General features: G+C 44.6%; 3 protein-coding genes across 3 annotated transcripts; all 3 read right to left on the bottom strand.

Moving 5' to 3' along the window:
- Window positions 1-9,601: 9,601 nt before the first annotated feature.
- On the bottom strand, window positions 9,602-19,599 carry LOC307233531 (terminal nucleotidyltransferase 4A-like; the record flags this gene model as incomplete). The annotated part of the gene is made up of 12 exons (XM_080004869.1): window positions 19,544-19,599; window positions 19,198-19,321; window positions 17,974-18,020; window positions 17,457-17,577; window positions 17,001-17,108; window positions 16,770-16,898; window positions 16,334-16,547; window positions 15,350-15,476; window positions 15,144-15,247; window positions 14,476-14,654; window positions 11,551-11,691; window positions 9,602-10,039 (listed from the first exon to the last, which is right to left on the bottom strand). Exons 2-12 carry the CDS (start codon window positions 19,285-19,287, stop codon window positions 9,602-9,604), a joined length of 1,698 nt encoding a protein of 565 aa, XP_079860995.1. The 5' UTR covers window positions 19,288-19,321; window positions 19,544-19,599.
- Window positions 19,600-30,741: 11,142 nt separating this feature from the next.
- Window positions 30,742-44,172, bottom strand: ice1 (KIAA0947-like (H. sapiens)). Its single transcript, XM_080004868.1, has 19 exons — window positions 44,066-44,172; window positions 43,866-43,942; window positions 43,736-43,773; window positions 43,532-43,614; window positions 43,307-43,383; window positions 41,631-41,668; window positions 41,440-41,522; window positions 41,296-41,332; window positions 41,021-41,077; window positions 40,814-40,897; window positions 40,294-40,703; window positions 39,892-40,209; window positions 37,621-38,568; window positions 37,354-37,522; window positions 34,227-34,387; window positions 33,862-34,052; window positions 33,640-33,740; window positions 32,121-32,219; window positions 30,742-31,900 (listed from the first exon to the last, which is right to left on the bottom strand). The coding sequence occupies exons 1-19, from the start codon at window positions 44,168-44,170 to the stop codon at window positions 31,719-31,721; spliced, it is 3,258 nt and encodes a 1,085-aa protein (XP_079860994.1). The 5' UTR covers window positions 44,171-44,172; the 3' UTR covers window positions 30,742-31,718.
- Window positions 44,173-50,074: 5,902 nt separating this feature from the next.
- Window positions 50,075-111,301, bottom strand: adamts16 (ADAM metallopeptidase with thrombospondin type 1 motif, 16). The gene is made up of 24 exons (XM_080004867.1): window positions 111,146-111,301; window positions 110,924-111,014; window positions 107,881-108,248; window positions 95,734-96,121; window positions 93,420-93,622; window positions 91,036-91,119; window positions 89,478-89,637; window positions 87,382-87,487; window positions 86,695-86,832; window positions 82,049-82,202; window positions 77,209-77,304; window positions 74,429-74,577; window positions 72,885-73,057; window positions 72,201-72,331; window positions 71,893-72,016; window positions 71,128-71,372; window positions 70,788-70,923; window positions 68,327-68,453; window positions 55,479-55,683; window positions 54,421-54,609; window positions 54,246-54,302; window positions 51,960-52,190; window positions 51,461-51,608; window positions 50,075-51,362 (listed from the first exon to the last, which is right to left on the bottom strand). The coding sequence occupies exons 1-24, from the start codon at window positions 111,257-111,259 to the stop codon at window positions 51,247-51,249; spliced, it is 3,933 nt and encodes a 1,310-aa protein (XP_079860993.1). The 5' UTR covers window positions 111,260-111,301; the 3' UTR covers window positions 50,075-51,246.
- Between the last annotated feature and the right edge of the window lie 13,133 nt (window positions 111,302-124,434).

The raw sequence follows: 124,434 nt of genomic DNA, 5'->3' as shown, positions 1-124,434 counted from the left end.
TAAATGAATCAACATTGTTTTTGGATATTGCCACTAGTTTTTCCATTAAGATGTAATCTATTAATAACTGCAACCATTGGGATGTGGTGAGATTATCTCTCTTTTTCCAATTGAGTAATATTGTTTTTTGCAATTGTTAGGGCAATCAAATTGGGTTGGTTGTGTTTCAGTGGTGGGTTGACTGAGGAGAGGTCACCGAGAAGACATATAGACGGGGAGACTGGAATGCTGCAACACAGAAGGGTTGATAGCTTCTTGGTGATGTTGGTCCAGAATGCTAGGATAGGTGGGCAGAGCCAAAAGGCATGAAAGTAGTCATCTCTGGTATCAAGGGAACAGTGAGAGCAAATGTCTTCATCCACAAAACCCATTTTGAACATTTTGTGTTCCGTGATATGGGCTCTGTGCAAGATCTTATATTGGATTCTATATTGGATCCTGACAGGCAACATCACTGCCTGGTTTGGGAACTGTACTGCCCAGGACAGGCGGGCCCTGCAGAGGGTGATGCGTTCAGCTGAACGTACCGCTGGAACTACCCTCCCCCCCTTGCAGGAGTTATACACCAGGAGGTGTAGTAGCAGAGCCCGTAGGATCATGAAGGATCCTCATCACCCCAACAACGGACTGTTTCAGCTGCTGCGGTCAGGCAAGCGCCTCCGCAGTCACACAGCGAGAACAGAGAGACTGAGACGGAGTTTTTTCCCGCAAGCCATAAGGACTGTCAATGCTGACCTCACCAGGGGTCCTAACTGAGCCATACACTGGGCTCCACTACCTACTGTACTGTATGTAGCATAATGTACCGCGTACTGTGTCACTGTTCAGGGTTGTTCGTGATGCTGTATTGCTGCGCCGTACTGTTGTATACTGTGCTGTATTATCCCAAACACTACCTCACTCTATTCACATTCACATGCCACTTTAATTCACATGCCACTTTAAATGCACATATCTGTATATACATAGGCATATCCCTTCTATCTATTCCATTTTATTTCAATTTATTTTTATTGTATTTCATTCTATATATTTTTATCTTATTCTATAAGTATTCAACTTACTGTATTACGTTTTAGGAGTCAGTTAGTCGGTCTATTAGAAAGGAATTTTCTACTTTTATTTTTTTTCCTAGGACATATTGTGTGCTATCACCGGGTGCGTTGCATTACATTTCACTGCATATATGTATGAAAGTATGTATATGTATGTGACAAATAAAAATCTTCAATCTTCAATCTTGAATCTTGGATGAGTTGCATTTTGGAGTTGCGGGTCAAAGAAAAGACGTTGCAAATAAGCTTCCACAGGTTGATATCAGTGGGGACAGCAAGGTCTCTTTCCCATTTAGTTGTAGGTAAAGATAAGGTGTCATCTGTTTTTAATAAAAGTTTGCATATTCTGAAAAGGTATTTTTCAAGTGACCGATATGAATGAGATGTTCAATCATTTGAAGTGGTTGTAGGATGTTGTTCATCAAATTGATTTTTACTTTCAGAAACTGCTGTAATTGAAGGAAGCTGTGGCCACCGATATTATACTTTTGTGTTAAGGATGTGTTCCAGATGAGTAACTCCTTGTCTTTTCCAAGACCTAAAGATTATTGGTTTGTTCATAACCAGGAAATCTGGGTTGTGCCAGATTGGCGTGAATTTGTTTGGAGATAGAGTGTGACCGCTGAGTTTGAGAAATTTCCACCAGGCTGACAGAGTTGTTGCGATAAATGGGTTTTTAAAGCAATTATGTTTCCTTATCGATTCAGCAAGGAATGGGAGATCGGATAATGATAACTCCTGACATTCAGATTGTTCAATGTCTCGCCATCCAATTGGCCAATTGTTGCTCTGGTTGTAACCATTTAATTATAAATTGAAGATGGTTTGCTAAAAAGTAGTATCTAAAGTTTGGGGCTGCTAGACCTCCACAGTCTTTGTTTTTCTGTAGTGTTGCTAGTTTAATTCTCGGTTTCTTGTATTTCCAATAAAATTTGTTGACTATTGAGTCTAGAGTATTAAACCAATGTACTGTTGGTTGCACTGGACTCAATGAAAACACATAGTTTATTTTTGGAAGTATATTCATTTTCACTGCTGCAATCCTATCAATTAGCGAGACCTCAAATGAGGTCTTCTTCAATGGATTAGAGAAATGAAGTGAAGTTAAGGGTAAACAAATCTGATATATTGGTGGAGATATCAATACCAAGGTATCTAATATTGCCCATTGTGATGGTTAAGTGAAGTTTCAGGGTTGCAGAATTACAGTCCCCCCCCACTAAGTGGTTAGACTTTGGTTTTATTAATTTATTAAATAGTCTGAGAAAGCTGAGAATTTAGATATAAGATTGAACACCTCCGGTAGGGATGATGTTGGGTTCCGTATGTACAACAAGATATCGTTTGCATACAAACTGATTTTGTGAACAGAGTTTTCTGTTTGTATGCCTACAATATTACTGTTTTGACGGATGGCTGCCGCGAGCGGTTCAATAAAGATGGCGAATAGTAAAGGGGAGAGCAGACATCCTTGTTTTTTGCCGCGTTGTAGAGTGAAACGCTGTGAAGTGTAACCATTGGTGATGACAGAAGCAGGTGGAGAGTTGTAGAGGATTCTGATCCATTGAATGAGTGACTCTCCAAAGCCAAATTTGTTGAGAATTGAAAAGAGATATGTCCAATTAACTCTGTCAAATGCTTTTTCGGCATTCAAGGAGGCAATAATAGTATTAAAGTTGTTCCTTTGAGATATGTTGATCAGACTGAATAAACGACGCATATTGCTGGATGAGGGTCTGCCTTTGACAAAACCTGTTTGGTCTGGTCCTGTTTGGTCACCCAGACCAAACAGGTTTTGTCAAAGGCAGACCCTCATCCAGCAATATGCGTAAATGGAATAAATGGAATTACCTTTTCAATTCTGTTGGTAAGTGTTTTACTTATAATCTTAAGGTCACAATTTATAAGGCTTATGGGTCTATAACTGGAGGTGAGGGTTGGGTCCTTATTGGGTTTGAGCAAAACCGAAATGAGAGCAGTATTCATGTGCGGAGGCATGGTTGAGGTTGACTTGACCTCTGTAACCATTCTGATGAAAAATGGGGGATAAGTGGCCAGAAGTGTTTATAAAATTCCACTGGGAAGCCATCTGATCCATGTGATTTATTGTTGGGCATAGAGAAGAGCGCTTTCCTGAGTTCTTCAAGAGTAAGTGGTTCACCTAAGGCGGTAGCCTGCTCCGTCAAAACTTTAGAACGGTCAATATCATCAAGGAATAAGTGAATCCTTCCAGCATTCCAGCATTATTCTCCCAATGTAACTCTCATCTCCTACACACGTGTTCAAACCATCTCAATCTCGCCTCTCTCACTTTTCCACCAAACTGTCCAACCTGAGCTGTCCCTCTAATGAACTCATCCTTAATCCTGTCCATCCTTGTCACTCCTAATTTAAATCCTCAACTCTGTCACCTCCAGTTCAGCCACCTGCCTTTTTGTCAGTGCCACCGCCTCTATACCGTACAACCTAGCTGGTCTCACTACCGTCCTGTAGACCTTCACCTCTCTCTCCTTCACCTCTTTCCCGCACTCTCCGCTGCTTTGGATGGTCGACCCCAAGTATTTGAACTCATCCGCCTTCTCCACCTCCACTCCTTGCATTCTCAGCTTTTCGCCACTCTCCCTCCCATTCAGGCACATGTATTCTGTCTTACTCCTGCTGACTTTCATTCCTCTTCTCTCTAATGCATGCCTCCACTTCTCCAGGCTTGCCTCAACCTGCTCCCTACTCTCGTTAAAGATCACAATGTCATCCGCGAACATCATAGTCCAGGGAGACTCCTGCCTGATTTCATCTGTTAACCTGTCCATCACCACTGCAAACAAGAAAGTGCTCAGAGCTGATCCTTGATGCAATCCCACCTCCACCTTGAATGCCTTCGTCACGCCTACTGCACACCTTATTACTCTCTGGCTGCACTCATACCTCCTGTACCACTCTTACGTACATCTCTGCCCCCCCGACTTCCTCATGCAATACCACACTTCCTCTCTTGGCACCCTATCATATGCTTTCTCTAAATCCACAAAGACGCAGGGCAACTACCTCTGGCCCTTCCCTGTACTTTTCCATAAGCATTCTTAAAGCAAACATTGCATCTGTAGTACTCTTTCCTGGCAAACCATACTGCTGCTCGCTGATCCCCACCTCTCCTCTTAACCTAGCCTCCACTACCCTTTCCCATAGCTTCATGCTGTGGCTGACCCAACTTTATTCTCCTGTATCCCCTTTGTACATCTCCTTAATTCTTGAAGATGGGTACCAGTACACTTCTTCTCCACTCCTCCACTCTCCGCATCCTCTCCCTTTCCAGGATGGTGTTAAACAGACTCATTAGGAACACCACTGCCATCCCACCTAAACATTTCCATTCTTCCCGAGGGATGTCATCTGGGCCAACTGCCTTTCCACTCTTCATCTTCTTTAATGCTGTTCTCACCTCATCCTTGCTAATTTGCTGAACTTCTTGATCCACTATCCCCACATCAGTACTCCTTCCACCTTCTCAACACACTCTCCTCACTAGTCAGCACATTGCCATCATCATCCTTCATCACCCTAACCTGCAGTACATCCTTCCCAGCTTGGTCCCTTTCTCTTGCCAATCGGTACAAGTCCTTTTCTCCTTCCTTACTGTCCAACCTCTTATACAACTAATCGTTTGCCTTTTCCGTTGCCTTTGCCACTTCTCTCTTCGCCTTGCACCGCATCAGCTTGTACTCCTGCCTACTTTCTTCATCTCTCTGACTATCCCATTTCTTCTTTGCCAACCTCTTCTGCTCTCCTGTACTTCCTCATTCCACCACCAAGAGTCCTTGTCTTCCTGCCTCTTCCCGCATGATACACCAAGTACCTTCTTAGCCGTCTCCCTCACCACTTCTGCAGTTGTTTCCCAGTCATCTGGTAACCGTTCATTCCCAACTATTGCCTGCCTTACCTCTTCCATAAATTGCATGCAACACATTCAACTTCCACCATTTTATCTTTGGCTCTTCTTTCACTCTCTTTCTCTTCTTGGCCTCTAGAGTCATCCTACAGACCACCATGCGATTTTGCCTCGCAACACGCTCCACGACCACCACTTTGCAGTCGCTAATCTCTTTCAGATTTCACCTCTAGCATAAGATGTAGTCCACCTGTGTACACCTTCCTCCACTCTTTTACATCACCCTGTGTTTCTCCCTCTTCTTGAAATACGTATTCACAACAGCCAATTCCATCCTTTTGGCAAAATCCAGCACCATCTGTCCTTCCACATTCCTCTCATTAACACCATACCTATCCATCACCTTCTCGTCACCTATGTCTCTGATCCCTTCGCCAACATGCCCATTGAGATCTGCTCCAATGACTACTCTCTTTCCCTTGGGGACATTCTCCACCACTACATCCAACTCACTAAAGAATTCTTCTTTCTCTTACATCTCACACCCAACTTGGGGAACATACGCACTGACCACATTCATTATCACCCCATCAATTTCCAGCTTCATGCTCATCACTCTGTCTGACACTCTCGTCACCTCCAAAACGCTCTTGACATATTCTTCCTTCAAGACTATCCCTACCTTATTTCTCCTGCCATCCACTCCTCATGGTAGAACAGTTTGTACCCGGCTCCGATACTCCTGGCCTTACTCCCCTTCCACCTGGCCGCTTGTACACATAGTACATCTACCTTCCTTCTCTCCATCTTGTCAGCCAGCACTCTCTCTTTACCCTTAATAGTGCCAATATTCAAAGTTCCTACTCTCAACTCTACTCTCCTACCCTTCTTCCTCTCCTGCTGTCTCCGGACACGCCTTCCCCCTCTTCTTCTTCGGCCAACAGTAGCACTATTTCCACTTACACCCTGTTGGCTAACGGCACCAGCAGTGGTCGTTGTTAACCCAGGCCTCGACCAATCCATTATGGAAATCAGATTTGTTGTCTGCATGTTTGATTTGGCATGGCCCTTCCTGACGCAACCCTCTCTATTCATCCGGGCTTGTGACCAGCACTGATGATACACTGGCTTGTGTATCATCTCTAATTAGCCACCCCCAGTGGCTAGATTAAATATGTCTCTGGAATAAATCCTGAAATAGATAAATGAGGCAATTAATATATAAAAAACATGTAAATATAAATATATACAGTAAATGAGTAAATATAGTACATATTTTTGTTTTTATTGATTTTAGTCTTTTATTTTTATAATGCCACTTTCATTCATTTCATGCCACTTTTATGTCATAATGCCACATTTCCAATCCAAAGTGTCAATGGCAGCGCTGTGTTCCCTGTTTCTGAATCTGACAGTTTGTAAATGTGGCATTATGAAATAAAACTGCCATGGAATAAATAAAAGTGGCGTTATGAAAAATAATTCCCCTTGAATTAATAAATGTACAATTATATAAATAGAAATAAAAGTCACCTGAAATTAATTTAAAAAAAAAAGTATTTTGAAAATAAAGTCTGTTTTAAAATCATGCCTCATTTATTTCAGGATAAATGTCATAGACAATTATTTATGCATTGGTTTATTTATTGAGGTGAGATATTTAAAACGTTCCTGTTCAAAAACCTCATTCACAAGCGGGTGACATACAAAGTAAAAAGGTATGGCCATTAGTCATAATTATTAACGTGGAAGATCACTGCTACTAAGTCCGATGATTCTTTCCACTGTCTGTTTCCCCAAGAGCATTAGAATAAAATAAGATCTAAACCCTAATTTCTCTACACAGCAAAAAGTCTGTTTTCTGGCTCTTGTTAGGTCTCTCTAGAAAACAAAATCAAAGAAACAAGATAAAAATCTGCACTGACAGACTAAAAAAAAAAAAGAATCCAGCTATATCACGCATGCCTATCAATATAGTTTTGTCACATCACCAACTACGTGGTTTCAAAGACTCTCCAGAATATAATTGTAGATGTAGGCAAGTCTAAACCAGCGTGCCTTCATCGTAATGTGAAAGGGTTCTCGAAGAAGACGTTTTATTTGCTGCCATGTGTAAATGGGTACAAAATGACAATGGTTTCCCACTCCAAAATCTTCCACTGATTGATGATGGTTGAAGGTCTCCCCTTGCTCCTTGAGCCGTGCAAATAGATGGAGAAGACACAGGTTCAGAAATGGTCCGCCACTGTCCCCATCAGACAACAAGCTGCATTACACAAGTGTGTGCACCCAGGTTCTGCCTCCAATGAAAGCCACATTGGATTCAATTTGATGAATATGCATATAGTTACAAAAAAAAAAAAAAAAAATTTAATTCTATGGTGTACTGTAGCACTCACCAGAGTCTGCAGATGCTAACAAAGCGAATAGACCTGCTGTAACATTAGACATTTATTCATGAATACTGCTGGGGTGGTTCACATTCAAGCCTTAATATTCTTAGTTACTTGAAAAAGTCATCTTTTTTGTCATTCTTTTTCTGCCATCATTTAATCTGCAATTTCAGTTATTGTATTAGCAGTGTTAGAACTACTGAAATCAATTCCCCAAATTATACCGTGAACCAGGCTAGAACTTGTTTTACAAAGGCCAAAGCAATCCATTACAGTAGTTCTGGGGAACTTTTCCCACTTGAATCCTCAGTTTTGGGGGTGAGAACCTAAATCATTTAAATAAATAAAGACAACCCAGCACTAGTTCAGAGGATAAATGCAGATTGCAATTTTAGATCTTGTCTCACATCAAAATAATAAATAAAATAATTCCAATAGACTTCAGTAGGCAAAATAAGGTTTTTAAAATGTTTATTAAAAAAATAGAAAACCTTACATAAAAATGGTAATAGAAGGAAACTCTCGTGCACATGGCAAAAATTCACCCTTCCCGCCCCCAAAAATTAAGGGTCTGACCTCACTGTCAAGTTTATCTATGAGGCCATCTCAAGATTAGGAACCATTACAAAGATGTCAGGCATCTGGTGGACTGCTGTGTAGACTCTGTAGCCAAGTACGCTACTAAAAATGGAGGTGAGATGAAGAAAGGGAGGGAGGGGGGATAAACAAACAGTGGAATGGTGTAGACACTTTCTGATGACATAATACTGAAATGTGATGATTTGGTCATTTTGAGACAGTAATAACTATTTTTAATAGAATCCAAGTATGCTATAAGACCTAAGACACTTTACCGGTAATAAGTAGCACCAACTAGTCAGGGGGAAAAAATAAAAATAACAATTTCACTGCTGGATGTATGAATTAAACTTAAAAAAAAAAAAAAAAAAAAAAATAGGAGTGGAAAATGAAAACCAGTACTTGGGTCATGTAGTTGGCAATGGATCCATAGTGCGATGGCAAACAGACACGACAGAAGAGGCCGACGTCAGGGTGTGATGTGGCATTTTTTGGCACAATACTTACGTTGCTATGTCGTAGCGCCCCCTTCAGTCGGGAGGCCAGACATGCACCCTCTCGGGGCCCTCCATCTATTGCACAGATCAAGGTAGCTTCAGGAAACACAAAATTAAAAGTGGGGTATAGCCCATAATAAAAACTTAAGTGTGAAATAAATTAAATAAAAGCAGGTCATTATTGCACCAAAAAAAAAAAAAAAAAACAGGCAATAAACTGAAGTAAGGTGGCAACGTCTACAGTACATAAAGCAAAATCACCAGAGTGAGAGTGAAGGATGCATCCTACGGACGCGTCACATCAAAACGAGTCCGAGACAACATGGAAAAGAAATAAACCGACAAAGCTACATACAGAAATAAAGAATTAAAACGCTGTACATTCAAACAAGTCATCACAGTTTTAAGAACTTCAAGGACGTTTCCCGTGTCGTGCAGTTACGCCAAAAAACATCACGTCAGCATTAGCGCTGCATAGGTAAGAAGGTAGTGCATCGATCGGGTCAAAGTGTCTGAGCCATTAGCAGTCGTGTTCGGGGGTGGTGGGGGTGCCGAAAAACTCAACACCTCATTCCCCAAAAAGCTCGGAGAAAGAGGACTTGGGAGTTCGGAACGCCATTTAACCCCAACGCACGTGTCCTGGAAAGCTTCGGCCCGATCCGGAAAAGAGCGGAGCTGGGGTTTCTTTGGGGTGTTCATATTGTGGCACACAACATTTCATTTGGCGGGGGGTTGAGCTTGGCAAGAGTCCGGCCTGTTAACCATCGCTGTGAAGCGGGGCACGGGGAAAGAAGATGGGTGGGCGCCCCGGGGTTTGTTTTTAGTTTTTGTGTTGCCTGCGTCAGAGATTCCATTTCACACCGTTTGCTTTGAAAGCATCTCGAGTCCTTGCTGGTGTACGTCGTAGGGGAAGAGGGGTCAACAAACAAAAACAACACTCTGCGTATTCTTTGTAAGAGTGCACGCAGACAGACTGATGGGGAAAAAAAAAATGCTGAGTATCGAAACGACGCAAGAAACAATCGTCTGGGGGTCTTGTACTGCCAAAAACCACTGAGCGTGTGACTCGGGGGATTTTTCTTAAGACTAAAAAGTCCAGAAGTCCTGGGGACCGCCGGGCCTCCGACAGTCAACGGGAGTAGAGCCCCGTCGCTGAGACTCTGCTTTTTCCTTTTGTTGTTTTTGTTTGTTTTACCTGCTGTGGTTGAGCGGTGGCAGAAGGTCCTTCTTCCGGCGTCGCCAGAGGTTCCTGTAGAACTGCGTGTGGTTGTCGAACCTCCCCGCAACGCTGGGGCCTTTGTGCACGAAGCAGGCCTGGGGGTCTAAATTCAGCTTGGGATAGCCCTGAGCTTGGACGCCACCGGCGCGGTTCTGCTTGGCCGGGAGAAAGTTGTGGGGCTGGGCACCGCCCGGTGGGCCAGGCCCGAGGGCGTAGGCCCAGCCCTGTGGCGCCGGGGCGTGCGGCTGGTGCAGGGGGCTGGGCAGTGGGCTGCCGGGATGGGAGGAGACGTGCGTGGGGGGCTGCGCCACATGACTGTGCACGGCACCGATGGAGGGCGGGTTGGCCTGGTAGAAGCGACAGTCGGGGACGGAGGTGAACGCCATGTTTCCGGGTAGGGGCATTTGGACCTGGAGAGGGGAGAGGAAATAAAAAAAGGTTTGTGAAAAATGGGCTTTTTTGAGCATTCGTAAGATTGTAACTATTGTGGTTTTAAAAATACACATTGTTTTTACAGTAGAAACATGGATCAAATAAAATTAACATTCAATAAAAATTCAACTTTACTCAAGTTGACAATGCTTTGGGAAAGTAAGTAACGTATTCAACGCTACGTAATGTGGTAAAGCATTAACATCTAACCAGTAGCACACTCTAGTGGTGAACATTCTTTTTGATAATACAGGGTGAATTGAAGGGCTAAACCGTTTAGGAAAATAATCAAATTGCAATTTCTTTAGACTAGTATTGTGACTGCAATTCAGTATAGGATTTTTTTTGTTCTTTATCTTCTGTATTATTCACTAAACACAAGCAATAAATCTTTCTATAGTTTGACCAACACAACATTGGATACAGTCTACATATGAACTGCTCTTTCCTGTAGTCCAGACCTACATGTTATGATGAGATGAGATGAATTGATGCATGAATATATATATATATATCTTTATAATATCTTTATCTAACTACTGAATTGTAAAAAGAAAACTCTTCAATCACAGAAGAATATTGACTGATTGATTTAACTTCAACCCTTGTAATTGTTCGAATCTGAAAATTCTTCTTTCGGCTGCTCCCGTTAGGGGTCGCCAACAATCGAAAGAAAAAAAACAAACAAAAAAAAAAAAAAAAAATCAGAATCAGTTTCATCAGAAAGTAATTTTTTCTAAAAATGTTGCGCCCACTTCCATAGAGCGACACTCGGCGCACACGGGAGGCAGCGCAGAAGTTTGGTAAAAACAATCGCTATAGGCGGGGGTGGGAAGAGAGTCACGGAGAATGTGTTTAGTTAGTGTTTAGTTCCAAAAGGTGAGGAAATATAAAAACACCATGATTTGGCAAGCCAATCGAATATATATATAAAAAATTGCATTCTATTAAATTGCGATGTCACTCTGAATTTGATTAATAGTTCAGCCCAAGTGAATTGTGGTGAGTATTGGAATTCAGAAATCAAAAAGGGTCAACATGACAAAATGTTCTTTGGGTTTGTCAATTACGAGGGTCTGAATGTACTGGATAGTACAGTAGTTGAAAATACAGCTGCAGACAGCAAATGCTGAGGGTTCTGATGCAGCTACTAAAACAAAATAAATGGGCGCCTAAAATTGGGAAGTGTGTCTTTTGAAAACCATGGACATTAACGATGCATTTTACCAGTATAAGGCATAGGTTTCTATGGGAACTTCAACCGGATGAAACAGAACCGCCGTGTCCATCTTAGCATTAAGGCCATGTTACCAAACCAAAAACTCTCTTACAACAACCATATCAAAGCCTATATGAAGCCCCCTGCGGTGAACTCTGCAGAGGGGTCAGCGGCCACATGGCTGTGGAAATATGCAAGATGCGATTCCGAAGCCCGCGGAAACCTGCGGGGGGAATAAAAACAAAAAATGCCCCCCCCCCACCCCCCCACCTGGTGTGCGGCGGGGATGAAGCCAGCAGGATGCGCGGCCCGGAGGTCGGCGGCGAGCTGGATGACCGAGGAGACGGAGGCCAGGGTGAGGGCGTGGAGCTGAATGGCGGCACCGCTGCTGCTGGGAGGGGAATCCGACTCCTGCAAATAAAAGAAAATCAAAACGTGGCCGATAGGTTCCAGATGTAAGCCAACGCAACCAGGGGGGAGAGGGTTTTGCACCAAGGAATTTTAATGCCATTCACAAGTGCAAACTCACCTGTCAAAGGGGTTAGCTATGCATTATCTCCCTTCATTAACAGCTTAATTATGACCAGTCGTTATGAATTTTAGGATAAATCCTACCTCATACTGCTGCCTTCATAGACCAGTTGTGGTCATTTGTGGTATTTGCTGAAAGCATATCTCATTTTAGATTTCAAAAGGTTTCATTTGGATAATATTACAAAAAAATGATAACTAACATTCATACTAACATTTTGGCAAAACATTGAGTAATTTGTTTTTGTAGTGCATCATATGATTCTTGTAGGTCTCACCTGGTAAGGTACAAGTAATATTGTAGATATGACTTGTAGACAAATTCATAATAATGTTCTACTTTAAAAAGTAGTAAGTATACTTCATAAAAAGCAGTTAAATATGTATCACACACACACACACACGCACACACGCACACACGCACACACGCACGCACGCACGCACGCACGCACGCACGCACGCACGCACGCACGCACACACGCACACACGCACACACGCACACACGCACACACGCACACACGCACACACTCTTGCTGTAGAAAGAAAAATGCTGTTTCAAAGAATTGCACCAATCATTTCTTCATGAACATCTATATGAATGTTTTAATGCCCATCCAAACCATTTCCCAGGAAGCATAATAACGGGTATTTTATTTTATTACATATTGGAATATAATGAGAAAATATGTAGGCCTAAAGTTTACCTTCTTGAAACATAAGCATTGCATGTTTTAAGACATGTTTTTAAGTTCATGCAACAGCTGTGTTTGCACTGCATGTACCGGTGGCTCACACTGAAAGATTATTGTAATTAATAAAGACAAAGCACCATATTTTGTTTGATTATGGAGCACATTTTCTATTATTATAGGCCATTTTGTTAGGCCTACGCAAAAATAGTCTTCAATGTTTTATAGGCTATTATTTTGTAATAATTGAAGAGCACTGTAGTAGGCCTGCTGCTATTAAAATGTTGATTTGCATTTTGCACATGAAGTCTGACATGCAGGCCACTGAGATTGATCACTGTATTGGATTTAGATGCACAATTGCCAGTGCTACTTTGATGTTAAAATGTATAAATGTTCTTAACTTTGAGCGATCAATGACTTTATTACTATATCTAATAGTGGTCTAACGATTAATCGGTCAATTCATTGGGCCGATATCTGCGTGTTTTGAGATAACGGGCAACGGCCGATGCCTGCGCCCACAAGGACAATAAACAAACCATGTCTGTAGAATAGATTTTTTCGATACATATTGATTCTGAATATTTGAAACCGTTTCAATACTCCTTTTCTGCACTATGGATATACCCATACTGGCTGCGCTGTCTCCCTCTCTTCTCTCTGACAGCGAAGAGACAGACAGACACACACTTTGGTTGACAAAGAAAACAGCAGGAGTGCTGTTTGTAAACACTTTTGAGGCAAAACGTAAACCTAACTCAGAGAATTGGAGTGGAGTTTGTTTTATTTTTGTGTGTTTCCTGCTTGTATGAAACTTTTTTCCTTTTTTAAACAGCTGAGTTAACGGACTCTACCGTCCCCGTCCCCCCAAAAAATACGAAAAAAATCCCATGAGAGTCCCGTGCAGCGTCACGCACATCTCCCCATTGCTTTCCGTTGCTGTGGGACTTAATTCAGTAAAAACTGGATGTTTTGTGTAAAAACTTGACTTGTTAATAATAAATACTGCACTTCTGAGTTATAATTACAGGAAGACTTATTTTCCTTATCCTGACCAGTCTTTATTATGACACCATTTATTATTATTAGTTTATTATCTTATATTTATTTTTCCATTCATAATTTTTATTACAAAGTTCAGTTTTTTGATTACCCTTGGACATTTATTCAGTAGATTTTTTTTTTTCCATTTTAAATAAGTGCTTAAGTAGATCTGCACTCTGGCTGCAGTGCAAACAGTGACAATAACAGTGCTAATTTAAGTTCAGAAATTTTGTGTCTCATTTGTTATTATTACATTGTTGTATTTTATCAGATGCAAAAAAATAATAAATAATAAACATGATATTGGCATTATATATTGGCCATGGGCTGCCCTGCTCTTTAAATATCGGCAATTGAAAAACCCATATCGGTAACCATATCACCAGCAGCCTTTGAAAGCTAACAGAATATGGAATCCGTCTCAGCGTAATGGAATGATCTTGGAAACGCCAAATAACTTGCTTTAACAAATTTCATTTGTTTATACAGAATTGAGAATTGTCAAATATCACTTCCATGCTGCTGTTCTGACACATCACAAGCAATGAACTTGGCATTTCATATACCTCGCAGGAGTCAGTTATAGCAAAATTCAAATTAGAAGCAAGGTTTGTTATGTTCATCCTAATGTTGATTCATAAAAATGGGTTCCTTCTGCCTCAATTATTAATATCACCAAATAAAACACTAAAGCGATCAGGTTGGGAACCCATATTTCACCTTGTTGCATTAAGTGTTGCTTGAAACACGACCAATGCGTTTTGACAATCGCTGAAAACAAGTCAATTTCCCGGGATAGAGCGCTTCTTTTCCTAGAATAGAAAATTTCCAATTTCCCGGACAAATATTAATCCCCGATATGAACCCTGATGATAATAGTCGATCCAGTCCAAGACTGAAACTTAAAAAGAAGGGTTGGGAGCCTTACTATGTCGCTGCCGGAGAAGGACGAGAGGGAGCAGGCGGAGGAGGAGGAGGAGTGGTGCTGGGGGCTGGGGAGGGAGACCGGCGAGGGCGAGTCCGTGCTGGTCGGGGAAGAGGAGTCCCGCTGATCCTCCATGGAGACCAACATCAACCTGGCAAGGTCCTGCTCGCAGGTCTCTACGCCTGCCAACACACGCGCACAGACACACACAGAATTCAAAAGTCAATCCTATGGCTTTCACACTGTTTACTTTTAGACTTGGGCAACAGGAGGTTGACAGACACGTGGCCGGACAAATTTGCTTACGTGCACAAATATTGACAAGAGATCCCACAGTTCTGCATCAGTTCAGTCTAAATATTCCGACAACGGTTAACTCAAAGAAGTGAGTATTTTTAAAATAAAATTTTGCAGAGCGTGATCTGTAGTTTAACTACATCCATTTTAAGAATGGCTTCCCAATGACGCACGTCCATAACGGCCCAAGACAAAAATAGTCCCGTGGACGTCTCCTTTGGCCATACAGAGTTCTGCCCATGCCGTTTAGATCTTCAGACCCACCACGCGTCAAACAAGATGGAGTCTTTCACTATGAATGAATAAGAATTCAGATGTAAAGAGTGCTGTTCTGTATTAAATATAAAATTATGGGAGAACAATAGAAAGCCTACCGTGGTTCCCCAGCTTGGCGTACTGCTTGGCGCCCCACTTCTTGATGGCCCAGTCCCTGTAGGCCAATACTGCTGGGCTCACCATGATGATGCGTCCTAAAGTGCTGAGAGGGAAGGGCATGTTTTTACGATTTGTAGGCAAGGCTGACTTCGTTCTACGCATTTTATTTTCGATTTTTTTTTGGTTAACAGTCCGAGACACCAACCTGTCATATTCCTCGATGGGATAGGCGCGTGCCAGCGGGGACACGCCGTGGCTCAGCACCATGTAGGCAAAGTCAAACACCTGCTTGACCTGAAGGACGCCGTACGAGCTCCTGCCCACATTGTTACCTGCGAAGACGAGAAAAAAAAAAAAAAAGGGGGGGGCAACATTTAGGTCTCCACCTCAGAAGGATCTTCTGTCTTGTGATCGAGAATCTTCAAGACCTAGTGGCCTCACAGTACACGACTGATCGGCGACACACAAGATCTTTCGCCAGGAGTAATCCCCGACAAAACTACATTTTGTCACAAAGACACACATGAGAAGTGACACCAGAAATGACACAATACCATACGGGGGACAGGATTATTTATTTTTATTCAATTCTTCACCGCTGTAAAAAATGAATTTAAAGCAGAATTTAAAGCAGAATTTAAAGCAGAATTATATTAAAAGGTCAAATAGGTATGTTGTGTTTCTGGCTGCTGCTCCGCCGCACACAGGTCTCCCCGTCTCTCCTTCTCGACTCCTCCCCCTCCCCCTTTGTCTGCTCACATTGACTGTAGCTCATTGCGTCGCTCCTGAGTCGACCCCGAGACGACCAGATATTAAACCGGCTTGATATCTCGCCGGCGTCTGCGGTCAGATAAGGTTATGAGCAGTTCATACCACACGCTCATCGCTCACAGGTGTGCGCGGTGATTTTCCTCCCATCTGGGGCTTTGCTCTCCGACCTGTCGGCGAGCGGGAAGTCCGGCCAGAATAACGTAGTCTGAACTCGGCATGAAGCGAGTTTGTGTTCTCCGAGGCAACGCCCGGCCGCCTTATAACCCTCTCCTTGGATGAGACCTTCAACTCTGACTCCTTGTCCAACCCCCCTGGGGCTGCTGACGTTTCTTGTTCCTACTGAAGTTCATCCAACTACAAGCACGTGGAACTATCGAGCAACAATCGGATAACGTAGCTTGAGAAGTCAAAACCAAACCTGGTTGAAGCGGATCTTCTATGCAGAGCATGGATGGCCGGTTCCCGTTGCCCATGGCCTGGATCATCTCCTCCTTGAAGAGGTACGTGCCGCCGTTCTTCACCCGGATGGCCGTCTTCAGGTAATTGAAGTCGCGGCCGTACAGCTCAAAGAACTCGATCAGCAGGATGCCCAGATTGATGTTGGTGCGGCGCGTGTCGATCCGCGGGTGTAACTGCAACAGAGGGTTAGGTTTACAGATTATTTTCCCCTTATGGTATGGAAAGGGTTCAAGGGACACCAGAGAAGGTTCACCAGTCAAGGAGAACCTACTGAACTATAACCCTGAAGGTGGAACTGTCGGCTTGAAAAAGCGACGGATTGTATTGAACTGAAGCGGAAGTAGCGTCGACTTTCCACAAGTGGAGGCGATTTAACACGATGACAGAGCAGATACCTGCAGGAAGCTGATGGCCATGAGTATGAGGCTGTAGGAGCTGATTCCTCCAGTGAAGACTTCATTCAGGTCCCTTTGTAATAAAAACTGCTTCAGCACAAAGATCAGGGGTGGAAGGACAGTGTACCGCTGGGGGAGGAACAAGGTGAAAGATTAGCACACCGGTATATCATCCTCTAGGTTAAAGTATGCGACTCCTTCAGGTCAAACAAGGAGGGGATTAAGGCATACTTTGAGGTAGCTTTTGATGAGCTGCGCCGCTCGGACCGCCGTCTCCACGTTGAAGCTGATGTCCACCTTCACCCCTGTCTCCTGATCCGTAAGTTTAATGATCGGTACCTGAGAACGAGGCCAAAACCAGAAATTAGCCCTGAAACACAAGGACCAATAACAAAAACAAGGTACCCCGACTGGGCTCTCGATAAGAACGGCGGAGCAAAAAGTTTAAAAAAAACAAAAAAAAAAAAAAACACCCGTGGCCTTAGTTCTTTAGATGAAAGAATCAGGGGGACTTAAGTCTAACCCGTTTAAAGGGACGACCCATTTCCTCAACAACAGCCGCCCGATGGAATGCGTTCTCTCTGTAAATTGGCATTGACTTTTAAGCCTGCCCGCGTGGGTGCGGGCCGACTTTGAAGTTCTTGGGCCAGAGTGCCAGGTTAAAGAGACAGCAGTCACGGCACTGACCGTAGCTTTGTCCAGGACCTTGATGGGGTGCGGCCCCGCCACGTTGTGTTTCCTCAGCGCCTGTTCCAGCTCCTGGAGCGGGGGGTGGTCCCACTTTCCAAAGACTACTAGGTCAATGTCACTATAGGGAATAGAAATAGAAAAAAATATTTAAAAATATAATAAAAAAGGAACCCGATCATTTCGGTGTACTCGTCCTTTAATTCCATTCCCTTGATTTGTTAAAAACCCAACTTTTCTAATTCTATATAAAGCAGTATTTTTTTTTTTGTTTGTTTGTTTTTAACATTCGATCACATCTCGAAATTCTCAACTTCAGACTGATTTCACAATATGAGACAACGTCGATGCTATGGTTATAGCCAATCCATCATCCTCCTCCACCTCGAGGGAAATATCACAGTGTAACATGATTATTCAAAGGTCATTTATGACAACACTGGATGTGCCTGGACATAGACATAAACACAAAAGGCACGCACACACCGCGAGGCCGTGTTTTAAAAGTCGACCGTACCTTGTCGGGAGGTAGAGACCTGTGCTGAAGCTACCAAATATCTCCACCTACAGGATATTTAAAAATAAAATTAAAAAAAGTACAGCGATTAACATCACGGCATGGTTTCCAGTAAGCTCAACCACTCACTTACATCAGCCAAGGCAGTGTAATAATGCAATAACCTCCTATTTAAATCTCAGTCATAAAATCGGGGAAATAAAACTGCATTGTGTGGAATGTACATATATGTACAGCAGCACATTGCTGATACACTTAGACTCAGAGAAATCGACCCAGAGAAATGAGCTTCATGCACAAATTAAAGCAGTTCTGCTTAAGCAGGGGAACACAAAACCACTTAACGGTCATGATGGTACATACGCTGCGGCCTTGGGGCAGGGGGGGGGGGGGAGAGAGAACATTTAAAGCAAGGCTCGCCGGAGGATGAGCTCAAGAAATGTTTACATAGTCGACTTTAATGCTCACGCTGGCGACATGAGCAGTGTTTACGCCTGACCGACTGTGTTTGGAGCGGTAGTGTAAACTCAGAAGAACTAAACAGAGCCTGTGGCCCGCTGTGTGGACGCACAACGAGAAACGGCGGCCAAAATCGTGCAGGGGGGGGGCGGGGTGGAAGAAAATGTTGAAGCCATGGATGAATCGAGCCCTTAGAGAGGGTATGTGGACCAGACAGTACAGGAACAAAAAGAAATAAAATAAAAGGCCTGTCACACAAAATACTATGGTTTATTCTTTGCAAATGGAGGAATAGAGTGGCAAACAAGTTATAGAGTTGTAACTAAAGAGGGTACATAACAGGCGTTTCTGGCACAGATCCAAACATGTGGCCATGAAAGCACTGGTATTGGAAATGTAGTTGAGTGGCATAGCTGCCAGAACCCAAGCCAACTTTTGCATACAGTCAGACTTATGACTTGGAATGCTGCATTCGCATTAACACCCCCCGAGGCAAACACACTAAGGACAACAAGGGTGATCCGTCTACACCATCAGTTTGAGAATCACAAATAAACGACACGCTTCCTGGTCAAACTGTAAAAGCGTGCTGGCTCTGTGTGGCCGTCCATGTGCGTGACAGTGCTATGAGACAGTCCAGGAGCTGCAAGAGTCTAGGAGCTAAGAGAGTCTAGGAGCATTGTATGAGACAGTCTAGGGGCCGAAACAGCTTAACTGGCTGACTGGCTGGCACAGAGAGCTGCAGCAGGACTGCTGACTGCTCACCTGCGCCGTGGGCCACACTTCCTTGATGACGCCCTCGATTCTGTTCACCACGTTTTGTCTCATCGCTTCCTCTTCCGGGCGCGGGGACATGAAGTTGAAGAAGTCCACTATCTCCTCGTGAAGGCTGCAAGGGGTTGGGAAAATGGGAATAAATAAAAATGGTGCGGTTCTGGAGCACACCGAGCGATGGTACTCAGCACACTTTGGTCACTACACACATATTAATCATACACACATATTAATCATATCTATATATCTATATATATCTATATATATATATATATATATATATGATTTGCATTATATTTTTTAAAATGATGTCCTGCCTGTGACATCTCCTTCTCACCCATTTACACCCGGGCTGTACCGCCTGGTCTTCCATAGACTGCAAGAGCCGGTATAGTTCCCATTACAGGAATTGGAGAGGAACTGTTGGAGTCCATGGAAGGTGTTGGCCCTGCTGAGATGCCTCCTCCTGCCGTTGTTGTTGCTGCTGCTGCTGCCGCTGCGCCAGGTGGACTGACGGTGTCCCGGGTGGGTGTTGATCCCAGTGGGGGTGGTGTGACCGAGGTGGTTGCCGATCCCCGTGGGGTGCTGATGGCACGGGTGCGTGCTGATCCCCGTGGGGGTGTGGCCCGGGAGGGTGCCGATCCCCGTGGGGGTGTGGTCGCCGGAGAGGCGCACGCCGCCGCTGCTGCGCCAGTGCTGCTGGGCGGCGTGGAGAGGCGGAGAAGGCTGCGCACGGACGTTGTTCACGTTAAACTCGTGTGCGAGCCGGTTCAGATTATCCATCCGCGGAGAGGAGCCGCCGTGCGGCGAGGAGGAGCCCTCGGCCTCCTCCGAGTCCAGAGAGGAGGAGGACGGCGACGACGACGAGCCCTTGCTGCGGAGACTTCTCGCCACCCCGATGTCCTGCTTCGCCGCCTTCCCGATCACAGCTCCCGGCGGCGGAAGGTTTTTGCGGAACTCACCGTTCGAGTTCCCGTTCTGCCTCCGGGAGTTGCGGTGTTGGTTTGCTCGGAATCCCTGAGAGGTTTCCCAAAGGTGCGTCCACAGGGGGGTGTCGGCTCCCTGGAGCTCCGGCTGGGTCCAAGCGGCCCTGGGATCCATGGGACTGGGTGTCACAGGGAAGCGCCACCAAACACTTTGCACCGGCGGGAACGGACCTGCTGATTTACAACTGATCCTCCAGGTGCTTCATGTCCTCCTCTCCACTCCCCTGTAAACCAATATGGCGCAGCCAGTAGCTTCTGCGCATGTCAGTGGGATTTAAACATTTGGACGCGCCCCCTTTCCACCGGAAGGGACCGGATGATTCGGTCAGCTGAGCGGCACAGCTCTGCGGCGTGGGACGACTCTTACGCTTCTAACTCCATGGACCGTGTTGGACATGGAGCCCACATAATGATATTAAACGACCAGAAGCTCATCTTGTCAGTTGTATCAAAAAGCAACTGTGTATGACAGCTGACAAAGCTTTGAGAATCGGCATTATACGAAATGAAATGGCCAGGACGGGCTTTGCGCGTTCAAATACATTGAGGTTGAAAAACAACGGAACAATGTTCTATATTCTATCTAGGAATAGTGGAGCATTAGTAGAGTTAGAGGGTAATTATTTAATTAATAATAGCAAGTTTACCTGAATATTTTCCACATCATATGGCAAAAAAATAGTAATGCATATATAATATGTCAATATAATATATGTCATCCTTTTCAACATATGATCAACTCTAGGTTAGGGGTTCCCAAACCTTCTCTTGTTCTTTCTCTCTCTCAATTCAATTCAAAGGGGCTTTATTGGCGTAGGAAACACTCGTTTACACTGCCAGATCAATGTCAAATGAAACGACAAACAAGAAAAAACAAATGTAAATGTACAAACACGCAAGATCTATCTATCGAGATATATATATATGAAATAATATTTCTGCTTGGAGAACAATTCCTTTTAGGACTCCTAGTGAGGTGGGCATGGAAAAATATACAATGATATAGCATTACACCGCCGAGACGATAGATGGCGGTGTCGAGGCCTTTCTTTTTTAAATTATTTTTTAATTATTATTATTTTTTAATCGCGGACGTAATGAAAACCATAACATGGTTCGCGTCCAGTGTCCGCGGGTATTTCACACCACGGACTATAACGAAATATAATAGTCATGTCAATGGACATATTTTCGAACCGCTCTATTTTCTTTTCTTCCGCTGTTGGCGGAAACGAAGCGAAAGCGCGTCGCGGGAAAAATCGGACCAATCACGGCTCTTGCGGACTTGCGCCGCCCCGACGTGGAGGAGCCTGCGGAGCGGGGCGCGCAGGCCTCCAGGCGGCGGCGCGGCGGGCGAGCGCGACGTGCGGTGAGAGGTGCGGGCTTCTCGTCAAAATCCACTGTAATTCCTTTCATTCTGAAGCGGGTTATTTTTTTTTTTTTAATGAAATGTCGTGTGTTATAAACTTGGCAAATTGAACCTGGATACCGCGGCGGAGCTAATCAGCCTCGGTGCCAAAATATTAACCTGAATAGCCGTTCTCCTCTGGGGCAAATGCAGGCTCCTATCTAGGCAACATCGAGTGTAAATCCTTGAGAATGTAAGCTTTTGTGAGTTTCTCATAAAAAATGGCGATTTCTATATGTATTATATTGTTATAAAGCCACCTGGACGGTTGTTATCGTATTAACAATGAAGGCAATCCATACATAAAACATGACTTTTTGTTTCGCGGAGCACTGGTCTCAAACACTTAACGCACTACATTGTATGTAGTATTGTATTATTATGTTGTAGTATTGTATTATTATTGTGTTGTATTATTATATTATTCATGACTTGTGATAAATTTGCAGTTGTCACTTGCTTGCTGACTGTTGACTGCTAGTCGACAGCCGGGAACAGAAACAGCTCGACTTGAAATGAAGGTTGCGCGTTTTCGTCCTCTGAGTGAAGGTTTCGCGTTTGGAAGCGTGTTGGCTGCACTGGTCAATTTAAGGAGAGCCAAACGAAATAAACAAATAGCCTAAAGAATGAAGATAATTCACAACTGTTATACAGTCATATTTCTGACACTTTCCACATGACTGATTGTGAATAAACGCCACTAAGCTATTTGATGTAAAAATCCTTGAAGTTTATTTACCGTTCTCTCTCAACTTGGCTACACGACTTTATTCTAGGAATTCCGAGATTATTCTCAAAGCACGGGGGTATTTATTTATATTTTTTGGGTGGCCCTAATACTGTTCCGTAGACACACACCGGAGCAAGTTCTACAAAATAAAAATCCAATCATATAAACAAATAAATAATCTGGTGGATTATCCCCTGGTCTGTATGATAAAACAAAATGAATGAATGTAACTAAAGAGAAATCGCGCAGAATCAGAGGCGGGCGCTTGCTTTCCTATTTGAGAGGTGACTAGCCTTCATTAGGGCCTCCATTAGGGCCTTCATTAGGGGTCCCACCCTGAAGAGGAGGGGCCTCTATTGCTATTGATAATGAAAGACTGACGTCAGTGGCGTGTGGATCTCATCAGATCCGCCGCACACACAGACAAGATGAATAAGTTAAAATCTGTGTTCAGGCGGGCGTCAGCGGAGGGAAGGGAACCGAGGCCGTCCAGGTGGGGCGGGGAGACCCAGGCACTGAGCTTATTCTCGAAATTTTGACTTTGTTCTCGAAAGGTTATTTCGACTTTATTCTAGGAATTCTGAGATAAAGTCGGAATTCCGAGATTATTCTCAAGGCACGGGGGTATTTATTTGTATTTTTTTGGGTGGCCCTCATATTGTTCTGTAGACACACACCAGAGTAAGTTCTACGAAATTAAAACCCAATAATATCACTGTCAGAATTTATAGACATTCCATACATTCCATGTATACAATCTTCCTGAATTATAATTACTGGTATAAATAACCAAAAGCAATTACATAATACAAGGAACATGTATTTACCGGTGGTGGGCCGTGTATTTTATGTATTTATTGTGTATGTGCCTGTATTTATTTTGTGTTTTGTAATTTTTAAATTCTCATTCTAGAATGTAGATTCTTGATAACCGATCCTCGCAAATAGAGTCAAGATTCTAGATGCCTCAAAGAAATCCATATTCCAAGGCAGCAAAGAAACTATGAACAGAGTGTGCTGCTTTAGAGGTCAGCCCCTCTCCTCTTAAAAAAAAACCACAAAAATACTTTCTGAAACTTCTGAACAAAACTCTGAAAACTCCGGACAAAACTCTAACATAAGGTCTGCAAAAAACTCAGAAGGAACGACTGGAAAAACGGCTATAGAAGTTGCTGCAAAACTCTGACAACATTTAATACAGATGAAGTTCCTTTAAATATACTTGTTGATACTCCACACATCTCGGTGTTAAGAGGATCATTTCATCAGTGTGATGCACGGGTTGATGGTTTTCTGGAGAGTCCAGAAACAAGCAGTGGGCAGATATCAGTTTGACAGCAGTATTTAAGCAAGAGACCCCAAAATGTCTTGACCTGGACAGCAAGTGAGCTACAGTAGATGAGGTTTTGATAGAAGGAATTTGCCTTTATCAGGACATGAAAACACCTGGTAGAATAAAAGACAATATAATAGGACTATATATAATAGGATTATATTGCAATATTAGAATTGCCATGGCAACATGCCTTCCATAAAACAACATTTGCATTAACGTATGCTGAAACAGTGACTGGCTGTACTGGTGTCAAATCATGACTTTGCATAATGGAATATAGCCATGCCAATTGATGAAGCCACTCACAGGTCCCCGGTGAATGCTTATTAACAATCACTGGCAATTCATGTGTAATTATTAAGCAGGGATCATGTGATGTAGTTGTAGATTCAAACGCACAGTTTCTCAGTTGCTCGGATGTACAGTGGGACATTTGCAGTGTAGCAACTTCTCCAAATTGGCCAACCAGCAAACACCGGTTAAACTGGAAAACATCAACAAGAATACAAGTAAGTACAACTATTATCTACATTTCATATAAAAAATATTACCGTTTCCATTATATACTAATATGACGCTCAACCTTTTTCTCTGTTTACACAATACCACAATGACTAATGATTAAGGTGGTAAATTATTATACACTGTAATAACATACACTCAGTGTAGAGTTTCTCCGATACAGCGGTACAATCCAATATTATCCAATACACCGGCTCTGCTATAAATTCTATTTAAATACATATATACTGTTCTGTTTCTGTTGTAAATACGGTCCTACATGTACATTCAACTCCATGTTTATGACCAACCTCATAGTAAACTGAACGCACTGAACTTCATTACATTGGGAGGGGATTCTAATTTCTCCTGCAACAACTCTGCCTGTGAACAACCTGTGGGATGACAAGAGCACAGTTTTTTGTTATACAGAGCCGCCACTAATCCCCCTCTTTGGAGAACTATTTATCATGTTTGGGTCTATAAACAACTGATCAGTACTCCAAGAGGGGGAGATTCACCACGGGTGAGACAATTAAACATAGAACCAAACGACATTTACACAAAAACATAAACATCGGACGACAACAAGTATTGAAAAACAGAGTTTATCACGTCCAGGAAAACTGGAACAGCAATTGAGCACGTGGCCTCTTTCTGTCATAGCTATGGCAGTAAATTAGGGAGGAGAGGAGGGGAATGCAACCAAGAAGGTGCTGGAGTGCTTTCATAGCAGGTGTTGGTGCTGTGTGCGTGTGTGTGTGTGATGGGACTGCCTGTATGTATGTGTGAGTATGTGTGTGAGGCGTCCACCGGTGAGTGTACAGGACTTACTGTATCTAAATTTGTTCTGGTGTATACGGCTGGGCCCCAAGGCCCAAGGCTGCATGGACACCACACGGCTGCAGGAATGCCCTGAGCACCCTGCCCTGCAGCTACAGAAGACCCCCGGGCTCCCAGATAAGCTGGAAGCCCGTGGAGCAACCCCCACATCCGGCCCCAAGGAGCATAACCTAGTCCCATACAACCCACCACCAAGTGCAGGCACAAAATGAAACCATAGGCACAGAACCCGGGCCACAGGCGCCAGGCACGGACTGCAGGCTCGGAGCCAGGCCCTCCGCTGACAGACCGACACCCCGCCCAAACCACCAGCCTGCTGGCAAGCCGGCGGGACCTCCATGCCCACCCACGCCCCGCGCAAGGGCAAGGCCCGTCTCACCGCGGCCGACCAGACGCCCGACCCGGCTGTGAGCCTCGAGCGCTCATCCACGTAGCCACCTGGATGTTAGCCCCCCCCCTGCCGACGCCAGCAGGCCGCCAGATGTATGGGCCCTCCAGCACAGGGCGCACCCGCCGCAGAGAAGCCGCGCAGCGGGAGGAAGGGCCGACAGTCGCCCCGCGCACCCCAACCCACACCCACAACAGCAGGCAGCCTCCCAGGGGCCATGGAAGGTGTCCGGCGGTGCCCTCCGCAGCCCGCCAGGTCGAGCACACCTTCAGCCACCCAGCGCAAGCCGCCAGGACTCCAGCCCAGCCGGCAGAGTGCCCTCCGGCCAACCACGCCCCCACACCAACCCACTAGCGACCCGCCACCCCAGAAAAAACCCCAGTGCTCAATGTGTGCTGTTGGCAATTGCAGTTAGAATTGTGGGTGTGGTGGTGCAAGTCCTTCAAGCAAGTCAAACCTGAATCACTCGCACCCCTCCTGCCCCGCTGACCCTGGTCTGGTAGAGTGTTTTCCGGAGTAGGATTGGGGTGCGATTGTATGTGTTCTAGGCAAATATGAGTGGGATTAAAATCTTGGGACAGACGAGAAGGACGACTGGGCAGGAGCGTGACAGGCAAGATGGCAGCTGCCCGCCACATCCCCACCCACATAGCTCGCACCCTGCCCATTCCGCAAGCCCTAGGCCTACTGAGTGGTGTATGCACTGAATATGAGTTTTGGCACTTGGAGAGATAGGCGAAGCAAAACTCACTGATCACTGCCGGTGCGCAGCAGGCCTGGGAGCGACTGCACCATAGCATGCTCACCTCCCGTACCCGGAGGCACCGTACTTTTCAGGGCCCTCCAACGCAGAGACACAAGTGATGGGGTTGAAAAATACCAGTTCAGTTTAGAGAGTGGGCAAGGTGCAACAAGCCCAGAGCAGATTGAGAATGTGTCATGACAAGTGCTCCTCTCCAGTGTGTGGGGATGGGGGTTTTACTAGTTGCTCGTTGATTACTCTCACGAGAAACAGGCGTACAGCCACACAGATTCTGGGACCAATTACCTGGACCCAAGACACGTGTGGCTGCTCAAATCACAACACATACCCACCCACCCACCCACCCCCCACACCCCCCACACCCCACACCCCCCGCCCCCCAAACAGAAGGGGGGAAAAAGAAAATGCCTGAACTCTGAAACAGAGTTCCCATACCTAAAACTACATTCTCTGACACAGGTTTCCTATACCGTATAATAATAAAACACTGGACTCTGAAATAGGGTTCCCATACCTCAAACCAACAAAAATGTACAACAAAACTGAACCGGTCCCTTTCCAGGGGGCCTGGTTCCCTGGAACAGCATGGTCCATCGGCGACCCTCCCTCAGGGCGACGAAGTAGACTATCTCCTCCTTCCTTCCGGAACGTGGGGCCTCGGCCTGTTGTGCTGGCTGGCGGAGGTGGGCTGCGCTTGGCTGCTTGGAGGGGTGGCCTGGCTGCTGGGCTGCTGGATGGTCCCGGCGGTGGCTGCTGGGCGGAGCAGCTAGCCGCATGCGGTTACCCGTGGTGGTTGCTGCGGTTGCTTCTCCCTCGTTCCTCCACTGGACGTCCTGGGTGTGGCTGCTGCCAGTCGGGAGAGGGCTGGTGCTGTGGCCGCCCATTGATCCACTAGTGGCTCCAGGGCGTCTTTGGATGGCCCTTCTGTGTCCCTTCCCCGTGCTGGAGTCTCTGTTCACGTGCCACTGTGGAAGTTTCGCCTCCCACATTCCACCCAACTGACGTTTTCAGGGCCCTCCTACACAGAGACACAGGTGATGGGGTTGAAAAGTACCAGTTTACTGTACAGAGTGGGCAAGGTGGAACAAGTCTAGAGCAGATGGACAACATGTCATGACAAGGGCTCCTCTCCTGTGTGAGTGTGGGAATGGGGGTTTTATCAGTTGCTCATTGATTACTCTCACAAGCAACAGGTGTACAGCCACACTGATCCTGGGCCCAATTACCTAGACCCAAGACATGTGTGGCTGCTCAAACCACACCACCCCCACGCCACACCTTGTATTTCAGGTCAAAATGGTCAAAATAAATAATTTTGGAAAGATTGGAAACCCTTGCTGAATACTAGTAGAACCTTGATCCTAGTGGTCATTTCAGGGCTCAGGCATACAAAACGTTGTATGTCAGTGTAAAACTTCTTAATTATATTGCAATTGATTTCTCCAAAACCCAAGAAGTGTAACGCTTCCAATAAAAAGGAAGGTTCAACGGTAACAAATGTCGTATAAAAATCAAGAAATAACACAAAACTATCGGTATCAATTAAATCTCAATAATCAAGCATATCACATATCGCCTGATATGATTATTTATACTTCTACCCTTAATCAAGGCCGATTGACATTCATCGTCTATTTGCGCGGACACCTTGTTTTATCTGTTTGCATAAACATCGGCAATAGTTTGTAATCATCACATGATAAAGTTATCAATCTCCAATTGTCCAATGAAAGTTTACCTTTATCTTCTCTTGCTTCATAGTGGGAGAAGGATTTCTTGCTGAATTCATTCTAAGAAGGCAGAGTAAAGCAGCTCTCTGATATCACTCCAAAAAAAACGTGTAAAACTCTGTGGTTAAACCGTCAAGTCCTGTTGACTTCCCATTAGACATCTGCAGTATTGCTCCATTTAACTATTCGATTCTAAGCTTATCCTCAGTGTGTTGCATGAATTAATCATCCATCATCTTAATTCCCTAATTTTATCTAAAAGAAAAAGGCAATTTTCCTTAGAAAAGTTGGATTCATACAAGTTGCTATAAAATTAAACTCTTATTTCCCCATTTACTTGGTCTTGATTTTCAATAGTAACACCATTAATAAGCAACTTTTGGATTTTATTTTTTGTTTGTCTTGTCTCCTGACAAAACAAATTAAGAATTATTTTCACCTTCCTCAATCCAATGAACTCTTGAACGTATATATACTCCCTTATTTTTTCCAAATAGTCATTATCTAATTCTGATTGAAGGCTGTTTAATTCAACATGTTCTTCCGATGTTAAATCAGCTTTTCAACATAATTTGTTGATATCACTAGTAACGTCTCGCTGTTTCTGCTTTATAAGTTTAGGAGAATATTTGCTTGCCTTACTGTAAGTGCAACCTGTCAAACTTTAAATTTGAACCAATCCCATTTACTCAAAACTGACAATTCCAATTCAACAATTTCTTCAATCATTTGTTGGACTTCTCTGCAAAAATCTACATTTTCCAATAGGTTATTATTGAATTTACAGGTAGGATTTAAGGATAGACCGACACATACACAACGAAGAGGACAACAAGATTACACACTGTCAGTTAGAGGCAATGCTGAGATTTCACACTTAGAGACATTAATTAAAACATTTTTTAGATGAACCAATAGTCTTTCCTTGAGCATTGGCCATTATGAGATGCATTAAACCATGTGTATTGTGTAGTGATGGGATTTTTCATTCTCAAATAATCCATCAAACTTGCTTTCATTACCAAATCACTTATACTGTAATTTCATCATAGTTATGACACTGTCCCCTTGATGGAAAATGGTCGAACCAGAGATGATGAACCAAATTAAAATCCCCTCCAATTATGATTTTATCAGTTGCGTAAAACACTTTCCATTACTCTGACAGCTTACACAAAGATGAGAAAAGTTTTTTGTTCTTAGCTTCATGGTTACAGCCATATACACATAACACAATATCGTTAACCCCATTCATTTCCAAGGCCACCATAAGCCAATGACCATTAGTATCACTTCTGTGGTTAATCACATTGCCAGGGAACCTGTTAAACAGGATCATTACGCCAGCCGAGTGCGACGCTGCATGACTAAAGAAAATAGAATCCCCCCAATTGCAGTTTCCAGAATTCACGACTCAACTGAATGAGTCTCTTGCGAGAAAACACAATTGGCCTTTAGTTCCTTCCAAAAATAAAAGTTGCCTTACATTTAGCATTATTTGTAGACCCCCATAGTGTTTAAAGATATAAAAGACAACATTTAACCGGTAAGGAATGCGCTTTTTATTTTTTTTACGATGCGCAGGAACGAGTAACTTAGTCTTTATCATACATGTTTCGTGCAATAACCCTCAAAGCCTTTGATTAAAACATAGAAAAATGTGACTACATCAGCACCCCTGTTTAGAACAAAACAAAACCCAATAGCGCTTGTTTATTCGAGGTCCACTCTTCGCTTGTGGATCAACTTGTGTCCTTCCTTCAGGAGCGCTCCCTCCTGGACTCCCTTGGAAAAGTCGTCTCTGTATTGCATGTGCATCTCGCTGCAGACTGTCCCATGTCTCCTATCTCTTCCACAGCTCATCCCCAACAGTTCTCATCCCGAACTGGATTATAATTGTCCTCTGTGTGTTTTTTCAGGTTGTCCTTTCCTTCCTGTATCCACCGCCTCTCGCTGCCCCTCTACAATGACCATCTTTTCTTGTGTCTTCTCCAACTTTTCCTGGAATATCAATCAGCCTCAAACTCCATCTTGTTGCTCCGCACGTGAATCTCTTCGCAAGTTGTTTTCTCTCTGAAGTTCACCAGTTTTATTCTGAATTCTTTATTTCCTCCTTAGTTTTGTCACATTGCACTTAAATTTTTATGTATAAATTCAATGTTTGTATTATTTTGGGTCATTCTAGATTGTTATTTTAAAGTAACCAATAACCAATTAACCAATAACACACACACACAGCCGACATTATGAGCTGGTTTGCCAGACAGTGATTAAGCCAGGCCCTACACTATAGATGGTTGGTTATGGTCAGACACGTCTAAATAGTTGCCTACGCTTGCTGGATTCTTTCATATATCAAAATCTGATGGACAACATTGAATTTTAAAACATCCCTAGACTCAATGCAGATGTTCACGCTAGCTTCCGCTGCTGACGTCACGCGACTTTGTCAACCTACAGTTGTTCACCATTTTGTCTGCATCCAGGTCCTTCTTGCGGTCTCTGCTGGTGATGTGCAGATCCACTGCATAACTACGGCGGCAATTCAACACACAACTATAAAGCGGCCTTTCTGTGATGAAACACATCATTAAAGTGCCTAGGCATGGGCAGTTTTCACATTGGAGCTGTTTGCATGACCTGGCAACCCCTCGGTCACTAATTTATTAACATTTATGACACCGTACCGTGCCAAGCAAGATAAGACAAAGGCTTATAGTCATAAAATGCCTTTTTTTCAGTTTCACTTTAATTATCCACAATAAGAGAATGCATGAAGTTTAATTTTTATGTGAAAATTTAAATAATCTCTGATCGATTTACTGTACAATGCATTTACAAAATCCACACATTCTTTACAAATTTGACATAAAAAGTACATTTGTGTACAACATGAGTATAACCTGAGAAAGAACCAACATCCAACCATCCTCACGGATGTATCACTACAAGGTGTCTGGAAGTTTCAGCAAGTTCAAATGAAGTTATTTTAAACACTATCTGCGTTGATTAAAACCCAAGTTTAACTGTCAATACAAATGAATGCAGAAAACACTAAAACATATGTCTGCCGTGTCAATGTTAATGTAGAAAAAAAACAACCTAACCCTAACCCAGAACTAATAAATATAATATGCAAAACTGTACTGATGCACAAATGTACAACTTATTATAAGGCACTGAGTTTTGACAATCAACCTTCTTGTTTTTAAACGTGTTTAGAACAGCAGACACCATGTATAAAGTGTAGACTGTTTTACTTTTCAAGTGCCGTTCGATTATTTTCCTTGCGGCAAGCAGTGCGGGGTGGAGGTTTGGTTTTAGTAGAAGTAGGACATTGTGAATGAGCGTCGCTAGTTCAGTGTAAAGTGCTGGCTTTCTAAAATAGGCACTTCCTATAAAACAAAGCCTTCATTCTCTTCAAAAATGATTTCTCGGAGTGGGTCAGGTGCAGAAATATTTCAAAGCCAAGATTTTCCACCTTAAAATCTTTAACACAACGCAGGGAATAATATAATACCAGGAAATAAACTGACACCATATCTTAGCACATTAAATCTAGCGCGTCAAATAAGTGTTTGGATAGGACAGTTAATTGTTTTTTTCTGTTACAAATTTTCTAGGAGAACAATTCCTTATATAAATCGTACAATTCAAACATTAAAAAGGAAAAAAAAATGTACGTTTGGTGGGAGTGTTTTTTTTTTGCAGAGCAACAAATCACACAATTGCTTTTGAGGCCTGAACGTCGCATTGCCACGGTTGGATTTAAAGGGCGAGGGCATCCGTCTAGACATCAGAGGTGGACATGCAGTCTTCTTCTGGTTTTAGCTCTTAACCTGTCTGCATACAGAGGCTATCTGGTTAATGCAGCTGGTGACGGCGGGGGGGACGCTCTGTGTCGTTTCTCCCCTCCACTCCGCCAGGGCTTCCAGGGCCTGCTTGGGGTTGCTAGGAGATAGCTCGTAGATGCAGTACACGGCTGCCAATTGGACTTCCCACGGCACACCTTGAACAGAGGGGTGGGGGGGTCACAGTGAGAAATCTAGTCGGACTATTTACCACATGACTTAAAACTGCACCATGTCAATTTTTTGCAGTGCAGTACACCGTCTGTCCACATGGGGCTCTCTTCTATAGGTTCAACACACTGGTTACAAAATGTACAGAAGCAAAAAGGGCCCCAAACTTGAGGGGCCTTAAATGACAGCCTTTTCCTGTCCATATACCTTCAGATTTTCCATGTCGACCGAAGGTGTTGATGACGTTGGCAACAGTCAACACGGAAGGAACGCATTTTTCCTTGAGTCCTTGATGTCCGAGTCGTCCTAATTAGGAGAACCAAAGAAGGAAAACAACATTTCATTGCAGGCCTGTGTGTTCCAATTATTCCAATATACAGAAGAAGAAAATTCATTCTTCGTCACACAGCTCTGACCCATCAAGGCATGGACTTCACAAGACCTCTGCCGCTCAATCAGATTCAGATCTGGGGAATTTGGAGGCCAAGTCAACACCTTGAATCCGTTGTCATGTTCCCTTAACCGTTCCTGAACAATTTTTTGTAGTGTGGCAGGGCACATTATCCTACTGAATGAGGCCACTGCCATGAGGGAATACCGTTGCCAGTACTGGTCTGCCACAATGTTTATGTAGGTGCTTTGTATCAAAGTAACATCCACATGATGCCAGGACCCAATGTTTCCAGCAGAACATTGCCCAGAGCATCGCTGCCTCAGCTGGCTTGCCTTCTTCCCATAGTGCATCCTGGTGCCATCTCTTCCCCAGGTAAACAATGCACATGCACCCGGCCATCCACATGATATAGAAAACATGAATAATCAGACCAGGCCACCTTCTTCCATTGCTCCATGGTCCAGTTCTGACGCTCATTGCCCATTGTAGGCGCTTTCGGCGGTGGACAGGGGTCAGCATGAGCACTCTGACCGGTCTGCGGCTACACAGCCAATAAGACACACACAAAAAGCTGCGATGCACTGTGTGTTCTGACACCCTTATATCATCGCCAACATTAACTTTTACAGAAATTTGTGCTACAGTAGCTCTTCTGTGGGATCGGGCCAGACGGGCCTTTGCTCCCCATGCGCATCAATGAGCCTTGGGCGCCCATGACCAGCTCACCTGTCCTTCCTTGGACCACTTCTGGTAGGTACTAACCACTGTAAACTGGGAAAACCCCACAAGGCCTGCCTATTGGAGATGCTCTGACACAGTTGTCTAGCAATCACAATTTGGCCCTTGTCAAAGTCTCTCAGATCCTCACACTTTCCCATTTTTTCTGCCTCCAACACATCAACTTCAAGAACTGACTGTTCACTTGCCGCCTTATATATCCCACCCCTTTGACAGGTGCCATGGGATCATGATTGATCTCATTGTCTATTATTTATATTCGTATATATACAGTATCTATCGATCAATCTACCTATCTTATTGTCATCTACCATTATAAGTGTGGAATAGTGGATTAAATGTGGATTAAATTTCCCTGGCATAATACATTTCCTCCAGCAAAATAGTGACAAACTGCTGTTTATCTCCACAAAACCTTCTGGACTACAAAGTGATATTCTCCCCTTGAGGGGAGAATATCAGAAAAAAAAAAGTGGAAATTAAATGCAAATGTTCAACTTTCTCAGCTAACTTTCTCAGTGGGATTATTGTAAAGACAATTTTCCTTGATCACAGACAAAACAAAATCCCAGTGGATTAGAAAGTACAACTGACCGATGAGTCGGAGGACTGTGGTGATGGTGACATCAGATATTGGTGCCTGTTGGTCTCTGGGCTGCGCCACCCAAGAGTTCATCAGCGGCCAAAGCTCCTTTCTGCCAACATGCAGAAGATCAGTACAGCTTTTATACCTTTGTAATGTTGGTTCACTTTAAAAAACTAGTTCCTATTAAATACATATGAGTCTGGGAGACCATATATAGAGGATATTCTCACCCCAATACATTGTCATAGGTCCACTTCCACTTCTTGTGCGTGCATAGTAGGTCCAGTGTGTAGACACAGTCCCAAGCCTCGGCGCCTAAGTCGTTCCCATAACGATTGTGTTTTTCAAAAGACAGCCGTTTCCCGGCCCGAAGCTCAGAGAGCGTCGTGGAAATCAACTGTTCGATGTCACAGGGAGGGCACTAGGGGAAAGAAAATAAGAATAAATTAACAGAACTGTATTTTAGGGCAAATTCAAGATAAGAAAGACACTAATTTAGGCAGGAGTGGTTGATCTGAAACAGTTTGGAGTCCATTGTAACCATTTAAAATAGGCACCTGAACCATTTTTACCCCCCGTAGAAATGGACCCTTACCTTATCCCAGTCAAGGTAAGTTGAAAGGCAGCTGACGATCTCTTCTGGTGCTTTTAGTTTTGCGACAGCGTGTACAGCTTTGCAAAGTGTACTACTTTGCGAGAGGACACTGGGCCATGTTGTCACTATAAACAGAATCATCTTGGCAGCAGCAGGGAAATCTGGTTAAAATAAAGCTGTAATTAGACTCATTTGAAAGTTTGGCACATTTATTTCTCTCCCCCTCTCCCTCCCTCCCTTCAAGAGTTATAAGTAGTTATTTATTTATCTTTTATTATCAGTTATCACTTTAGCTCAACTATAGTATTGTGCCACATTGGGAAATTGTATTCCCAAAACTTACTTTAATTTATATGTGGCAGACCAAGGAGCATGATCACCACACCAGCGCCACGAGGAGGCAGTGCTAGAGCATGCCGCAACCAGGAGCCGGCCAGAGGACCGGCCTCCCGTCCGACCCCAGGACATGCCGGACTCGCCAGGTCCCCAGCCCATCCCGGAGGAGAATGTCCGGGGCTCTGCCCCGCCCATGGGTGTCGCGGGACGCCTCTTTTCTTTCCTGCACGGTCCCCCTCCCGCCAGCCCCGGGGAGGGCGGATGCCTACCAGCCGGGTCCTGTGGTGCCAAGGGACGCTGTCTCCCTTCCCGTGCCTTCTCTGTCCCCCATAAGCTCCCAGGGCTGTGCTGCCGCGGGAAATCAGGGAGCTGTGCAAACGTCTGGCCACTGCGGGCGGCCCTGCCACGACCACTGGGACTGCCCCCGGATGGAACTCGGCAAGGTGGTCCAGGTCGCCGGACCGCCCGACCCCTCCCCTGGTCAGGAAGGGGCCCACCAAGTACTGGTAAGGCTACAAGGGGGTAAACATCAAGCTTTGCTGGACTCAGACTATGGTCCAATAACTCCTGGTTCGACCAGATAGTCTGTCTCGAAATTTGTCACAAGGGGAAAAAGCATATGTGAAGGCTGCAGTTAGTTCCCGCCTGTCGCACTTCCTGATTTTGGGTACGAATTGGCCGGGGTTTGAGGTGTTGATGAGAGAGGCTGGGGGGCAGTGCTCACGGTCAGTAGGGAGATGTGAGTGTTGCGTGGTGAGGCGGAGGGGTCGACAGCGGATCGATGGGTCCGGAGCGGCAGAAGTGGGATCTTCCCCGGTCCCCTGGACCTTCCCCATGGAGGATTGTTGGCTGGATCAGTCGCGGGGCCTTTGACGCGGTAGTTAAAATTGATGGCGTATTGATGCACCCAGACGCCACGCTCACTCACCCTTATTTTTCCGTGATTAGGGACAGGTTATATCGAGTAAGCCCTCACACTCAGACAGGAGAGAAAATAACCCAGTTCTTAGTACCAAAGAGCTCTTCCAGGCCACTCACCATAACCTGATAATGGCCCGCTTCTATTGGCTGGGTATTTGGGCAGATATATGCCAGTGGTGCGCTGTGTCCTGAGTGCCAATTGGTCAACCCTCCAGCTACACCAAGAGCATCGCTGAGGCCCCTACCCCCTAGTGGAGGTGCATTTCGAAAGACTCGGTATGGACCTCATTGGGCCGTTAGACCGCAGTGCTTGCGGATATCATTTTGTTACTCATAGTGGATTATCCATCCTGGTACCCTGAGGCGGTGCCATTGCACAGTATTATGGCCAAAAATGGCCGATAATACCGCGGCCCTGTTTAGTGACCATCTCTCTCCGTCCTTAACATGTCCACACTTATTTTTTGTTTTTGGACATGGCATGGCCAGGACATGGCCACACTTCAGCGTAGCTTCTCTGAGGTTTTCTCCTCCATGCAAAGCCTTACATCCCTCAGACACCACCACATGGAGACCACCCCGGGGGTGAAAGTGCGCTCTCGGCTGCATTGCCTGCCCGAACATAAATGCAAGATCGTGCAAGCTTGCAGGCTTACCCCCCAGCTGGTGGGTAAGCCTGACTGGTCGGTCCGGTTCTGCGTAGACTACGGAAAGGTGAACGCGGTGTCAAAGTTCAATGCCTACCTGATGCCCCGGGTCGATGAACTTCATGACAAGTTAGGTACGGCTTGTTTTTTTCATGACACTGGATTTAACCAAGGGCTACTGGCAGATTCCTTTGTCTGAGGAGTTCAAGGCAAAGTCGGCGTTCTCCACTCCGTTCGCGTTGTTTGGTGCCCCAGCCACCTTTAAGAGACTCATGGACCATGTCCTGTGTCCTCATGTAGCATATGCCGTGGCCTATCTAGATGACGTAATTATTCACAGCGACACCTGGGAGGGGCATATGCAGCATGTGGGCGCAGTGCTAGAGTTCCTGAGGCGGGTGGGGCTTACCGCCAACCCAAAAAAGTGTGCAGTGCGACAGAGGGAGGTGCAGTATCTGGGGTACCACTTGGGTGAAGGCCTGGTCCGACCCCAGCTTGAAAAAAGCACTGCAGTCTCGAACACGCTGAGACCAATGACCAAGAAGGAGGTAAAGCAGTCCTTGGGGCTGGCCGGCTACTATAGGAGGTTTGTACTCAACCTTTCGGAGCTAACCAGCCCCTTGTCAGATTTAACTTTAAAGGGCGCTCCGGATCCAGTCCAGTGGTCAGAGAAGTGTCAGCAGGCGTTTGCAAAGGTAAAGTCAGCTCTCTGTGGGAAGCCAGTGCTGTATAACCCTAACTACTCTCTCCCTTTCTGTCTGCAGACTGAGATAGCGTCAGATAGAGGGCTGTGCTTGGTCTGATCCTAGGAGGTGGAGGGGCCTGACCGGCCGGTGCTGTACCTCACCCGCAAGCTTTTAGAGTGGGAGTCTAGGTACAGCAGTGGAGAGTGTCTAGCAATCAAGTGGGCTGTTAGTTCCCTCCGCTATTACCTCTTGGGGCGTGCTTTCACCCTCTGCTCAGACCACGCTCCGCTGCAGTGGCTCCTTTATAATAATTTGATTATTAATTAGAAACGAGAAAGGTAGACTTTTCTATTATTTTTTCTTATTTTAAGAATGCAAATTTATACACCCTATGGATTATTCAAAAGGATTTTTACATGAATAATTACAACTCATTTTCAACAACCTGAAGACCCGTTTTACCATATCGATAACAAAACGAGAAGCAGGCTTTACTTGACACATCCCGATCCAAGTAATATAAGGTTTGTCGTTTACCTTCTCTGAGGATGCTGTAGGCCAGGATGTGAGCCCTCTCCCAGTCTCTCCTCTGTCGACAAATCCCTATGTACACTCTGCATAGGGCCTGCATGTGGTCTTCACTGAGCGTCGCCTTCTCGGTCTTCAGCTTGGTTAAGATGGTCGAAATCATATCATCAGCAATTAACTGGAAGAGTGGAGAATAGGAGTAAATACATTTTCCTTTAAGACTATTTGCGACTATGATACCACAATCACAACAGCACAACAGACCCACAAACTAACCCAGTTGCTTTGACGAAACTCTGCGATGACCTCCTTCTCCACGTCCCTCAAGACTGGCTTTTTTGGCAGGTTGCCCACATGCAGGTGGCTTCTGATTACAGGAAACAGGTCAAAACATTGAGCCTCGATCTTCACCAGAGAGTTGTCTATCAGTTCTTTCTTGTTTGGCCTTTCCCCTCCCACGCAGTCGGAGTTGGAGTCTTTTCGAAGCACGTCGGATACCGAATCATGATGCGCGGTGGTCTCAATCGGACTGCTCGAGGGAGACGGCAGCATGGACTTGTGCAAGAGGTTACGCGAACAGCTATCCAGCCTGAGGCATTTGGCACTTTTGAGTTGGGGCACATGGGTTGCAGGCCTCTTCTGCCCTCTGAGCTCAGTCTTGGTGAAGGCCGTTGCAGAGGAGTTGATGGCTTTAAAGCCAGATATCTGACTCAGAGTGGTCGTGGTTGCTGCTGCCCCATTTTCTGACGAGCACGCGGCAAGGCTGACATTGCCTCTGAGGATGCTTAGCGTCCGGGCGCGGGCGGAGAGTTCGGGGTACATGGTATCCAGAATCCTCATGGAGTTCTCCTGGGAGGGACTGGAGGAGGAATTCCCCGTCGCTGAGGGAAGCCGACCTGGAACTGGAACAGCATGCTTTGGTGTGGCCGAGCCAAATTGAAGCGGTGACGAGGGCGCGCCGTTCGAAGGAGAAGGGCTGTTGTGCAAAGGCGAGTTTTGCTGCACGACCTTACATGCCGTGTGGCGCTGGAGCAGAGTGGTAGGAAGGGTTGGTGTTTTCATGGGAGAAGGGAAGGACAGTTTCCCAATGGCCTGCTTTGGATTGATCGCTTTGACCAACTTGGGAGGCGTTGAGCTCAGAGGGGCCAAGAGAGGAGGAAGCGGGGGGCCCAGCTCAGAGCGGACTCTGCAAACCGTCCCCGGTTGCAGAGTTTCAGAGGAACTCTGGTTATCGGTGGTTATGGAAGACTCTTTTTCAATTATTTCTGAGCTTTGAGGTTTCACAACCACAGAGTCAACGTGTTTAACTGACGTATATGTGCTTGCAAGGCTTTGCTTTTGTGAGGCGTCTTCCCTAACAGTGAGGCTAATGCAAGGTTTGACTGTCTGTATGTTGGTAGAGTCCACCGCCCTGGAAGGCGACTCTTTGACAAATGGCTTTTCAACATTAACAGGCGTAGTTGACTTAGGCACACATTCTGCGGTTTTAGGGTGAACTGTGAGATTTTCACTAATCACATTAGATGAAACACTGGTCACCAACTTCAATTGTGCATCGGGTTTCAAAGGTTGCATTTTCACAGTGGGTAGAAGACATACAGGACTTAATTGTCTGCTTTCATCTGGTTGATCGCAATTAAAGTTCTGCATAGTGGTTTCTGAGTCAAGAAGAGAGGAGCCATCATCTTCAGTTTGGGCTTCACAGCTCAATGCCTTTTTGGAAAGACAGTCTGCGTCCGCATTTGAATCACGAGTATCCTTAACAGGCAGAGGCTCTTGTTCTGCATCTGCCATCGATAACACAGGAGACGTGAGGTGATGTGAAGGCACTCCAGCTGCTAGACTGCGATTTAGAGCTACAGGAGAAGATAGTTCTTTCATTGCTTGAGTTTCATGAATTAAATCCCCACATGGCTCCGCAGGGTCTTGGACGTCGGTCTCCTTTCCCCCGCAGATCGACTCTACAGCAACGTTTTCTCCACATACCAAACCACTCGCATCCTGACTAGTTTGGGTCAACGAAACATGATCTCCAACCTTTGGAATCGTACGACCCTGCGAGAAACCATCGAGCGTTGTGAAAGTAACAGCCTGTGCCTCGAGTGCCACCTCTAATTGTATGGTGCCGTTATGTCCTGTGAGTAACTCGCCACCTTCCCTGGTTGCTACATTAGCGGGAATTAAATCAAATGTCTTTGCCACTACATCCAACTTTAAGACCTCTGATGACTTGTCTTGCTCCGGCTCCCGTTGATTAGACAGCTCAGACATTCCTTCAGCATCCGCAGTTGTACCGAGGAGGGATTCATCCATATCCATGTCAACAGAGACACCGTTTGGTTCTACTGAGCAGTGTGGCCCATCAACATCAGTGGTTAATAAGGGTCCCTGACTGAGGACGGCATCTGATAGAGGACACGAAGCCGCTGATAGCTGCACATCTGCTAACAGTTGGTCAACATGCATTTCCTCTTGACTGCAGAGTTCAGTGTTGCCTGCATCATTCAATTTCCATTCTAGCACAGTAGTGCTCATCAAATATTGTGCCTCAGAGGACTGGGCGTCATTGCCATCGGTGCTGTGTTCCATCTTTTGCACTGCAGAGTCTGCAGTTTTCTCTGTTGACGGCTGAAGAACATCTGGACAATGAAGCAACTTGGATTCTTCGAGGTTCTCTTCAGTCCTGACTGGCGAGTCAACCTTCTGATCATCTGCTGTTTCAGGAGACATCGAGCAAAGGGTTGACGTGGATGGTGCTGTTGGTAATGAGGTGCAATCTGCTTGAAGAAGCAGGGAGAGAAAACCAGCTTCTGAAGGTCCTTTCTTCTGACCGATTTCTGCCTGTGGATCGTCCACCTCATTGTCCTGAAAGAAAAACTGAGGATTAATTATTTTAAATGGTTATAGCGTTTAGTACCACATGTCTATAAACAATTATTTGATTATTACCAAATCTCGAACGGGGGAAATGCATGGAGGTGGAGGCTTAAAATAATCCAGTATGTCGTCAATAGCTTTGAGAACCCCAATATCCCCCTCGGTCCTCTCGTATCCCAGATCACCCAATGTTCTTTCAGCAACAGTGGGTGCCTCCTCTTTGACATCGTCCTTTGAACTCTGTTCTCCCTTGAGAGGAGTGCTCTTCTGCTTTTTGGGCCCTGCGCCACGGGGGGACGCTTGACACTTGATGGCTTGCAGCAGAGCCGGCGTGGACTTCAATGGTGAGACGGTGGCTTGGGGGTGCGTGAGGGAATGGTGGGGTTCACACACTCGCTGGGGAGACTTCTGGGACCGCTCACACATGGCAAGCTGAGCACGCACTCCTGGTGAAGACAGACACGTCTGCTTGGACTTGGTCTCTGCAAAAATAGGAAACGTCAAAGGAGATTTGTTTTATATATGTCATATTCCCAATTCTTCTCAATCTCACTCAAACTGCTATAAATATGGAGTATGAATGGTAGTTTACCAGGTAAGTGTAACATGTTTTCTGAATTCAACGCCTGAGGTTCCACACATGCCCACAATTTCTCTAGAATACTCCGGAACTTTTCTGTGAAAACACAACGAAGTATCAACGGAATGCACTCCCAATTTCATAACTAAACGATTAGAAAATAAAATGTATCCATTTAATATAGTTCATGAAACAAAACAAGTCAAGCAATCTACAAACCTTTGTCTATTTTGGGCTGCTCTGGTGTACTTGCTTGGGTTGATGCACTCCTAAATTCTGGAAAAATGCAGAACGTGTAGGTAAGTTTGTATAAAGTCATCTAGAAAAAAAGCATACTGTAATGCCTAAAATCATGTTTTACTTAAATGTATGGATTGCTTGTTCCTTTACCAACTTCTGCACAGTGTCCTTTTTGTAGAGACCACGTTTTGGTCTAAGCACAGTAAAGCATTTGTTTCAGTGCAGTGCATTCAATTATATATGCAAACTCTTACCTTTATTTCTTTCTCTCTCCAATCCCATCAATCTGATCTAGAATACAAAGAGGATTTAAATAATTTAGTGATTCAAAAAGTGACTTCTTCGAAATGTTTTGCAACAACTTTTGTTTAGTGAGGTAGCATAAGTCACTACAGTACCCGGAGATCGTTCACGTTCCGCTCTAGTAAAATCTTCTCTCTTGTTAGTTGGGATATTTGATGACACTGCCTGTGATTGGACTCTGAAGAGGAGAAAATTAAGAACAATTGGGGCATCAGGTTGGTTCCGCCCAAGAAATACTGATGTAAGTTTATTGATCATTTTTTGTGTGCAAACTTTCAATACCTACTTTCCAACAGGCCAACTTGCTTTTCAATGTTGTTCTTTCTGTTGGAGGAGATGGTAACAGAAAGCACATATGTATGTATTTTAAATTGTTTTCAGACAAAAAGAATGATGAATAACAGGGCTCGACAGTGACTGTTACCCTCGGCAACCAGATCAAGTCAACTGTCAGACATTTTGTGGCTTCTGGTTGCCCTCTTTGGCAACTTTTTAACATTAAAAAAATAGGGACAGCAAACCACAAAACCTGCACGCCAAAATAAATATTTTTGTTGCATTTTGCGATATTTAAATATGGCTGTTGCAGCCTGAACCAGAATTATTCACGTGCACAAGGCACCTGTGGACGGCAGTAGAGCAAGGTTATTACAGTCGGGGATGCAAACTCGCTTTTTTTAATGTGAATTTGGGTGACTTGTGTGAATCGCCCAAACTATTCTGAAGAGTTTGTTTTTTAGGGGGAGAAGGGACCCGTTTTAGCATATTTTTTTTTTATCCGTACCAGAGAAGGACGCCATTCATGATCGATTAACTAGTAGACTTGTTCTATATTGCGTTAGACGTGGACACCGTCCACCGGACACTAGCTGTGAAAAAACATTTGTTAACACTAGACAGAAAATAAAAAATGAAAACAAATTGAAACTATATTGTGTACTTAGAAAACGAACTAAAACTAAGTAAAAAAAAAAAAAAACTATAGAGAAAATGTCTTTAGTTTCAGTCATTTTTCTAGTCAATTTGGTCAAATTTGTCAACATATAGCTGTAAGAATACAATAAACAGTTCTTATCTTTGTAGACAGAAAGCATTAATAATGGTGGAAAGCTACTTATAAATGGAAAGATGCGGAATCTTAATTACTGAAAATATAAGGTGACTAAAAATAGCAACCATATTTTCAATTTCGGCAACCAAAAGCTGATGCCCAGTTGCCAGCCTGGCAACCACTTTTAAAAGTTAGTGTTGAGCCCTGAACAATGCAGCAGACACAAACGGTGAGAAATGAATCACTGACAACCATGAAGAAAGTTCCTATTGACATAAAGTGAATAGTAAAAGTAGATAATATTTGAAAATACAGGGGAGTGCTGTGCAATGTAATATATCATCCCAAATAATTACAATATTTACCATTACAGTTAATAAATAAAGAGCCACTTTAAAGCTGAATTCACAGATTCTCCATCATGTAATACTTTGAAAAACTGTACTGTAAGGCAAAAGAACCATGCCCACATCTCAGCCCCTACAGCAGTGGTATTTAAACTTTTGCAGAGCCCCCCTTCCTCGGATTTCAAGGACTTGACGCCCTCCCAAAAAATGGTCATATTGTGTACACCTTAGTTTATAGTAAATGTGGGTCGAGCACCCACATTGATTTGCTTTTTAATTGCTTATTAATACAGGCAAACAGGGACAGAAGGGTGCATAACCAATGAAAAAAAAATAAATAATGAAAACAAATGAAAACATGAACAAATTGTACCATTTTCAATTAACTAACGAAAATAACAATCCCTTTCTCTCCCTGCTTAAGATATATATTAAAGGCCAAATATCTTTTTCCTTTCATTTTCTCTCGCTGCCTTGAAATTCCTCTGTGCACCACTAAGGGTACCACAGCAGTTTGTTGACATTTCCTCATCTGCAAAGTGAATTTCACAAAATGGCACTTACATGCTTGTTGTCTTGACATTCTCCTCTCTCATTTCTTCAACTTTATCGGCCAATGCCTGAGATGTCTTCAAAGACGCCTGGAAAAAGTGTGAGACATAAGGCTGGTTGTTTAGATCAGTCCAGATAGGTGATATGCATTAGATAAAGATAAAGGCCGTTAGGAAACAGAGGGTTAAGTCTGTTATTAAGCCAATTTGAGCCTCCATTTATTTATTTTTAACTTACCTGCGTTTTCAGCAAGTCATTTTCAACTGAGGCCTTTTCTCTCTTCAGCTGTAAATTCTCTAGATTCTGTTTTTCCTTAATTTCTGTGCATTGAAAATAAACATGACACAAATCAGAAGCACAAAATTGGAATATTAGGGTTAGTTGACATGATTAAGAAAATAATGTGTGTGTGATATATGTATATATACACATGCACCACACCTTCTATCTTATAAAGCTGTTCTTTCAGTTTCCTACACCTGTGGACAAGAATCACAGCAGTTAAGATTTTGCAACGGACATAACACAACATGCACAAAGATGTCTTTTATGAAGATATTGTTTGTTATACTCTGTCGTCATTTGGATGTTGTTCTTTGTCACTTTTTCCATCTCTTCAGACATTTGCACATAAGCCCTCAGAGACTTCTATATAAAAAAGGAAGATTGAGGGGTTCAATAAAAAAAAGGGAAACAGATAGAGGAAAGAAGGAAATCTGGTTAAATGCATATCCCTAGTGGTGTGTGCTGTGAGATGAGAAATATTTCTACCTTCTTTTCATCCAGTTCCTCCTGCACAGATTGATGATGTAATTTGTCCTTTTCAAGAGAAAGGAGTTGTGACTGCTGCTCTTCCAATTGTCCCTGGAGCTTCATAGTTTCACTGCAAAACGGAACAAAAACTGTCCTCAACTGAGTGAATCAAGGTTCATTCTGGCATTACAAAATTAAATTCAAGGACTTAAGTACTTTTTTTAAGCACTATTTGTTTCATTTTCAAGGACTTCACGCAAAACAAATAAATATAGAATTAAATGTGATCTTTATTAACTAACTAATGTATAATAATCTTAGCCTATCTATATATCCATTATTAATCTCATTATCATCTACCATTGACATTTCACTGCATATATGTATGACCGTATGTATATGTATTTGACAAATAATCTCTTGAACTTGAACCATTAAACGTGTATATTTCCAACCACCCTGGATTAAATGTACCTTGGCATCATCTATGTCGTAAAAGGGACTATGGAAAATTTTTATGATGTTACAATTTGAATAACAAAACCAAATTCAAGCACCTCAAGGACCTGTTAAGAACCGTGGTGGAAATACCGTAGTTTCTATGCAATGGATAAGAATCAAATAGAAAACACACTGTATCTGAGAGTCAAAAGATAAAAATACATATACATACCTTTGTGATCTATGAAGCTGTAATAAACTGTCAAGGAACACAACAATAGACCATTTTTCTAACAACAACAAACTGCACCACAAGTTTAGGATTTGCTTTCAGTCAGATGTTGACCAGAAATCACCGCAAGAGTTAAGTCATGTCAGAAAAGGATATCATCACACTTCTCTTGATACTCACTCAGCAGGTTACTGCAGTGGGGTGAAAGAAGGATTATTAGATAGATAGATAGATAGATAGATAGATAGACTGTATATTGTAAACACATTCTGCTCAAATGAATTTGACAATTTCAATAAAAAAACAATAACTCTTAAAATAAAATAATTTAATCAAAACAATTTATATACAACAATTTAATTACCGGCATTACGCAGGACACTGGCCCGTGCCAGAGGTTTGTTTACAGGACTATGGGAACAATTATTGTTCATCTTGCAGAAGTACAATCTTCTTCCAGATGTGTTTATTTACCTTAGAGCAATAAAACCAATAAAACCCCAATGTAGCCTCCTGGTTGTACCAATGTAGAGGACCTACATCGGGGTTATATTGGAGCTTAACTGTCACTTGCACTTCAACGAGAAGTCGCCTAATGTCATGCTCGATGAAAGGTAGACCGAATACAAACTTATTACTACTACTACCAACAGTGTATGTAAACCAGCTTAACCTTACTCTGAGTCCGCAATCTTCTGCTTCAGCATCAGGAGGGAGGTCACATATTCGTTTAAGCTCTGTCACAACATGGAGAGAATGCAAACTGTCAGAATCCCAATCGTTTGGTTTGAACGTTCTCGTAAATAAGGAATTTTGGTGCATCTTTGAACAGACAATTGGCAAAAAGAATTGCTTAATTGCTTAAAACCCCCCCCCCAAGAATATTGAGTCTATGCACAGGATAAACGTCAAAGGCTATGGCAGCGTGCTTGCTAGCGTTGGCTGTGGGTCTGCTGTAAATAATTCTGCTGTGATATTCTGTAAGGGGAAAGGATAACAAGCAGCACTCAATTATTACAACGTGTATCAACAGTCGAAATTATTACAATGTCATTACTAAGTTATTACACCGTCTAAAGCTATCACAACGTTATTATGACGATTCTATTGCACTTACAATACAGTGTGTGTGTGTGTGTGTGTGTGTGTGTGTGTGTGTGTGTGTGTGTGAAGGAGATGAATTAAAGGCTGATGAATTAAACCCGCTTTTGACTTATTCAACCAGTTTTAGTATTCAAAACGGACTCGAGGCCAAGAAAAAAGACGAAGTGCGGACATCTATTACTTTTCCCTGCACGATGTACCGCAGGTTCTTCGCTAAGACCCAGGTAAACTCACCCCGTGCAGAACAGAGCAGTTGTGGCAGTTTCCGGCAGGAGCTTCGCTTGCTGTGCGGCCGGTTTTGAGCTGGTTCTCCCCGGGCATCATGGTAGGAGCCGCGGACTGACCCCGCGGTCACTCACGGTTCCTGGAACTCGAGCGACGTCTTCAAATCCGACGCAATGAGCCACAACAACTTCGCATTTCGCGTCTCCCACGTTGACTTAGGACCCGCGCGTGGACCCCGACGGAGTCGCCTATAAAAATGCCGGTAAGAAAAACGCGAATATATTTGACGCGGGCTGACGCATGAACCGGTCCCGACCTCTAACATGCATTTGGACACCGAGGATTTTTACTTCTTTTTTTTTTTTCGTTATTATATGCTCGGCTCCACGCAGCTCTGTAATGAGAAAAAAAAAACAAAAAACATTTCAATCAGGCATCTCCGGCTAACATCACTTTTCGCTTACGAAACGACATACAGGCGTCATACTGGGAGGGACCTCAGCCCCGATAGCTTCCCTGGTGGTCTAGTGGTTAGGATTCGGCGCTCTCACCGCCGCGGCCCGGGTTCGATTCCCGGTCAGGGAACGTCACCTTTTGACCATTGATATAAGTTGGTGTTGGCAATATTCAACAAATACAGTTGGTAAATTCAACAATGCAATACTTACGTTTTAGTTTGGCTGTACTGTAACTATAAACAATAACGCCCTGTATCATTAAGTCATTGATTTTTTTTTTTCCAGAAAGTTTTCAATAATATGTACTTTATATACATATCAAATCTGTACGTACATAGATGGTGTGCACCAGGGTGGGAAACGAAGTGATTATAACAATATAACATATACCGTGTTGGGTGACTGATGTATATGACCTGCTCATTGCTTGTATACTTAAATACTATGTTATACTTATATACAATATTATACTTATATACAATATTATACTTAAATACTATATTATAGTTCTTTACTTGTCTGGATCTCCACTCTGACAGTATCACTTAAAATAGACTAAATAATCAGTGAAATCATCAGTATAATCAAAATAATCAACGCTTGAATTTAGACTCAGATGAATGGCCTGAAACAGTTATGAATATGATTAGACCTCTCGTTCTTATTGTTATTAATATCACAATTCTTATGACTTCATATTAAAAAAAAACCTCACAAAACCGTGTCACACGCTTTGTTTTAAGAGGTAATGTCTGAAGCGGTCGATAGAGGGGAGTGTTGTACAGCAGCGTTGCCCGCAGAACCGTCTCCTCGAAAGGCTCCGACCAGCACGTCACGTCCTCTCCAGCCCTGAACGTATCATTCTCAACTAAAATGAAAAAGTCCTTTGTTCCCCCTCATTGCCCTCCACTCCCACCCTGCTGCCACAAGCCCAAGCTGGCCGCCGTCCAAATGTTTCATTTATCGTTTATCGTCTTTATGCAATCCCCAAACACAAGCCTTGTCATGACCAATAATGAATGGCTTTATTGATCATATCTATAACCTTTATGGGTCCCTATGGCAACGAAAGGACTGGACTAGCCGCCAGGCAGAGGGATACAGCGAGCAATGACTTCTTACGGAGGAAACTGCCTTCAGACTGCATAATAACCTTCATTTATTTGAAAAGAGATGGGGTCAATAGCGGCGCAATTCATTTCTTATTTACAGGGCATGTATATATATATATATATATATATATATATATATATATATATATATATATCATGTTTTTGTAATCTTTACTCCTTTTCTTTAAAGATCTCTCGGCCCATGAGACGGCCGCTGGATTCCTCGTCCGAATTGAGTTGTTTCTCTCACTCTCTCTCTCTCTCTCATTCCACTCAAAAGTGTAGACCCACTCAGAAACACTTGTGTCAGGAAATACTTATTCCCTTTTTGATTTGTCGTTTTGTGTACGTATGCATGTAGGCATATCCCGTATGTCTGTATGCGGTATACAGGCTGCATGTACAGTGTGTGTACATGTAAGGGGGCGGGTACGTGTGTGTACATGTTTATGCTGTATATACAAGCAAAAATGAAATACATCATATGTGGCTTCAAAATCCTTTGGCAATAACGTATACACAAAGTATGATTTCCTACAGGCCTTGCGATGGTAGGTGGGGTGTGATTCAACAACGAAGGCCACTGTAAAACCTCACTTCACATCTTGGAATGACCATGAAGATCATTTCATTACGGGGCGCCTGCACCTCACCGGGCGCTTTGTCTCCAGAGAATACAACCTGAGACCCGTGCATACTTTCTGGAGGTAAATGTCCCCTCGCCAGGCAACCCATGAGCAACTGACTTTTCCATCTCCTGCTTTGAAAGACCTTTGGCGGTCAATTGCCTGGCCCGACCCCCAAAGTGTTCCTGGGTGCTTGGTGATTAAACCCCTCCCCGACGATAACAAGGCAAAAGGCGTCCTGGGCGCGCCGCTATGGCCACTTCCAGTTTGGAAACAGAACACCCTCCCATCAGACCTGCAAAACACAGCCTGCAGCCTCGAAAGCCCGAGCACGCTGCCTCTGCTCGAGATGCTCCGAGAGATACAATTGTTTGTCTTTTTGAAGGTAGAGGTCTCTCTCTCTCTCTCTCTCTCTCTCTCTCTCTCTCTCTCTGATTGATCACGTCTGCCGTCACCTCACTGAGGTTACGCAACGCCGTGGACCAGGCGGAGTTCTTGTCGATTGCCCACATTGCACACATCGCCTTCAGTCCGCCGTTGACGGCAGTCGTAAATGGCCCGGCGTCCGTTTCGCGTGAGCGTGAGCGTCACGGGTGGTTTTGTAAGCCATTGTTTTTTAAGTCCTTCTCCTCTTTTCTTCCCTTCCCCTACGCACGCACGCAAATGCACACACACACACACACACACACACACACACACACACACACACACAGACACACACACACACAGACACACATTGATTGATTGACGTGTTGATATTTGTTTGTGTGTGTGTGTGTGTGTGTGTGCGTGCATGTGTGCGTGTGTGAATGCGTGTGCATGTACATGTGTGTGTGTTTAAAGTTCATCCCATTTCTTTGATTCAAGCCCATTCCCACAGCAGAGACTTGACTTCTGCCTGGGAACAAAACACACCCTTACCCTGGCCGACATTCAGTTGGTGATTCAGTGCCCACCGCTGACACACACACACCCACACACACACACACACAGGCGCGTGTAAAATCATGAAATATGACAGGAAATATATATATAAGAATAGAATCTGATTCGGCTAATTAATATCTTCTGTAAACATTGTACACCCCCACCTCGCCGCTTTCTGTATACATACTCATACAGGACACGCCCCACACACACACACACACACACACACACACACACACACACACACACACACACACACACACACACACACACACACACACCCCACACAGTGCCCACAGCCGACCAAGCCGTAAATCAGTGCCACGGGTGATGGAGGGGGAGGGAAAACCCCTGTCTTTCTCTGATTCACGCACCTCCCCCTCCTTCTTCCCCTCTCTCTCTTTCTCTCTCTCTCTCTCTCTCTCTCTCTCTCTTTCTCTCTCTTGCCCTCGCTCACTCACTTTCTCAGAGCATTTTTATTCCATGACAGAGCACACAGAGGACACAGATGCTCACCCTATACTCCCTGTTTCTTTTGGGTTGTTTTTTTTTCCTCTACGTTCTCTCTCTCTATCTTCTCTTCTCACCACACTCCGGGCGAACGCGACGGTGATGATGCCACGGGGCGTCTTGTGCTTCTTCTCGAGCGGGTTGGGAAATGACAAAAAAAAAGCAGGAGAAGAGCCAGACACGATATGTCATAGGTGTCGAAAGGGCTAACACCGCACCGGCCCGACCTGGCCGCCTACTCGCTTGTTTATAGCCAGGAATAGGTTCGAAATAGGCCGCACCGCCTTTGAACCGCCTCGTTTCCTTCTACGACATTGTTAGAAATTGGAAAGAAAAAAAAAATCACAAATCACCATAACTTCTTTAATGACAACATTTGGAAACAGTACTATTTTATTTGAACAGATTTTCTGGACTTTCAAGGACAATTTTGTGTGACCAGAAAGGAGCGACGGTTGTCGGGTGATGAGGATTATTCATGCCCTAGCTACTTTGATTTGATTGAGGTTATACAAAAGTCCAAGTTTATTTCAGGGGGGGGGGGGTTAACGCAAAGGAAATTACGATAAATGTTTTCAATTTAAAAAAAAAAAGGCGCAGGTTTTCAGCAAGAAACCTGGCAGAACGTAATACAAAATAAAAGGGGTAAAAGGGCTTATGATACAATAAGGAATTGACGTGTCGAGACTTGCTTACGAATACAGTTTTCCAGCAGGACGACTGTATTGTTAAGCCAATAAATAATACAAGAAACACTGTACACGGGCCAAAGAAGTCTTTCATTCCTTTTTTTTTTTTTAAAGTTCACAATTTGCATTCCGCCTCCGTTTCGTGACGCGGGGGGCGGAAAATGGTCTGAAAAAGCTTTGCGATTGGACCCAGAAGTCTCTATGTGTGTTTTTCTTCTCACATGAGACAACTGTCGATTTTAAGGAATCCCCTCGCTGAGCCGATTTGGCTTGAATTTAATAAAAAATACGAAACATTCTTTGAAGGAGCCATTTTAATTGCCGGGCCCCATTGTCCGCTGGTAACAGATGACGTCTCTCCATAAAACTTGAAGGCATTTAGTCCCGCATGAACCAAAAATGTAAAGCCAAGTTCCCTCTTTTTGGAAGGGCACCCGTTCCCCTTTGCCCGAATGGGAGATGTATGGCATTCTTCTATGGGTGTTCCTAGTACACGTTTTTTCTCTCAGAAATACTGACAAGGGTTTGTTTCTTTTTTCAGTATTGCCATTTTGAACTTGTACATGTATTAATTAGGACAATTCTTCCTCCATATTCCTCTGTTTATTTGCACCGTCCGAATGATCGCATTCCTCCGTAACGCTGCCAGCTTCAAGTTCTTGTCCAGATGTCCGGCATCGCAAGGAGAAGAAAAGGGCACCGCGACTCTCTTCCATTTCCGTTTTGAAATGTCTTCAGATTTTCAGTGCTCGCCACAGGCTCTAGGCACAAAAAAAAAGCCTGTGCTTTTTTGCCAGGCACGGGCGTTAATCACTGTCTTTCAGTCTGTGTAAGTGTCTGTCTGTTTTGGCCGGAGACAAAGTAATTTCTTCCGATTATAGGTTTGAATGGGAACAGGATTTGCAGCACTGCTTGCCGTAGAACTTGTGGTTGCAGACTCCGTGCTGGGGAACCAGGTAGCACCAGTTGAAGTGGTCTTTACAAGTCACGTCTGGGGAAAGAACAAGAAAAAGACGCAATCATCCATCTACCGGTGCCAAAATATCAGTGCATCCTAGCTAAACACATGGCCGGTTGAGCTGGCCGTACCTTTTTTCTCCGGTTGGGGGCAGAAGTTGGTGTTACAAGCCTGGGACATGCTGGGCTTGGTGTGGTGCGTACAGCCAGAGGAGGGCTTCCCCTGGGCCAGGCACTGGACCGTCCTGGCCTGGACCCCGCCCCCGCAAGTCACCGTACACTGCAGGGGAGCAAGCAAGGAGCAAATACCATTGGACATTGGGACCACATCGGTACCACTCCCCGCCATATGTAAACTCAAAACGCTGTGTCTCTTTGTTTCTCGCTCTTGGCACATCATTTTACTCGAAAGGTTCTGTTTCGCTGTGAGTATACTGGCAATTTGACCTGGAGGCTGAAAAAACTGGGCCCTCAAACCGTGTCTACAAATTGTCAACTGATTTAGACAGACCCGCAAACTCATTCTGGCCACCATCTGAAAAACAAACCTCATGTTACACCACAGCGATGCATGTCCAGCGTGCATGTCTAAAGTCAATGAGGTTTGTCAAAGAACTGTATGTAAGCTCACCTGCGACCAAGGAGAGGAGTACCAGTCTGGCGGAGACAGAGGCTGGGGTGGAGGGAGGGGTTGTGGAGGGTGGTTATGGTGGTGGTGCGGGCTCCAGGGGTAGTAGCCTGGAGGTGGGGTGCGGGCTGGGGGGCAAGCTGGCAGGAAGCAGGGCCTCTGGAGCTCCACCGAGGGCTTGGGGACATGTTGGCACTTCTTGGACGCCAGTTCTCGGTATTTTCCTGCCGTGTCCTATTTTTGAAGGAGACGCAGGCGCTGATTGATTTAGAAGTCCCATCCATGTGAGACCAATTTTATGTTATTACACTAAGTCTATTAAATATGTTGAGATGTGTTCTGAAAAATCCTGATTATTTATTTTTTAATTATAACGCAGAAACGTCCTCTTTTGAGTTGAACAGGCTGTTTTGAGTGGGGTCCACCATTTTTTCCCCATACCCTCACTTGATGGACTTTCAGACTCAAGGGCGACACACACTAAAAGCGGATTTGATGTGCGTCCTACGTCATTTCCAAACGCACCCATTGTTTTCAACTGGCAAGCGTTTCTTGTCTTGGAAGACCTTGACGCGTCTACTCCGAAAATGTTTCAAATTTCTGCACGCGTCAACGCGCAGCCAAGCCTGATCAGAATTACTGACCAAAGCATGGTAAGAATCCAACATTATGTATTGTGTTTTTTTCTTTTCTCCCCTTGTTAATTGATGGTGAAATATACTCATAAAAAATATTCGCAACAATACATTTTTATACAACAGCTAAATAATAAAGTGACAGGGAGGTACTGTGGGGAAGGGTGTCATAATCCTTTGCTCGCGGTAAATACAGAATCTTCCCTAATGTATCTTTATTTCTTTAAAATTTTATTTTCATTTATTTATTGATTGATTTATTTATTGTCATTTTTAATGCAGCTTTAAATAAATCAAAAACATTTGACCATACAAAAATAGAGAATTCATAAAAAAAAAGTGGAATTTTATGTGGTTGAGAATTCAAAGGAAAAAAAAAAAAACTACTGTAAAAACTACAAATGCAATAATTAGGAAATGGAATATCTCTGAATTTATCCCCAATATGAATCCCCAAATGTTCTGGTTTTACCCTTATTCATGCTCACAGTAAGGAAAATGAATCTACTGAATCGTATCTCAGAGAAGGATTGTCCAACTTTTTTCATGTTATACATAACAAAATTGAGATCTTTTCAATTGAATGGCGAGATTTTTTTGTGCTATACAAAACAAATTCAAACCAATTCATTTGAATGGTTGGTTTGGTTGAATGGTTTTTGCCACCGAAACCACGCCACTGCAGGGAGGTGTTACCCCTCGTAACACATGCATGGCGTTTTTCACCCAAACCTATAGCAGTTTATAATAATATAATTACTTTACCCATGAGGCGATTGCATCAAGACGCATTACATAATGCATGGATTGTTGGGTTTCAAACGTTTATAAATAACTGTGTAAATATTACGTAATGTACATAATAAGTCATTTTTGCTCCTGTAGAAGCCACAAGTCGGTATGATATCAGTCTCGTTTTAAGAAAAATATGTCTTATCCACAATTTCATGGAAACTACACTACTCATAATCCTAAGTGTAACAGCGACGACTCTGATTGGTGTAGCTCGCTGTTACCATGGAAATGTTTACCGCACTGGCTGATGGGTACAGTGGTGCCTAAAACGCTGCTATTATATCCAGTAAAATTGTATCTATGAATGAAATTCATACTGAGGGTATGACCCTATATCCCTATTCTTGCCCAACCTGGAATTTAATAGACCATTCAATTGAGAAAACGGGAAAGTATCCCACTTTTATTTTGTTCTAGTCAGAACAAAATATAAACCCATGCATTTAAAATTTTAATACATCCACGGTCCACCTGAGGATTACAGGTACTCCTTACTTATCGACCTACCTGTTTAAAAAACGTTCGGATTCATGACCAGCTCTCTAACCAGTCAGTATTGTGTGCTGCGTACAATACCGCGGCGTGCATGCTGTGGCGTGGTGTCTCAGCGTCAAGCATCTCATCGTGCATCACTGTTCTCAATCTTAGTCTCGTTCCTGCAGTCTGTCAGTATTCACTACACTAGCGTTCACAATCGCCACGCCCCCTTACTGTGGAATAACACGGGCCTCGCTTATCGACCACTTCGCTTAATGACCTGGTCCTAGGAAAGGAATTTGGTCGTTAAGTGAGGAGTACCTGTAATACAGTACTGTCAAAAAAACCCCCAGAACAGAATGTATTTTTTTAATGAATGTACCTTCTCTGCACACTTGATGAAGCGCGTCTGGGAGCCGCGGCCGCAGGTTACCGAACACTGGGGGAGGCGAGTTAGGATGCGAGAGACGGACACAGGGGAAAAGGGTTTGTTGAGAAAAATCATCATCAAGCACACACGCAAATACATTTACGTCCTTGGGACCGGCGGAATTCACCTGCTGCCACGTGGAGACGAACCACTGGACTTTGCGCTGCTTCTGGCAGCGCTTGACAAAGCAGCTCTCCTGGCTGGTGGGTTTCTGCAGAGCCGAGCAAGAGGCATCCGGCAGGTTGGGAGCGGGATGGCTGCTGCTGGTGCACAACACCGTCCTCTTCCTCAGGCCTTTGCCACACTTGCGGGAACACTACACCGCAGATGGAAACGATACAACGGTCATGACGGTTGTAAAGTTTGATGATGCAGTGATGAAAACTTACCATAACTGCGGCGACAGCTTTTTAGGTGGCGACAGTGTGCAATGGACACTCAAGGCCCACACGCCATATTGACCTTTCCTTCCTTAGCGATAAGCAGAAAACTCCCTTTATATAAATTGTTATCCTACACATGCGGGTTATGACGAGGCCTTGGAAGTGTTTTGACTATGTGCTAATAAAGGCGTCTGATAGAATAAAGGAGCTGGCCGACCTCGCAAAGCGACACACTTTCTCTGTGTCGCAGACGCCTTGGATCGACAAGAGGAAGTGAACTGGAAATCATTTGTGGTGGGGAGTTTGGGACATTTGGAGTAAAAAAAGGGGTGACGTAATACTTTTGTTTTAAAAAACGTTCTCTTTGTAACACAACTGTTAAGTTGCGGTTTGGAGATCTTTATTGGCGCGGGTGCCATTTTTGTCATGCCTTAAGAATCAACTAAAGACATTTGGAGAATCCCACCACACACAATTTGCTGTCTAGGTACTGGACAGAGAAAGCATAATATGAGAACTCCCAGTAGGCACATTTGTAGTTTAAAGCCACTGAGATCATTTTCAAAAAATGTGCTGAAGCCATCAAGGCCAGTGTTCACTTAAGGATACTGGATGTAGGTCTTTGGGGCAAAATGGCCGGGGTGTTGCATTGAATTAAATTTGAATCAAATTTGCTCCGTGTTCAATAAGAAGCATGTTTTCCCCCTTAACAACAGGTTAACTAATAATTTATTTTCCGTGCAGAAATCTACACAAGCTTTGAAATAACAAGGCTGTTCCACTCCTGTGAAGATGTGCTAACCTGCGACCATGGCCCGGAGGTCCAGACGGGGGGACAGCTGTGGCCGTTGCAGGCTTGCCTGGTGTCGGGAACAGGCTGGGGGCACCGGGGGTCGGCCAGGGCGTCTACGTCGGTTTGGCTCGTCCTCTGGACGCACTGGACCTGCCGCATCTGCACCCCTCCTCCACAGCTCAGGCTGCAGCCCCCCCACTCCCCGACAGACCAGCTGAAACGACACAAACATGATGCGACGTGACGCTGGCCTGCTGAGTCAACACCACGCACATGCTCCTCAGTCACTGACTCACCCCAGGCCTGCGGGAACTCTCCGAACCCACCTCTAGTGGAGGCTACTAGGGTTTTTTTCTATGACAGAGTCTTACAGAAGTCTCCCCCACCCACCCCACCCAGAGCCACCGCCCATCCCCAGCAGTCGCCTCAGTCTCTCCGCTGCCTTCCGACACCTGCAGACGTTATTGTTCCCTCAATGGAAATGAATAGGTGTGCTGTGCCATGCAACTTGCGGTCCGTGACAGCAAACTTCAACAGTGAACTTCAACTTGTCTTCAACTACGTCAACAATTTGATTGAACATATTCTGTTCTCTTCCGGTTGTAAAGAATGACCCAACTTTACTTTACTTCATTAAACATTTTACCAACTCTGCCACAATTTGTTCTCACACTTAACAATTAACAACGAAGTTCATGGCTAACCGCTTTGGGGCCATACTTACTCAAAATCAACGGCCAAATGAAATGACCACACAATTCAAATCAGGTCAAGCACGTGAACAATAGATCTTTTATTAGGATAATTGACTTACAGAGAATTGTGTTTATTCAGCTCGCTTTATAGAAATGTGTCTTTCACTGAATAGAAATAGTGAATAAAATAACCTTGTCAATAGAATGCAGCTTTTGAAGCTCTCCATTATCGAAACAAATTACTTTTAGAATTAAAAGATCGGAGTGCGTGGACTATGACTAAGACTATGAACGCATTTCTATCACAAGAAATGTGTGCACTGATTGGTGTCAACCCTACCCCAACCCTTGTTTTGAGTTCTTATCTTATTCCACTGAGCAATCCATATAAAGTCAGTATTTTATAAATTTTGTTTTGCTTCTTCAGTGAACTTCCATATGTAATTGCTGGTTGAATGGAAGCAGCACTGTTAAGTAAAATTGGAAAGTGGCAAATTTGAACAGTGATCTTCTCGTTTTCGTGCCCTGCCATCGCCACTTCTACAGCAGCAGTTCTTCTTCCTGCACACGTGCGCACATTTAGCAAACGCAGCGCTGAGTCAGCACATAGACAAACTCGTTGTGACTTCTCTCGTGATTGGATTAGGGAAAAAAAAAAAAAACAGGGTTCCCACCGGGTAGGAAGCGGGAACGTCTCCACTCTCAGATCCGTCATACTCCGGTTTAGTGTTTGAAAAACGCAGATCGTAGCGTGCGGCCGCTCACAGCGCGATGGTTGTAGTGAGATCATGGCGTCAGACATGATGGTTGACTGGCTTCGGAGCAGCCCGTGCAAACCCCAAACATCATGTTTTCAACTTAAACTTAAAGTCAGGTAAACAACTGCCAAATTTGACCCGCCCATCCCCCCTCCGCGAAAAAACACAACCAAATACCCCCTCTCAACTCCCCCCCAACTGAAATTCAACTTTTACATTTTATCTTTGAATGCGGTGAAATGACCCTTACAGAACATTGTTTTAACTTAAATGCAGAGATGTGTCCTCAACCCATGTTCTCTGTTCATCAGGCCCGTGCACGGACCTAAAGGGGTGCAGGTGCTCAAAGTAAAAAAAAAAAAAAAAAAAAATGGTACATGGAACAAGCTTTTAAAATGCCCTTTCAGGCATAACCTGTTGAATTTTAGCAACACATATACAGTCTGTATTCTGTGAGCTTCCTACACCTAATCCACCAATCAAGACTCATTTGGACTCAACCAATGAGGATGCGCTCATTAAAACACTAGTGTTGCTACCTTGTTCTTCTGACATGAAATAATCAGGTACCCTCCGCCACTCCACTCTGCATGTGCATGCTGTTCTTTTAAGATGGGATTTTTTTCATGTGCATAATTTGCATTTTGTTCAGTAGTTCGGGGCCAAATTAGGAAACCGTCCCCCATATTTTCCCCAAACTACTTTTGCCTTTCCTCATACTCTCTTTGTACTTTGTTGACATGAACCCTCCGAAAGATGCTTTGCCCATCAGATCTACTAAACAACTCAAAGCTCCAATGTCAGCGCGTCAGAGTTAGATGCCAGAGTATGTATTTAATATATATATACAGTATATATCAAAATAAATCGATATATACTGGCTTGAAAATGTTGTATAAAGGAATACAAGTGAGAGAGTTAAATCATACACAGGCTTTTCTTTTGGATCAAAATAAATATGAAAAGACACATTCCATCTGGTCTTTTGCAGCTTTTACTTCGCAAACGCGCTAACAAGCGGTGGAGTGTTTGGTTCAGTGAGATCGTGGTTCTGGAGGGGAGGCAGGAAGAAGACTGGACTACCATCAAAGGATGATTTGAGGAGGATGGGGGAGGACGGGGGGACCCTCGGCAGAGACAATAAATTTGGTTCCCTTGTTTGCGTTACTCATTAAACACACACACACACACACACACACACACACACACACACACACACACACACACACACACACACACACACACACGGAAAAAGCAACATTTCTGATTCATAGGGCTACAAGGAAATAAATCCTGATGTGTGAGTTAGAAAGAAAAAAAAACAAAGAACAACAACTAAAAAGTGACCGACAAAGGTGTTGTAATTCTTGGGCTACTTGGAGAAGCTTAATAAGCGAATCAGACTTTTTGGACGCCGCCGAAGGGAAACTCAGTAAAAACGTGTGTTTTTTGGATTGTGTGTTTCAATAAATATCTCAATATTTAGTTGGATATCATTATTTTGTCGAGATATATGAACTGGCGGGAGGCGGTGGATAATTTCGATTTAGACTCGCCTGAATATCTACGTGCCTTCCGCATCTCGCCATTGGAACTTTCCTCTTTTTCCGGGCCAATTACATCACTTTGATGTGTATCCGGTATCAAATAAAAACAGAAAGTTCTGCAACTAGAAATGCCTCCACTCGTATAAATAACAAACTGGTTCTCTGGCCTGCAATTGGAGATGGGTTTATGATGAGGTGAAACCACAGTGCTTGAACGAGTAGAGCGGCTAGTTCCTTCAAGTGGAGATTCTTGAAGGCTCTTTTGGCAGGAACGCTCGCCATGGCTAAAATAGTACGTCTGAATATGCTGCTGTGGAAATAAGCACAGGTTTTGGTGCATCAGATTCAACAGGTGTGTTGAGGAAAAAGATCCTTCCAGTAAATATTTCAGTCGTCCGGGAGCTCTCTCTCTCTCTCTCTCTCTCTCTAGGTCTTTGTGTGTGAAAAAGGGTCATCACCATGAACGCCACAGTCTATGCTCTCTAGTTCTACGCCCGACAGCCTCCCGCCTCTTTTTAGTGTCACAGATTTATCGCCTCCTCGACGCCCACGGCTCACTGCCACCAACAAAATGTACTGATAACGCCATATCAAATAATAGGCCGGTCTTGTGATCCCGTACAGTACGTGTCACTGGAAGATGACCAGGGCGTCCCGCTCTCCAGACGGAACCGGGAGAGATCAGATGGCCTGCAGACCCATCGTGTATCGGGTGGTCTCCAGGTCTGCGCGGCCTCTGTGGCAGCAGCCCTGTCTGCATGACCGAGCGGATCATCGGGGCAGTAAATAGACTCTGGCTGTCGTGTCTGACACTGTGACTGGATGTGTGTATGTGTGTGTGTGTGTGTGTCTGTGTGTGTGTGCGTGCATGTGTGTGTGCGTGTGTGTGTGTTTGTGTGTGTGTGTGTGTGCGCGCGTTTGTCTCCTCCCTGAGCCGATGTGTGTGCACACACCGCGTATATCCACGCGGTGCGACACGGTGATATCACCCTCTAAATGCGAGTGGTACATCGGATCCATTTCCATGATGTAATGGCTCTCCAGCCGACACCTCCCCGGGGGTTGCACACGCAGCAAAATGAAATAACTGCAGGATAGCTTGGAATAGCTCGACCTGGAAAGACTGACCAACAGACTGACTGACTGACTGACCACAGCGAGCTGGTCTGGTAGACGGTGTGTGTGTGTCTCCAACACGTTTCATCTCAAGTAACAGCTCAAGCATCCGAAAAGATACACCATTTGTAAGCCAACACTGTACTCTGCACCTCAAAATATGTCAAATTTTGATATACACTGATCAAGTTGTGCAAAAGACATTTAGGTCAGACAAACATGTGATTTAGAGGGATACAAATGAATCTGTATTTGTATTTAAGTTTTTTAATGTACGTAACCATACTCCGAGTATAATTCTGCTGAAACGTCCAGTCATGTCTGATTTTCTGTTAATGCCATCTCTGCTTCACTCAAATAGCCTCCATTGTGCTGACACCAAAAAGTTCCATCTATCCGCTATCCTTGGCAATATTCTTGGCAATAACAGTACTGCTGCTTCAGTTTTGTTCAGAATTATAGGACCTATTCAGTAGATGGACGCGTGCACACACACACACACACACACACACACACACACACACACACACACACACACACACACACACAACACACACACACACACACACACACACACACACACACACACACACACACACACACGAACGCTAAACAGCAGATGTACTTATTGAAGAACAACATGGCCGAATATAAACAGTTGCGAGATGGGTTTACAGCCTCTGTTATCACTACTGCGCCACCTCACTGTAAACACACAACATCATTATCACACATTAAGTGGCGGCTGATGCGTGTTTTGAAGACTAGCATGTGAGTACAAAGATCGACGTCTTCTCCGACGGACTACATCGTCCTATCGCCGCTGCACTTCCTTTCAGCATGTTGTGGGTTGATGACGACAATGCATTGAAACTTTAACTGGCGTCTTGCCCTCGCAATGCATTGTGGGATACGCTTGCCAGAGTTGTGTGCAGTGTTTGTGTACCGTGTTATTTCACTAGATGTAATATGTCATCTGGGCACTTTTTGCGCAGTATTTGATGCATACTTTGGTTTCAGGCATTCAACACGTTCACATACTCATTTGGCGTACTAAATAGCATGGTAGTGCGCCATTTCCGATGCAACTCGAGAGCACTATGGGTGTATCCTCGTCTGCATTTCTGACATTAGAGGAGGAAAAATAGGAGTAGAAAATGCCGGTGAGATTTGTTAAAGCCACATGGGTGTACTCTTTTGTCGTATAAAACGTTCATTTTAATTGCTCTTGCTATTGGAAGGGTCATACAAAGCCCACAAAGAACCATGAACATACAGTGATATGACTCAATGAGACCGCTTTACTGGGGGTCAGCGAGCGGTACAGTACACTGGTGGGAAATAATTCTGCAGGATGTAAACGTACATGGGGTTGTCCCTGTTGAGTTATTGTTACTTCTGCCTGTCAATGAACCCCTTTGGGACATTTTGTGATGATTCATCCCTGTGCTCTCACATTACAGCAGACGGCAGCTGAGTTTGGATGACATCTATCCTGTCACGCTCGTGAGCCGCTGGAGATGGGTGGAAACGGTGTGTTTATGAGTGTTTGTTTGTGTTTAAAGTGTCTTCCCTTTGTCGTCTACGGTTCTCCTTCATCCTAAGGTGTGTATTTTTGCAGACGAGTATGTGTTTATTATATGTCTTCCAATTCTGCTTACTCTGCTTATTTTGCTTGGATGTGAATTTGCGTGTGTTTGCCTGTGAGTTTGTGTGCGTGTGTGTTGAGAGTGGTAAGGTTGGACAGGTTAGGGGAGAAGAGAGACGTCGTGGGGCGGCATCATGGTGTGGGGGTGGGGTGGGGTTATGTTTGCAGCTGACCCTGAATCCTCCTAAGGGAGGGACACTCCACTGGAGGTCTTCCCAGGCAAAGTCCCCCCTCCGCTGGCCGAGACGCTCCCACTGTGGGCAGCGTGGGTGTCTGCGTGCGGACGGGTGAGAGGGAGGTTCAAAGGTGGGAAGGAAAGGGCTGACCCCTACGCCCCCGTGTGTGTGTGTGTGTGTATGTGTGTGTGTGTGTGTGTGTGTGTGTGTGTGTTTGTGAGTGTGTGTGTGTGTGTGTGTGTGTGTGTGTGTGTGTGTGTGTGTGTGTGTGTGTGTGTGTGTGTGAGTCTTTCAACTCACCTGCTGTCTTCTGTAGCGGGGGGGTATAACAGGGAAAGTTTTAAATAGATGAAAATATGTCGGGAAACGCAGTGAGGAAACAAGGATGGGGGGGTTGGTAAATAAGAGAAAGAAAGAAGGAAAGAAAGAAAGGAAGAAATTAAACAGCCAAATGGGAAGAAGGAAAGAAAAGTGTATAAAGGTAGAAAGAAAAAAAATTATGAAAGAAATTAAAAATAAAAAGAAAGAAAGAAAGAAAGAAAGAAAGAAAGAAAGAAAGAAAGAAAGAAAGAAAGAAAGAAAGAAAGAAAGAAAGTAATAACAGAGGGAAGACGGACAGATCAGAAGAAAACAGTGGACAGGAAGGAAGGACTGAGGATAGACAGAAGGAAGGAAGAAAGCAGAAAAATAGTGGAACAGAAAGAAAGAAAGAAAGAAAGGAAGGAAGAAAGAAAGAAAGAAGGAAAGAAAGAAAGAAATGAAACAGCCAAATGAGGGGAAGAAGTTTAGAGGTAGAAAGAAAGAAAGAAAGAAAGAAAGAAAGAAAGAAAGAAAAAGTAGAAAGGAAGGGAGAAAGAGATTTGAGAACAGTCGAAAGGAAGAAAGAAAAGAGCTCGGCGGAAGGAAGAAAGAAAGAAAGAAAGAAGTGAAACAGTGGAAAAGAAAGAAAGAAATACAGAACAACAGAAAGGAAGTAAGGGAGGAAGAAGGAAAGAGAACAACAGAAAGAAATGAAGAAAGAAAGAAAGAAAGAAAGAAAGAAAGAAAGAAAAACATAGAAAGGAAGGAAGAAGGGGAGAAAGACATTTGAGAACAGTTGAAAGGAGGGAAGGAAGAAAGAATCCAGCTGTGCGGAAGTAAGAAAGAAAGAAGCGAAACAGTAGAAAGGAAAGAAAGAAAGAAAGAAAGAAAGAAGGAAAGAAAACAACCAAACAGAGGGAAAAAACAAAGATAGGAAGAAAAGAGTGGAAAGGAAGGAAGGATGGAGGATTGACAGAAGGAAGAAAGAAAGCAGAAAAACAGAGGAACGGAAAGAAAAACGGAAGAGAGAAAGAAAAAAAGAAAAAGGAAAGAAAACAGCAGAATGGAAGGAAGGGAGAAAGAAAGAAAGAAAGAAAGAAAGAAAGAAAACAGCAGAAAGGAGGAGGGAAGGAAGAAAGAATGAAATAAATCATTAGAAAAGTAGGGAGAACAAAGAGAGAAAGAAGGGGGAAATGTAGCTGAAAAGAGAATCTACCTGTTCAGTAAGCCATGTCCACTCTGAAAGTCCAGATCTAGTCCAGTCCAGATCCCGATCCAGATTCAAATTCAAATCCAGACCCGGTTCCAGATTTGGTCTAGATCCAGATCCAGTCAAGATCCAGATCCAGATCCAGATCCAAATCTAAATCCAGATCCTGTCCAGATCCAGATCCAGATCCACATCCAAAATCCAGACCCAGATCCCATTTTAGTCCAGATCCAGATCCAGATCCAGATCCAGATCCAGATCCAAATCCAGATCCAGATCCAGATCCAGATCCAGATCAGTCCTGATCCAGATCCAGATCCAGATCCAGATCCAGTCCTGATCCAGATCCAGTCAAGATCCAGCTGGGAAGGTTCTGCTTGCTGGCATGGACCCAGATGCATCCTAAACACCACTCTTGCTGAGTGGAATCAAAAGTTTGGCCTGGTATGATCTCAGCCTGAAATGTGTTCTGGGAAGCTGGTAACGGGTCGCGATACGTGAATGACTAAGCTGCGAGTGGAAGAAAGAAGGACACACGCAAAAAAGGATGAACGTTGTTTTACGGTCACTGGGGCCGTGAATTAACGAAGCACAAAGAAACATTCACCTAAGGTAAGCAATAGGGGCATAATTACATTCTACACAGTCCTTGTAACGGGGAAACATAACACATGAATTCGATCCACAAATCAACCAAATTGTTTTGATGTATAATCTTATTTTCGAGGACGGAATAATTGAATTACGAGGCATTTGTTTAACCCCGGGTCCACATTTGTGCGAACATTTATTAAATTACATTTGGGGGCCAAAAAAAGTGGTTCTGCGGATTCAGTGGGAATAGTCCCTGACGGCCGCATCGGACGGGGTGCGTTTCAGCAGCTGCAGGCTGCTTTTCGGACTTTTATCGACGTGAGTGAAGCTCTGTGTGTTGATGGCCGTCTGGTGGTTTTGCACTCTGCGCGCCTTGCATTTTTGGAGGAACGCCCTGGAAGTTAAAAAAAAAAAAAAAAAAAAAAAGACACTCCAAGCCTTCTGTAGCCATTTCAACGAGTTTACGGGTAGAAACAATAATTAGCACAGAGGACAAACTCGTTTGGTATAGACTGGTAGTTTGTTTGGTTTCAGTGGGTGTGACTACAGTCAGATAGTAAATAAGTAAACAACATAAAGCGATGCTGCTTTTTCATTGGCTGAGGAGAGCTGATGCTGTTAAAGTATTTAGTCGTAGCAATCCCTTCTGAATCGCCAATGACATTGGCTCACTTTTGAGAAACATCTGGTGGCTCCTCAACTTTTAAGCCAATTGACACAGAGCTTGTTTACACTAAATAGGTGTAACTTTCCTCTATTGTTTCTAGGAGAGTAATACATACTTTGAATTAACAACAAAAAAAAAAGTATTTGGCTTCAATATAAGCATGAGTTTGGAAAAGCGACAAAACTTATTTTAATTCAAAGCAGTGGTTTCCTATGTTGCTTTGCACCAAAGAAGCTAACTCAACTGTGCAAGAAAGGAGCAAATTAGGAACTACGCAGGCGTTGATTCATCTTGACCCTGCAGAGGAAAACCCCCTAAACTTTTCTTTTTTCCCTCTTTCCATCTAAGAAAGACACTTAATCCTTTCACGGCCGGCCCGTGTTGCCAGCTGGTGGTTGCCATAAAGCATGAGATAAATGGTGACCTTTTTGGGGATTCCATGATTTCAGTCATTTCATTACATGATGCTGCCGACCAGTTCCCTCATACTTCACCCCCGAAAGACTTTGATATTGGATTTGAATAAACCAAGAACCACAAATAGACTTGCCAAGGGGAAAAGCAGCCGAGAAGATGACAACTCATAGAGGAGTGATTTGGACAGCACAGTGAAAAATTGTTGTTGAGGCTGGCGCAACCAAAACCTGCGTTGGACAGCAAGAGCGTGCTATACGGCGGACGATATCATATTGCAACACTGTCTTGTAAAATAAACATTAGTGTCAATCCCCTAATATTAACTTGAAAAAACACCCAGAGACATTTCTTCCCGCAATGGCATTTTGATTTATGGCAATTCTGGCAAAGTTGACTGTGGTTGACCCATGATTTTTTTTTGGTCATTGCGATCCCATGTATCAACACCGGCGTTTGGAATCTACAACATTATAATGACTTCAGCAGGTGTGGGGAAGACACCTGCGGGAACGTAGAGTTTGAGTGGGAGACGTCAAAGGGAGGGTTCCAAAGAGGAAAGAGAGCGAGCAAGGGAGAGGGAGGGAGAAAATGAGAGGAATCCCTGGGTGGGATCCAGTCAGACTTGCTTCAGGTGGCAACCAGACAACCCCTGCCGCCGTCCTGCCGTCTTTCAACCTCTTTGAGTTTCTTTGAGTTGTGTGTCTGTGTGTGTTCTCGTGTCCGACAACAGCTGACTAGACAGCCACTCTGGGCTCCTCGGGCACACTCCAGTGACAACAAAAACAACACATAAATGGCACTGAACCCATCCCATCGCACCGCAGGCTCAGAAACCCTCAAATAGCACAATTGCATGTATTCACAGTGGCATAAAGTTCAGGAACTACAAAAAAAAAGAGAAAGAAAGAACGAAAGATTGAAAGATCTTAGGTGCATCTATGAATCTTAATGGATTTTCAAGGGCTTTGGCCCCGAGGATCACGATACGAGACGCTACCTGTAGGGGACAATAACGGAGTTGGAAATTCACCAGCGGAGGCGACCGTCGGAGCGGAGCATTGGCCAGGATGAGGTCAGAGTCTGAACCGAACCACGCTCGGCCCATAAATCAAAACACGACTTGTCAGCGGTGTCCATTTCATTAGCAAGAACTTGGCTGATATTTTGGACTGATGCTAAGTGTACCTGGGGGTACTCGGAATAGAGACAGAGGAATTGATGCTTCGGCGACAGCTGACAAGGGCATCCAGATAAATGAACTTATTATTTACTTGAGATATGTGTGCTGGCAGCCACTGGGGATCTGCCAGCCACACCCTCCTTTTACATGAGCAGCCCAGCCTTAACTAATGAAGACATCCTGGATACATAATGACTCTGCTACATGCTGTTGTCAATTGGCAACTATAAAACCCAGTTCACTGCACGAACTGAAAGCTCACTTTCCTCCATCGCCTGGTATCAAAATCCCTCTTGGTGTTTTCTGTGAAAAGAAAAGACAAAACAATATCCTCTCCAGTCCAGAGGAATCGTGCAGTGTAATTCCCAATATGTTTAAAAATCTTTCGTCAATTTGGCTGTTATCTTATAAGTGATTAGTCCAACTACAGATGTTTCAATTCAGAAAAAACAGACTCAGGAGAATTGACACCTCGACAGCAGGAATAGATGGGCTCCCTGGACATAACTACATCACTGTTTTTTATTTCCTCCACAGCACATACTTGGCTGACGTTCAAAACTAAAGCATCCAATACGTTGTTTTAATCAGAGAATGCAGAGAATTTGACATCTGGACTGGACTGATTCGGTCAGATAAACATACAATAGATGGCCACTGCAGTGCTTGCTGCAGCACAAGGTCATGTCTAATAAACTACATAACAGTGGTGCATATCAGCAGTCAAATCCAGTCATACTATTGCATGGATATCTATATCTGGAATATTGTCCCCATATGTGCGTATCTGACATAATCATCATCATTCTTATTTATAATGATGTCGTCTAAAGAATGTCCTTCATTGATTAATTTTCTGGCTAAATGCTGTACCCTGAGTAACACTATCCAGAAGAACAGAGTCCAGGGAAGGACAATTTCTCCTGTCTGTGTTTGTGTGTGTGTATATATATGCATATTTGTGTGCGAATACATTTGTCTGTTCTGACTGTCAGCGAAAGGGGACCACACCCTATGATGTCCACGGCACCAGCCCACGTCGACAGATCTTTGTTGCTCTGTGCTGCTAAGGACACATCTTGGCCAATCTGCCAGGGGCTCTGATGGCCAAATGAACCCAACAAAGCTTAGCCAAAATCCCAACTGAAACCGCACCCTGAAACCACAGCACCGCATCTCTCGTTCCCTCTCTCTCTCTCCCTTTTTCTCTATTATCCCCTGGTACCCTCAAACACAGCAGCCATTCGATCTGGTCACAGCACAACGCAACTGTCTCTTAGGACGACGTTGTAAACACTACGCATTGTAACACTAAGCATCAACACTTGATCTGTCTTAGGCTTTCAATTGTGTTCATCATTACATTTTGTGAAATAAGTTGCTTTCCACAGGTTTTGGTGATCCTACAGATAACTGGTTCATATTTCTCTGAACAAACTCAGACTATTGGTACTAAATTAAGATAGGTAAAGGTGTCCCACAGGGATCTTATACTTCTAATATACATTTCCATGCTGATTGGTAAGTAAAGCATCAAGCCAAACTAGATGAAGACACGAAACAGCCCCGTCAAGGGAACACTTGCATCTGCCAAAGTAATAATTGCTCTTTTTGACAGCATTACATAGGCACACACCGTCATAAGATGACAGGTGCTTTTTTGCGGCGTGAAAAGGGGTGGAGAACACAGACTTCATTGCCTGACACTCTTCATTCACTACGTTACGAGGATAGTGTGGGAAGCTTGGAAGGGTTGGCTCGACCAATAAACGGTTCCTATTGTCATGCCGAATGTCAAGAAAGTTACAGCACAGATGTGTAGGATTTGTGGGGCCAATAACACATGCCATGAAGCAGCAGGCAGCACAGACACTGGGATATAAAGAAGTGTGAGAGAGCAAGGGAAAGAGTCGACAGAAAGAGAGAGAGAGTAGAGTGTAAAGAATACAGGCAGTAGACTCAAGATGGTGATAAAGTCACTCGGACACAAGGGTAATATATAGAATAAAGGAAATAAAAAATTGTGAAAGAAACGTAGACAGTGATATACAGCCCCCAAAACGCCCCTGAAATAACAAAAATCAAGTTATTGACATACACTCTTCCCAATTACCAAAATGGAAGGCCAGCTAAAAAAGTTCATTTTTTGGTTTAATTTCCAGTGGATGCCAAGAAAAACAGCAAAGAATGTGCTGAAGCATTTTGCATCTTTGAAATATGTTTTTGGTTTTAGCTTTTAGCGTCGAATCAACTCACGACACCCTCGTGATTCCCAATTAGCGGCTTGAGGCTGCCTCTTTGACAAAGACTTATCCCCACAACTAAAGCCAAATAGACTGTTCCAGGTCCCTATGTAGAAACCATATTTCAAGATGGTCAAGTGCCCCAATAACAGTGTAATCTATTCAATTAATATCCATTACAGTCTTTTTTCCATAACCCCTGAAAAGACTTGTAATTAACAAAGACTATAGTTGCCTATATACCGAGCATAACTGTGGTAATTGTGAATGAGAATTGGATTATGAAGGACTGTAACTGAGTCTGACCTGGCGGGGCATGGCTGGGTGTTGCAGGGCATCAGTCCAGTAGCGGGTCGGGTTCTGGGATTGCAGTACGAGGTATTCACCTGAACTCTCAGGTCTTTGTAGCAGGCCGACTTGGTGCTCATCTGGCCTGCGTGGGGAAACGGTCAGATTGAACTACTCTGTATCTAATGAAACCACATCTAATGAAGCAGGTATGAATGACAAATAAATCAAAGCAGAAACACTATCAATGTGATGGTAAGAGAATCCATACGTAGTCATAAGGAATGTCAATCACAATAAAAAGCATTATAAAACACATTTTATGACAGTGTGCGGATATGGCTTTTATACAAAATTTGAAGGTATTAAACAAGTACTAGCCGTAAATCTACCATCAAATGATTTTCTTTCTTACAGTGGCAACACATATTTGAATTGAAATACTTGTTTTACTCTCCTATGCCATCTTTAGATAATACATGTGTAAACACGCACGCTTTTCATCGCACCCACTGCTTAAAAACAACATGCCCTTTGAGGCATGATAAAAGAGGGAAGTGACATCTTATTTCCATCATATGAGGTTGTCTCTGCGGCCCTGACTTTTTGCCTCGGTCGGTTCAGGGAGCAAACGCTGATCTGACAACATGTCGTTGGATTTACGTGAAACTTGAATCCAAAGTTATTGGCAGATGCCAGTTTGGTATGTGGCCCGAGGCGAGGTCAGTCAACACACCTCAACCCCATCCACCCCCACCCCACCCTCCCACCAAAACACTGCTTTTTCTTTTTCCGGGACAGGTTAGTCAGTCACACTCTTTAATAAAGCAAATGACCCCACCCCCGACCATTAGGGCCTACAATCAGGGCAAAAAGAGGTGGAGGTGGCCCGAGGTGAGCTTCAATGGGCCGGGGTGGGGAACTTTAACCCCAAGCCTCAATCAATAGGAGTTCCACACTGAGGGCTTTGTTCACAGTCCCAGACAACACAGGCACACAGAGAAGACACATGCGGCAGCACAACACTAAGAGTAGAATGTAATGTATTTCAGACATACATAAAGACATACAGTACACACACACACACACACACACACACATACACACACATACACACACACACACACACACACACACACACACACACACACACACACACACACACATACACACACACTGGTGTTTGGACACTGTAATGACTTGGTTGTGAGGATTTGAACTTTGGAAGTGGAGGCAGGTGTGTGTGTGTGTTTGTGTGTGTGTGTGTGTGTGTGTGTCTGTGTGGGTGTATGTGTGTGTGTGTGTGTGTGTGTGTGTGTGTGTGTGTGTGTGTGTGTGTGTGTGTGTCCATCTCTGTACAACTTAACATGAATAATGACAGTTACAGATCAATATGTATCAGTATGTATTACATGTCAATCGAATAAGTAAGTCTGCAGGTCAAAATTAAAGAATTTGTCAGGAAGCTTTTAATGACTGGGATTGTACTTTTAAATCGGGGCGAAGCAGTTATTATTATATTTTATTATTGTTTTAACATCAACATCCACTGAAAATCCGAAGCTGTGATTTTGGCTGCACCCCTACCGTGATATAGGAATATAAAAGAGAGCGACTTTAAAATCAAAACAAATGACTTACGAAAATATTTTCTGATTTTCCTGTTAGATTGACAGGGAATGATAAATATCTACAATAGTCAGAATGAAATAGCAATTGGTTCCCATTGCACTGCAAGAGCTCGCAGCCCCCGGTGTTGTGGCCACAATGTCTCACAGCGAGATGTGTGTGTGTGTGTGCGTGCATCCTAGCCTAATAGCAGGCCTCTTTTGATGAGAAACAGAGTCTGGTTGCAGGCATGCAAGTGCTTGTGTGTGTGTGTGTGTGTGTGTGTGTGTGTGTGTGTGTGTGTGTGTGTGTGTGTGTAGTACCACCGCTTCAGTGGAATAAGTACAAGAGCTCCCACCACTCCCTACCAATGGGGTGCGGGTAGGGAGTGGTAGCCTACTAATGTACCTGCAGTAATGATGGGAACACTCCCCTTCCCTCTCTCCATTGAACAATCAGCTAAAGGTCTTATTACAGATCAGAGAGGGCCTAGACTACGCTTTAGCCGCTGTCCCATTGATGTAGGAGTTACCTTTTTAAACTATGGGGTTGGAATTGCAAAGAGATCAAGGCTTTTACTCGACTCAGACTGACTGATAGATGGCAACAATCCCAGGTTTCAAGGATATTTTGTTCTGCTCTCTTCTTAGAATGAAGTTCCATTTGGACTGCCTTTGAACCATAGCGTGAGCAACATCTACATTAAAGTCCTGAATGTTGAAAAAACAACATTGTAGTTTTGAATGTAATTATGGGACTGGTAATGTAATCCACCCAACACATACTATCCTATGGATTACCACACATTTTTTTAGATTTGAACAGTTTTGCAAAAAAGTAAAGCGAAACATTTCCGCAAGTGTTCACTTGCCTCCGGCGCATGTCGCAGAGCATTGAGCGCGTACGATGGCCCAGGAGTAGTTGTGCTTGATGTGATGCTTTTTCTCAACGGCCTTCTTTAGAGTATACTCCCAGCGCACACCTGGGTTCCAGCCCTGCAACAGGATCTAGAAGAGAGACGGTGAGAAGAATAATTAGATGAGCAGCAAGCACCTGCTTTTGATGTCGTCGGAGACGGAACCTGTCTTGACGAAAACCTGAGCAATGGAGTTCGAGAAGCAACTACTCCCAACGCTGACTTTCTCGGCAAATTCTCTGCTCTTTGTTAATCGACATCATTCTTTCTACTGTGGGTCCAACTGTCCGCTTACCTCCACGACCAGGGTCTCGTTGGTGGGGCCTGTTGAGGTGAGGCTCTCCGGCCTGTTGTAGGGCCTCTTGTACTCAAACAGGGCTCCGGCGATGGGGTGTCGGCCGGGCCAGTCCACCGTCCAGCGCCCGTTCAAGTAGTAGCGCCGTTGGGCGTCCCGGACGGCCAGGTAGGAGCTGGAGGTGTTCAGCTCCACCACACGGATGCTCCGTGCCCCCGCCGGGATGGTCACCACACCGTAGTACTCTGGGAAACGCAAAAAGCAGCGTTGACGGATGGAGTAAATGCAGCTGAGTGAAAGTTTTATCTATTGGGAAGGTATATGTTTTTTTCGTTTTCAAGGTGCAATCTTTCCCAAAATAAATTATTTCAGGTACATACTCAAGGTTAACTTCACGAGAAGACAACTGTTGTCAAGTTGAATATCAAATAGTGTACTGTCTAGTGACGGTGGAAACCAACTGATTTGGAAATTTTAGTAGTGATTGCAACACATTTTCAGTCGATGCGTCTCAGCCATTGGCCGACATTTGATGCACCCTAGAAAAGTCGAGCGTTAGTGTTGTGAAATGAAACCGCAAATAAACACATCGCGCAAATCCACAAGACAAAAGGAAGGCATATTGAGTACGACAGAGTGGCGTTCTCAGTCCGTTGAGTGCTAGAGGGACATCACACGTCACAAAAAGGTCGTTTAAAAGCTTATGGATAAATCTCACACTGAAAGACATGAAGTCATTTTGTAAGTTTCATTGATATGACCTACGGTTTGTATAATGCTGTTTGGTGTATTGTCCCTTGTAAACTTTGCAGGTAGAGTTGTCCCCTTTGCACACACCACACATGTCGGGCACTGCCGTGGACCCCAAAACACGGTCGCAGCCAACTTTCTACAGGAAAGAATAAGAAAATATATCAGCTATCAATATTCGTGCCACAGTTATATGGAACAAAAATGCTTTTCATTAATAATTACGGCGAGCTCTTTATAAGCAGTTGTACTGCAAAATTCAAGTATCCGAGGAAAAACTGTATGAGCCATTTCAATGAAACCAAATTGAGCACATATATTACCTCACACAGTCCGTCGATGCAGACGTTGGAACTGTCCTGAGCGCACAGCGTGCCGTCCTTCACTTTGCTGGCCAGGGCGAAGAAGAAATCGTAGCCATCGGCAAAGCAGTACAGCTTACACAGGTCTTGATCTGGGAGGGGGAGGAGGGGCGGGGTGGATTTCGGAAGTCAGTAACCACATTGTTGATGGTGTTGGCAGATCCTCCATCGCGGTGGACTTTGTATATTTTGGTATAGTGAGCAAGCCGTTCTCTAATATGACCTCATCGCTTCCTTGCAAGTTGAAATACTAAAAATATAAGTAGCATATAAAAAGTGGACGAGTGGGTGACAAAATCAAATATCACAATATTTTTGGACAAATACCTCAATATCGCTAATTTGACGATATTTTGGAGGTGACTTTTGGTGCTTTCATAAGAGATTTAAAGACAATAAATAGTTGGGAAACAATCATTTGTAATGTGGATAATATGACCAAGCAGGTAGAGGTGTTGGTTAGAACAGCGATACTAACAGCTAATGAAGTTACTATGAAGTAAATATGAAGTTCAGTAAACTGCATTACTTTACTGTGACATGGCCTTCAACACAACATTTAACTGAATACCACAATCTCAGAATAACCAAAATACCAGACTTAATCTAGTCTCATATCACCATGATGATATTACATTGATTTACCGTCCACTCGAGTGTAGGGCCTCCAGTTGTAGTACCATCCTCTGAACTGCTTGCTGCTAAACTCAGCGCACTGCTGGGCCCTGTAGTCCACGGTGTCCGGCGGGCAGTCCTCCGTGTTGCACAGCTTGTAGGACCTGGAGGAACCCTCGCAGTACTTCCCCCCGTACACCGGCCTGGGAGAAAAGCCAGGCAATAGGAATTAGTAAATGGCACAAAAGTTTGGAATTTGGATTTATCAATTTCAATTCAACATTGAAGATTCAATCAAGATCAAAATGCAGTTACTTTTTCATTTATTTTAAGAGCTTCTATGTCCCTTTAATTGCGTGTGGGCCTGCATGCATGTTTCTTTTGTTGTGTGTGTGTGTGTGTGTGTGTGTGTGTGTGTGCGTGTGTGCGTGTGTGTGTGTGTGCGTGTGTTCGCGTGGAGCCCCCTCTCCTCACAGGTGTATATCTTCGGGCTACATTCTGACTAATCCTCAGCTCGGAACTATTACATCTTCTGTAAGCCCTCTAATCACACCATCACTGATCTCCATCTCTCTCTCTCTCTCTCTCCTCTCTCCGTCTGTCGCTTTTCTTTCTCATTGCATATACAACTATTTTCCATTCCACACTCTCTCTCGCTCCTCCCCTTATCTATCCATTCTTTCCGAAGCCTCTTTGCGAAACTCTTCCCCCCTCTCTACACTCTCCTCTTTCGCGCCCCCTTCTCCTTGACCTCTCACCGCCTGGCTTGACAAGGTCTTGGCAGCGGGGCAGGATGGAATACGACGGCGGCGCTCGCGATACGACCCTCCGCCCGGCTGACGCCCTGACAGAGCGAATAACCCCGCGGGCGACAGATCAGGCGGCTGACTGACAGAGCGAGGGACGGAGTGAGCGGATTTGTGTCGGCCATATTGGCTTGTTTTACTGACATATCTTCAATGCGTTCTCAGAGGCAGTGTGACCATAGGGGGGAAGAGCGGCCGTCCAACAATCAGATCTCTCCATCGTACTCATATACCCGTATGCATACTTATTGCGTGTGCTTATTCTTCGTTATTTCTTTTTAGTTAACTTAGCTAACCTAATTTTCTTGTTATCACTTATCATAATAAGCAAAATACATTTTTGAGACACGACCCCGAATTGTCGGAGTTTCAGCTAAATTTGCGAGTGGCCAGTCGTTTATCGTCGATGGGAAGATGTTTCAAGGCACCTGCCCTTCATTTTAAGGATCTAATGATCTAATGATTTATAAAACTATAATTAATTTATATCCCAAGTTCATGAAGTCAAACTATAAAGTAAAAGTATCAAATTAAATGATCTGACCCCATTGGCTGCTATACTAATACTAATACACTAAGATGATGTAATATGATGCAAAGATAACATAAAGTGCCTGTGCCTCTTCACAATCTGGGGAGAGGAGGACGTCAAAGACAACCTCGGTAAGTTTCGATTCAGTGAGCGGGTGATCGAGAGAGAGAGTGAAAGAGTGAGAGGGCGAGAGTGACAATCACATAATAATCGTTAAATAATCGTTCCTCCCCTACCTGGGGTTGGTGCACTGTCTCTCTCTGTAGGTGACGCCGCTCTGGCAGCTGCGCGAGCACGGCGACCAGGAGGACCAGGCCGACCACTGGCCGTGCTGGGGCCGCGGGCCCTCGTCCCCCTGCTTCACACACTGGCCCCTGCGACACCACTGGATTTAGATGGAGGGATGGGCGGGGCAGGGAAATGGGGTGGAAATCGATAGAAATTAAGGTCTAAGTCTATCATGGGGGCTATGACAACTACACAAAACAATCTGGCTACTGTAATACCCTTTAATTACATAAGTCTCATTTCAGTTTATTTCAGTACAAAGGCTTTAAACAGTGATTTTTATATTGGTCATTTACTATGATGATACATGTATTAACATGTACCTTCTTTTAGATATGCCTATATGCCCTATTAGTACATCTTCAATTGTTTCAATGAAATTCTTCTGATTTTTTTCCCCCAAAAAAGGCTATCCACGACTATTATAAGATTTTTCACATGTTCTGGTAGCTCAGCTTTTAAACCAGATTTCTGTGCCACACTAGCAGAATTAGTATTATTGTAGTGGAGACAAAGCACTTCATTGGTTATTGGTAATTAATAAAGGGAAAATCTGAAATGCAAAAGAAGTGGCCACAAAATCACAGCCCACTTTGTGTTTCATTCGCAAAGAAAATCCATCAATCATGCTTTCAGGTTCACGCTTGTGCTCAATGCGATTGTTTTGTGTCGAGCCGTTTGGTGCAACTTTGCATTGCCGAGTTGAAAAACCATGTCTTTCAGTGTACTTGGGATCAACATCGGAAACTCTGTGTTGTTAACTATTCATTGCTGCATCGAAGCAAAAAATGCAAAATGGACATATGTATGACAGAACATTAGATATAGACTCCAGTTGAAGTATGAGCCTTGTCTCGTCTTGATGGCACCTGAGGGGACTTAACGCTCTAAAAAGTGACTGTACCACACTGAATGATTTCTAATGGAGATGACAAATTAATCACATTTGCAGACATTGCTTGAACCTCCGCCTCACTTCGAGCACCCGGCCGCACCCTGAGTAAACTTCCTTGGCTCGAGAGCCACCTAAAGGAGCAATAGACAACTTTATTGCTTTTACTTATCATTATGAAGTTAATGTTGATTTCACTTTGTAATGGCTATTGAATAATGACACCATCTGCGTTTAGATCCGTTCCTAATAAGCCTCCATATCGCGATGCAGTGAGGACTGCTAATGGGCACGAATTATCGATTTACAATCGAGCTTCTTATCCAGAAAAACCACGGCTCCCCCATTTAACTTGTATTTGTTTACAGACCAGGACTGCCGTTCCAATATTGCGGTGAGCCAAAGCCGTCAATGCGGCTTCTTTGTATATATGTCTATGACAGCGCAACCAAAAAGAAATAAAATGTGACCAAAATTGTGACAATTTAAATTGACATCTTCCGTGAACAAGCTTCTTTCTTCTCTCTCAATTCCCAAAGTGGTGTCGATCATTTCCACGGAGCGCTCCGAGGTAAATGTAAAGCGATCCGGTTGTCTTTGCGACAGCGGCACAAAGGTTGTCTATTGCCCCTTTAAAGCATCACAATGCCACAAGCCGCCGTTTCCTGGCACACACACACACGCCTACACACACACACACACACACGCACGCCCACACTCTCGCCAACGAATCTCGTGGTCCTTGAACGGGCCCAAAAACAGCTGATTTCCCCCTTTAAATATTCTCCCCGTGGCCGAGTGCCACAGATGCCTAAGTGAGCCTGTCATTGTTTATGTTGAGATAATTGTCCCGAGTGTGGGATTAAACCATCACGTTCAATATATTGTAAGACGCACCTCTGGAAGAAGGGCTGACAGGAGAGAGACAGAGAAGGTAGTGGTGGGGAGGGGGGCGGGGTGTTATCTTTTTTTCTATGAAAGAAAGACAATAAATAATCGGGACCAATCATTCCTTGGCCCGAACCCCGGTGGCATCTCTCCGCTGTGTCAGCAGCTTCTCCCCGGGGGTTCGGCCCTGTACCTTCACCAATAAAAGCTTCTTTTGTCTTGCTGATCCACAAATCCCAAAGCAACCACGCTCTTTTACACAATGAGGCCAATTCAGACCTCGCTTATCTCGCAACAACATGTACTACTCACAGCCAAGTTGACAAAGATAGGGCATTAAAAATATCGCTTAAGCCTGTTTGTCTCGGTACAGTCTCTGAATCGTGGATCTCGATGTTGGACACGGGCGGACATGGGTTCCTTTTTTTTCATACTCGACGCTTAAAATACACAAAGTGAGCTACTATTAGCATTAGCACCATTAGCTTTGATAGTTTACAAAGTACTGATTGTACTGTCTGTGGAGGCCAACAGCAATTTTTCTTCCTGAAGGATTATTTTCCCTGTATTTGCAACAGAAGCGCTGGTGAAAGAACTGTACTCGGATGCGTTTCCTCTGTGATTTGTTTGGTGAGATGTTACCATGGAGCACTGTCCTCATTTGACGTAACCGGCGCAGGGCTCGCCCCGCAGCATGTTCAGTTTCGAGATTCGAACGGGCGCCTTTGGCATCGAACGCTTCAAAATTGATATTTAAAAGGTAAACACCAAAAACACTTAATTTCTTTAGGGCAGCATTCTGCGTCCTGATGCGTGATCCTTCAGATTGATCTTTGGGGGGGAAAGGAGAAATAAAGTGGCATTGAAGTGAAAGTAGGTCCCTTGCCAGTCGTGTGATGCCCGCGCCGCAAGACAAACACGCGTGAAGCTGAGCACGAGCAAACTCACCATGTCGGGTCCGCAGGAGGAGCCCTCAGCGGCCGGCATGAACTTGGTCTCGCACTTCCTGCCGACGCGGTGACACCACAGGGCCTTGCAGATGTCCTGTAATTACCAAGGGAAGACTCTTTTAAGTGAAGACAAAGGCCCACACAGAGTCACAGGGCGAGAGATGGAAGGACGAGGATGAAGGGGGGAGACGGCGATAATAACGACTCAAGTGGAGCTGTTTGGCTCCACATGAGTCGTGACTACTCAGCGCGTGGTCAATGGGATGAAGCGGTATCTGGAGGAGATCTAAAGTGATGCGTCAGCGAAATGGAGGCTCAGATTGGTCAGCTGGAGTTGAGAATCCACAAGTGAAGTAGGAGCAGGAAGTTATCTAGACATGGTCAGAACAGTCGACTCTTCACACCCTTTCATGGCTCCGTCCTTATGTTTCGAACACAATATTTGGTCCATGCCTCGGATCAAATGACAGTAGCTGGATTGTCAGAATCTTTCTCACAACAGCTGTATATGTGCTGTCAGTGATGGGGAGAAGGGTAAACTTTCAGAACAAGGTTAATTCGGTTTTTGGAGCGCTATATAAAGACAGTGATGGGAACTCGCTGAAAGACAGGCTCTCTGGACAATGATCCTTTGGCGAAGATTTCTATTTGCGGACTTTGTCCAACTTTTCAGGGGTTATGCTAACAAAAAGGGCAAAAAAAAAAAGATGGGCAAACGTGTTGAGGAGCATGCGTTTTGACATCAATATGGCCAATGTTTTTATCTCTAACATCTAGTTCCAAGTAGGATAGGAGTAGAGAGGAGAGCAATGGAGAGGAGGATGTGAGAAGGGTTGAAGAGAGAGAGAAGCAGACAGGGCGGGAAACACGCAGAAAAATAAAGATGCCAACTGGAATTGAAAACGATTCCTCACAGTGATGCCATAGAAGAACTATTTTGGTTTCCACAAAGCCCTTTCAGACCAAGGTTTCTTTAAAGAACCGTTTCTTTGGATGCCTGCTTAGACACCTACACTGTGGATTTGTGAAATTGACCTTGTACAGATTACCAATACAGCACAGTACTGTAAAGAATAATGGACCGTAGCCACCCACTGCCAGACCATGGATGGGTTTGTTTGTTTGCCAAATTTCTGCTGCTAACATCATATAATAGGCCTAACTCAAATGAGAATTAAAAACCATATGAGAAACATCTACTAAATAAAGTGATCCTTTAGTCTGTGATGGTTCAAAGCCTGCTGCTGGAAACCAAAGAGCCTTTGAAGAACCCGTTAAGAATTATTCTTCTGTGCAAAGGATATTAAATACATTCATCAACTGGTTTTAGCCAGCTACAGTCAGGATTAACTGCCATAGACTCCTTGAGTCATGTCTACATGTGGTGGGAGAAACGCAACATGGATTGTCATGGAGTCAAAGGATAATGCACTTACAGTACAAGCGATCGCGAGGCCATAGAATTTGAATAAAGCTATTTTGAATGATAAGCACGGATCACGTCACTCACCTGTGTGCGGCTCTTTTAATGGGGGAAATTCCTCCATTCCAAAAAAACCCCCCTCAGGATTGCCTGAGAACTGGGCCTGGCATAATTTCTTCTAATATGTCCACATTGTTACTATTTGAATGACTATGTTGGGTTTTGACAGCCCGGTGCAGATGCAGACAGGCACCCCTGCCCCCAAAACGCCTGCTGCCAAAAGCCCTCGGTGGAAACCATCCCAAGGCCTTAATTGTCCAGATGTTTTGCTAGCGCACAGCTTTTCCAGAAGTGAAAAAACGAAGAAAAATAAAAGAGAAAAAGGCAAGAGAGAGAGAGGGAGAGAGAGAGAGAGACAGACGGAAGCAAGGGGAAAGAGAACGAGAGGCAGAGTAAGAAAGACAAAAAGCAAAGACACAGACACATACTGTATGTATTTATATACACATGTATATATGTATTTATACATATATATATCTAAATATATATATATATATATATATATATATATATATATACTGTATATATATAATAGAAGAAAAGGTGATTTTGTGAAAATGGGAAAGTAACAAACAAGACAAGAACAGACAAGACAAAAAACAATTAACAACCAGACAGTAACAAAATTGTTTTGCTTTTTGCTGTGGTAACTCAGCTCCGCCCTCCTCCTCCGGACCCCATGGAGAGTATCATTTGGCCCTTCCAGTCGTGTCTTATCGCGACAACGCCTGCCAAGAGCTTATAAGAAACATGGATTCCTGACACGATGCGTTGGACCTTGGGGGCCGAGTCTTGTTGGAGGGTTATTTTTTTTCGCTCATTGCCTTTTTTTCTCATTTAATGTAATGAGAAACAAGTGCGTGTAAAGGTAGTGGCCCTTAGGGCCTCTGTGTGTGGGATTCGGGGTCCACTGCACCTTACTACTATGAGGTGCAGCGGAGAAGGTGTTGTGGGGGTGTTGCGACAATGGATAAAACATCCAATCTGAGCTGTGAGGAACATGCAATTTTCGTATTATACATATTTTTTACCTTCACGATACATAAATCCACTGTGCGATATATTTTTTAAATAATGAAATGAGGTAAACAAATTAAAAATATATTAGTATTATTTATAAAAAAAAACATTTGTTTGATTTCATTGGACAAATATCTGTTTTAATCATTAATAAATAATAAAATAGCCAATACTAATCCTACTGTACTACTACTACTAGTACTTTATTATTATTATTATTAATAATAATAATAATAATAATAATAATAATAATAATAATAATAATACTATGATTGATATGAATGTGATATATGAATAATAATAATAATCATCATCATCATCATCATTATCATCATCATCATAATGTTCATGTACATTACTGTAAGCTGCCATTTCAGAAGAATCCACATCTCTCGCATTCCAGATACACTAGTGCATACCCGTTTGGAATGTAAGACTTTTCTAAGACATTTGAATGGCACAGTTTAACAAAATGCCAATGATTCTGTCCTTAGCATGGCCATTCAAGACACTCTTCTAACCCTTTTCCACCAAAGCATTTTGAGGGCTGGTTCGGAGCCGGTGCCTAATCTGGAACCAGTTCTTCGCTTTTCGACAGCAAAAGAAACGGCTCTGGAGCCAGAAAACTGGTTCCAGAGCGGCACCACTGCGGAGCTGGTCAAGAACCAAGAATCAATTACGTCCGGGGGTGGGGGCGGGGACAAGCAAGCCCGACCAGAACACTGTGACCGAAATTTTCTTTACCGCTTCAGCAGTGCGGATTGCTTCTACGTAAAATCCTGTGGAGCTCTCAAGTGGACATATTGTAAAATATATCGTATTTTATGGAGTCGGAGCATACTGTTTCTTAAAATTGTGATGCGGGCTCCTGGTTTTCAACATTCTCTATCAAATTGTCCCAATTTTCACCACAATTAAAATATTAATAATAATATACTTGTTTTCAGCCCTTACATGTTCTGTCCCTCTCATTACCTAACCCAACAAAAATCAAACAATGCACCATGAAACATAACCGATAATAATAATAATAATAATAATAATAATAATAATAATAATAATAATAATAATTATTATTATTATTATTATAATAATTCCCCATCTTGAAAAAAAGATGCATGATGACGTCTACAGTGATGTAATGACGTGGCTCTCAGACCCGTTTTTCCCATGAAAAACCGAACCATTTCTTAGAAGGATCGCAAGTTGAACCAACTGCAAACTTGCACCAGCCCTGGACCAGCAATAGGTTCTTATTTGTGGAAAAGGGTTATTTGTGAGTCAGAGCCCTGAAGCCCCGCCCTCCGCTGGCTTGCTGTTCACTGTTTATTGAAAGTTTAAATTGTCCAAATTGCACCAAATTCGACACTGCATGCCCCTGGGTCCCCAGCAATACACCCGCCAAGTGTGAAGTCGATCGGATGAACGGTTGTCAAGATAATCGAACGAAGTACAGACGGACAGACAGAGATTCCTCCCTTTACAGTTAGATGACTTCATTTCAAACATCTGTACAGTAGCACTCAGCATTCGGGGAACATCAATCTTTTTCGTTCCCTTATCTTTTCTCCCTCGGAGCCTCGCTGGGTAACCAGACAATGGGAGAGCAACGGGGAGAGATTCCCATTGGCACGACTCCAGTATATATTTAGTTGTTTAATTCTATCCCAGTGGGCATTTCATGGGGCTGCGTCGTAATTCTTCTGTGTGTGTGTGTGTGTGTGTGTTTATATCTCTACAAGTTTTTAAAAACTCCCTTTACTTTCCCTCTTTCTTGCTCTTTTTTAAAATCTATTCCCTTTCCTCTTCTTCTTCTGATGTATAACCCCCCCACCCCCCCCCCCCCCCCCCACACACACACACACACACACACAAGGCTTTGACACAAGACGTTTTTAAAAACTCCCTTTACTTTCACTCTTTCTTGCTCTTTCTTTAAATCTAGCAATGTAAAGACATACATTGCTCAGGACACACATTGTTAATTTTCAAAAAAATACTAAAACTAAAACACCGAACACACCCTAATGACGAATGTTTAAAACCGATTGAAACGTTTGAATAGATGTGACGGCTGATGCACAACACGGAGGCTTGCCACGCAGAAATATTTTCATGCATATGGCTTGGTGTACTCAGAAAAATATTATTTGTAGTGGTAGGTACACCGTTTCCTATGTCTATGTGCCTTTTTCGGTAAAGCTCTGGCTTCAGAAGAGGGGCGTACGGTAATACATCATAAATGTCAGCAGAAAGGACAAAAAAATTGCTCGATGTTCGGGCTTTTGGAAAAAATGAAAAGAAACCAAAAACAACCTTCTTAAACCTTCTTTACCTTCTTAAAATCCAGGGTGCAGAGTTTGGCTTTCTCCCCAAACTGCCATTTGCACTGTGTGTCGGCGTCGTACAGCTCCCCGGGCAACTTCTCAGGGTAGCGATACTCCTTCACCGCCCTGGGCTCATCTGAGAGACACAGGGCCTGGGCAGAACTGGAGGAGAGGGGGAGGAGAAGGGAGGAAGAGAGGAGGGGAGAGAGGAGAAGGGAAGCGAGAGCGGAGGGGGAGAGGAGAGGAGGGGAGGGGGGGGGGGGGGAGAAGATGAAGGTAGGAGGAGAGAAAGTGAAGGGGTTAGAGGAGATGTGGGAGGAGGAGCGAGGAAGAGGAGAAGGGAAGAGAATGAAAGGAGGAGGGGATGGGAGGAGGAGGATAAGGGGAGGGGGATAGAGGAGGTGAGAGGTACAGGAGAGAGTAGGGGATGGACGGAAAAAAGGGTGGTAGAGGAGGAGTGAAGAGAGGAGGAGGAGAGGGGGGTGAAGAGAGTACAGTAGGTAAGGGAAGAGGAAGAGAGGAGAAGGATGAGAGGAGGAGGGGGAGGAGGAGAGAGGGAGAGGAGAAGGGAGGAGAGAGGAGATGAGGGGGAGGATAAGAGAGAAAGGAGGTTATGGAGGAGAAGGGAGAAGAGGATGAGAGGAGCCGAGGAGGAGAAGACGGGAGGAGGGGAGGGTAGAAGGGAAGAGAGGGAGGAGGAGAGGAGAGGAAGTGGAGATGGATGGGGAGGGGGGCAATAAGTCCAGGAGTGAGTGGTGGCGTTTAGAGGAGGAAGAGACAAGGGGAGGACAGGAGAAGAAAGCAAGATGGTGGATGAGGGTGGAGGTGGAGAAAATTGATTACTTGTTTTGAAGCAGCTTGGCTGATCTCCAGCACGCGTCCAGACGTCAACCCGAAGGAAGAAGAAAAATCCCTGTCACCCAGGAGTATTTAGTATTGTTTCCCCCATTTTGGAGAGAGCGACATAACACGCTGTTGCCGGGGCAACATAACACGCCTGCCAGTGCCAGAGCCGGAGCCGGGACAGGGGAGTAATAGTTTTAATGCATCAGACACTCAATTATAGCAGACACGGTAAATGCTTCCCCGTATCCCTCACATCCCATCGCAGAGGTAGGTGGCGGTGACGGAGGGGGCGGGGGTTTCCGAAGGTAACCGATACCTTCGGTAACTACGCTGCGAGGTTTTACAGCTTAGACATCGCTAGAGTTGAGAGGGGGGTGATACAAAATGAAGCAGTGAGAGCGAGGCAAGATAGAGTACGTTGGAAGGGCCTATTGTGGCGCTGATCGCTTTAGCAGAGGGTGTGTGTGTGTGTGTGTGCGCGTGTGTGTGTGTGTGTGTATATTACTTTATGTGATCTTCCATTACTTTATGAGCGCTGCGCGGCAACAGAGAACAATGGCGCTATGGCTGTTCTGCTGTCACCGGCGGATTCTGTTTTATCCTATATCGCTTGCGTTGTAAGTCACTGGAATTCTGTATAACACATTACATTTCATGCACGCATGCACGTTGTGCGCACGCACACACACACACACACACACACACATTGCATGGGTTCTGCATCACCGAATGGGTACAACATGAAACAATATTTTGGTCTTGTTCCCCCTCTCGGAGTGAGAGGGGGAACATAGTGTAGACTAATGAATGGTATTCTGTACAACACATTACATTTCACACACACACACACACACACACACACACACACACACACACACACACACACACACACACACACACACACACACACACACACACACACACACACTCACACACAAACACACAATCTGCAGTTCTGCATCGCTTCAGTACAGCATGAAACAATATCGTGGTCCTGTTCCCCCTCTCAGACCACCATAGTATAGACTAATGGGTTCTGGAAGAGGTTTTGAACGGGGACAGGGCCATCTAATGTATGTTGCACGGACTTGGTTCCTCATGGAGAGAGAAAGGAGGCTCCCAGGGTCCTAGGGAGAGTTCATGGACATTCACAATTCCCCGCCGTAGTTGTCATCCTTTCATTGGGTTGCGAACAACCCTGGAACGAGACCCAGGTCCAGAGGAAGATAATAAACTGCATTAAGAGGGGAATACTATTCTCTATTTCGGGATATTTTCGTACTCAGTTTTACTTAATGTGGTAATCCATACGATTATTAGGTTAAATAATCCCATATTTGATACTTTTTTTAGCCAGCACTTTTTAAGGAAACAGCCATTTAATGAATTTGCATCCTCCATGTGCTCCTCTATACACTGTTTCCGTTGCGGGTAGCGGACCCCACCATCAGCATAGGAATGCAAAGGTTTAGCAAGTGCAAGTGCAAGCCAGCAGCAGTGAATTTGACAAGCCAGCATATCTAGTTGTGCTCAGTAAACTGTTGATATGGATGATCACTGACAAAAAAGAATGGCACCCTCAGAATTCTGGGACTTGCAGGGTCATCGACCCAACACAGATTTACACTTTAATGAGATCTAATGAAATAGAAAAAAACAATATTTATTTAATAAGGCCCAAAATGAGGATGCAACTCCCCCCCAAACACACAAATAAATATATACATAACTTTCATAAAACAATGTACCACAACAAATAATAGTAATTCTTGAAAAATATTTTTAAATATAGCATCAAAAAATTATGATTAAGATGAGGACATTATTTATAATAATAATTAATAGTAATATTTAATCATGAATTAATCATTAATAATGAATATATAAAAAAACACAATATTATTGTTTCTTTTTTGTTATTATTATTTAACAGTTTTTTGGTTGTTTTTTTTTAACCATCAAACGTATGCCTGTGACACCTTTGAGTTGATAACGGCCAGACTACACGTCGGTCACTTCACTCAAATATCAAAACGATTACGCAAGCAGCAGCTCCGCTACAGCGGAGCTTCCCTGGGCATGGCCTCAAAGCGCGACGGTAGTTTTTAATATATCGCTGACAGGCCTAACGAGGATGAGGTCACCGTGAGGAAACGCTCTGTCTGTCTCCACCAAGCCGGGAAAAGGGGGGCTTAAACTTACACACTGGTAAATTTAGTGGAGGGCACCGGCCCTGCCATATCTAGTTTCACACTCACACAGACACAACCACACATTAAACTGAGCTTATAGGACTTGGGGGAAGATTCTGGCGATTTGTGAGGTGATGTTTATTTAGCATTGTGACCTTGTGACATTGTGAGTGATGCGATATGGTCAATATTGTGGTTTCTTGTAATTGTGACAGAATTTACATCATGGTAAAAAAAAGTGTTTCTGTCCTAAACTGTGAAATGTGAAGTTTAGCTGAAATTCAAGCGCCAGTTCACACACAATACAGGATCATCAGAAAAGTTCCCTGTTTGAGCAACTTGGCGTGTGACAGAAGATAAGCAGGCACACGTTCAGACGCCCGGTGCTTTGGCAAAACAAGGCGAGGCCCACCCCCCGCCAGCTACAGTCAATGCGTTCATCCTCTAAGTCTATGTCTAAGTCTGTGCGCTTCAAGTCTATGTTGATGTTTATCCTCTAAGTATCTTCTATGTATATATGTGTGTGGTGTGTGGATGGGATGGTTTGAGCAGCCACACCTGACCTGGATCTAGGTGATTGGGTCAGGGTGGCTGCATACCAGCTGCTCATTGGTTGGGCTAACGAGCGGCAGGTTAAAACCCCCATCCACGCACCAAAATGTCATCTAAGTCTATGTCGAAGTCCATTTGTTCGTCCGCTAAGTCTATGTGCTATAAGTCTATGTGTCCATCATCTAAGTCTATGTCTAAGTCTGTATGTTCATCCTCCAAGTCTATGTCTATGTCTATGTGTTCAGTAATGGAACTAATGTTTTTTATTGATAAAAAAAAATCCCAAAAAGAACAATCATTTGTTATTTAATAAAGTCACACATTGGTGCAGTGCTCTAGCCTTGCATCGGCAGACCAATTCGCAAATGCGTATAATTGTGGAATCTCTCAGTTCATTTTCAATTTCCAAGGGGCGTTACCACTGGGCGCAGACCAAAATGTCTCTGGACGCAACTGGAGAGACATACAAATAATCAGAGCAATGCAATGTGACGTAGGGCTAGGCAAGTGGACTGGTCAATTCAACTTGAACCAAATCCTGTCAGAAGTACCATGAATACATCTTTCTTATCAACAAAAGCATTTTAGGGAAAATAAACTGTCCAGTTCATTTTATATTGTCTCAATCGCGGATACAACGGGCCGTTCCACATCGGCAGCCATCCTGCATCGCTATCGTATCAAACCCGCATATTAGATAAACGGTTGTGATTGGCCCGACCAAGGCAGGGTCGGGGGGAAATCTGTTTGAACGGGAGGGATGCCAGATGTATTCTGCAGAGCAAATGAAACGTGAGCTCGCTGAAAGTTGACTTGACTGAAAGTGAGCATTACTTAAGTGTTAAACTCAAGCCTATCATACTCTTACTCTAGTTTTTATTTCAGAGAACAACTTTTACTGAGGCTTGACTTATTTTTTTAAGCCACAGTACTTTTAGTCGAGCACCATTTTGGGGTACTCTACCCATCCACCTCTGTCAGTCTTTCTCAACGTGGGATAGAGTCTCACATTCCTTAGCAGAATTGAAATCTCAACAGAGATGAAGGGTTTGCGGTTTTCTTACTTGAGGAAGCGGCTGAGGTACTGGCGGCTGCAGGATGACCAGGAGAAGATCCCGTTGTGGCCGGCCAGAGTGGGGGACATGATGTTACCCTCAGACTTCTTGCACACGTTCCCCTCCCCGTCGTGGACCATACCAAAACTGGGGAGTGACGTAGGAAAAATATTTTCGTTGCTTGAAAGATGTCAAAAACAGCTTGATGATCAGGTAAATGCATAAAAGGGAAGCTGGACAACTGGAAGGCATATGCAGGTATAAGTATAGGTCTATTTTTTCAAATATTCAGTTAGTTTGTGGGTTGTCTGGATCAATTAAAAAAAAACATAAGCTCATTTGGACTGAGGTGAAAATAGCCTCTGACAAGTTTATAAATCACCATGACTTAACAATCGCTTTCCCAGTAAAGAATGAACACATTTTGATGTTTTTTAATGGAAATTTCAATCTCATCAGTTTATGAATTATTTGATTGATCAAAGCCAGTCACTCCAGCCTGAGGTGCTTAAAACAGTTGAACTGCTTTGATTAAACGATATGGCACAAACACCTTTTATGCGATTATACAACTTATTTTGATAAATTGAGTGAAAGCCTTGACGTGAATCAAAACCATCCTGTCTTATATTATTTCATATTAAACACATCTGTTTAATGTAAAGAACAAAGAGCAACAATTACACAACAACTCACTTGTGACCAGATTCGTGTGCAATGGTGAAAGCCAGGCCCAGTCCCGTGTCCTCATTGATGGTACAGCTCCTGTACTTGCTGCACATCCCACTGATTGGAGCAAAACCTATAGGAAGGGGGCAAAGTAGTTTACAGTTTAATTGACCTTACCATCACTGAGTCGATATGGATGCAATGTCTTCTTATGTATTTAAATTCTTATGTTAAAGGGGCCCTATTATGAAACACTCACTTTTTCAGTGCTTGTGCACGTACATTAGGGTCTGTGATGGGCCTACTAACATTCAGTTTTACGTAGGCAACAGAAAACATGCCCTGAAACATCCTATTAAGATTTTTGATCCCTTCGTAAGTCACAGGACCCACAGTCGAATTACAACTGCCCCCCATCTGAGTAACTCAACAAACTAATATTTTGAAAGACAGAGGAATTAATACAAACTGTCCATGAAGAAACTGCAGACGATGGAAATGTAAGTATAATAATTCTGCTGTGACTCTTTAAAAAAAAAAAAAAAAAAAGTTTTTGGTAGATACTGAGACTAGAGACTGTAGGCCCGCAGCGCGCGATCCGCTGTGCGTTTCTCCAAACAAAACCAATAAAAATAGTGTGTTTTTATTGTGGATGTATTAATTTATTTTATGTTATTGGATTTTCCAACGTTCACATGAAACAAATAATCCCTGCGTAAGTGTCTTCCACAAACTGGGAGAACGGCGACGAAAGTCGGAGCGACCATTTAAATGAGGCCTTGTAGATCTAACATGAGTGAAGATTTGGCAATGGATTGCTTTTTTCTGGCCTCAAATCTGTTCCGAAACAGATTTTGGTGCACTGATGAGGTGAAATCTGGGAAAGTTTACGTACTTCTTACAACGGAACCTGAAGTCCAGCTCAAACCCCATTGGCTCACAGAGCTGGGGGCCTCGGGAGGGTGGCTCCTTCCACAAAAAACCCTAACCCTCAGCAAAAAACTTCAAAAACATGTTTCGGGGACCTCAGAGACGTACAGTATATCAAATTGTGTAGAAAGGAGCATACTGTAATAGTTCCCCTTTAAAGAATGTCCAACAGAGGTTCATTCAAGATCGTATATTTAGATGTTTTTGTTTACCGTGGTCTGAAGATATTGACTAGAAAAAAAAATTGACTACCACGTCCTGTTTTGTAGTTCGTCCTATCTAAGTTTGGATGAAACAAACAGACGATAACGTGCAGCTAAACTGAAAAAGCAATACCAAATGACCCATATTACTTCAACTATTGCTTCAACTTCCCACGTCTTCCTAAATGCAGTGCAACCTTTGAACTATTGTAGGCTTTCACAGCGAGGACAAAGGCTAAGACTAGCTGGCAACACTTTGAAGTCAAAAGCTAAAGTCTAGGGTAAGAGGGCAGTGTGCGCCTGTGTGTTTGTGGCAGCAAAATATGTGTGTGTGTACGTGTGTGTGTGTGTGTGTGTGTGTGTGTGTGTATGTGTGTTTGTGCCACAACATGGAAGTGTTTTCTCACAGGGAGTTGACATGGTCATTACCCCAAACAAGCTGCTGTTAGTTTGTTAGGATGGTGTACTTTGACTGTGAAATGCCATGATTTAAATATAATTTGAAGAATGGCTATTTTAAATCAAATTTTCTTACTTTCGATGTTAATACCCTTCCACAAAGCCCACGGAATAGAGACCATTCTACAACATGTTTTTCTAATTCTACACTTAGAAAAGAGTAGGGAAAAGATCTGACAGAAGCTGCCCGTCTGCTCGACATCTGGTCTAGTGTGTGGGATACGAGGATGAGGATGTGTGACGGAGGAGGGGAGCGTCTTCCCAGAGTGACAAGAGGAACCACAGTAAGAGGGAGGGAGAGAGAGAGAGAGAGAGAGAGAGAGAGAGAGAAAGAGAGAGAAAGAGAGAAAGAGAGTCAAACACACACACACAGAATGGAATAGACAGATTTCCCCAAGGAATTTGTATTGCACATTACTGCTGTGACCGTGACCTTAAGTCTATTACCGGTCAGAGAAATGAAGGGTTTGGGTGAAGAAACCATTATGGTGCTAATGAAGATGATAATAGTGAAGAAGAAGGGACCCTCACCCAGGGTGTCACAGGGCTCGTTCTTCCAGGAGCAGATATCCAGCCCTGTGAGGAGGATGGCGTGGTCGTGGCGTCTGCCCTCCCTGCCGCCCAGGGTGGACTGCCACTGGCAGAAGCTGTTCAGGGTGTGGTCGGCGTGGTGGTTGATCACCAGACCGGCCTGCGGAGACAAAGAAGAGACTGAAGTCTTTGGGCTTCTTTCAAAAAAAAAAACTTGAATTCTTCCTATGAGTCCTGTGAGAAGCCAATGCTGGATTCATAAAACACCGCTATTGAGTCCCTCAATTTTGTGCTTTTCCAAGGCGTACCATAATATTCATATTATGAAAGCCAATTGTTCTTGAACTGGATGTGGGTGGCTGTTCATGTGGATTTATATATGTATATATTGATACTCAAGTATTTTCTTTTAACCTAAACCTTATTTTCCGTTCATTGGCTCAATGGGGTCAATGGCTCAGGGGTTAGAGCGGACCACCTAATAATTGGAAAACTGCCGATTCTAGCCCCGGCTCCTCCTGGTAGCATGCTGAAGTGCACTTGAGCAAGACACTAAACCCCAAACTGCTCCCAATGAGCCTTGCATGGCTACCTCCATCTGTGCTTGAAAAAGTAAGTAGCTTTGGACAAAAAGCATCTGCTAAATTACTTTGTGATTGCCATGAAAAAAATATATATATTTATCCAGTATTGCGAGAAATCCGCTGAAATATGTAGTTCAATGGGGCAATCATTTATCTTTTATTTATTGATCTGGCCGCGTTCTTCCGTGCTAGAGTTAATTTGGCCTTTTAGTAAAAAGCCACAAGAATTAAATTATTTGAGATGATATGAAAGAGGCAAATCTGATGCCATTGACCGGTGCATTCCTTTTCCTATTTGAGGGAACTGACACGTGTCAGGGGTCAAATGACTATGACTACGATAATGTCTATTTGGGAAAACAACAGTGTTTTTGAGTTTGAGGAGACAAACTGTTTGCGTAACGTTAAAATAGATAAAATGTCTCCTCCTTGTGTAACGTAGTTCAAATGTTGACATGTATGGGCCTTGACCACATGTACTGTAGCTTGTGAGACATCGAGAAAGAAGCCTCGAAAATGCAACATTTTTGCCATTCCATTCTCTGACATTGACCCTGCGAGGGAAGAAAACCATTTCACAGCACACGCAGGTGGACGGAAGCCATAACTCCTCCACCCTACCTGCTTGACTCTTTAAAAAAAACCCTGTCTCTCTCTCTTTCTCCCCCTCTCTCCCTATCCGTCTCTCTGTCTTTTACTTTCTCACCATGCCATTCTATCTCCCTCTGTTTGACTTTGAGAATTTCCCTCCTGAATCCTGGCAGAGATCCAAGCAAACGCACACCCTGTAATTAAGGTATCGGTGCAAATGTACTTAGTTTTAAGACGAACCCCCCCCCCCCCCGGGAAATTCTCAGAGACAAAATCTGGAACTCAGGGCGGATAATCTCAGACAATCAATAAACAAACACGTGGATCATTTTCGTTTCTCAGCTCCTGAAAGAGGTTTCCTTGGACCCGAACAAGAAACGTACCTGCTCTTCGTCCAAAAGCACGAGACCCACTATGACTATGTTGATGTTCCCGCCTATGGTTCCGTCTTTGAAGAGACTTGAGACCTGGTTGGCGCACACACACACACACACACACACACACACACACACACACACACACACACACACACACACACACACACACACACACACACACACACACACACACACACACGCACACACACAAAATAGATGACATACAATATACTTAATCCTGTGTCTGTTATTTGAAGAACACTTTCAATTGCCTGCAATCAGGGCTTATCATCACGATAAACCCCCGTTACCATAACAAGTGTTTCTGTTTACAGCAGCACAGCTATGGAGTTAATTTCCCCCTCTGGCCCTTTTACACAAATATCCAAACACTTTCAAAAGGACTGCCTGGCCAGGAAATGCTTGCTCTTATTCATTGTTTCTTCTAACCCTGACTCCCCATCTCCACAGGTGACCCACATTTTTTTAAAGCGGAACAAAAACAGGATAAGTGTAAATGGCTTTCGCACATGCATTGTTTTCAGAGCGGGTTTTTTATAATTTTACAATTTTTATAGCGCAATAATTACAAGAAAAAATAGTTGAAATGGCTTTGAGATCCTTCATCCATCGATGACTGTGGTCTGCTTTTTTCAACACCTAACTAAGGTGCGCATTAGGTCGGGGATATATGTGTCAAACACCGAGGAAACGAGAAACCTGGACATTCCTTTACAAGATAACAGACAAATGCCCCTGCGATGGTATCACTGATACAATACAGTCGCAACTGCTGTTTCCAATTCGGCCCCTTCTACTCACGAGGGGTATCTAAACATCGATCAGAGCTGCGGATTTGGGCTTTGAAACCAGACTCCCGATTCTCCCTCTCCCTCTCTCAGGTCCCGTGAATACCTCAGGCGTCACTCAAAGAGGATCCCCCCCCCCCCACCCTTTAGAACCTTCTCCTTCTTGCCTTATGTATATCATATCGCCAACCCGCCTCCCAGAGCCTGGTGACAAGACAGGGCTTTGGTTTGAGTTTGTTTCTTAAGTGTTAAAGTGAGCTTGAGTGTGTTGGCAGATCAAAATATGGAATGGTTTGCCAAAATGTCAAAACATTTCTCAACGGTGCAGAGATTACAATATATTGCGGCCCAAATGAGTTTTATTTCTAATCAGACGCTTTTTAAGTGACTCTGCTGTCTGCTTTAACTTAAACGTGATACCGCCAACTGAAATGACCACGGTTTAAGATATCAAATCTCTCGAGGACCTCGGGATTTCGGCATTGCAGGGGGGGGACGCTGCATGGGGGTTGGTCTTCTGAAACTTCATATTGTATTTATGTGACTCTTCACCGAGACCAACCCCCCCTTCGGTGTGAGACGGAGTCGTGTTTTCAAAATAGAGGGCTTATCTTTGGATTTGTCAGTCAGTTGTTAAGTAGCCGAACGAGCATGGCGAGATATGTTTGGAGATCAGCTGAGCAGGGAAGGAGACCGGGTTGTTGTGGCGCATAGTGAAGATTATCCCAGGAGATATGGCTATTTTTTTAAGCGTTATTTCAGAAAGAAATGAGTGCGTGTTGTTGTCTCCCTTCCCCAATTTCAAAAAGATTAAAGGTGCAATAATAGAACTCTCTAAACATTGAATATCTTATTGTATGACGAGGAGACGTTCGGGTCCCCTCTCTGCAATGAGTCTGTACCAAAACTCTTGAATGCCTGTGATCGTAGCACATTTTGTCTGTGGCCTGGAGAAGTCTGTTCATCTGTTCTTGTCAGGCAAAAGAGAAGGGTTTAAGAAAGTGTTCCAACGAGAAACATTGGCGAGCTGGCAAGCTCTCGGGGGAAGCAAAGTATTCCCACTTAGCATTCTTGGATTGTTTTGATCAGGTTATGATTGATTAGTGGCTCCTCTACAGGTGGAACATTTCACATCATGACTGTGCCACAGGGTGAGCGGTAAACAAAAAGAAAAGACAGACAAAGCAAAAAAGCACACTTATAAAGTTCTCTCTCTCAACGCTCTAAGGTTTAAGTTGTACAGCGGAAAAGAAATGCACCCCGAATCCCATCGCTGCCTCTCGAGGATTCCGTTGTTACGGTTCATACTGTGCGCTCGCCATATTGTGTTTTGAAACTGGACTCAACACTGCCTATATCGCATGTCCCCCGGCTCCCACCCCCTTCATCTGTCATGTCTCCCTCCACCGTACGCTAATCTAATAGAACCGAGTGTGACCGTGCTGGCGATCTTATCTAAACAGGGAGACCAGAAAATGAAGTAAGCTGTGAAATAGCACTCGCCGTCCAACCCCCCCCCCAGCCAACTTCTTCACTTCAGCCTCTCGCGGTACATCTGCCTTATTCAGTAAAGTCCCTCACCATATTGAGCACGGTGAGCACGTATGTGGTGATGTTCTCCTGGCCGTGGTTGTCCATCATCTTCTTGTCCACCACCACCAGCGTCTCCACGTTGAGCTTCCGGCCGCCGTGGTTCTTCATCAGCACCGCCCGCTTGCTCCTGGGGAAGAACTTGTACTCGTCGGGCAGGATGACCGGGTCCTGCTCCAGGGGCTTGGGCATGTCTGGGAGGGGAGAGACAGGGAGAAAGGAGGCGATGAGATAACCCTTCATTGCAGGCGTTACAGAGAGAAGGGGAAAGATGGTCGGAAGGGAAAGGAAGATGCATCAGGGCGATGCCAGTGTCATGAAGTGGTGCTACCGCATTAGGGACAGGAGTTTCGAAGTACATTAAGTGGGAGGTTTTAAATGGGCTAACAGTATTCTAACAAACGAGGGGGAAACAAAGCATTTTTTCAACCCAGGTCTTTATTCAAAATGTCGTTTCTCAACAGTAAACCTCAAGGCTTTACTGTTGAGAAACTCTCCGCTCTATTGCAGCTTCTCACTGTGCTTAAATGCAGTCCAACTTTTAAGTGTCACAAAAAAAAAAGGAGCCTATGAAAACGAGAAGCTCACCAAATAGATTTACCAAGTTTTTCAAGGCTTTAACATTTGTCTGTTGGACTTCATTTCATCCCGGTGAGAAGCTGCTGCAGGGTGGTACGTTTCTCAATAGTAAAGCGTTCAGCGAGGCTCTCCTGAGAAAGGTTAGAAATGATGGGAACCAACGTTTCAACCCAGACTGGGTCGAAAAAACAGCGAACCGAGATGTATCCTTTAACCAGGTCAAATCTTTGGAAACAAAAGGAGCAACTGGCATATCGACAATGGTATACATATATGACACAACCCCTCAGATCTCATCTTGTGAGGTATCTACTCCCTTTTAACACAAGCTGACTGTGCGATATATAAGACTTAAAATAAACACTCTCCAACAGCCAAATGGTGGCCAGTTTTGGCTGTGAATACCCTCTAAGAACGACAGTTCCATAAGTGGCTTTGCCAAGTGGTCGACCTTATTAAGTCAGTTTTGTTAGCGCTGTAAAAATGAAAAGGCTAATGAAATTCGTAATTGGCGGTTTTCTCGAGCTGGTCGACCGAAACATGTTCTTGATCAGTTTGGAGAGACTTCCTCATGTTGACTCTGGCAAGGGCAACATTTTGCAACAAAGCTACGTAATTTAAAATGTCTGGAGTCCATTAATGCTGATTTGAGCATGTCATTTTGTCGTAAATATCCCTACTTTAAATGTCTGCCTGTCTGAAGAATCTATTTTTAAAGGAGTCCGTGAAATTAGACTGGGCTCATCATGCTGGTAGACAGCAACTTCACAGCGAGTTAATGGAGAGGCAAAATAATCGAATTATTGTCAAGTTCTAGGTTGCTTATAAGGCACTCTCTCTCAACACCTTTCTTAGTAGAAAATGTTTCGGTGGAAAAAGCTTTTGACAAGCGATCCTGAAATAAATCCTTAATAAAAACATCAACTACTCAGCGGCGCTCTGGGTTTTAACTCCGTAATTTAATTTGAGTTGCCGCTTGGGACTCTTAAGTTGACATTCACCTACCCCGCTTGGACATTAGTGCGACGGTTCACACCATTCGAGCTGCGGCGCTCTCTGAAAACCGCGGGTTTTTCTCACCTAATCTCACCAATCTCCATTTGCACATGTCCGGGTTATCGTAAACTTTCACCCCGAACCGCCCGGGCGCGATAAACTAGAAAGGGCTGGAAAGTTTGCTTACACAGCCGGAAAGCAGGTGAGCGACCAAAGTGCCTTTTTGGCTGAAACACGGCACAGGTGTTGGGTGATGTCACCGCGTGGGAATGCAAACAGCGGTGTGTTTTGACGGGGGGTGGACAGACAGCTGGGGTCCCGCAGAGTCAATGGCGGTGGTACTACCCCCCAATCCCCCCCTGTCTTTGAAATGACCCCCACAAGCCGCAAAACCCGCAACGTCAACCCCTCCTGAAATAATTTTGGGAGAGAGATTTTTCACCTAAGATTCAATTTTAGTCAACATTTTTAATTTGAAGCATTTTAGGTCTGGGTCAAATCACTATTAAAATCAAATCAAAAGTTTTTTTTTTTTAACTAGGACTTGATCGATAGCATCATTCACATTCAATGGAAAGGAAAGCAACATTTTAATCAAAACAAAATAAAAACAAGCCAACATATATTGTGGTGTCTTTGTTTTAACCAGCTATGGAGAGAACCAGTAAAGTGTCTTCAATCATGAAAGCAGATTGCATGGTGATTAGAATGAGAGATTGCCCTTACATACATTTCTTCCGTCTCCCGCAGAAGTGCTGCCTCTGTTTCTCCCCGTGTCTGTAGTCGCCGTCGCGGTGATGGCTGTTGCGGCGGTGACGCCCGTCGTCTCCGGTCATAGTCCGGTTGCCGTTGCTCCCGTTGCGATGATGGCAATCGGTGTATGGATCTTCAGGCAGCCCCCTGGTTGTGGGGTGAGTTTGTGGGCTCGTGGATCTCTTGGTCAGAACGTGGGCCCGGGGAGCTGCTGTTCGGCCGATCTGGGACGACGTTTGGGCGTTGGTCTTGTAGAGGACGTGTGGTTGGTGACCCAAAGGTCCGGTGAAGTTCTCCCTCCGGGCCCAGCCGGGTGACACGGGCCTCAGGAAGTAATCCGCGTCCTGCGTTCGGATCAGACCTGACTGGAGGCAAAACAGACAAGCCCATTAGTGTTTCACCGGCAGTTCGCCGGCTTCTACCACCCCGGTCCTCGATACTAATGGCACTATTGTCAAATGGAGACCCGAGCGAAACACACCCACAAACACTTGAATAGTGCACTCTCTTAAATCGCCCTCATAATCTTAAACTACTGGTCCATGATGAAGTATTTGAAAGACGACAGGCAGTGTATATCTTAGCTGGAGGTGGACGAGGCCTTTGAGGGGCTACGTATTATTTTTCGCCCTTAACATGGTCTTGAGGTTTATAAAGTAAGGGGGGAAATGCCACTCCTGCCGCACCAAGGGACGAAAAAAATACCATTTGTCCGGCCGCTCATTGAGCTGGCGCATAAATCTCGGTCAGCAATTAGTCAAGATTCGACTCTTAGGTCATTGCCAACTGACTCCCATAAACCTCGACCTGGCTCAATTACCAGCCGTGTTTCTTCATGTTCAACATCTGCTTTGCTGTCCAGGGTCAGATGTTATCTAAGCACATCTAAATGAGACTTGGCTGGCCTGGAAAATGTGGAGCTGTTTCCAACAAGTGGGTGCGGTTGAGGTGGGATGCATGTCTGTCTGTCTGTCCGTGTGTCTGTCTATTTATCTATTATCCCACTTTTAGGTTCATTTTAACTTGTGTTTTGTTCATTTCTAGGTAGATGGGGTTTGTTACCATTCTTCTTTTGTATATTTGTATAGTTTTATTTGCATCATATGGATTTATTGCCAGAAAAATAAACATACAAATAAACAACAATTAATAATGAATATATTGAATGTATAATAATAATTTGTAATATATAACTTTTTTATTTGATCTTGTAATTTTAGGGTGGTATATTGCCTTTTTCTATTTTCATTGTTTATTCTTAGGTTTATTGTTAGGTCTTGAATTGTTTGTTTATTGCTGATTCTATCTATCTATCTATCTATCTATCTATCTATCTATCTATCTATCTATCTATCTATCTATCTATCTATCTATCTATGTACAGCATATATTTCTCATTATTATAGATAAACTACAGCTGCTATATACTAAATATAGTCTGTAGTTTGTCGATAGTTTATAATACTAAACTGTAGACAAAACTCTGGGTGTCTCTCTCTCACTATTGCCCCAATCTCCAACAACGATTCTCTCCGAACACGCGCCACATCTGTGCTACACTCTGCTGGCAGCGTGGCCGTGCTTGGCCATGGCGGCGGTTCCTCTGCAACACGCTTAATTGACTGCAGTCTCCTTTTGAGCTGTAAGCTGCAAGTGGAGTGTGAGGTCCTCGTGTCAGCGCAGCTCACGTTCTGGCTGTCGGAGAGCGACTGCCACAGTGGCAGCGGTGAGATCGCGGTTGGCCCAGAATCTGTGGCGTGCGGCGCATGTGAGAGTGTAATGAGTGTGAATGTGTGTATGTGTGTGTGTGTGTGCGTGTGCCTGTGCGTGTGTGCGTGTGTGTGTGCGTGTGTGTGCGTGTGTGTGTTTGTGTGTGCGTGTGTGCGTGGGTGCATGTGTGCATGAATGTTTACATTACCGCGTGTTTGAGCATGCAATGTTGTGTGTTAATTAATAGACATTATGCACAAACGAGGGACTGTCTCGTTCTACTAATCAGCGGCTCCTACCAAATCAGGGATCTATTTGTGATGGTTTTTTAATGCTCCTTTACTTGTGATTTTTCCACATTTCCACTAACCCTCCGTCAGCTTATCAACCGCACATCACAAGGGCGGCTGAAGGGGAGCCCCTTGGAAAGGTTCCGCGACTGTAATAAGTCATAGATTGGAAAACGGTTAACCCTCATCACCCGCGCCAGAAAATGAATCTAAGCTGTGACTATAAGAGTGAGTCTGTCGTGTGTAGAGATGTTCCATCTTTCCTGGCAATACCCTTGGTGGAAAACAGTGGCTGGCTTTGGTTTATTCAATCGTGAAATATTAGTGAATGCAAATCTAAACTTGCGCTGCAAGTCTCAAGTCTTTCCTTGAACTTCCTTACGGCGCTGCGTTTCGTATATTATGGTATTAATGTTGCGTTGTCGCTCCGAACTGGCTCTCGTCTAACACGAGAAGGCACCTCCATTGGTTGCGATTTGTTGTTAAATGTATTCATTTCAGTCGTCCCTGTTATTGAAATCAACTCGCTTAGACATTTAAGTCAGTTGTTTTTATTGGTTCCTAATTTAGAGTTTCAGAGGAAATCGGCAAAAGGACCTCTGCTTCTCAGGCTCTGACTGGAATCACTGACCAGACTCCTTACCATCCCTAACATCACATAGATGTTTAAGAATACCCTGCTCTCTTATCTTCATGCTTTCAAGGGCAATTTGTTTCATATCATTTATAGGTATGAGAATGTACTTATGTTCATGTTTGTTGTGTTTGCGTAGTCTTGTAATGTAGCGTGACCTTTGACATGAAAATGAGATGATTGACATTTCAAGGTGTTCATCCAATCAATAAATTATATACGTACCGCATAATAAGGTCGAAAGGAAAGAAACCATTTGTGGCATAATGTCATCCAAAATGGCTGACCTTGCGAAAACTTTTTGCACCGCTCCCTACTGCATGCCAACGGAGAGCCAACTGTTTGTTTTACAGGTGGTTCCACTCTTGCATAATGATTATTTCTCCTGACTGGTGCTTGAGGCACAAAAGATAACCACAGACCGCAGCGCTGAGACATATTTGGCGGCATATTTACAGCAGAAAACACAATTCTTGCATCTACTACTTAAAGGGAAGATTACAATCTTTGAGTTTCCTGTTTAAAAAAAACAAAACAAAAAAAAAACAATGGGGGGCCTTGGGAGATAATCGGTTCGCCCTCCACCGGAGAAGCCGGTGTAAGATGCGTCAGCAAGGCAAAAATCTGTTCGCCCACCACCCAACGCATCGCCAATCAAAGTAATAGAGAGAAAGAGAGTATTAATGATACACGCTAAGAGATACGAGGGAGACAGGGAAGTGTAATGGAGAACTCCTGCGAGTGTACTTCCACCTTCCAACTCGCCTCCTTCCAACAGGCCTGCCAACGGTCAAGAGCTAATCCCTGGCTGGGGTTCCGCGGCCAAGATCATTGGTTACAATCATTTGTGACAACCAGTGCACGATCTTGTCATGCGCGTGGCACTCGCCCCAGCGCTGCGCAATCACAGACGATTGTCATAATTTTGTTTCCAAGTCACGGCAAGCCGAAGGCCTCTGACCCCGAACTCTGCTGCTGTCAAAACCCGAACACGCTACATATTGAAGTTTGTGTGTATCTGTGTGTGTGTGTGTGTTGGGGGGGGGGCAGGGCTCATGTAGACTAAAATTAAAACAGCCCTCTGGGGGAAAATGCATGGCATGTCATGGAGAGACAAAGTGAAACTTCTAGAATTTGGAAGCCCCACCCAAGCAAGGGGAGATTTAAGGCTGCGTTTGGTGGGGACTCAAATGGAAGGAGGGGTGGGGTTTTTTCCCTCTCTTTCCATAATGTTGGGGGTTTAGTTAGGGGTGAACTCATGCGGACAGCGGTGAAACCAGTTGGGACGAAGATGGAGAAGGGGAAATGGAAACTGGTAATGGGTGAGTCAAACACGGGATTCACACCCGGCGCCATTGTGCCACCTGCAATAATGTCAGAATACAGTAGATTGCTGGGCCGCGTAATTCAATGTGAAGAAGTCATGGATTTCAATGCATGCTGTCATATCCTAACTGCGACAAGCTCGCGGAATTGGCAAGACAAGATCCCTCAAATGACAAAATGTTTACTGTGCAGACCAGACGAGCGCATTACATAGCTTTTACTTTTGAGATGATAACTGATATTTGAAATGCTATCCATCCATCAATCCATCCATCCTACTGTGGGCATCCAGGCAAGGAGACACCCTGATTGGGAGTTCCAGTCCATTGCAGGGTCACGTATGTATGCTCATATGTAAAGTTGATGGAGACAGATCAAGCCTTGCGCTGCCACGGCGAGCTCAATCCCCACTGAGCCACCTTGCCACCAACTGTAAAATTTAGCAGTGGTTCTTATTAAAAATAAGTTTTAGCTCCAGGGGAATTTAACAATCCCTCTTGGACGACGAGTGATGGGCTTGTTCTGCCAGCGTTGGAACAAATGTGATGGCGTAGTGAGAGCCTGGTGAGAGCGTCGGCTGAAGATGAACGCAATGGGTTACGCCGCTCACTTTCACAGGCCCCCCTTTATACAGGCCTCATGTCTTTCCACCGTGAGATCTGCCTCCACGATTTCACACTTGCCAAGCACAATTTCGTCTACAAACCGATATGGATTCTAACTAAAGAAGGTGGAATTAGGGCTCAATTTACAGCGTAACAATAAATGCTGCAACAGACGGCCACGGGTCCTGATTAGTCACATCAACCATTTATTAGAGTTATTCAGAGAGATGGGTGGCTCTGAGGACTCTGTGTTGGGGATATAATCACATCTGAGCCACCACTAGGGATTCTGCACGCAGCTCAGCAGAAGCGAGAGCCACATGATGAGACCTTCCGCTCCACACACATGCTGCCGTTTCCTCTGCCTTTCAGTCTGCTGTCGCCCTGGTCGGCTGGACCGCTTCCCCTTCAGACAGCCCTGAGAGACCCAACGTTGATCCTTCAATGACCTCCCTTCCACTCCTCTTTCCCCCTCTCTTTGTCTCTGATGCCAAATGTTCTCTCTGTTAATCCACGTGCTCGCCAAACCGATGTTGACAATTATGAGCATTAAGAGATGCAAGTACATTGGGTTCATGTTCAAGAACCACCAAGAACAGGACCTGGAAAAAAAAAAAACCTACACCTATTTCCTCTGTAAATAATGAAAAACAATATTTGTTATACATTCATACAATAACTAAACAAACATATTACAAAAAGCTTTATTTTGACAGTCAACTTTTATATGTAGTGGTAATTAGACATCCTGACTCTTAGGCATTTTGGCCTGGTACAGGTAGGTTAGTTTAGGTATTATTGAGTTTATGTATAAAGTGCAGAAATGGTTAGGTTTAGGTATTAGGGTTGGAGTTGGTTAAGTGCAGGTATATGGTGAGAAATGGATATCTTTTGATATTAAGTGAGAAATGTTCAAGTTTCGGGATAATGATAGAGACGGCTACGTTTATGGGTCCGGTGTGGTTGAAGGTCAGGTTACATGGCAAATGTCAAAGATTTCAGGAGCGCCCAAAATGCAGACAAGTTGATACTAAATCAAGTATCATTGTAAAGTCACATTGGCTTAAGACTTAAGGCTTAAGAAGTGTAAGACTCAAGTTATAGTCACATACTGAGTTGTATATAACATTTGGACTACCCAGATAAATTAATCCCTTCATAATCTCTAGATACATTCCATCATGACGTGTGTAAGCAAGCCACTACGTCGGGAGATTAGGTCACGCCGGTAGCTTCTTCTAAATAGCCAAAGTCATCAGATTACACGCTGCGCTCCGAGAGGTGCAAATAGCAGTCGTAAAATGCTGAAACACTACTTGGGAGGGCGCAAACAGCTGGACTCTGTGGAGTCAAACGCATCCAGACACGCAACAACAGGAAAGATATGAGGGGTGGAAGGTGGAAAGGACTGGTGGGGGTTGTTGCACGGGAGCAAAAGCGGAACTGAGGGGAGGATGCATCGGTGCATTTAAAGATGCACCTGACTGACTCACTGCAGTATCTCTCTCTCTGTCTCCCTCTCCCTCTAATGCTCTCCCTCCCCACCAGCCCACCTCCTCTCATTCCTTCTCTCTCTCTCTTTCTATTCTCGGGTGGATAGTTAAGGCAGAAAAGCTTAATACAAAGGCACGGCTCACATTTATGACTTAACTCTCTGGCCCAAGCGGTGCTTTCAAAACCTTGGTCCAAGTTGAAGAGAGCTATGTCTAAGTCTAACGATATCTGGCTCAATGAAATGAGCATTTTCCTCTGTCCAGGGCCGTTTAAGGGCCAGTTAATGGCCCCGGCCCTTTATTTCTGATCAGTACAAATAATTTGCAGGAGGATTACAAGGACACAGCGCAGCGAGGAACCCTTCGCTGCGTGCAGACATTCATAAGCAGCGCGAACAGCAGCACAGCTTGAATGGAATTCCCTACATAAGCGATCGTACAGCGCAAGGCTCGCCCTCTCAAATCTATTCTGCAGAAATGCCAGAAACCAATTTATCGAAGACGCCACGGCAGTATTGTTAAATAAAACCCGGGACTCCAAAACAACATTTCTCATTGTAATTGCTTATTTGTGATCGACGACAGATGCAATCGCCAACTGTATCATTGGCATTTTGTCGGTGAGCTCACCAGAATTCCTTGAAGGAGCCGAAGAAAATCAGTCAAGGGCGAAACATGCCGACACATCAGTCTGGACTTGCGAAACTGTTTTAAAGTGATCCAGTTTAAATGTTTGAAAACTACGGGGGTAACACAGGGACCACACGGCGAGATCATCAAAGCCTAGTCCCATCAAGAGCCATCTTGACGTTATCGGGGGGAAATCCCAGAGAAAAGGTGGCACGAGTTTACCGCGCTCCAGTGCAATATCTACAACTATATGCTGCTTAACCCCGCGGGGTGGCAAACACGCCCATCCTTCTTTTACAAGAGGAAATTAAAAACAAACACAAACCTCCAACTGATTTTGTAGAGGGGAGAATGTTTAGCGTGAAGCTTTGGTTGATGTAAGGTGTGCGTGGCCTGCCTGGGTTAAATCTGATCAGACAAACCGATCTTACGGATACAAGGCACTGCATGAGAAAGCATTGTTTTGCAACGTTGCCGGGGTCAAAAGTAACCGCTTACTTTCACACTTTCTACACACCCTAAGGGAATAGAATTTTTTGGTAAATTTTAAGTGCCTTTATAATTTTGCTGTTTTCTATTTCAAAGCAAAATAACTCTAAAGTGGGACACATGCAAGTACTAGAAGCTGCAACTGGTTGAGAGGAAGAGTTAGCTTCAACATTTGCGCAGAAAAAGCTGTATTGTAAGCCCTTTAAACTTCAACAAGAGTTTAACTTATTACAATAACGTTAAGGCAAAGTCAAATATGAGTTTCTTTACTTTTGTTACTTTAGTGCATTTAACATCAATTACCGTACTTTGATATTTTTACTTGAGTTGGATGTGGAATGGAAGAATGCCCTTAGTCATTAAGTCAAGATTTGAACCATTCTAAGTTATTTGACCATATGAATGGTGTAGTGATCCTTCGTGCTTTTCTACACTGTTAAAAACAGCGCAGTCAGCTTTGATGTGGAAAGCTTGATTGTAGCGTCAATTCGTCAATCCATGTCAATCCGTTAGGATTTGCATTGATTTAAATCTGTACAACGGTGTGACCTCACGCTGTGGTGGGAAACTGTTATTTCTAATTAAAAGCGCAGCACTGGAAATCTGCTATACATATACCATATGCATATAGTGTATATGTGTGTGTATATATATGTGTATATTGTAAGAAAACAAACATTTCAATATTGAACAGCATACAGAGGAGACCGTGGCCTGTATCCTCAGACAAAGTGTGCGTGTGAGTGGAGATAACTTCACTTGACTTATGTCTCATGGGTTTGGGTTGTAGGACTTTGAAATCAACCACTTCCATTGTGTGACGGCAATAAAAACTTCCGCACTAAGACTCTGTCCTAGACACCCAATTGAAACCAGATTTTCTACTCTTATAGCCAATAGGACAGGTCAGGACAGAGACAAGACAACCACCATGGAGGTGACTGTCCTTAGGTTTTGCCAGGAATTAAATAGGACGCTATTATCTTCAAGTTTCTTTCTTTGAGTTTGGAAGAATATTCCGCCCTCAAAAGAGTTTCATATTCCAGACACAAGTTTTAAATGAGGCCCTGTGTGGGCCTCATTTACTTGCCGCTTAAATCCTCTTCCCTCCACCCCGTATAAAAAAACAGACTAAAGCGGATTACAGCGACAACATGAAGTTGACACACAGAAGGACCAGACTTTACACTCTCCCCTTCCCACATGTGTGCCACTGTGTCTGCAGAGTGTCAAGCTCTTTGGTAGGTTTACGCTGGCGCTGGTGAGCTCGTCTGCCCCCTTTATTCCACTCACTTCTTGCTCTTAAGTAAGTGGGTATTTCTTTTTTTTTCTTGTTTATCCTGTGGTCGAATTCCTTAGTGGCATCAAAGCGGGGCAATAAGCGTGTTTCTTGGCTGGCGGGGGAAACCAAGGAGGTTGAAAAAAGATTTATACACATGCTCTACAACCGGGCACTTCCCCGTAGGCGGACAGGTTTTCAACCCCTTCAAAATGCGAGGCGAGGAATAATCATCAGAGACCAACCCCCTCTCTCTCTCTCTCTCTCTCTCTCTCTCTCTCTCTCTCTCTCTCTCTCTCTCTCTCTCTCTCTCTCTCCATGTCCTGACACCCCTTTCCCCATTATATGCCTAATGATGGCAATGACTTCATTGCGTAAAACAATGGCTTCATGATTTCATTACATTACATTACCTTACTAGCAGTTTATACCAGTGAATACTGGAAGTCCTCAGAACACAAGCACAAATGGATTTAAAATGATTACTGTACATTCTGAGTACCAAAAGACACCGGACAATTAATAAATCCTTGTCCGTCTTTCCACTTTGACTGAGACAAATTAGCCCAAAGAGGCATCACTATCCTGCAGACCACTCAGCGCCTAATATGAAATCCGAACTCCGAAATACCTGCAGAAGGTCACAGGTGGGAACGGTACCACCTGACTAGTATCACGTTCAACCTGGAAGCCGGGTGCCAAGGCCGATCAATACCAGCCATTGATCTGACTTCCCCGGGTCAATATTTGCCTGTCGCTAGCCACGGCCGGCCAAAGACCAAGGTCCGCTGTGAGCAGTCTGCTCTAGTCTGGTGAACCCTGTTTAGACCAGACATACTGCTGATATAAAGTTTGAGTTTGGAATTGATACCGCTACGTGTGGGTAGTTTAGGATGACAACACACAATCTCACACACACACAGACACACACCTGCACTCAGTCAAACTTCAATGCAGATGGGGATCTAATAGAGAGCTACAATACAGTCTAGTACTGTATATCTAGACTAGAGTATCTTGCTGAGTTTCCATAATGCACCTCCGATCTCAAAATTCCTTTTTTTATTTCTTACAAACATGCATTGAAATATCTTGAAAAAATTCTCATCAGCTTGAGGCCTGCTGATCGACTTTTTGCACTTCTCTGACTCAGAGCAGAACAAAAGTCATATTCCCAGTGATGCACTGACCCACTTCAGCACCAGTCCGCCCCAGTCGTGAGAACCACATTAACAGTCTCCGTAACCTCTGGACCTCTGGCTGATTCTTTTACTGGGTTCTGCTCGGAAAGGCAAAGACACACACACACACACACACACACACACACACACACACGCACATACACACACACGCACACACACACACACACACACACACACACACACACACACACACACACACACACACACACACATGTGCGTATATACTGTATACACTTATGCTCACACACATAGGCCATCCACAAAAACTGGTATACAAACACAGTCAAGCAAAAGAAGAAGCATCCCTGGAGATGCGGTATTTTCCCTGTGTGGATTCAAAGGGCATTCTCAGACACAGCAGTGGTCTTTTGCTGTGGAAATACAAACAGCAACATAGACAACATTGCAATCCGTCACAATTAATAATAAAAATGAGAAGAAGAAGAAATGCTCATCTTAAATGTCTCGGCTGGGGCGGCGGCCAGAATCACTAAAATGTCATCTGACTACTTGTCTTCTACTTTAAGATCTGCTCCAACCCTGAGGTACATTTAAACTATATTCACCACAGACAAAAAGCATATATTAAATGGTAATCCATGAGATGATTTTATCTAAATGAATCTCATATTTGAGAAACAGCCATTCAAATGTATTTGCGTTATGGATGTTAATCTACAGCATATGCTGTTTCCATATTTGGTGGCGGGGTCCGCCTTTCATGCCAAAGAATACGCAAAATACAACGTCACCCTCAGATGAAAAGGGACAGAGAAAAAAGAACACAAATCAATCAATCAGTGGCAAAAGAAGTAGAATGCAAACTGTTAAAATAATTCACCGTCTTGGAGCGAAGACGAGGGTAAACCGAAAGTAAACCGAATTCTGGGAGTTCTTGTAGCGTAATCCACCCAAATCAGCCGATTTCACGGATTGCCACTTTGAGACAGATTTGAATGAAAGTAAATGTTACTTGAGTAATTATTCGACTCAATATGTTCCTACCCTTTCTCAAGCTGTAAACTGAACTGTGTTTATTCATATTTTGAGCTTGATTAATTCCACTTACTTTAACTTGTGAGTACTCTGGCCAACTCCGTTATTTTTTTCATCCCGCTGTTGTTCTTTCAGTCAGCCCACCTTTTGTCACAAGGGGGGCTTATGCTTGGAGACAGGCATGGCTTACTAAGCGGATTATGTCATGTGTGTTCATCTAGTGCTTTTTTCTTTGGCTGAGGACAGTTGAAGTGACAGTTTGATTGTATGGGTGGAGTGGGCCTGAAGTGTACTCCTTTGTCATTGCTTACAGTAGTGTTTTCCATAGTTTCATTCAGCGTTCGGACCACCACAGCCACAACAGCCACCACTACCTGCCAACATATGAGGTAAACACCAGACTTAAAAAAGACAGAAGTACTGGAATCTGTCAATGAAGAAAATGAACGAATATGGTCTGGTACAAAAACCTCCAAACGTGAACATTTAGCCAAACCGTCAGTATAAAAACAAAAATATACTTGAAATATGCAAACTAATATGGCACTAAAACCAAAGGAGGATGGACATTTTTGGTCAGTTAGCCTTTGGCGCAAATCAAAACGCTTGCCAAAGGGTTAGGGTTAGTACGCTAGCGACAAATGTTACAACATGGAGATGATATCAAGATATTCTCCATAACAAACCAAAAGACAGGACTATATTGATGGGCCCCGATGAGAAAGGCGGCCCCCGGTGATTGACTGAGGCCGCCCACTTAGCCAAAAGGGTGAAGTCAAGTTAAGTCAAGTACAAGTCAAGTCATTTTCTCAACAGACCTACAGGCCCGTGTGTTTCACTGACATGTAAGTCAACATGCGTTCACTCAAGTGCCAGGTGACTGGCGGCTTTGTGCTAGCTTGCTAGCATGTTAGCATGTTAGCACACTCTACGGCCACGCTTTGCGAACGTGCCGGCAAACTGTGGCTTATTGTCTGCAATTTCATTCATTTCATTCATTTCTCAATGACTTCCTTTTTGTGTTCCTCTGATCCTATCTGGTGCTGCAACTCAACTCAAAGTCAGTTTGGAATACCATGAGCGGAGTAAATCAAAACAACCAACCACCAACCAACCAATGGATCGATCAATGCACTAATTTTGCCTTATGTGGTTTCTGGCAGTTTTCCATCTGACAAAACTATGTTTGTGTTTATATTAGCAGTATCCAATGCAAGGAAGGGTTTTATATCACTTTTAAAGGTGTTACCATGATCCAGTAATCCTAGTTGCTTTCTGGCAACACCTTTGTCTCACTCAACAACCTTCAAACACAGAAAAATGGACCAAATTGGGAACCCACTTTTCCTTCCTCCTACTCCTCAACATACATAGGCACCCCTCCCAACAAACACAAGCAGAAAAACAGACCCCCCCCTCCCCCCGGACCCTCCACCCTCCCCACAACCCGACTCCAGACTCAAGACTCACCATCCCCGCACATGTGGAGAGCGCCACTGAGGAATTGACCCTCGACCTCAGCGACCCCTGGTAAAAGCAGAGGTCGTCCCTCTGCTGGTAGGCCCTCAGGCTCCTGGTGCCGTGCTTTCCCAGGACCTGGACGGTGAAGCCAGGTGCAATCAGGCTCCCTGAGGCTTCCCGCAGCTCCATGTGGAAGTCCTGTCCGAGGCCGCTGAGCTGGAAGTGGACCGTTTGATCGCCGTTGCCCTCTCCATAGCTTGCCGAACCAGAGTCGGGCCGCAGAGACCTGCGCCGCCTCCGCAGCTGGACGTGGGAGACCTCGTGTGATATGTACCGGCCCCGGTGGTCCACCTCGTACGGAGCCACGATCTCATATTCTGGAGACGGTTGAGGCGGCGGCCGTGGAAGAGTGAGAAGGGGGAAAAAAGTCAATCTCAACAAGTGTTCCACTTAGATTCCTTGCAGGAGTTGGAATGGTTTTTAGATATTGGTGTCAGATATGAGTTTAACACCAGGCTAAAGTCAGGGATCATATCAGAGAATATATACCCAATCCAAAAATCTGAGACCAAGAACCTTATCATATCAAATGTGTCATATTTTAAAGGAAAAGCAACTGGATTTCATTATGTCAATCATTATCAGTTATTATGTTCCAATGTCCGTAAACTAACACTCAGAGTTGTGGATCAGATCAGGACTTGGTATCAACAGTTCAGAATTCAGGTTCTGTATTATGTGAAGCAAAATCCCATTGGTAAACCTCCTACTTTTGAAGAAAAATAGGTACTTCAGAAAGTCTTTAGTGTCAATGTCCCTTGTCTAGGACCTACAACCCTTTTCCTCCGTAGGTTCTCCTTGACCTGGCCCATATATTTTTTGATGACGGGGTCAAGCAGAAGTTACAAGAACAGGAAGGGTTTTTCAGCACAGTCCTGTCCGGGATGGAGTGCATCATGTTTGACCTGGTGTTTGCTACTAAAGTTTTTACTACAGTTAGGGGCTGGTTAACAGCGGGTTATAAAAGCAGATGGAGGTAGGTCACAGCGCCGGGCCCTTAGACCAGTTAAATGTCTGTTTGTGGCCAGCTAAACTAATGGGAATTCCCTCAAAGGGTCAACATCTGAGCTAATTTATCCAGACCAGGACCCAAATTGGTTTCCCAGACCAAAAGGGTGAAGCACCAAGGCATTCCTGCCCCCAACGCCTCCTCAGTTAGTGTGATTTGACTAACACAGGTCTTTATCAAGGGAATTTACTTTCATTCTCTCTCACTCTTTGATACAAGGTGAAAAATCTGATTAGTTTTGGTATGCACAGTTAGATATCCACAAAGGAAATCAAACAAAACGACGGTGAGAACCTTCCCTGTGGTTACAGAAGGATCCTGGTACAATATCTCATTGCTTTCTAATCTTAATACACTTAATTCACATTTTGGTCCACGAGCAGCGCAAAACAAACAAATGCTAACCGCTGCACTGTTGATTTTGCTGCTATACGATGAATGGCCGTGGCAAAGTGCCGTTGGTGGCCCCTGGGAAAATGCCACACGGTAACTTCAGCACCTCGGAGTTCACGGAAATAACAGCAACCTTGGCCGTACAGTCAGTCAACAAGGGCCAACCTTGGGTTACTGTACGCTGTGACCTGCTTTTGGCAGGCCCAAATAATGGGTATATTTAGCGAGGAGACAGACGTGTCGTGGCAGTGGGGGCGATAGACAGTGTGTCATCAGTAGCGGTGTGAACGCCTAAGATCTGAACGTGGGGATGTTTTGAAGACCATATTTAGAACGTGACATTATGCTATCTTGTAAATCATCCCGATTTGCCTAGTACCCTATATGTGAACCCTACCCACATATGTAGTAGAGGCAGAGAAGGAAATGTGTCTCTGGGCGCTTGAGAGGTTTGGTTAAGACCCCAGAACACTTTTGTTCGAGGTGAACACACACACACACACACACACACACACACACACACACACACACACACACACACACACCGACTTAAATCTGTTTGTCCCTTCCCAACTTACAAACCAGCTGCAGTGACCCATGTCTGGCAGTGCACAAACAAATGCTTTTCTGGAAGAGAGAAGTGCGAACACACACACACACACACACACACACACACCCACACACACACACACACACACAAGCCAAACGCACACACACACACGCACACACACGCACGCACACACGCACACACACGCACACACACACACACACACACACACACACACAAGCACGCACGCATGCACACACACACACATATGCCACACATGCACACACACACACACACACACACACACACACACACACACACACACACACACACACACACACGCACACACACACACACACACATCTTGTGTGTTGGGGACCGAGTCAGGATCCTGTGGTGGTGGGCTTGTTGGTTTAGTAGGTCCTGAGTGCCAGTAGTAGAATTGATGGGTGGTGGGGTGGGGGTGCAGCCAGTGGGTACCTCTGGTTTTATCTTTGCTGAAGTGCTGAAGGAGAGTAACAGCCTCCTGATATATTGATGGTAGTTAGTGGCTGATAGTTATCAGTTTGAAGTTATCAATCAAAGTTGAGGCAAGAAAAGTAATTTCCGTGCATATCAATTCAAATCATGCACATAGTGATAGGAGCATCCGTTTGCTTTTGGTATGAGTTTTCACAAGAAGCGGTGGAAAGATTAAAATTTGCCAGCTAATGTTTAACATTTGATTAATCTTGCATTTAAACTCGGAACCCAAACAGACACATCTATAGCTTTAGCGTTAAAACGTGCACCCTGATATTTAGGGTTTAATCTGTGCTGTGTTAGGTAGACGGTCGCCCTCTAGCGGAGAGCGACGGCAACGCACACTGCAGGTGAGTCAATTCGGTGAAAAGTTTTTAATTGATTTTTTTTTTTTTTTTTTTTTTGTTGAAACAAATAGTTGCAAAACATCGACACTCGACACTTTGCAAGGGCGCGGCGGTCCGAAACAACCCGTTGTCACCGTTTGAGGATCGTTCCAATACAACCGCCGGTCACCATACCTGTGTTCCGAGGCAGATTGAGAGACCGCAGGAGCGTCGGTGCGTCGGGGCGGACTGCACCTTTAACACCAGCGGCGCTCGCAGACAGGCTCTGGATGGACGTCACACTGCGTTTACTGAGCGCTCCAAAGTTGTGACTTCACTATCCATAATACAAAACGATATATACTCATCAACAATAATTAAAAAAAAAAAAATAATAAAAATAAAAAATGCACTTACTTTGCAGGGGATTAAAAGGCAGAGGAGGCTGAGGGCTGCGAAACCCCCAGTCAAGCGGCTCCACTGTGCACGGATCCGCGGCGCAGCCATGGCTGTGCACGGGGCCACCTTCATGCACAGGTTCTCGGCTGCAGCAGAACAACTCCGAAGGCTGCGGGACGAGCCATGCACGGGTGAGTGGGGCGGCGGTGTCTCAGCGCATCGGTTCTTCCAGGTGCCTCTCCTCCTCGGCTCCACTGGGGCTTCACGGCTCCGCAGCCCCGCGTCAGCCGCTGCACACACACACACACACGCACGCACACACACACACACACACGCACGCACGCACGCACGCACACACACACTGCCCTTCATCCGGATGCGCGTTCTCCCATTGTTTCCCCCTCTGAGTCCCCCCCCCCGCCGCTATCTCTCTCTCTCTCTCTCTCTCTCTCTTCCCCTCTCTCTCTGTCTGCCCCCCCCTCTCTCTCTCTCTCTCTTCCTCTCTCTCTCCCTCTCTCTCTCTCTCTCTTCCCCTCTCTCTCTGTCTGCCCCCCCTCTCTCTCTCCCTCTCTCTCTCTCTCTTCCCCTCTCTCTCTGTCTGCCCCCCCCTCTCTCTCTCTCTCTCTTCCTCTCTCTCTCTCTCTTCCCCTCTCTCTCTGTCTGCCCCCCCCCTCTCTCTCTCTCTCTTCCTCTCTCTCTCCCTCTCTCGCTCTCTCTCTTCCCCTCTCTCTCTCTCTCTGTCTGCCCCCCCCCCCCTCTCTCTCTCTCTTCCTCTCTCTCTCCCTCTCTCGCTCTCTCTCTTCCCCTCTCTCTCTCTCTCTGTCTGCCCCCCCCCCTCTCTCTCTCTCTCTTCCTCTCTCTCTCCCTCTCTCTCTCTCTCTCTGAGTGATTGGAGGTGTGAGCGAGTGGAGCGTGTGAGCGTTTGGTAGAGTGAGTGGTTTTCTCTCTAACTTTTTCTATCAATTGCATGTTTATAATTATTTGTTGGTGACGGGTTTAGTTTTTTGTTGGTTGTAGGGTGTGCGCACAGCGGGTGGGGGGTGGTGGTGGTAGTGGTGGTGGTGGTGGTGCGGGTCCGCGGCCATGTCGGACCTCACCAAGCTAACGAGGAAGCACGGCATTAAGTTGCCCGTGTCTTCCTCGGTCTCGGTGGAGGACTGCAGCCTGGCGGTGGGGAAGGCTGTCGGCTACAGCAGCGTTGTGTCCGCAGCGCGGATGAACAGCGCGGTGGTCATTTTCCTGGATGGCGTAGACAAGGTGAACGCGGTGGTGGCGAGCGGCGTTACGGTGAACAAAATGTTTGTTCCCGTCCTGCCTCTCTCCACACCGGCGAGGAGGGTGAATTTGGCGAATGTTCCGCCGTTTATTAAAGATGAGACCCTCACTAAGGAACTGGCGAGGCACGGGAAGGTGGTGTCGCCAGTTAAAAAAGTCCCGTCGGGGTGCAAGTCGCCGCTGCTCAAGCATGTGGTGTCGCACAGGAGACACGTCCTGATGGTGTTGAACAACAGGGATGCGGAGCTAAACGTAGCTTTTAAAATCAGGGCGGATGAGTTTGACTACGTGGTGTTTGTCAACACTGACACCACCAAGTGCTTTGGGTGCGGTGGGGAGGGACACCAGGTCAGGGCATGTCCAGGTAAGAAGGCAGGCGGCGAGACAGGTGAGGGGCAGAAGGGTGGACAGGACAAGGAGGGAGCACAGGAGGGGGCAGGTGAGGGTCAGAAAGGGGAAAAGCAGGCGAAGGTGGGGGCACAGGAGGGAGCAGGGGGGGGTCAGGAGGGGGGAAAACAGGCAAAGAAGGGGGCACAGGAGGAGGCGGGGGAGGGCCAGAAGGAAGGAGGGGAAAAGCAGGTGAAGGTGGGGGCACAGGGAGAGGCAGGTGAGGGCCAAATGGAGGCAGGGGAAAGACAGGTGGAGGTGGGGGCACAGGGGGAGACAGGTGGAGGGCGGAAAGGAAAGGAGAAGAAACAGGTGAAGGTGGGGGCACAGGAGGGGGCAGGCGAGGGGCAGGGGAAAAAAAAGGAGGGGGGGGAGGGGAATGTGGAGCCGCAGGAGGGAACGGGTGGAGGTAGACAGCGCAGCCAGGTGAGCGTGGAGACACGGGGGGAGGCAGGCGAGGGTCTGGAAAGAAGGCAGGTAAGGGCGGGAGGACAGGAGGGGAAGGAGGAGGGTCCGGAAGACAGGCAGGTGGGTGCGGGGGGACAGGAGGGGACTGGTGAGGGAAAGGAAGCTACGGAACAAAGTCAAAGGAGTGCAGGTGACGTAGCTAGGGAGGAGGAGGCACTGGAAGGAAGTGACTTTGAGATGGGGGATGAGGACGATCGGTTGAGAGTCCCCCGGCTCAAAAGAAAGTCCAACAAAATGGCAGGAGACTCTCAGGCGAAGAGAGGGACAGCAAGCCAGGGGAAGGCAAGTCAGGAGGTGGAGCAGGGAGGCTCGGAGTCAGAGTCCTGGATGGAGGAGGACTCTGCTGCAGACAGTGAGGGGCAGGTTTTTCTCGGCGTAAAGAAGAAAAAGGGCAAAAAAAGCTACAGTGTGGGCAAAATAAAAGCGTTTCTGCACAGGACGAAGAATGTGAAAGGGATTAAGGTGGAGGATTTTTTCTCAGACAAGGAGTTGCTGGCGAACGCGGCCCAGCAACAGATGAGGAGTAAGGGGAGAGGAGGGTTCACGGACCAGGAGGTGTACAGGTTAAAGAAAATAGTGCAGAAGATCAGGAAGGAGCTGAACAACGGAGAGGATGGGGAGGAGGTGGAGGTGGGCGCTGCTGTTCGGGCTGTTTCCCTTTTCCGTTGCAATGAGTGACTTTAACATCAGCACGCTGAACGCGAATGGGGCCAGAGACGCAGCTAAGAGGTCTCTGCTGTATGAGCTGATGGAGCAGAAGAGGCTGGATGTGCTGTTGGTGCAGGAGACCCACAGTGACTCTGGCAATGAGGCTGACTGGAAGAGGGAGTGGGGGGGGGAGGTGGTGCTAAGCCACAAGAGCACCACCAGCGGTGGGGTGGCTCTTCTCTTTTCTAAGAGCTTTGCCCCAGCATCCTTTGAGGTGGAGGAGGTGGTGGAGGGCAGACTGATGGTGGTGAGGGCAGCATTTGAGCATCATAAGTTTGTCTTTATAAATGTGTACGCTCCCACCACAGGACCACACAGAGTCACTTTTTTGCAAGTTTTAAATGGGGTTTTAAGCAAAGCTCGTACTGGGGAGTTTTTGTTTCTAGGAGGTGACTTTAACTGCACCGAGAACGACCTGTTAGACAGGAACCACTGTGAGCCGCACAGAGCATCGCAGAACGCGATGAGGCTGCTCTCAAGCGAGAACGAGCTAACGGACGTGTGGAGGAGAACCAACGGGGATGAAAGACAGTACACCTGGGTGCACTGCAGAGGCAACTCTTTATCGTTGGCCAGACTAGACCGGTTTTACTGTTTTAAGCACCATTTTAACATTTTTAAGGAATGTAGAATGGTGCCTGTTGGTTTTACCGATCACTCCCTGGTTGTTTGCCGTGTTTTTATCGCCAATGTAAAGCCCAAAAGCGCATATTGGCATTTTAACACCACCCTACTATGTGACTCCAACTTTAAAGATGCTTTTAGGTTTTTTTGGGAAGGTTTTAGAGACAGAAAGCAGGATTTTATTTCCTTAAGACTGTGGTGGGACTATGGGAAGAGGGAGATAGAGCAGCTCTGTCGGCAGTATACTCTCAATGTCACACGGGACATCACCAGATCTATGAGGGATCTGGAGACTGACATTGTGGAGTTACAGGGTGTAGTGGAACCCACTGGGAATCGAGATCACATTAAGGACCTCAAGTCTAAAAGAGCTGCTCTTGCAGACCTACTAGGCACCAAGGCGCAGGGGGCGCTGGTCCGCTCTCGCTTCCAGAGCGCAGCACTGATGGACGCACCATCTAGTTTCTTTTTTAGCCTGGAGAAGAGCAACGGGCAGAGCAGGTTTATCCACGCCCTGAGATCAGACACGGGACAGGAGCTCAGGAGGCCGGAGGAGATCCGGACGAGAGCCGTGGACTTTTATACAGAGCTGTACAGAAGTGAGTACGAGGAGCAAAAAGAACTGTTTTACTCCTTTTGTGGGAATTTGCCCAGGGTCCCGGAAGATGTCAGTGCGGTGCTGGGGGAACCTCTGACCCTGCAGGATCTTTCCACGGCCCTGCAGAGCATGAAGGGGGGTAAGGCCCCTGGCATCGACGGGATTCCTGCGGAGTTTTACAAAGAGTTCTGGGAGGAGTTACGGGAGGACCTTTTAATGGTTTTTAATGAAGTTTTTAAAGATAAGTTATTGCCAGTCAGCTGCAGGAGGGCAGTCATCACTCTCCTACCCAAGAAAGGAGACCTGCAGGAGATCAAGAACTGGCGTCCTGTGTCCCTTCTGTGCACGGACTATAAAATCCTGTCGAGGGCACTGGCCAACAGGCTGAGGGAGGTGATGGACCTGGTCGTCCATCAGGACCAAACTTACTGTGTGCCTGGTAGGTCCATTCTGGACAATGTGTCCCTAATTCGGGATATTTTGGACGTCTCTAGTTCTCTGGGCATTGAAACTGGGCTCATTTCGCTAGACCAGGAAAAGGCGTTTGACCGGGTTGAGCACCCTTACCTCTGGAAAACTCTGGAGGCTTTTGGCCTCAGCCCTGGTCTGATAGCCATGATCCAGGTTTTGTACCAGGACATCGAGAGTATACTGAAGATTAATGGAGGGCTGAGCGGCCCTTTTAAAGTGCGTAGAGGGGTGAGACAGGGCTGCCCCCTCTCAGGGATGTTGTACTCTCTGGCCATAGAACCATTGCTGTGTCAATTAAGGACGAACATCGAGGGTGTGTTTCTAAACGGTCTCGAGAGAAGCCACATTCTATCAGCCTATGCGGACGACGTCATTGTCTTAATAAAGAAACAGGACGAAATCAGCAAACTGGAGGGGATCGTCAGGGACTTTGGGCTGCTATCAGCAGCGAAAGTCAACTGGGGCAAAAGCGAAGCGCTGGCTGTGGGCGGATGGAGGGGGGGACTTTTAAAACTGCCAGGAGGCTTACGGTGGCGAAGGGATGGGTTTAAGTATCTGGGAGTGTTTTTAGGGAGCGAAAGTGTGGTGGGGAAGAATTGGGAAGGACTGCTAGGAAAGATACAGGGCAAGCTAAGAAAATGGAGGTGGGCACTGCCACAGCTGTCCTATAGGGGCAGGACGCTCATTATTAACAACCTGGTGGCCTCACAGCTGTGGCACAGAGTGGCGTGTGTCCAACCACCAGACCTGCTAGTTAGGAAGATACAGGCCGAGCTGATAGACTTCTTTTGGGGGCGGAATTTCCACTGGGTCAGGAAGGAAAGGGTCTTTCTGCCTAAAGAGGAAGGGGGGCACGGTGTGGTGGACATCAAAAGCAGAGTGGCAACTTTTAGGTTACAGTTTGTGCAGAAGTTGTTAACGGGGTACTTTAACGTTTGGAAGGACGTGGCGGGCTTGGTCTTAAAGAGGACTGGGAGGATGGGACTTGACCGCTCGTTGTTTTTAATGGACACGAGTCTTCTAAACAAGTCGGGCTTACCCCGTTTTTATCAGGAGCTTTTTAAAGCATGGGGGTTATTTAAGAACAGGAAAAGGGAGGCCGCAGATTCCCTCCACTGGCTCCTGGAGGAGCCGGTGATCGGAGGAGCCAGGCTGGATGTGCAGGACGGGGCCACTCCAGGACTGAGGAGCATCCTGAGGGAGGCGGGGGTCCTGACCCTGAGGCAGGTGGTGGCGGCGGCGGGGAGCGACCTGCAGGACGGCGAGGCCATGGCGGAGCGGCTGGGGGTGAGGTCCACCAGGATCGTACACCTGGTGCTCAAGAGGTGGAGGGAGACGCTCACGGAGGAGGAGCTGGCCCTGCTGAAGGAGTACGGCGAAGGCGCGGAGGAGCCAAACTCGGAGGATCCCTTCCCGGAGATGACCCTGACCCCCAACCTGGAGGGGTCCTCCGGGAAGCTGCTGCACAGGGCACGTTATGCAGAACTGGACCTGCACACAGCCAGCGGGAAGGCTTTTTACAAAGAGTGTGTGGTTGTTTTAAATAGGAAGGGACTGGAGGGGCGGCAGGACACTGTCTGGAGGGGACGGCTCCAGATGGGGGGACAGGAGGAGCCGTGTTGGAGGAGTTTTTACAAAGCTCCCTCCAAGAAAAGGACGGGGGACCTCCAATGGAGGGTCCTACATGGAGCCATAGCGGTCAACAGCTTTGTTTCTGTTTTTAATCCCACGGTCGCAAATGAATGTCCATTCTGCAAACTGCCAGAGTCCGTGTTTCACTGTTTTGCAGAGTGCGACAGACTTTTAGAGCTTTTTAGTCTTTTAAAGGAAAGTTTTAAGCTCTTTAAGGAGGAGTGGTCCAGAAACTGTTTTATTTTTGGGGCTAGATACTACAGGGCCAACGCAGAGAAATGGCGACTGCTTAATTTTCTAGTAGGGGAAGCGAAGATGGCCATCTACCTCACGAGGAGGAACAAACTGAGGGGAAAGGACAGTGTTTTAGGAAGAGTGTTTGTAGCGTTGGTCAGGGCCAGAGTCTTGATTGATTTTAACTTTCACAGACTGATGAAGAGTCTGGACGTCTTCATCAAGCTGTGGTGTTTTAACGACGCCATCTGTTCCCTGGTGGAGGACGACCTGTGCTTCCAGTCTGTTTTTAACGTGTAGGACTCTGTTAGTGAACCAAGTGTGTTTGTTGTATTGTCTGTAACTGTGAACTAGAGAAATTGTTAAAATAAAGATGCCGTAAAAATCAAAAAAAAAAATCTCTCTCTCCCTCTCTCGCTCTCTCTCTTCCCCTCTCTCTCTCTCTCTGTCTGCCCCCCCCTCTCTCTCTCGCTCTCCGTTTCTATCTCTCTGTCTGCTTCCCTCGACCCCTCTCTACCTCCCTCCCTCTCTACCTCCCTCCCTCTCTCTATCTCTCTTTTTCTCTCTCTCTCTCTCTCTCTCTCTTTCTCTCTCTCTCTCTCTCTCTCTCTCTCTCTCTTTCTCTCTCTCTCTTTCTCTCTCTCTCTCTCTCTCTCTCTCTCTCTCTTCCCCCTTGTCCTTCTCTCTGAATTCAATTTAATTCAGGCAGCTGCCAATGAAAATGGGAAACAAAAATAAAAATAAAAAGTAGGCTACAGTGTGTGTGTTAGTGGGATTATTGCGAATGTGTGTATGTTTGTGTGTGTGTGTGTATGTATGTATCTGTGTATTTATGGTTAAATATTTTAACCGTGTGTACATTTTCCCATAAATCGGTCTCCCTCTGTTATCTATTTATTTAATTATTTTTTATTAAACTTTTTCCTGCTTTTTTATGTTCTTTCTTTGGAGTTAGAGATATCCCCGATTGTGTGTATATATGTGTGTGTTTGTCTGTGTGTGTGTATGTGTGTGTGTGTGTGTGTCTGTGTCTGTGTCTGTGTATGTATCTGTGTAATTATGGTTAAATATTTTAACCTTGTGTGCAGTTCCCTAAACATTGGTCTCCCTCTGTTGTGAATTTATTTATTTATTATTTATTAAACTTTTTCATGTTCTTTCTTAGCCACACACACACACACACACACACACACACACACACACACACACACACTGCACTACAGCATTGTGACTCCCACTGGAATAGTTGTCTTCACTCTGTCCCGTGCTGGCCGCGCGGCAGACTCCTGCTCTGCTTGCTTACACACACACACCCTTCCCTCGGAGGAAGGGTGTGTGTGTGTGTGTATGTGTGTGTGTGTGTGTGTGTGTGTGTGTGTGTGTGTGTGTTATGGGGTGGGGGTGGGGGATCCGAGAAGGAGCGCCAGTCAGATCTGACACCTCTGCTAAGGAGAGAAGACAGAGAGTCGGTTGATCCTTCCCTCACACTCCGTCTTTGTTTGTTTTTTGTTTTTGTTGTGTGTGTCTGTGTGTGTGTGTGTGTGTGTGTGTGTGTGTGTGTGTGTGCGTGCGTATGTGTGAGTGCGTGTGTGTGTGTGTGTGTGTGTGTGTGTGTGTGTGTGTGTAAACAACAGAGGGACAAAATATTCCAAATATCGATAAGGTTCAAAATTTACACCACAGCAAATTATACCACATAGAATGATTCTCCCAATGATTCAAAATGTGTGTGTGTGTGTGTTTGTGTGTGTGTGTGTGTGTGTGTGTGTGTGTGTGTGCCTGTATGTGAATGAAGGGAATGGACAAATTAAAGGACATGAAGGTGGAGTTAAAGGTCTCCATATAAGACAACGCAGCTGATTTGTCACTGCAGTAAAGCAGAATTTTTAAACTTTTTCAAGACTCAAGATTTTTAGATATTTTTTGAGAGATGCGTTTTTGCCGATACCCGCGCCATCGTCACAATTTGTCGAACGTTACCCTTCTGGTTTCTCTCACGTTTGAAACATTGCAATCCTTACTTGCTGATGGGGGGGGGGGGGGGTATACGTTTGGAAAAGTGACCTCTGACCCCGCCTAGTGCGCTCTCCCGTATTCCGCAGCTGCAACGATAGGCAACCATCCAACTCTTCTTAACTCCACACGATCACTCACAGGGCGGGTATCCTGACAGGAGAGGTTTGGGAGCGCTCGATTCATATCCCAGAGCATTTGATGATCTGCCCCAAAAGCAAAACAGATGCCTTCTAACGCTGTGCAGCGGGGGAGAGAGAGAGAGAGAGAGAGAGAGAGAGAGAGAGAGAGAGAGAGAGAGAGAGAGAGAGAGAGAGAGAGAGAGAGAAGAGAGAGAGATGCCTTGGCGATTTACCGTGTGAGCCCTTGGCGTCAAGCCAGCACTGAAAATCATGGAATTGGGATCATTGAGATAAGATGCAAAGGTGGCCATTCGGTAGCTTCGAGATTCTGGGGTCCCACACATCCTCCAAGACACAAAGATAAGGGTTTTAATTCCAGATATGATTGACCATAGGTGACCCTTCATGGTTCTGCAAGGTGTTTGTGTGTGTGTGTGTGTGTGTGTGTGTGTGTGCGTGCGTGCGTGCGTGTGTGTGAAAGGAAGGTTTTAAAGCAGACCGCAGCACTATTTTGGGTGTACAAGTGTAATCTTGGGATTTTTTTCGACTTCCAAGAATGTGAAAAAAGTAAGGCTGGGATATCACATACACACAGAACTGAAACACTGTGTGTCCCACACTGTGACTTATACAAAATAACAACTGACTTGATGAATTTCCGGTGATGGCGTATTAGTGATGCAAGGCTCGCAAATTATTCGTTCATAGCGAACAATTCTTTCTAAATGAGTCGGGAGTCACTCTGGCAAAAGAGTCGTTTGTTCATGATTCCGCAACTTTCAATCTCAGACAAAAAGAGCAGATTGCCCTGAGTCGCGAGTTAATGCATTCCAATCCATCCACAAAGAGGCGGAAAAATGAACAAATCTTTTTAGTGAGTCACCCTTAAAGAGCCGAATCTATGAAAATAACCAAAATTTTCATTGCTCTGGGAATCCGATCGCTGATAATAAAAATAAAAAAATGCCTCCACAAATAGGATTCTTTCCACATGTTTCCAGGAGCAGGACATCTTTACAGTGCCCGCCACTGAAGTCATATTCTCCATCCATACTTTTTCTCAGACAGTAAATTAAGAGTAAATGAACAAATCTCCACACACGTACACACACAGATGTTTTTGGATCCTGCTTGGCATATATGTGACATTGTTTTGCCATTTTCTGCAGCATCTTTTGGATTTTCTACTTGTTCTAACCAACTTTGGATAGACGCGCTCCCATAATTAACTCATTAGTAATGTTTTGCCCCATGCGTGTAATCTTCCATTTTTCCATCCATTTTCCCCTCTTTGAGGTTGTACAAGTAGATTCCACCCGCTGTCGGCCACCAACAGGAATTTCGACAACATCAGCAAAACCCGTCTCCATCCAAGCACGTCTTTTGCTTTTCCGCCCGCTTTGTTTCCAAAACAAGCACACGGATGAGACTGCCTCTTTTAAAGCCAGATATCTCAGCAGAAAATTAGCGAACAGTCACTTCCAATCCATTCCCATCCCAGTTTCGTGTTCTGTTTGTGGACATCCTACTGATACGACCACTAAAACCACAGACACGGGCGGTTTATTTTTTCTCTCGATTGATGAAAGGTCGTTGAGGCAGAGGGGATGATCACGTCGCAAACCCAGCACCATGTGTTTTGACGCCACTACAGTGAGGAAAATGGGAAGGAAACAGAAAAGGAAGTTCACCTCAGCTGATCAACGGTAGCAACAGACGACGTGATATTTTGACTAATTGAAGACAAGGACGGGTTGACAAGCTGTCACATGCAAACACACACATTTTAAATCTACGGGTAGTTTTCAACCAGTAGTCCCATTTAATTAGCTGTCTAAAAATAGACAGACCAGTCCCAGACTGACCAGTGTGTGTGTGTGTGTCTTGATGGCGGGTGTGGTAAGCTGCTGAATTCCTCTGTGGGCAGCGCTTCTGGGAGGCTGATGGGAGTTGACACAGAGCGAGACCAGAGGGCGGCGAGGAGACCAGAGGATGGCGGCCGCCCGCCTGCCGGGCTGAGGTGGAGGCTGGAGGCGGAGCTCTGCGGACGTTTCAGGGGGTGGTGGCGGAGGTAGCTAGAGTAAGCCCATCGACCTTGGGGATGAGGACGTAGAGTGGGAAGGTGGGTTGGGGGTTGTGACGGGAATTGTGATATGGGTGAAGGGTGCTTTTTGTTTTTTGTTTTTAGTTAGCGTTGATGTAATATGAAGAGGTTATCGTACTCAAGTTGTACGTACACAAGTGAGTGAGCACACATTTTTATCATCCGATCACGCCGGGAAGCATTACAGTTTTTGACAATTGTTTACACACGTTTTTTTGAATCTTTGGCTCATTTTCTCAAAACTCTAAACACAAAACCCAAAACCACAAACACAAAATGCGAACCTCCACAAATCTCAAGCAAACACTGCATTCTAAACCGTTTTATCTCTTTCCAAAATGTTTTTTTGCATCAAAATGACACACACGCCATCATATTAATAGATCTTTCTACCAACCAACAACACACTGATGTACTCAATACAACACACTGAATATATGAATATCTTCTCAGTAGGTTTACCACTTTGCATTTTCAGTGTTACACTGTAGCCAGTTGTAAAAGATGAATACAGCAATGGATATCTACTCAAATCCACACATATATACATATATATGTGCATTCCAAATTATTATGCAAATTATATTATTATCTGATTTTCCTAAATAGTCGATGCAAATAACAGTCAGTATGATTTTCAAGTCATCAACCGTTAGGATATAATTTGAATGTTATTGAACAAACCCCCCAATGATAACAGTATTTTTTTCAAAAATAAAAGACTCAAAATGCACTGTTCCAAATTATTATGCACAACAGAGTTTCAAAACATTTTATAGGTTGTAAAGAACTGAAAACGGTCATTTGTTGAATTTGCAGCATTAGGAGGTCATATTTACACAAATCAAAAGCTATTTTAATCAAAAACCTCCCAACAGACCAAATTACATGTTAATATAGGACCCTTCTTTGATATCACCTTCACAATTCTTGCATCCATTGAACTTGTGAGTTTTTGGAGAGTTTCTGCTTGAATTTCTTTGCAGGATGTCAGAACAGCCTCCCAGAGCTGCTGTTTTGATGCAAACTGCCTCCCACCCTCATAGATCTTTTGCTTGAGGTTGCTCCAAAGGTTCTCAATAGGGTTGAGGTCAGGGGAGGATGAGGGCCACACCATGAGTTTCTCTCCTTTTTATGCCCATAGCAGCCAACGGCACAGAGGTATTCTTTGCAGCATGAGATGGTGCATTGTCAGGCATGAAGATGATTTTGCTACGGAAAGCACTGTTCTTCTTTTTGTACCATGGAAGAAAGTGGTCAGTCAGAAACTTCAGGCATCCTAAAGGGGCGTACCAGCTCTCTCCCCATGATTGCGGCCCAAAACATGACTCCGCCACCTCCTTGTTGACGTTGCAGCCTTGTTGGGACATGGTGGCCATCCACCAACCGTCCACTACTCCATCCATCTGCACCATCCAGGGTTGCACGGCACTCATCAGTAAACAAGACTGTTTGATAATGAGTGTTCATGTATTTCTGGGCCCACTGCAACCGTTTCTGCTTGAGAGCATTGGTTAGGGGTGGCCCAATAATAGGTTTATGCACAACTGCAAGCCTCTGGAGGATCCTACACCTTGAGGTTCACAGGACTCCAGAGGCACCAGCAGCTTCAAATACCTGTTTGCTGCTTTGTAATGGCATTTGAGCAGCTGCTCTCTTAATCCAATGAATTTGTCTGGCAGAAACCTTCCTCATGATGCCTTTATCTGCACCAACCCGTCTCTGCTCTGAATCAGCCACAAATCTCTTCACAGTACCATGATCACGCTTAAGTTTTCGTGAAATATCGGATGTTTTCATACCTTGTCCAAGGCATTGACTATTTGACGCTTTTCGGCAGCAGAGAGATCCTTTTTCTTTCCCATACTGCTTGAACCTGTGGCCTGCTTAATAATGTGGAACGTCCTTCTTAAGTAGTTTTCCTTTAATTGGGCTCACCAACTTATTATCACAGGTGTCTGAGATTGATTTCAGTGATCCAAAGAGCCCTGAGACAAAATACCATCCGTGAGTTTAATTGAAAAACAAAAAATTAAATGTTTATGACACTTAAATCCAATTTGCAAAATAATTTGGAACACGGTGTATATATGTATATGTGGGCGTCTCTACCCACAGGCATGGGTTTAGGGAGGGAAACAGAGTCTTTCTGGCACTGGGTTGCTGACATGGTGAGAGTTTTTATTATAAAACTGAACAAAAGGCTCGCTGGCTAAAAGGATTTATAACAAAGAATAATGCGTTTGGGGGCAGGAGGAATGTTGCCCCAGTCTGTCTCCTGGTCGCCAGTACGCCGATCCCTCTCTGCAAGACAAACAAACACTGAGAAAGGACAAAGATTCAGGGCAGCTGGGCCATCGTGGGGAAGGAAGACATGCTGCCGTCTGCAGCCGTGGATTAACACACACATATATATATATATATATATATATATATATATATATATATATGTTATGTATATGGAACACACACATAACATAATATTACACACACAAATGCAATGTAACAAATTCATTTTTATGTACATCATTTTCAAAATGCAGAATTTTGGAACACTTGTGTTTCATATTTAACACTTTACATTCCCAACAGGAGAACCAGAAAAACATTCATTAAGATAAAGGGTTTCTTTAAAAAAATTAAAGTGGCTCAAATTAAGCTACATCCTGCC

This window comes from Zeus faber (genome assembly GCF_960531495.2).
Source record: "Zeus faber genome assembly, chromosome: 8".
In the NCBI taxonomy this organism is placed as follows: Eukaryota; Metazoa; Chordata; class Actinopteri; order Zeiformes; family Zeidae; genus Zeus; species Zeus faber.
Note: the sequence above shows the minus strand (reverse complement) of the source record. Positions and strands in the feature narration are given on the sequence as shown.

Coding starts and splice junctions, on each gene's coding strand:
- ice1 (XM_080004868.1), bottom strand. CDS start 44,170: ATGAAGCTCCAGGGACAATTGGAAGAGCAGCAGTCACAACTCCTTTCT. Junction 43,615..43,735: donor ACAGCTTTATAAGATAGAAG/GTGTGGTGCATG, acceptor TTCAATGCACAG/AAATTAAGGAAAAACAGAAT. Junction 40,704..40,813: donor AAACATGTTACACTTACCTG/GTAAACTACCAT, acceptor CTATTTTTGCAG/AGACCAAGTCCAAGCAGACG.
- adamts16 (XM_080004867.1), bottom strand. CDS start 111,259: ATGAAGGTGGCCCCGTGCACAGCCATGGCTGCGCCGCGGATCCGTGCA. Junction 96,122..107,880: donor TCTCCACATGTGCGGGGATG/GTGAGTCTTGAG, acceptor TTTTGCCTCCAG/TCAGGTCTGATCCGAACGCA. Junction 93,623..95,733: donor CTGCGGGAGACGGAAGAAAT/GTATGTAAGGGC, acceptor CTCCCCTCCCAG/ACATGCCCAAGCCCCTGGAG.